Source organism: Myiozetetes cayanensis, unplaced genomic scaffold (assembly GCF_022539395.1).
Source record: "Myiozetetes cayanensis isolate MyiCay16 unplaced genomic scaffold, myiCay2020 scf5-8, whole genome shotgun sequence".
Lineage (NCBI taxonomy): Eukaryota > Metazoa > Chordata > Aves > Passeriformes > Tyrannidae > Myiozetetes > Myiozetetes cayanensis.
This window is the reverse complement of record NW_026087742.1, coordinates 4,160,276-4,277,057: the sequence shown is the minus strand read 5'-3', so window position 1 is coordinate 4,277,057 and position 116,782 is coordinate 4,160,276. Positions and strand designations below refer to the sequence as shown.

Genomic DNA, 116,782 nt, shown 5'->3' with positions numbered 1-116,782 from the left:
ACCCTTATTGCCATGAAATGGAGCAGAGAAGCACCTGTTTTGGGGGAAGAAGGTGCAATGCAGGGCTGAAATCCATGCATTGACTCCTCAGAGAAGGTGAGCAGGTACAGCAGAGGCTGGCAATAGTGGAGTGCCCCAGCACACCTGCTGGTGAGAAGGGCCCATGCCCTAAGGTAGCAGGACACAGCCAGGCACACAACTGTCATGGTAGGCTTCCATTCCCTGCTGCAGGATGGAACCTTCCCACCTCATAAGGAAAAGGATAAAGAGCTTTGCTTTCCAAGAGCAACCCGCTGCCAGCAGTGCCCTGGGGGATGATCCTGTTGACAGTATGCCAACCCACTCACCATTTTGGAGAAGGGAAAGTATCAGAAGCATCTCTGCTGCAGTGACAGAGTAAATGGAAAGGAAACTTGGAGTTCAACCTCAGTGAGCTCCCTGCGCACTGACAGTCAGTGTGCAGATAAATACACACTCGGGGACTGTTTAAGTCCAAGCTTGCAACTCTAATGATGCATGAGTCACTGTTTACATTTGCAGTAGAGAAACCAGGGAGAATAGGATTGCCTAGCCCAGCCCTACCACTGGCAATGATGATGCTCTGTGGACAAAACCAACAGCTCCCTCTTCCTGGGACTGCACAGTGTAAAACTCACTGTCTTCCTCCCTGTGAAATCAGTGCAACCAGACACAACAGCAGGGCTGTTACCCACACAAGGCAGAGTAAAGAAAGGGGATTAGAGAATCTTTTACAAAGACAGCATTGCCATTAGAAACCACATCAGTGAATTCAAACCCATGGGGAGAAAGATTCCCTCGCCCTCATTTCCTGGGAATGACATCAGGGAAGAAGTGAGGGGGAAATATGCTTCTTAGGTAGTACAGAGGTCCCTGCCCATACCTACATGGAGCAGAGGACTTGCCTCCTCTGAGCCAGGTGGTGCCTGTGCCCACGCACCTTACTGGGTGATCTGAAGTGCTGCACCAGGCCCATGGGGATTAAACACTACTGACCTCTAGCCTTTGGAAAAGCCTGGCTACTGCCAGCACTGCAGCAGCAGGGCCACTTCTCAGCACAACCCAGCATGGTAGCACCATCTCCCAGTCCAGAGCATAAGATCATAAGACTGGAGATGAGCTTACCCACAGAACTGGCTTTGCCTTTCACACTGGTGGTGACCATCTGTAATAATATGCTTACATGTGCATTCTCCTTTTTCCTGACTCCCTGGATTCCTTTGAAGGCACCCTTTTTGGATGCTGCTCAGCCATTTTGGGCCAAGGCTTTCCAGAAAAACACCAAAAACGCAGCATGGAAAGTTTTATCAAGCCCAGTGCAACCAGGGTGGAGACTCTGCCTAACAGAGCACAGCAGCCATCAGCAAAATCCATGGTGGCTTGGAAACCTTCTGGATAGACAAGTGCTGACCAGATACTCATCTTACACACTGCAAGGAGCCTGGGCAAGGATGGGAGTAAGGATCACTCCCACATCAGGGTAGAAATGCTATAGAGGAAGCTATCAGAATGAAGGAGATGATCCCATAATCAGTGTTGATTTTTAGAGGGAAGAGCCGGCTGAGACCCAAAAGCAACTAAGCAACCACAGGGGAAAGGCTGTAGACTGGATCCCTGGCTATATGGCTCCCACGAGTTCCATCACCCCATCTTCGTGCCTGGGATTAGGGAAGCTGTGGTTTCCTCTGCCTGCAGCCATCATGTGTATTGGTGGCTTCCACTGCAAAGTTGCAATAAACTCCACCTTCCAAATAAAATCAAACCAATCCTGTAGGCAAATCCAGCTTTTCACAGGGTTTTCAGCCACTGCCAAGGCTGCTTGGTCTGGGAAGGAAAAAAAAAAACCACAACTGAAACCAGCTCTTAAGAGGAAGGGTCCCCCATGAGCTTTTGTCACTTCTGGGGATTGAGCTCTGGGGCCTCTGCTCAGCCCCATGGCTCTACTATCTCCTCACCTCCATCCCAGCCAGCCCTCAGTAACGACCTGCCTGTCACATCTCTGTGCACACAGATGGGTACCCTGGGGCTCCCAGAGCAGAGAAGAGGAGGTGGAAAAAGGAGACAGAGACTAATCTGAGGCATCAAGGTCCCAGCAGAGAAGCTGAAGGGGAAAAAGACATCACAGGCCTCTCCTCCCAGCCCTCTTCAGCTTGTGCATCCTGCCCAGGAGCAGCGTGGGTGGGAGCCCTGCTCCCCAAAGGCTGTCAGGAAGGGAAAGGTACATGGTGCCTGCTTGGCTGTAAACACCTCTGTGCCTTGTAAAAGAGCAGCTGCAGAGAGCTCTCTGCATTTCAGGCTGCTCTTGCAACCGAATGGGGAAGGGAAATAGAGCCCAGGGGTGCAGGCTGGTGGTAAACGCTCCAGAAACGCTGCCTCCACTTCATAGATCTCAGGAGCACTGTCCCCCACCCAGAAATGCCATTGCCATATACCCACAGTGACTGGGGAGAGGCAGAAGGACAGGGAGGGATGGAGGCTGCAGCCTTGAAAGTGAGAGGCTGGCACTAGGCAGGGTTGGGAGACGCAGGGAAGAGCTCAGCATGAGCTGGGATAATCTGGCAGTCTTGGGGGACGCGCCAGAAGCCTACAGATAATCAGGGGAGCTGGCGCAACAGACTTTGAAGTCTACCATCAGGTTTTCTCAGCCCAGCTCAGACATCAAAGGCAGCTGGTTGCTGCCCCCAATTACAGAGCACAAGCTGGTCGGCTGCACAGCTTCCCCAAGGCCGGCCGGGCTCAGCCGTGATCTCCTGGGCACACTCCCACAGCCAGAAACCTCCTGACGAAGCACAAATACTCGAATCCCTGTAGCTCCTGCTGGAGCCAGGATCACTTTCCTGGGAGCTCGCCTCACCACTACGTGGCTTTCACCTTGGGCTGTCGGAGCCAAGCGAGATCTTGGCGGACACTGATTTCCCCACTGATGTGCTGAGGGACCAAACCACCCGCCACTTCCAGGGAAACCAGGGAGCCACAGAAAAAAAAAAAAAAGAGGAAGACTAACAAAGATGGAGAAAATAACAATCTTTTCCCACGGTGGCATGAAAGACTGCTTCTTTTAATTCAAATCCTGCGTTTCCCTTGTGGGATGTGGCTTCCATGCAAGGCAAGGACAGTGTCTTCATGAGCAAAACTCACAGCACCACAGGAAAAAAAGAAAGAAATTTGGGATTGTTTTGCACAGAAAAAACACAATACAGTACAGCAACAGAAACAAATAATTAAAATTAAAAAAAAAAAAAAAAGGCAATTGAAGCCTAAAAGCAGAACTACCCAGGAAACAGAAACATCTTCCTGTACAGTTGCAGCTTCCTAGGACTCTGGCCACTTCAGTAGGAAGCAGCCACAGTTGGCCTAGGAGGAGAACACCACAGCTCTTTTTCAATTAACTGATGTTTGCACCATCATTTCTATTGAAAAAAAGTCAAAGAAGAACAAAATTGGCAGGTCACTGCAGACAAAAAAGTGGGACTTCAGAAAAGTGGGGTGGGTTATTCCTGCTTCACTGCCACAGCAGTGGGCAAAAACACCTGTTCTAAATCTGCTCTGCCAACAGGACATAGGCAGAGCCTAAACCGCATGCCCCAATCTTGTTCTAATGAAAAGTGCTTTTTCTTCGCATGAAATCCTTATTGATTTTTTAAAAAATCTTCCAGCCACACAAAAGGGTTTAAAAGCCTCACTCCTCTAAAGCCAGCAGCTCCACCAGTCTTTGCAGTTTGCACTGCTGGCCACAGCACATTTCTGACATAAATCTACTGAACATCTCACCTTCAGTCTGTGGGAAGCTCAGGGAGACAACACACTGCTGGGGGACTAGGAGGGATGCCACACCAAGGGAGTTGATTCATCTCCTCCCTACCAGCTCCTTGCAGCACCCCAGTAAAGAAGCATCGCTCAGTAGCTGCGCCACATCAGGCCTCGCTCCCCTGGCTGCGGTTCCGAGGCAGCGCAGCCTGCCCTCCGTGAATCCTGGCAATCCCCCTCTGCGAGACCCGACCACGTCACTGCGAAGTCTGCGAGTGCAGCCCCCCTGCCCAGTTCAGCTCCTGCGCAGCACCAGGAGCTGCTACACCCGCCCCCGGACCGCTCCAAGCGGCATCAGCATCTTTTACGCGAGCAGCACCACGAAAGGCTCTTTGAAGCCGAGCAGCAGAGGGACGTGCCCGGCCGCTCCGGTTCCCAATGGGCACAACCAGGGCAGAGGCCGAGGAGGAGAGGAGGGAGGTTAAGAGGGGGATAGGAGAGCAATTGCAGCAGGCTGTTGTTCAGTAGGAGCTTCTACAGGGGGATACAGAACAGTATTACGTGTTAGGAGACAAACTAGGTTTTAATATTAAGCTACTTATTTAGGTCTCTAAGTTATGGAGATTCTGCACTTCAAAACTAATAAGATTGACAGAGCTTGGATTCGATTACAGGATTTCCAGAAGCAAGAGGGTTTAAAAAAAAAATAAATTAAATAGCTGCCCTGGAAATGTTAGCAAGAGAATTAAACACCCATTGCTGCAGCCAATTGTTAAATACATCTAAGCTGGGAAAAATGACAACTCCAGTTGCCAAAACTCACTGCCCCAGTGGCTGCAGCAGGGAGCTGCTCTCCTAACGAACCTGAGTGGAAGATGCACAAAAATGTGTTTCCCAGTCCTAGAGGTGGGCAGAGGTTCTCCAAGGCCCCTCAGGAAGCACATGTCCTCCTCCAACGGCAGTGGTGTGAATCCGAAAGTGCATGGATTTTTCCCTGCCCTGAAGCTGCTGCAGTAAGCAGAGCATCCAGGAGCTGTAGGCAGGCAACTGCAGGGGTGGGGCTGAAGAGAAAGAGGCTGGAGGTCCCACGGAGCAGCACAAGGGCTGATGGGGGAAACCACACCACCTTCCTAGGCCGAAAGTCCCATCCTCACCAGCCAGGACACCAAAGCACTGTCTGCACCAGAGGAGCATGGCCAGCCCAGCAGTGCCAACAACATGGGAGCAATACAGAGCTATGCTCCTGAAGTGATAAATCAAGGTAGCAATGGCAGAACTACACTTACAGCTCACCCAGCATCAAAGCGTTTGCTCATCTCCCTGAGAGAATTCCCTCTTTCCCACTCCTCTGAGATCACACAAACAGTAGCAGTTTTGCAAGGTCCAACAGAAGAGCCAGAGCAGCCCTCTTCAAAATCCCAGAACTGCCAGCTTCAGTTCCTCTTGAAGCTCCTAATGCATCCTTCATCTGTGAATACAAATTTTCTCTCCAAGCATCCATACACAGGTGTTCGAACAAAGTCAGCTTGGGACCTGAGGAACTGCCAAGGGGAGTCTTGACCCAAAATGTAGTATTAACATGCTGATTAATGGTCTGGGTGTGTTTAGTTACCAGAGAGCTGTACCTGGCCACGCAGTAAATGCTCTGTTCCTATAGGCCACCTTTTCACCCTCCTTAGGTTTGGATAGAGCCCTCTGGACAGGACCACCTCACATTCCTCTCATTGCCATATGAGTATCCCAAGAGCAGAATGTGATGTAGACAGTACTGATGCCATTGCTGCTGGTACCCTCCATTTGCACTAAAGAAGGATATCTTGACTATAGTCACAGAAAGCCTAAGTTATATTTACTCTGAGCCAAACAAATTTCCTTCAAACAAAAGGCAGGAGCTGCAGTGAACTCCAGGGAAAGCCTGCAGGGTACACAGCTTTGATTAAACAGAGACGGCAGGAAGAGTTGCAAATGTACACACTAGATCCCACTTCTTTGTGCTCAGATTGTCAGCCTCAGTGTGAAAGCAACTCCTCCTTCAACGTTGTCACTGAAGGCCTTGATAAAGTACGTGCTCAGTACTGCAACACAGCAGCAGTTATCTTACTTTTGCCTGACAGTTTCCACCTAAGAGTGGAGCACCTGCAGCACCTCCCCTGCTAATCCCAGAGACTTGGAGAACATCTCTCACCACTGAAATGTGCATCTCAGTCGAGTTGGGAAGAGGTGACACTCAGGCAACACACTGCTGCCACCACTGATACAAGGTAAAGGAGGGTTTAAACATGCCCAAGGGTCCTGAGATAAATCTTGTTAGCACTGTATCAGGTCCAGGAAGGGGAATTTAATGAACAGCAACACACAAAAAGATCTTTATGGACCTTTTCTGAAAAGACCTTTCCCGCATTCATCCATGCAGGGAACTGTGGAAGACAGAAAGAAGAGAGAGAGAAAAAGATAATGGCACAAGGCAAGGACACCTCAGCACAGACCTGAAAGGCTACAGGAAAAGCCATCAACTTCAAAAGGACTTTAACATTTTATTTCTAATGAAATGTATGCTTCTGCCAGTCTGAGAACTCAAAGATGAAGGGGCTCTCCCTGAAATATCCAAGATGGACATTTCTGAGCTAGAGGAAGAGGCTATGCTTGTCAGCCTCGAGTGATGGGGACAGGGGGAGAGAATGGGCAGTGACACAAAATAGCTAGTAAGGTCTGTCCCTGTGGAAGAAAGACAAAACCACAACAGAGTAGAAAGATACATTATCCTTTTTTTTACTGGAAGACTCACCTTATGGCAATGATTTTGTTCTAAATACTTCAAAAAGCCAGGCCACTCACTGCTGGTACAGCTGATAGAAGAGACACCTTCAGAGGGACTGGACACTGTGGGTAACACACTGGGGACCTCAGCATGAGGCACGGTTGACTCCGGTAGCCACATGGCAGAGAACCTGCCTGGCTGAAGACTAAGAGCCTGTACAAGGATAAAGCCACAATTAGAATAGATTGGATCCATCCTGGTAACTCATCCAAGGTAACTCATCCAAGGACTACTCTTATGCAAAGGCAGATACGTTATACAAGCAACAAAATCAAGATCAAAATCCATCCTGGAACTGTTTTCACAGAAATGTAAGTTATGTTTAGAGGGAACTTGAGGACCCATCATCTGTCTCTTGGTTGAATACTGGCTACAGCTCCCTGCTGTGTCTTCCTCCCTCCTCCCCAGCCCATCACTAGAGAGACCTGCCATTAGCTCATTTCTCTCAGCCCCTACCTTGTCTGTCCAGTACTTTCACACATTTATCTTGCCTAATTCTTGTATCTTAGGTGAACTGCGCTTTTCTGTACAGCTAATGGTGAGAAGTGGGTACCTTCAGGTTCTTACTTTAAAATCTATGTCTCGAGCAGCTCAGTTAAATTACATTCTTTAATTATCTGTTTCTCAAGTCCAGGTTAGCCAGCCTGGGTGTAAATGATGAATCACATCACTGTCATACTGAAAAATGAAAATGTTCATCGCAGTGATCGCTTGTCTGGAACACATAGACATGGAGCACAATTTGTGTTGTGATAGCAAGCAGCTGGAGGAAGAAAGCTAAACCCATCTTTCTTAGAAAGAAAATCTGTCCCTTCTGCATTGGCAACAGGAATCTGAACGTCTCTTTGGAATCATTTCCCTGTCAAAAATGCTTACTTTCCCTGCATATTGTCTGGGGTCCCCACGAGGAAAGAGACTTGCAGATGATCTGCAGTGGGCATTGGGCTGTAGTCCTGATGCCTGAGGTCTCAGTAGATGATTCAAAAACACACCACAATGATGTACCCCCATTCTCCCCAGAGAGATGACCACAAAAGACCATTGTCACATAGAGATGCAGAAAGACAAAGGCAAGAAGAGAGTCCTGAAGGGAATAACGAGAAACAGAAGAGGGAAGAAAACACAGAGTAAATGAGCAAACAAGTTTGGGGACAGAAAGAGGATGTACCTGAACACCAAAGGGAAGGTTAGCACTGTACTTGCATTCAGAACCTGCATTTGGCTGTAGCTGCACACAGTTGTCATACATGCAGGTAGATGCTAAGCAGCATGGATAGTTTCCCTGCTTACCACATTCCTAGCATCCCAGCTGCTGCACACCATGCCAGGGCCTTTGCAGAGCTGAAGTCAGGGGCAACAAGAGCTACAAAGGCAACACCAGTCCTCTGCAGGACACCTCTGTGAGTTCTCAGATGCCCAGTAACTCGTACATTCATATTAGCAGCTCTGCCAGAAGAGCCCTGGAAGCATCTTCCCTTCTCTCTCACCCTACTGTTTAGAAACTTCTAGGAAAGTGGGGCCTTTAGCAATCCTTACCATCCACTGAATATGTCAAATCATTGTCAGGATCTTACAAACAAGGAATCATAGGGCATAAGCCAGGTTAAGCTGCCAAAAAGAAATGGAATTTCATGTCCATCTATCTGCAGCTTCTTTATTCACTTCTGAAGACAGAGGTGTGGTCAGACTAAGTCTGTGGTCTGGTTTAAGGCCCAGTGCATGCTGGAGTGTATAAAATCCCACATGAACAAAGTACAACACAACACTAACTTGTTTCACAAAGTCTGCCTTGGAAAGTCCTGCCTTTCTACCCCCTTAGCAGAGGTGGAAGCAGACACGCTCTTACACTTCTGGCACTTTGTGGAATGCAACTCGGCTGCCAGGGAAGAGAACAGCTTGTCTCTATGGCAGCTCTTCTGAAGGACCTGGACATCCACAGAACCTGGTTTCCTCAACAACCCAGACATTCCCCTGGAGCTCTCCATATCACTCATCTGCTACAGTACAATGCAATTTTCATCAGTAACAGCAGGAGGTCCCTGGCAAAGGGCTGTCCAATAGAAGGCTACACACTGTATTTAAGGCGTATTTGCCTGGCACAAGAATGAGCAGCAGCTTTGTCTTCAATGAGCACGTCCCACAGCTTCCATCAGTTGTTAAAAGTCTCTTTCCTGAAACAGCATCTGTCTGACACCTGCTGTGCAGACCTCAGCCCCCTGTAATCATAGAGGTGTGCAAAGTCCCAGTGAAAAGGCAAAAGTCACCCATTTCCCTGGAAGATTTGCATGACTGGGCTTCACCTTCACATGACAAAGAGCAGGCATGTCTTCTCATGCATCAAACACGACACCAGTCAGCTTCAGCCTCAGTGTAGGCTTTTGGGCTGGCCCTGACCCAAGCAGGGCACTCAGCCAGAGCCATCGCAGCCCTACCAGGCTCTGTCATAGAACAAGCACAGCCAAGCACATTGCCTGAGCCTGGTGTTACAGAAGCAACTCAACTCTCAGGCTCTGGCACAAAAGTTCTTTTCAGACTGCCCTTATGGCAGCAGGCAGCTGGATACCTCTACCAGCAGAGAGCTGAGCTGAGCCCATGGCAAGTACAAGGTGATGCTAAAGACTTGATAACTTCCATCATTCACTGCAACACCCAGGCAGTTACTTGCCAGTGTCCCCTTCTTTTTAAATCCAGACTTCAGGTTTTTTGGTTTTCTTTCTGATGATGATAAAATCCTAGCACGTTTACAAGAACAGCATTAAGACCCAGGTCATTCCAAGGGGTGGAGGCAAGAGGATTTCATAGAGCTAATTCAAATTTACCAAATAAGCTGTAACCTGCACAGCTAAACAACTGCTGTCTCACAAGCATACCACTCATTACTTCTGCATGTGTTAAACATCTGCAGCTGGCAAAGGCTCTGCTGAGGGACCACAGACCATTTATGACATTTCTCTAGCTTGGCTGATAGTCCCTGTCACTCCTTAAGGACTTACAGCTTTGGTGCCACCTCCCAGCTTCATGTAAGCTCACTCTGCAGAGGACACCTTTCCCTGACACCACCATCTAGAAACAAGCCAAAGGTACACACTTTGCCGTCAACCAGCCTGCACCACTGCCATTTGAGACAGAGCATGCACCACTTTGAACACAAACTCACCTTGCCAAAGCCTGGCTTGGCCTCCCCAAACCACTTCTGCCTCAAGCAACTTCTCATTTGAAAGGAAGTGTGCTGGTTTTGGCTGGAATAATTTTTTTCACAGTAGCTACTGTGGGGCTGTGTTTTAGATTTGTGCTGAAAACAGTGCTGATAGTGCAGGGGTGTTTTCCTTACTGCCGGGCAGGGCTTACACACAGAGCCACTGCCTTTTATGCCTCTTCCCCCAGCCCACCAGTGAGTAGGGGGGGGGGGGACCACAAGGAACTGGGAAGAGACACAGCCAGGACAGGTAACTCCAACTGACCCCAGGGATATCCTATACCAGATGGCATCGTGCTCAGCGTATAAAGTTCAGAGAAGAAGGAGGAAGGGGGGAACATTCAGAGCAATGGCATTTGTCTTCCCAAGTCACCATTATGCATGACAGAACCCTGCTCTCCTGGGGATGGCTGAACACCTGCCTGCCCATGGGAACCAGTGAATGAATTCCTTGCTTTGCTTGAGTGCATGGCTTGTGCTTTCCCTGCTAAACTGTCTTTATCTCAACACACACATTTTCACTTTCACCTTTCTGATCCTCTCCCTGATCCCACAGTTGGGGGGGCGAGCGAGGGGCTGCCTGGGGCTTGACTGCCAGCTGGGGTTATAAACCATGACAGAAAGTCACCTCCTTGCTGTATGATCATGGTGTGCCACTGGCAAAGCAAGCAGGGAATTTACTTCCAACACTATTGATTTTGCTCCTGATACCTTGGAAACAAGAAGCCTCATGAAGGGTTACAACGAAGACTCAACATCTAATGCCCAGGTTTTAGAGCAGATATTAAACATAACACTCCCAACTGTGACTACTGGCCCCAGCTAATCAAAAGAAAACTCTCCCAACAAAAAGGCTGACTTACAATGGGGAAGAAACACAATAGACTCAGAAAACAATTCTGCTTCCCAATTCATCGCAGAAGTGTAGGCAAATATTTAAAACTTACTGTAAAATAGGGCTCATGCTTATTTTACAGGGTAAACAGTGCTGGAATCAGGACTGTAAGGTTTACATTTTATACCTTCAACAATAGTGTCTGCACACATGCAAGGTACAGGGAAAGAACTGCCCATAGCTCAAACATCCAGACCCACAGCACAGACATAATCAAAAAGGCTCGCTCTTTATTTTAAACATAAAAAGAAACATTTTACACAGCACTGTTAGAACTATTCAGTACCTGCATTCCAGAATTGCGCCCAAAACTTTATTTCATAACTTTGAAATTAAAACAAAAGAAAGAAAATATCTTGTCCTTCTGTTTTATGATGTTCAAGGTTATCCTGGATTGAAATTCCAAGTGCCTGGAGGAATTTACCAGCTTAACCAGGAGATGTGGCAATGTGAAAAGAGGAAGATCAATGTGAGCCCTTAGGATACTTTGACAATACCACAGGTTGCAGCAGGGAGGATATGGATGCTTGTACTGCACCTCAGGCAGCTTATTCTTCTGACACTCTGCAGGTTTAATACACAACCAGATGCACACACACCTCCACTCACACAAACCCTGGTCACACAGGAAATAATAATAATAATAATAATTAAAACCATGAAAAGTGGCCTAGATTTTTTTCATTAGAGAGAAGATTCATGCTCTGTTTTTAAAAAAGGGGATAATACAAAATTGGCACAAGTAGAAGGAAACCTGGGGCCTAGGTCTAGCCGCTCAGCTTCTAGCCTTCCAACTACAGCAAATACAGGGTGGAATGGGATGCAGCATTGCCTTCCAAGGGGCTGTCAGCAATAGAAGTTAGTGGCAAACTTCCTTCACTTGGAGTGACAAAGACGGCTTGTTACAGGCCATGAAGGAAGATCAGCATAAGGACATGGGGACCTTTCACTAGAGAAGCAGGGAGCCCTGACCAAAATAACCCTGAGTTTTTTCCAGCAGGGAAGAAATGTGCTATGTTGTGTGTTTGGGAAGAGTTGGTGGTTCCCTGCTCATCTGTTCCCTAATTATTGCATTACAGTCATGAACCTCTCTCCCTAAGACTTAACTAAGAGCATATAGACAAGGAGTCAGTCTGTCAGGTTAAAAAGTGACTGATGCTGTGCTTGGAACTTCACCACCACTACCACCCCTCCCCAGAGGCCCCAGTGCCACAGGCCTTCTGTGAAGAAAGTAGATGTTAATGCAGGAAAGAAGTTGCTAGATCAGCCAGCATCCCAAACATCAGAATGGTGTTTCATAAGATCCAAGGAAGAAAACAAGATTTCACTACAGCAGACTAACAGGGAAGGAAGGAAAATTCTTGGTGTCAAAATATTTGAGTGAATCCTTTCCTGAACTCCCTTTGTACAGCACTGCTATAGATTTCTGGGCTTTCACAGTGGAAGCTTGAGAGTACTTCTGTCCTGTTCTTCAGGAAAGGCAGCTATGTCTGCCTGCAACATTGCCCTTTTCAAAGTTCTTCCAGAAAGAAAAACATCAGGCCAGAAAGAAAAGTTGCTATGAATATTCAGGCCAAAGTCTTTCAGAGGTTCAGTGGTTTTGCATATCCCAGTTTTGGAATGCTACACAAAAAGTCTTAAAGAGTCAAATAACAAGTTGCAAGCCCCAGCTCTGCAAATCAAGTCCATTTTGAAAATGTTTCATAATCAGCTTCCAAAAATCACTGGACACACCTCTGAATACTCTATGCATACATATGGGGCTGCATGTGTGTTCACATGCTGGAAGCGAAACAGCCTTCTGGAAAACACCCTCATGTCAGCCTCAGAACAGAGGTCACAGTGCTAGACAAGGGAAAAAAACACACAAAGAAAACTTACCACAAAAAAACCCTTCACAGCCCAGATACTAGACGTGCATCTCCCCTGGAATAGGCAGTGGGATGAGTTATTAGTGAAGCAGATTGTCTAGTAGTACATCACTAACGTCCAGACTGGTAACAGCACACCACAGCCACTACCTTCCAAGGATGCTCTTCTTTGGCATCTCTTATCTCAAAAAAAACTGGAAAGCACTGAGCCCTGGCCTCAACTCTGCATCTCTCACCTTTCTTGATGCAAGCCAAACCCTGCCTGTGACATCAGGTTGTGGAGCAGTCCTACTTCCTCATTTGTTTATGCACAGTATCTTTATTCTGACCTTTATTGCTTAAAACACCAGCTGTGCTGGGAAGACAGAACTGCCTGGAAAAGATATTGCTCCCACTCAGGAGCCAGGTCAGTGTAAGTGGAAGACCAAAGCAGGGCTTGTGTACTGTAGCACCGAGGAATAGGTCTCAAGCCCATGTGGAAAGCCCTGCTGCAGGCCTGTGCTCAAGGCCAGGACTGCTGAAACCTGAAGGATTCTTGCTGCCCTTGGGGATTTGCTCCTATTCCTAGCCTGAGTTGCACTGCAGCTACTGCAGATCTGACTCTGCTCACAAGGTTCCAGGGTGACCACCGAGGGACTGGTAGAAGCAGCACTGGGGTCTGGTCTGTGCATTTGGTAAAACATAGTTTACAAGTCTTCTCTAAACATGATCAGTTGGCCAACTGCAGACAAAGATCCACCTCTTATTTTATTCCCAAGTCATACCATCACCAGAAGGCCAATGTCTCCCACCTCTCTGCTGAGGCCAGCAGAAGGCTGAGCCTTGTCTCTGGATACCATGTGCCCCCCTGCCACAAGCAGAACAGGGTCTCAGGCACAACGTGAGCAGCTGTAGTGGGCAGAAGAGAAGGTGGAAGGGTGGGGGAGAAGGTGGTCATAGGCAGACATCCATCAAATGCTTGTCTGAGGATTGACTTCTTCAGGGTTGCCAAGTTAGCCCCTATTAACCACAGCTAAGAACTTTGAGCACTGAAAATAAGAGATTTTTAAAAGTGCCTCAGACCTCCACCAGGTAAGCTATGTTTCAGGATTAACTGAAACCTCTTGGAAAGCCAGGGAAGAGAAGGCAGCTGGCACCCATAAACCAATTCTTTGCCGAAACAGCCTCACGATGGTTCCAGCATAAGAACCTTCTCCAGCCTTCAACCCAACACAGAGAAGCCTGTGAGATACTAAGGTGGACAGAGAAAGGGGACAGGATGGTGTGATGGGGATAGAGGGGAAAAGTAGATCAGTTAATACAATGAAAGTCTAACACCAGCCTCTTTCCAATTCATCATCCTGCCCACCATGCTTTCATACAGGAACATCTTTCCAAAACCAAGAGGGGGGGAAATAAAACCAATCAACAGACAAACAAAACCTTAATGAATTTTGTCACAGGGCCCTGCTGAAAGAAGGCTCAACAGTTTGCACATTAGAAGGACATGATCCCTATGCAGAAAGTGCTGCTGGAAAAAGAGAACTCCCAAGTTGCTAAATATGGCCTGATTGTTCTCAGGACATGATGTGTAACAAGGAGAAGCTTGAGGTCCAGGCTGAAATCAGAGCAAATGCACTGTCTTGTCTGGGCCTGTGAGCAAGTGTCTCAACACAATCCAAGAGCCCTGTGAGTCTCTCCCGAAATGCAAGTGTGTCCTGCTCCCGCACTCAGTCCATCTCCATCGACATTAGCCGACGACGCTCTCGCCGTGTTTCCTGCACTTCCTTCTTGCAGCACCAACGGGAGCTGCAGTAGCCAATAAGGCAGGATAAGAGTCCAATGACAGTGGCCAGACCGATGCCAATCAACAGGGGATACTTGAAAGCATTCAGAACTGAAAAAGGAAGGCAAAGTCATTAGATATCACTGAGAAATTCAGAGATCCCCCTCATTTATTCTTGCATGAAAAAGGAGAAAATCACACATTACTCAGTCAGGGGCAGATTAATTATTTCAGAACAAAATGGCACTAATTTTCCTTCTTGATTTCAATCTTCTCAGGTTTGAAAAATTGGTCTCTTACTGGACTCCCTTTCCTCTTCACCCTAATTCTTCCTCTACCGTTTCAAAGCCTCAGAGAGGCTGGAAGCACCAAAGGAGCCTTGGAGTGAGATAGCAAAGTAGAGCTCGTTCCAGGAGGTATCCTATTACCCACTTCTCCAAACAAAAGCATTGGCTTGTTTCCCCATCAGAGGTAGAGTGTGGCTGCATTCTTTGTAATATGTTTCCATAAAGCAAGGAGTGGACTCCTTTATGCTTTGAATGATTAGAATTACTATTTACTCTGTGTAATCAACCTTCAAAGTTGGTGCCTAAACAAAAAAATTTGATTTATAAATACCTACTGCTCAGTTAAAAGACAGTAAGAACTGTAAGGAGTTTGAAATGTACAGTTACAAAAGTTATCTGCACAGCAGGGACAACAAAAGCTTCTTGCTCATTTTAAGTTCATGGAACTTCCAAAGATGACCTCTCCTGGAAACACTGAGAAGAAAGTATCTGGTTCAAAACCCCTCCTGCATTCATATCCCTCCTTAGCTATGGGTTGAATGCAACATCCAGCAAGCAACTTCCTTCTCATGAAGTCTAGCAACACTTGCAACTCAGGTTGGAAAGCAGACAGGGCAAAGTGCAGGGAGCAACATGTCTTGTTAGGAGAGGGAAGAAGGAGTCAGAGCTCTGACTTTCATTTCTCAGCTTTGACACCAACCACAATGTGACTCATTCATCATGCCCCATCTGCAAATCCAAGCTTTCTCCAGCAGGCACAGAAGGGTCAACACTTGGAGATAATACTATGTCCTTGACTGAAAGATACCCCAGCTATGCAAAACATCACCAAGAGATGATCAGGGAAGAAAACACTCCAGTCTTACGACTATCATCTGTTCAGGCAGAACAGATTCTTCTACTGTGAAAAACCTTGAATCAGAAATTGCAAACAATAGAAAAAGGACAACAAAATCTAATGAGATTACCAGAGGCGCCTTTAAAAGCAGTTATGAGGAATATCTGCCACAGAGAGACATAATAAGGTGTTAAAAACAAATTGAGTAGCACATTGCGATCTCTTACCATCCATTTTCACAGACAGAAAGATGGGTTTGGCTTTGATGTCGGGTTCCCGCTGCCATACACTCGTGGCAGATCGCACCCAGGGGGTCACCACGCAATAGTGGTTCCCAAAGTCATGGTCCTCACAGCCATGCACACGGAGCCGGAATTCCAGCAGGCTGATTCTCTCCAGGCTGATATCACTGCTCCCATTCCTCCTGCTCTGCGTCACGATCCCTCTCCGGTCCAGCGAGGCCAGCAAGATGGGCTCTCTGTCCAAGGCGAAGGAGCGCACGGCAAACCAGGAGACATCAAAGGACACATCATCTGCATTCATGGACAAAGAAGAATTTAGACATGTTGGTGAGCTCTGAAGTATTTATAGTGCCACTGCTCAGCAGAAAAGTTAATCTGTAAGCAGCACAGCCAGCACTGGTCTGACAGCAAAGGGAAAAAAGAAAAGAACAAAAAAAAAAGAAAGTCCCCATAACATGCCCTTTCTAGGAGGATTCAAGCATTGAACTGCAAATAAATGCACTAACAGGAAGAATGGAGTTGCACAGAAAGAGTGACTTACCACAGGAATGACAAAGAGGAGATTTCTTGCTTTTCTGCCTGCTATTCTAAAATTTCTATTTAACTCTGATCTAAGTTTTTACCAAGCAGGCTTAGTATCATAAGAAGTTGTATAATTATGCTGAACCTACAGTGAAAAGGGAGTAGAAGTACTAGGTATTTGCTAGCAGAGAGTGATTTGCAGTCCCTGTCTTCGTGTAGGGCCTACACAACCACAAAATCAGAAGATTCTTTCCTGAAAACTCCTTCCTTATATCTACAGTTTGGTTAAATGAATAAACAAGATTCTGCACAGAGCACAAAAAATTATCTACAAGATTACAAAGCACTCAGGAGCAGACCCTGGCCATGATGCTTTTATACATTTTCACCCAGAGTTGTGGGTTACTGTGACCCATCAGACATCGTGCCTTGTACAAGTTTTATCACCCAAGGACACAATCCATAAAACATATTTACATCACCTTCCAGTTTTAAAATATCTGACAAGTCGTCAGTGTCCATCAGCACATCTAGCTCATTGTGTTCGTGCAAGGTCCTATTGATCTTATTAGCAGATCAGTTTTAACCCTATTAGGTTCATGTAGCTAAGTATCTACTTTAAAAACCACTCCTATTCTTTGCTAACATGAGCCCAGCAACACCTGTTGGAATCTGAAACCTGGCATGACCTACAGCATAGACAGGAAAGTCTGCTCACTTGTTTCCTCAACAGGTCTTCCTTCCTGGCACATTAGCAAACTGATGGGCCCAAACTGGAAACAGAGGTTACTATTTCTGTTCTGAGTTTTGAGTACTGGTACAGTGTGTGCACAGGGCTTACTTAACCTCTGCACACACCTAAGGCAGTCCCAGTGATTTCTGGCAATACATCAAACCTCCATTTTCTAGTATTGAGATCTCTGAAAAACACAGTATTAGCAACGTGAATTTAAAACTGATCTTCTAATTCACATTTAACCTCCATGATAACAGAAAAACTGAAGCCTAAGCCTACTGTCATACTCAAATTTTTTACAGATCTAAGTGAAGACAATTTTTACATCTCTATCAGGCAAGCTAACACTTCAGCAACAAAGGGAACCTTAATATTTTAAAGTAAAATGAAGTAAAGGGATGTCCTCAGCTCTGTTATTTGAAGTATAGCATCAGTTGGCCACGTAGAACATTCCTCCTTACTGCAGAAAAGAAAAACCACCCAGTGTTTGGGATGTAATTGACTCCTTCCTAAGGTACACTGGTTTTGCACACACCTTCAGAAACCAAACAAAAATATGAGAAAGCAGATGTTACTACCAGAGACACTGCCTGGTCACACTGTTTTGGGAGCCCAGCCAGTTTCCTGCCCTGCCTGCCATGGCCGGGTGCTCTGGGTGATGGCACGGGGCCTGTTTTGCAGCCCTAGAGCAGGAGTAGGTATCCCAATCCTTCATGGGGTCCAGTATAGGTCACATGGACCAGCAGGCCCTCATAGCAATTGTTCTTGCCTATCATACTACAAGTACTACTGCTAGTTACTTGGCAAAGCTCTCTGAGCACTTCCCTTGAAACCAAAGTTAATAAAAATTACCATAAACATGCTCAGTCAACAAGATCAAACTTTGACCTCTGCTTTGTGCACTCATCCAACTGTCTGTGGGAAACAGGGCCCCTGCTGGAGAGAGCTCTGTTTATAGAAACCACTCTTCATCTCTGCTGTCTGTTTATGCCAAATACGGTAATAGCACTGGTCCACAGGCAATCACATTGGGAATGACCAATTCCTTCCAAAGATCAACACTGCCATTAGCTCTTGGGTTTCCAGGTACTGTAGGAGCATATGGACACCTTTCAGGCCAAATCAAATTACACTGAACACACCATTAAACTTGCTAAAAGAGGTTTAAGCAATAAATTTAGATATTAAAAGATAATAATAATTTAGCCTCCGGATTCCCAGGCAACTTCGAAGAATTCCTTCTTTTGTGTCCCAGACAATTTGAGGTTCCCTTCCCTCCACATATATGGATGAGTGCTGTCATTTTGGAATAGCTGGATCTATTTCCTGTAATTACAACATGGGATAGCAGTATTATGCCAACATATTTTATCAGTCAGTATACACAGTGCGCAATTAGTGACTCACTACAGACAGTCAGAGGGAGGATTTGGCTCCAAGTACTCTGTCACTATCCTCCTTGAAATAGCTTCATACAGCAAAGTCATATGATTCATTTCTATATATCTCTGGGTTTCATACAATAAAAACATAGGAAAGTTTAGCAAAGCCAGGATATAAATCAGGTCTCTCTAAATATCAGAGGTGAACATGCCTAGCAGCTCCCAAGTGCGAATAAGTATGTAGGTTTACTGACATAAAACAGGTCACACTAGGCTTCCCAAAAGCATCTGCATCATTCCACACACACCTCGCATCAATGTTGTCAAGTCACACTCATGATTTTTGTCCCAAATCTACAAAAACTCAACTTCAAGCACTGCACTCACACTTAAAGGTTTCTTTCAACTGGTTCTTTCTGTACCACACAATAAGTAGTGTGGGACACCTTGACAAGACGCCCCACAGTAAAGCCAAACATCCCAGTACCAAGCCCAGAAGGCCATCAAGGACCTCAGAGCAACCAGGGCATGCAGCAGAGATGCTTTCACAAAGGAACACAAGGCCCTGGGAGCTGGATGCTCCAGAGCTCTGTGAGTAGAGTAACAGTGGTGCTGCGCTTCCTCCCCTCCTCAGTTAGCGAGGATCATCAGCATGTAAAGCACATCTTTATGCACATTTCGATTTGACACACAGGACTGAGCTGTCTGGGTCTTAGCTGCTTCCCTGGCCAATCACTCCTCAAAAAAGGGAATCCTATTTCTAGACCAGCTCTTAGGAACCATACACTTCCACTGCTTAGAATGGAGCTCTCTCAGCATCCTGTTACAGTAATGAATCACAATTCTGAGACCCTTTTTGTTTACTACATTTAAATGAGGTTGAATAGGGCTTCCTAGAGAGCTGAGCAAACCACTTCAAGCCATATAAGAGGTAAACAAGCTGGTTTTGTTAAATTCTCCAGAGTGCCCACTGAGTCTGTCTGGAGCAGATTAAAAAAACCATCTCCTTTCAGTCACAGTAAGTAATACTTTTAAATCCCTAAGCACACAGCCCAAGAGTGGGTGATCTGGGAAGTCTAGAGATCATTTGTGAAAATGTGTATTCAACAGAAATATCTGAAGCAGCTTTTATATCTTCAGGGCACAGAAGAACTACTATTCCCCCTGACATACACATACTCCCCTCATACCAATTGAAAACACCAAGCCCAGCTGCCAAGCCAAAGGAGCACTTCTTTAGAAGGAGCAGTTGCTGCCATGTACTGAGCTTAGTAATACACACTCCATTTCAGCACGGTCTCAAAGAAGCAGAGGAAATTAAAGCATGTAGCAGTCACGCCAAAACCTTTTCTACCCTTTTGAAAATTTCCCACAGGATGGGTACACACAGACACTGACAGTATTGTGAGTTGCCTCTACCAGACAAGGGTTCAATCCACAAGTGATGCCTCTAGAAAAAAAAAATGGATGGATCTAACTGTAACAAATGGCACTGACAAAGATAATTGGTCATTTAACTTTTCCTCCACTCCTTGGATGTACTTTAGTTTTCTGATTGTGCATACAAAGAGAGAAGAGATGGCACCTGACACCTCAACTTATTACAGGAAGCATACATAACTAATCCTCAACTAATGCTTGCATAGCTGAGTAACTGTGCGTACAAGAGCAGAACATACCAAATGTGTTCAATGTGTTTTGGAGGGGCATTTAGCAAGACATTCTATGAAACTCCCTGGTCTTTCTCTACTCACAAGAGAGTCCAAAATACAGCCTTGTAGCAGGTCTGACACCAGATGAGCAGAGCCTTTGAAAGGCCATCATGCCCCCTCAGAACAGCATCAAATGCATTTGCTTCTTTCTCATCACGTTCTCAAATGGAAAGACCATGTCTGTACTGCCATCATCTGTTTTTTTTCCAGAAGATGCTGGCAACTCTTGCCATGTTTATCTGATTATGAAGTGTAGGTTTTCCCTGACACATGCCTCATTTCACCAGTGGGATGAGACAGCCCTGTTACTTCCACGGTCTGTCTAATGTTTGGCCCTAATTCAAAAAACAAGTTCTCCATTCCAGTTGTGAATTAAATTGTGATACTGACTCAGCATAGAGACAGATCAGAGATGGGATACGGAGGAATAAGTTCACTAGTGAGGAACTACATCTGTTTACTACCATTGCCCTTAAGGCCCTTCACCTAACCTGTTCCATTAGCCCACTTCTGTAGTCCCCTCCATCTCCCAAGGTCAAAAAGGCAGACTGACAAGGGAAGTCTGGACATGCTGCAGCTGTCACCTAAATTCCAGCTGTTCCCTGCTGCTCTTCTGCCAGTCTCATCCAGAGGACCAGCAAGGACTGAAAATGGACCAGCTTCTCAGGCCCATATGAAGGGCCCAGACCTGCATTTCTCCACATAAAAGGAGTGGTTAGGCTCCAAATCCTACTCATCCAGCAGCTAGAAGCTCAGAGCATGGACTGAAGAGTTCCCTCAAAACCTGCCACAATGTCACACTTTACTCCATTCTAGGCGTATTTGTTGCCTGTGCCTCATCTGCCTCATTACAGACTGTAAAAGAAAAAGCAAAACCAAACCTAAAAAAAAAAAAAACCCACAAAAGAAAAAAAAGAAAAACAAACACAGAGGCAGAGATCTGTCGTGTCCAAGGTGACATTACGCAGCTATGGAACAGATTACAGTGCTGACATTTAAAACTCTGCTCTGGCTGCTCATGACCACTGAAAACAGCATCATTTTCAACTCCAGGCATCATCTGTCAATTCAACAAACATCCATGAACCCTTATGAAACTTACAAATTAAAACTGAACTATGCTGATGAGCAACTCCTTGAGGACAACGCTTTTTTACTTCAATCCCTTTAATATTCTTATATTGTCAGGGCTCCTCCCAGTCTCAAGCTACCAAATACACACCAAAACCATCACAAACCCAAGTGCAACAAAGCACTGACAGGAGAGACCTACTGCTACTAAGCAGCCCCTTTTCACTGAATTGGTAAGGCTGGAAGGGACCACTGGAGGTGATCTGATCCAACCTCCCTGCTCAAGCAGGGTCCCCTAGAACATATTGCACAGGATTGTGCCCAGATGGCTTGTGAATCTCTTCAGAGAAGGAGACTCCACAGAATCTCTGGGCAACCTGTTCCAGTGCTCAGTCACCCACACGAAAAGAAATTCTTTCTCATGTTCAGGTGGGACTCCCTGTGTCCGGGTGTTCAAGTTTTACATGAGTCAGGGATGCTGAGGCCTCTCTCACATGGCAACCCCCAACATTATTTAAGTTGTCAAACACCAGTAGAAGCAGCACCTGCTCCCTGCCAGTAATTATTGCTCTGGAAAGGAAAGCAGCTGCTTTGGGTACTGTCTCGCAACAATACCTGTAAGAGCTTGGGCATACCTCAACTTGGAAGAGGCTTCCTGCTGAGCAGAAACCACAGGACAGACTGAAGTGTGTGTACAGGCACACAACACTGCTTTCTGTGCCCAGTATCCCAGGATATGACGCTCTTGACAACAATAAAGTTTACTCAGCTTTTCTTCCCTACCAGGCATTTCAATAATACAATCTACAGACTTCTATCATTTTTTCACAGGCAGCACACAACTGTAATCTAGCAAATTGCTTCCCTGCAACACTCAGATTTAATGTAGAAGAGACAACCTGGAATTTCAAAGTGATGGGCCTTTACTAAGCCTGGTGCTTCATCTCATCAGCTACTACACTGGAAGTAATTTTTTTCTGCACAGCACCCCTTTTGTACTAGCTTACATGTAGACTTTTAAGTTTTGCATGAATCATGACATCTTTACATTTAGGTATATACACTTATACATTTATATTTACATACATATTTGTAGATTTTACAGAGATGTTTATATTCATATATATAAGCACTTAAACCCTAAACTCACTCCAAACCCAAATTTTGGGTATAAGGACTAGAGTTGCTCTCACAGCATTTTGATGAAAAGCAGCTCAGACAATGCTTGGCAAGCAGCTACGTTTTGAGCAATTCTCTGAATTTCTCAGCTTTTCATATAAATCTCTTTCTAAAGTGCCTGCTATCCTCTTCATGGGAACTAGGTACTGTATTTGTTTCTTCCACAGAAAAAAGGAGGCTCAGCTCTGAAGACAATGAACATTTTTGGCATTTAGGCTGCAGTAGTCAATTATTATGATTTTTAGATTTACTTTAAGCCTTAAATTCACTCTGAAGTGCGAAGCCAGGTGACTAAGATTTGCTTACAGGTGACCATTTTCTCCTAAATGGTTTTGCCAATGGATCTCCTTTCCAATTAAAGGGAACAGGAATAGCTTTCATGGCCCATCTACTGATGGTAGGCAGGGATCACCTGCAGTGGGCTCAGCTGGTACGGACAGCAGAGGAGGATTTAACAGTAAGAACGCTTTCCCCCCCCTCTCCCCTCAGAAATTGAAACATAAAACCTCTTGTTTTAAACTGAGCTGCGTAGAGCAAACACGCTCTCCTGTATTTATCTAGTTCTACAGCTTCACTCAAAGGACACAGGGTTGTAACTGCTGATACTACTCTGCCTGGTGGAGGCAAATGAGTTACAAGTAAAATAATTTTGTGGAAATACCTGGCTCAAGTGCCATTCCTTCCATCGTGACGATACACAGCAAATCTGCCACTTCCCCCTGGTAGATCGTCGGGCTGTCAGAGTGCACTGAGACATTAAACACAGGACCTAGAAAAGAGTAACCACAATTAGGCTTTTCTTCTGTGTCCAACACCTTTCTAGTATGGCTTTTGAAGTATTCTCTCCTAGTTTGTGGAAACAGAGCTCTGAAGAAGGGATAAGCAATCATTTATTGTAAAACAGTCATTTTTAGCCATTAAATCCTGTGCTAAGGTAAAGCACCCAAACCATCAGACCTGTCACCTGACACAGAGGCTGCTGCCCCAGTCTGCTTTCTCTTGTCCTGCACAAAAGGAGCTGGTGACTCCTTTAAGAGCAGGAGAGTTCAGGTCTTCAGGCTAATCCAGAACTTATCTTTTTGGTGAGGCTGTCAACAGGAATTCCAAGTTAAAGCAAAAGAGTATTTTAACAATACAGATGGTTCTGCTGTGGAACTGAAACACAGACAACAGAAGTAGTGCATCTGGTAATACTTTTCTGTGGGTTCTCCTTCAGGTTCTGCCACAGATAGTTTCTTCTGTAGAGGATGTCTCAAAGCCCAAGGGCACAGTAGCTCCTTCAATTGCAGAGGGGTGATGATATCGATGAAAACCTTTAGGCTGTTATGAAATACTCAGACACCATGACAACATGACTTCCGAAGTACATAAGTCAAAAACCAGAACACCTCCAAATTTTGACAACAGCTACATCTCTAGTGCAAAAGTAACAAAATCACAACTCCTCAGATATTCCAACATTGCCAGTACTCTGTTTCACAGGGCGGAACCTGAAGAATGCATCAAAATAACCTCTGTGATTTCTCTACTAAACAAGGTGAGGCAGATGAGAAGGAAAGCTGATCCCAATGGTGACCTCCAGGATGACTTTGGGGGAAAGGGCCAGGGGACCCAAGAAGAAACTTAGGAGTCAGATTAAGAAGGAACCCTTTTACCCTCCCTAGACTCCATTACCTGCTATCTTTACCTGGCTCAGCTACCTCTGGGTCAGCAGCAGCGACAACAAGCACAGATGTGGTTTGGAAGGAAAGTAAAGCTGCAGATTTGCTCTCCTCCACTCTTACATGCTACTGTTTTAGTACAGGAACCTTAAACTTCAAATCCACTGGAGATCAGTGGCAAACAATGCTTTTGATGGAGAATATTTAAAGAAATCATCCAAGACAACCCACTTGTCCCTTGCCCTCTCAGGAGGTTTCTGTGCTATCTATGCTGATAACTCAACCACATTGCACACACTTATCACATCATTTCCAAATTCAGGTTCTGGAAAGAAACTCGAATGTATCACAAAGCTAGAGCTGTAATTTTTGGTCAAACTATTCTAGGCTACAAAGGCCTGGCTTGTTTTGGTCAGCAGAGATTATAAAGCATGCTAGCAAATTAATTTCAATTCCAATGCAATAATTATTTCTCTGGTTTTCAAAATCTCTCCTCTCCCCCCAATTTCTACCACGCACAATGTCCTGCTCTCTGTTATACCATAAGTTTCTTACAGCCCTCTCCTCTGCCCCAGCAGCAGTTGTACTTTGTACACAAGGGCAGTATGTAGATTTATAATCTGTGAGTTTTGCACCCATTTTGACACTAGAAGACCTCTCTACTAAAAATTAACATTGAAAGTTACCCCAGCAAGCAAGGATAAAAGGGTGGTAGAGATGCAACAGAGGTTACATGGGGGCTATCAGTCAAGACTCCTACATGCTCATGCTAAAGTATATTGAAGGAAATAAGGGATACAGATCACTCAGTTCAGTTCTTCAGGTGCTGAGTTCACAAGCAGGCTGCAGCCCCAACTTAAGCTCAGCATGATAGGATCCTTTTCTGGGAAAATGAACAGAGATGAATCTATTGCTTTCTCAGCCTTTATCCAAATTCTTTCTGTGTGAATTCAATTTTTTTCCTGAAATTTACACATACACATGCCAAACTACATTCCCCTTGCAGCCTATTTGATTATTTGTCTCCAGATAAAACAAGCTATTTTCCATCCTTTTCTTTGGAGTTGTGAAGACAGAAGTTCAAGGTCCAAGAGGATTAAAGGTAGCATGGACCAGGGCACTCCAGCCAACTATAACCAGAAAGGTCTCAAGCTGTGTGTGAACTGTCAAAGCAAAAGAAACAAAGAGACTGTCAAAATCTGCCAGGAGAGTCCCTGCATTCCCAGCACATTCTCTGTGCTGCACTGATCAAAGGCAGAGCAGCACCATAATAATCCTGATACTGTCAGTGGCTCAGGGTCTATCCTAAGTCCCTGTAGTGAGTGAGGTGACATGTCAGGGATACAGGGCATGCTCTGCTCCAGCAAACAGGCTCTGTCCTGGCTAGCAGCCAGGAGGGGTTGAGAAAGAGTGATGCCCTGCACGATTCCAACTTTGTCAGCTAAGCAAGGGCTACCTTACCCCTGCCCTGGCAAGTTAAAAAGGAAAGACAGAGGGTACAGACAGACAGGATTCTTCAGAACTTATTTCTAGCTTGAAAGTCCAGGCACATCTACTGCATTCAACAGACACTGCCTTCAAAGCCTGGCATGCCAACAAACCACTAATGCGGAGCAGAGTCAGAGCACTCCTGGCCACTGGACGTCACAAGGGTAAAAGCTGAGCTTGTTTGGTCACTCAGCCAGGAAAGGCCATGTATCATGGAAATGCAGCACTCCCTACACACTGCTCAGTTCTGGGTCACCAAGCACATCTCTACCCTGCCTCCCACACAAGACCAAAGCTTCCAGGGCAGTAAGGCAGAGGCTGCTCTGACATTTCATGATTGTGCTTCCCCTTGGTGAGACACAAACAGTTCTTTCCTTGGGTTATTTCCCTAGTAGGGTACATCTCCTGCAAATTACCATCTGTACCTCAAGGGAGAGATCACTGTCCTGGGTTAGAACTGGCTATCAACAAAGAGTCAAGAGATGCGTCAGGTTGTGCTCTTCCCTCTCCAGATGAAGAGGGAAAACAACTTTTTATTTTTTTTAAACCTAGGCAAGATTAATTACAGTGAAAGCTTCTTAACTGAATCTTGAAAACTGTGTGGTTGCAACTTCCTAGGGGGATGTGTCTTCTCTGGATGTCTCTCAGACCTTCTGTCCACATGACCCACACCCTAGGCCTCAGGCTGCCCTCAGGCATGAAAGGACAGAATAAAGCATCTTCACAGATTTATTCCCCCCACTACAAAACCTGAAAAGGCAAGAGGCTGTTTTCAACAGAGATTTGTAAGCCCTGAGCTGGACCAGCTGACCATTTAATCCCCTTACCCATCACCAGAAGGTATAATAGTCAGAGTTGTGATCACTACACCTCTTGGGAAAGATTCACAGAAGCCATGGTGACATGGTTCTAATTCCTCATTAAAGTCACCTGCATCCCATCTACAGAAGGCTTCTGTCTTGGTTTTGTTCCAAAAAGCCAAACCAAAACCAACCAACAACAACAACAACAACAAACAAACAAAAAAAACACACAAAAAACAACAAACAAACAAACAAAACACAAAAAACCCACCACCACAAACAAAAAACCAAACCAAAACAAAAAAAACCCAAACCACTAACTGACCGGTGTTTTTAACCTGAATATAACTCGCCTGATTTATGCCCCCAGCTTAAACAATTTACTCTAGCTTCAGCTGAACCTGTCTGACAAGAGGATGTGAGAAGCAGGAACGAGCTACATGCCAATCTCAAACAAAGCAACAGCAAATCAGTTTTTTAGTGGATTACAAGAAAAACCATCGCTGTATTCTACTGGACTTATGCTTTTCTTCAGACTCAGAAAAAGAACCTGTGCAAAAAAGAGCAGCAGAGCAAACAAGATGCATCCAGATCCATTTTTCAAGGCTCATGATCACCTCTCAAGAGGTCTAAGGTGTGCCACAAAAAGGTGTGGATTCTGGCGGTATGGTTCACGCCATCATCCCCTGTTACTATCACACTTCACTATTCAAGAGACCCTGGATCTGGAATCCACCAAGCAAGGCTTGGCTCACAAACCCCAAGTGCTTTCTTTAAGTTTCTGGTTTCCAAAATTAAAAAAAAAAAAAACACAAGCAAACAAAACAACCTACCACAAACAAAAACAAACAAACCACAAACCAACCAAAAAGCACCTCAAAACACACCCCAAAAAATCTCAAGGCCAAGGTTACAGACACAGGCATGTGATAAGACAGGCGACTCCCCGTAGACACAGATGACACTGACTGTCAGGGTCTCAGCATCGCCATGCTCAAGCACTTCCAGTGTCACAGGAAGGGTTGGGCAGATGACATGAACTCTCCTTCAGTGACGTCCAAGTTCATGCTACAGTAACACTGGGAGAACCAGAAGTCTGCAGGTAACAGATGCTGTGGCTTTGGTCACCTTGCCACCTGCACTTAACAGGTTGAAATACTGTTATTGGCACCTACTTGGGCACTCCGGAGAATAAACAAACCGGAGTTTAGTTTCAATCACAGGGCTGACAGATCAAGCATGACCTGTAAAGCTCATCAAGAACAAAGCAAAGTTAAATGCAGGAAAGCTGCTCATGAGTTTGAAGACTGAGAAATAACTGGATTTTAATAACTTCAGATTTGAAGATAAGCGTCATGCCCTCAGATAATTTGGAAACTAAAGAGCAGATTTACAAAACAAACCAGCATTCCCAATTTTAAGAGCTAAGCATGATAAATTGCCACATTCTGCTGAAACTTTTGATTTAAAGTAAGCCAAAATATCTCTTCCTCACTATAAGTAAGGCCATATGTAATCTTAGATACAATCCCTAAAAGAAGTTTTCTTCTTTATTAAAGTAATAACAATTTTTATATCAAAAAACACCTGCTGTTGAGAAAGGAATAAAGAGTTTTCAGAGCTTTCCTTGACTTCTGAATGCTTGAAAAATACTATACAACTTTAAACAGAAAGTGAAGAAATTGAGGTTAGAAGTTTACTAATACAAATCTAGAAGTGCTTAAGGAGAAACCAGGCTCCAGGAGCAGAACTTTTTTTCATATCATTTCTTCTGAATGTCTCTTCTTATGGCACATCTCAATGCTCAAACTGCTGATTTCATGTCACCCAGGAATGTAACCCCAGGATCCAAATCCTGTAAGTGATACAGTTTTCAGCTGAGTCTTTTGCTAATTCTTTCACATCTAAAAATGAAAGGGAAAAGTGTTTATAAGCTGTACCAAAATTGATTTATTACTTTGTGCTCAGACTCACACTGAACAGGCTACAGGGTGGAAAGGTTCAACTCGATCAAGTTGATCAAGTCAATTTACTCAACTTAAGGATTTACAAATTGAAGAAAAAAAAATTCTGAGCCCTATTTACCTGACATCACCCCATTCTCCCTGCTTTCCTTCCCCGCTCAGTAATCCAAACACCTTAAGTCTCCAAGAAAAGGGGAAAAGGAGGGAGAATAAACCAGAAGATTGAAGTTAAGGTCCAACTTCATAGCAGAAGAGATTCCAATTATCTAGGTCCTAGGTGACATTTTGGTCTTTTCGGTATCATTTTAGCCTGGACTTCTCTGCAAAAATAAGGTGTAGTCCTCCCCACAGACACGAGCTACCTTTATTTCCCGGACAAGTAAAAGCAGAGCAGAGAAAGGTCAAGTAACTTGATGACAATAGAGACCCAGAGCAGACGGTTCCAGCCAAGAAGCCTGTGCCCAGTCCATTACCGAGCAGCAAAGCCACAATCCCTGCAGGCAGCTTCCCTGCTTGCAATCAGACAGCACCACAGACCACAACAGGGGGGAGAAAATGATGCAACCCACAAGTTGTCCATCCTCCAAAATACTACTCATATCTGCCCTGGCACCAAATCATTCACTGTTTAGCTGAGAATCCCATGACCTGCCTTTTTCCAGATTAGGAGTTTCTTCCCCTACACTATTCCAGACCCCTGCCCTTTCCCTGCTTCTTCATGAAGCTGTTCCCTAACAAGCTGAACCCCATGCCTCATAATAGTTGTTACTGGAAGAAGCCCTCAGTAGTTAAGTCTGTGGTTTCTACTTCCAGCTACAAATTAATGCACACAGGCACAAAGGCATACAATGACAAAGCATGTTCCTGCCCATTAACAGTGGTTGGAAAATACCAGCCTTTCTTGCCAAAGAGTTTCTGCTGCCTTGCTTTTCATTCATTTCCGTGATTAAGGTTCCTTGCCTTTAAGAATCTTTCTATTCGCCTTTCTTGAAATTGAGTATCTCTCGGGGTCACTGCAGGGCATCATTTCATTTTAATTGCAAGCTCAACATCAATACTCGGCTTATATTTCAGCAGCTCTTGGTTTATCTCAGCTTCTTCCAAAGTGAGTGATAATACATTGCTGTGCAATGAACTCACATGCAGACGTAATCCAGAGCTGAAGATTTCATCGAGATGCTTCCCTTAAAGTGCCTCTCCAGAACTTTCTGCCCGCTGGTGAATGGCACAGAGGGAAGATAGCTCAGAGCACAGCCAAGCTCCAAATAGTTCTTTCTCATAACATACTTCTCAGCATTAGATTAAAAGCTTCCTACTCCCTGTTTCCCTCAAGGGAAAGGAAAAGAAGTCACTTCTGTGGAAATCCCTGTGAGTGTGTAGTGGGCAAAGACATTCTAAACACTAACCTTGGTTGCCCAGTTCATGGCGAAAGGGTTTGAAAAAAATCAAAGGACAACTGCCAAAGCAGAGTTTATGATGCCAGGATAAACCAGGTGGATTTCACAGAGACCAGGTATCTCTGCACTAAAAAGCAGTTCCAGGCCAGATGGAGCCATTTGAAAGAGATACCTGTACAGACCTGCCTCAGGTAAGTACTCTGATCTCAAGCAAGTTCCCAGCTATTGGACTCCCACCTTTGCTGGTCAGTTCAGCTTGGGTTGAGGGTGAACACAAAGACAACACCTCCCCCACCCGCTGCTCAGCCCTTGCAGGGTATTCCCACTGGAGCAGCACCTCCAGATGACCAGAAGACAAGTGAGAGTTCCAGTGTGGGTGGGCAGGATCACAAGTCTTACAAGAAGCTGTCTTGATAAACTGGCATCAGAAGAACAGCAAGGAACAGAAGATAGGTGTGCTTCAGGCTGAAAAAAAAAAAGGTCACGTACACGAGCATTAACCAATAGCTCAGGAGGAGAAACGATGCATTGGAGCAGAAACAGTGCAATGAAATTAAGACATAATTCCAAGACAACCACTGGCAGCTGCTCTTGTCCTCTGCATTGCTGAACAAACTTTATTAAAAAAAAAAAAAAAAAAAAATGGCAGAACCTCTGTTCTAGACTGGGAAAACAAAAAATAAGCACTGAAGAATATTAAATTCTTTATGTGTGACAGCTTCCCCACCCCTCAAATAAGCTCATTTTGCTTACAGCTACTGGACATATACAGAAGGCATTCGTTTTACAGAATTGGTCTAGTGATCCATGTTATTCATGAGGTCATACAAGAAAATTCACCAGATCCTCTCTGGTCTTAAAATACATTCAGCAGAGAACAATCTGCCATTGATTTGATATTTGGAAACTAATGACCTATTAGGCTCCTCCTTGCCACACCCCTATCCCAACATCTAGTTTATGTAATTCAGTGGACAAAATCCACATTTCATTTTTTTATTTCAGGAGATTTCAAACAAATTATTTAACTTTAACATTTCAGATTATTAACCAAATGGAATAAATACATCCCTCTGCAACAGCAACTGGAGAAAGGAGAGAGGAGGTCTCTGCTTGCAGCCAGCAAGTTCTGCCTTGAATGGAAAGAATCTGAGGAAGACATTTTCCACAGATGTTCATGGAAAAACATTTCAGAGCACTGCCACATTTCAAGTCTATTGTGGCAGGAAACACTGAAGTTTCACGAGTGAAGTCCCCAGCTCACATATGAAAAGCTTACACGGCCCTGCCATTCAGATAGATCACACTGCACACTGGGTATGCATGCTAAAAACACATCTTTGAAACATCACTCAACTCAGAGAGATCTGGGAGAGTCAAACTGGAGGGAAGGATTTCCAATCCTAGCAAGCCTCACCATCTCCCATCAAAGGAGAATCAATAAAAACAACTGAGAAAGAAATTCCTCCTAGGACTAAAAGCTTCATGTAAAACCCTTTAAGGGTTTCCTTCTGCTAAAAATGCTGTTTCTGTATTGATCACCTCCCCACTTCAACCCCCATGATGCAAGCTGAAAATGCTGTCTAAATCTGAGACTTCAAAGTAGGGAGACCAGAATACCTTCTATTTTTTCAAAATTATACTGCCTTGTTATACTCCTGTCCAGTAGTTGCAGCTAAGCTGTGTTTCTGTTACACTTTGAGAACCCCACAAATCAGTGTAACTGACTCATTAAGTTTTCCTATCACAGACAAACACAGTCATAAGTTATTCACCACACCCCATCCTCCTTGTAACTCAGGATTTAGCAGAGTGGTGCTTCCCAGAAATTAAAACGGATTGGAAAGCTGCATGCCCTTCTTCTTTCTGCATCTTCCCTTCCAGTATCTTCCCTCCAATTTTGGGGAGCTTCTCATTCTCTCTGGAAACAACTACCTCCCTCAGCAGTTCTGCCTTTCACCATGCCCATTAGGGAAAATCTGGCACCAACTTCTTTTTCTGAAGAACAAATTTGACAGCTGCTTGTGCCACAGGATGCAAGGGAAGGGTGTGATATCTGAGCTGTGCTTTTATAGCTGCTCCACAACTCTTGTCATTTACCTCTGGCTCCCCGAGTCAGTTTCAGTTTGCATCACAGACCTAGCAAAAAAAACCAGAGTAACACACCCACAAAACATCTTCTGTATTGTATACTTAATTCCAAATAATTCTCCAAATAATAATTCCACAGTTAGTCCATTCAAACTGTCCTCGTCACCTGTTCTCATCATGCCCAGAGGTGAAAGTTCAGCAGGAATACCTGAGTAACAAGGATACAAAGTTCATCCATCAATTAAAGAAAATTGAAGGTATTTCATGACACATTTTGCTACATGCCAAGATTATTTTGGGAAATAGCACTCCAGTAAATTGTGCCTTGGACCTCATTTCCTTCTTCATTCTTTTGCAAAGAATGAAAGGCTGACAGGGCTTCAGGACCATCCCTTGCCCTGCTCCAGCCCTGCTGCTGGAATTCACACATTCCCAGGACACTTTCACATGCTGCCTCCCTTTCTTCACTCCATGCTCCAGAAATCCTATCTGGGTGAAGGGGCTGGGAGTACAGACCGACAGCAAAGAGAAGTCAAGACTACAACACGCACCCTTCCCTCCCTTGCATAGTTCTCAGTTTTCCCTCCGACCCATGGGTATCAATAGCATCCCACCAAACTTTTTGGATAGCAGTTCAAAGTGACCCAAGACAAGCAATGTTGGGAGAGGCACCAACCACACTACTTGTGTGCAGGAAAGCCTCCACATAAGAGCTTGGAAGGGGAGGGTGGGGTTTGCAACAGATTTGATTATTGCTGGTTCCTTTTATCACCCCTTTGCAAATGCTGCTCTCCCACTGTGTCTGACCCTCTGGGGTAAGACAAGAGTAATAAGGCTAAAACTGTAGCCCATTAAACCATCCTGAGAAAGACAACAAATCTACAGCAATATTCATCTCTGACAATGGTGCTCTGAGAGGCACTCTGAACACAAGCAACTAACAGATTATTTTCAGGACAGTAACTTACCACAAAACTAAACAAAAAGCCAGTCAAAAATTACCTAGATCTGAAAGAAGCATTGAGCTGAGTCAACCTCCTCTTTCTGGCCAGATTAGATCAAGCTGCATCTTTGTATCAGGATGCTACAGCTCACAGCTTCTCACAGAGTGATATCCTTACTTCTAGGCTGTCCCCTTACACTCAGCCCTTGTCCTTTTCCCTACACTAGTGTGCCTAGTGTAAGAAAGTTCAGTTGTTAGAAATCACCTCATATAGAACAATTATCTTAGTTATGGATGCAACCAGAAGTCAGGCTGCTCTTCCCTAGTCACAGACACTTCTAAACATCCTGTAGCCTGCCATTATAAGCACAATGAGAGCACAAAGAACAAGGGATGACAGAAAAGACCTTCTTCCAAGTTGTGCCTGTGAACAGGAATGGGGAAATGCAGAAGGTTTGCAGTAAAGCAGCTAACTAAAGAGTTCCAACATAGGAAGCAACTTTGGGCAACATATAGGCTATAAAACTCCTCAAGAAGTCATCAGCTTGGATTCAAATCATGGAGATGAGCCCTTCACCACTGTTACAAAAACAACTCCCATGGCACTTCCTAGCAATATAGTATGATAGGAAGTCAGTGTTAACATGCATCTCTGATGATCCAAATCAATGCTGTCCCTCTCTCTCCCTCAACAATATATCAGCTCAGGCATGTTTCTCTAGAAATATCTCCACAAGTAGGCTTTTATGTTAGAGCTGAAGGTAAGGGTTTCAGCAAGCAACTGAGGGACAGGATATCCGTCTGGGTACTGAAATTCATCCCAACTTGTGGAGCTTTGTAGTCTAGCCACAATGGACCTCTAAGGTCTTCCAGCAGCAGGATGCACTTGCTGAGATGCCTGAAATGTTACCTTGACCTGAGCATTTTCTGCAATTACATCAACAGCAAGGTGTGCTCAGGGAATGTAATGGTATGCTAACAGGGTCTGTTTTGGAACAGAAATCCAGTTTATATTAATGTTCTTCCAGGGCAGCCACTACTAACAGCAATCTAGTGATACAGCTGGAAAATGCAGCTACATACTGAGAACCAGCTCTGAGCCTGCAGGACCATAAAAGCTGCATTAGTACAGAAAAACCCAGGGGTTATGATTACAGTCAATTCATTAAACATCTTCCTGTAAACAATCAATAGCACAAAGGACAGAAGTACCACCAAAGGAGACAGACACAGCTCTCAGTCATCACACCATTTGTTCCAAAGAGTAGGCATTTCTGAGAGACGCGGAAATCAGTGCAAAAGCGTCACAGAACTCTTTCCCTTTCTGGCTTAAAACGCTCAGCTGCCAGATTCTATACCAACCTGACGTCTGGAAGTCTATCTGGATAGGGTTGGACAAGCCATTCACTGCTTCGCGCCACATGCCACCACCGCCTGGAGACCAGGCGGTCACCACGCAGCGGTACAGCCCAGCATCGGAGATCTGGGTCTGGTACATCCGGTAGCGGAACTCGTTCTCCTGGACCTTCTCCAGAACCACGCCGTCCACACGCGTCTGGTCCGTCCAGTCTTCCAGCCGCACCACTGAGTCCTGGTTCAAGGAGATGATGCGGGTGGTTCCATTGGGATTCGACTGATCCGTCAGCGGCTTCTCAGCCGTGATGAGGACAGAGTAGCGCGGCGTTTTGATGTTCTTCGAAGAAACTTTGCATGTCATCTCAAAGGTGTGGCCTGCTACAAAGAACGGCTTCAATTTCACCGCCTCCACTGTGAGCGTGTAATCTGAAGAGGGAGGGAAATAAGCAGCAAGAGAGGGGGTTAATAAGTAGGTAGGGATGTCTCTGCAGCACCTTTCAATCTGGAAGATTACAAACAGGGAAAGTCCTTTTTTTCGGAGGAACAAATGCCAGCACATTTATCTAAACACACACTGACATCCCAGAACGCTACTCAACAGTGCGCGCACACGCACCAGTACACAACAGTTTCGGTCAAGAGGCAAGAATTCAAATGAACACCAAATACTGAACAGGTAACAGTACACAGGTTGTAGTGTGACAGGACCCTCAGCATTATTTTACTCAGGAGTAAAGATATTAGACAAGATTCAGAGTCCCAGTCTTACACTGGATCTGCAAGAGCACCCTCAGTGACAGGGCACAAGGACACTGCTGATGCTCATGACTAGTGACAGAAGCTGCCACTGACTGAATTAGCAGCACTTCGTGTAGCATCCCTTTATTTCCCTAACAGCAGTGCAGACACATTCAGCTGAAAACACACGACAAAAGCTGGTGATAACAGAAGTCTCCATCCCCAGAATCCCCATACACACAGCTCCACGTTGAAAGAGTTAGGCACACCTCTGCCTCCACATTTCTTTCTTCTCCCCCCCACACCCTATTACTTCTCATGTGTACAAACCTACCGGAAGCCTTGACGTTTACCAACAGCCCATTTGACATCAAGAATGCCAGGACCACTTATTGTTCAGTTTCCTCCCATTTCTTCTCCACTCTCTGCTGGCTCCTCAATCCCAAGAATCCCTTAATTACAGGGTTTGGGATAATTATACATCTAAGAGCACAGCCCCAAGACATACAAAATGCAAGCTCACAGTGAGAAACTGAGAAAATGAGGAGTGACTCAAATCAGAATCAGATAAAAGGAAAGGGAGTTGCTGATTTCCTGGCATTGTGATGAAGAGACACCCTGCACATCCAGATTCTTCCTAAGGAAGGGAGGGCTGGGACAGAATACATAGAAGTACCAGTACTAGAAAAATACAACCAATCCAACTCTCTGGACTTACTTTGCTGCATCCTACTCTCTCTTCCCCCTTTATTAAATAAACAAATGTAGACCCGTTAAAAAAATACACAGATCATCCTTATGCAAGGTGAAACTTCTCGGGAAAAGGGAAATAAGCAATGGTGAGATTGTAACACATTTCCCAAAAGTGAACTAAGTGCAGTAATATTTATGTCCTCCCCACAAGAGCAACAAGATACTTGTCAAGATTACATTTTGCAGTGTTTTGCCTTCAAGCAGCAGTTTTCACAACGAGTAAACACAGCCCACAAGATGAGAAACCTGGTATGACAACTTTAAATCAGTACTGTATAAAGCAGATCACAGTGCAAAGCCATATAAAGAAACAGCAGGAGCGGCGAAGGCTGAGATGCTTCTAGTGGTCTAGCTGAGCACAGAATTACTTGATACTCCACACCAAACCCCCCCTCACACTTCCACCCACTAAGCAAGTGATAATACAAGAGCTGCATATTTAGGCACTCAGGATACAATCACAATTGAAGCTGTACAGAGTCATTCTCCACTCCCTTGTGCAAGAACTCATACATATATATATGATTCTAGACTTCAAATTCATTTTTTCCTCATTCTGTGTCCATGAGATTCTGATATTACTTTCTTCGTAAGGTTGCAGCATTTAGGAGACCAGCACAAATCAGCTTCTCACCTATTTTAGGAACATACAAGACAATTACACTTCTCCCCAAAAGCAGAAGCATAAACAGCCAGTCGTACTTCTCTGGTACATATTGTTGCTTTCTAGGCCTTATGAGGAGGCTGTGGACAAAAATCCCTCCTGATGTAAACATTCTTTACATTGTTGATCTTCATGTCAGAGCACTGGGTCCCAGATACCAGAAAAGAAATCTTGCGTTTGGTCTCTCATATGTGTGTTTAAGACAAAATACCTTCATATGTTCAGAGCAGTACAGATACAGCTGAGATAACTCTCCCTACTACCTGATCTTCAAATGCCTTAACTCTTCCCTAAGCCACAGGTCAGGCAGTAGTACAAATGGCAGTGTCTTGGCCTCTTCAAGGATAGAGCAAATTTTGTTCCTAGACATTCTGTGTTGCCTTTCCATTTGAGGGTAATAGCAAGTGCTTCTACGAAATATTTCTGCTGAAGAAAAGAAAGGAGTGGTGGTAGCATGTGACAGCAGAAGTGCAATCTGTAGAGTCTGTGGAGGAGAACATCTGAGGCCCAGAGACAAAGCTGAAGAACAGTGGTAGAATTCAAATGGTTTAGAACTTAGGATACTGAATGTAGAACAAGGAGATGTGCTCTTATGAAAGCCCTTTCAAAGGATATTTCTACCTTTTAAAACTGCCGAGATCCCTAAGCTGGATGAACACAGAAGGCAGAGGCACCCTCCTCTTATATTAGACCCTAAGAAATGCAGACCAGAATAGAGAAGGGTACATAAAAACCAGCACATACAGGCCATGAATGTTTCTTATTGCAAGATAGTAGGAAACAAAAAATAAAATCAAAGGAACATTTCTGAATATGCAAAAATTTTAGAGACCTGCATATGTAGGCAACAGCAACCAAAAAAAAAAAATGCCCCACATCCTCTCAACTGGAAAAGCCTGCATCAGTGTTCCTAACAATATGATTTTCTGCCAAAATTGTTCTTCAGTAGGAGCAGACAAAGTGTCATTAGCACTCCTTCACCACTCCCCCCCCCCAAAAAAAAACCCATGTACTTGTCTCTGTAAGAGTGCATAGTATGAGTAAGAGGGCAGACCAAAGACTTGGCACGTAGCTTAGAAATAACAGTAATATGCATGGAAAGTTAAATGGGAAAGGAAAGTTTCTCCATGTTTCCTATGTTAACAGAAATTACTCATCTGATCTTACAGTATAAGATGGGCCAGAGAGGTCAAACCAACATTTCCTTCCAAGAACTACAGACTGAGGTCTCATTTCTAATCTTTTGAGGATTGCCAAGGGAGCAAAGTCTGTCTTGACCACTACTCCATGCTCTTGTCTCTCTGCACACATGCCTGCAATCCCATGTGGAGTCTCATCTTCTTGTAAAACTCCATGAATGAAAAGCCACAACAAAACACACTCTGGACACTTGTATACAGGAGGTTACAAAATGCAGAGTTTGTGTTGGAAAGTGGTAGGGGAAGAGATTGTAAGTAAACCATACCCAAAGCTTATAACCCATTTGGGTACTACTCGAAGACAGAGGGCTAGCAGCAGAAGAAACCCTAGCCAAGTGACTCAAATAAAATTTGAGTAAACTGTACTTTGGAGCCTGGTAATGCAAGCTTCTGCCTTCCATCACTGGCCAGTCCAAGTGGTTAAACCACACTGTAATTCTCCTGTTGCTCTTCTACCACAAAGTGCATGTTCAGCTTCAAGAGCACTTCCTGGGTAGTGACCAGAAAGACTCTTCACCAAATCTAAGCCAGTCAAACTTCTAGAGAAGTCTAACAGCAACAAGGGCAAGGAGACTTTAAAAAACAGCACCTTCCCTGCACTCCACTGACTCCATTTGGAAAAGCAGAATGATGGCCCTGGCTAACAGTAACCTCAGAGCCTAATGGCACTACTTTAGGCTGCTGACAAGACATCTCAATATTCATAAAGGTTTCTTCATCCCCCAGTGCACTAACTAGATTGCAAGTACAGGGAACGCAACAGACATTACGGTAATGACAGCTGTGCCTGCGTAGGAGGAGGTGGCTGTACAACACCCTGAGGTACAACTGTGGCCCCAGCAGCTCTGATACCAGGAGTGCTGGAAGTGTGGCAGGCGCACAGAGCCTGCACTACAGGGTGACACATGTACATACCACACAGGGCTTCCCCCGCTGCTGCACACACCAGCCCTCCCTCACTGTCCTGCTCCCCTGCCAAGTGCAGACACAAACACTGCCCCTCACACAGCCAGGCATCAGGAGCCCAGCCAGCCCTGACTGGGGATGGTTCACCAAACCAAAGGCACTTTCTCCTTCCTACACCCAAACTGGCACACACACCCAGCAGCGTGGTGCCATGGTAGTGGGAATTTCTTTGCTCAGGAGGAACTGAGCAAATACTGTCTGTATTACACAGTGCCTATTGTATGTCAGCAGTGATAAAGGAAAGTGGGTGGCAGAAATATTATCTGTTCTCTGTTCGCAGGACTGTCTGAAAGATTAAGATGCCCTTGCTCCCAATTAAGTATGATGGGAGGGCCTGGGCAAACATTTAGGACAAGTAACGTTATGTTAAATATAATTATTTTGTAAATTAAAGACAGGAGTATTAACAAAGCCCCAAATAATAGCACCTTTGGGATTTGGAATTTCAATTAAAAGATAACGTTCTCTTTCGCAAAGTACTCCATGCAGATCCAAAGTTGACAATACTGGTTTAGGAAAAAAGCATTGATTTCACATTCCACTGCAAACAGTAGCTGTGTTCTAAATGTAGGCAGTACTCACAATCAAATTAATAAATAAAATTACCTTTTAAACTGTCAGACTTTTTCTGGGTTGAAAATAATTTACAGAGCCAGTCAAAAAGGTTTTCTCCCTTCCTTTACCCCTTTTACTGATTGGAATTTGCACTCCAAATAAGCAAAAAATAAGAATACAACTGATGTGTTTCATTTTTGACGTGAGAGAGACACTTCTCTTGTCACCTTTACCAGGGGAGAAGTGGAAGAGGGGAAGAAACATATAAAGCAGACTATGTCAAAACCAAGGTTGATCTATGATAGCAATTGGCTGCATTTGCAAAGCTGAGTAAGCAAAAAGACATGTGAGCACTATTGGTCCCCACAGAACAAAACAGAAAACAAAGACAATAAAACCCCAAGTTAAAATGGGCAAATATACAAACACCAAAAAAAAGGATTTTTTACATCTTTACATGATGTTTACATTTCAAGCAAAGGTTTCTTTATCCTCAGTCAACCTCTGTGCTGATTGGTCCATAGACACATCATAAAACCATTTCCCCTTTCTCAAGAACTCAGAACAACCTTTTTCGAAGTGGAATTTCTCCAAAGTCCTCCCCCCTCCTCGAGCACTGCTCTAAAGTTAACACGGAAGATGCAAGTAATGAAATAAATGGAAGAAAAGTCTTTATGTAGGCATAACCTATCCTTCCTATGCCCAGGAAAAGGCTAAGTTCTGTTCTCTCCTTAGGCAAACACGTGAGAGCCTGGCTGCTGGTTTTTATAAGCACTGGGAGCAGTTAGGGACTCAAATCACCAGAGATACTTGTCAAAACAACAGTCAGAGAGCAGAGGCAGCAGCAGATTAACTCCTTCATAGTTGCTGGCTAGAGCACTGGGCTCACAGCTGAGTCTGAAGCTCACAGGAACAGGGCATGGCAAGGGACAGGGCACACAGAGAGAGGCATCTGGGGCTACACTGCTGAAGGGGGAGAGATTGAGAGGGTGGAAGGGAAGAAGGAGAGATCAAGCCTATGTGCTGCCCTCCCCACATTATATACACATGGCATGCTTTTTCAGGAAGAGAACATTTTTGTAGGAGAGCTCGCTTTCACGTAATAAATCCCCCAGCTCCAAGTTTTGCCAGCAAAATGTACTTTTCAGCACAAGGACTATCACATTTGTGCTGCAAAATTAGCAGAGTTTTTGGAATAAAACCAGAAACACGGGAATGTTCACACCTGTCACGGTTTGTTTTCCCTCAGAAATGTCAACACAGGCTGAGACTTTTCAACTCCAGTTGGTCTCTGGCTGCTCCAAAGGCGATGATCCATTACACATGCATGCACGTACACACACACTCCGTGTTGTGGCATAACACTGAACTAATTGTGACCAGCACTTAGCATTAATGAGAGATCTCATTCCTGCTGGAGAAGCCAGCTTCAGGGGAAAAGAAAAAGTAAAAGTGACCTTTTCCTGGACCACACGCTTGGTTTGGGGATAAAGGGAGCACTGAGCAGGCAGCCCCACCATTTCTCTCTCTCCACTGAAGCAGAGTCACAGCAGGTGGTCTCCAATTTGCTGTTCAGGGATTCTTTCTAAACAACTTTAAAATTATTTCAAACTGCTTGTCTCTGAAATATAGTTCTCTACCTGTGGATGCCTAAGCTAGACTGTTAGATCTATCAAGATAAATGCACCTTAGCTAAGCACAGATTTTTGCCAAAGATGTTACATCCCAGGTTATCCTAGTCCTTCTGATCCTATCCAGCAGACTTCTCTTGCATGACTTCACACAGTGTCACTCTACAGGACATCCAGGATACACAGGCCCATTTTAAAACCAGTATTAAGCAATTTGGGTAATTAGGATCCTCAAAAATGCTCCCACTACATCCATGAACTTCCTCAGAAGTGCCTTCTAAATGTGAGCTTGTAGGAGAGAAAAACAAAACTTCAACTCTCAAACTGGCAGACATAGAAGACAAAGTGACATTCCTCTTTTCAACTCAATACAATCCTGTTGTTAGCAGCAAGATGCACCCTAAAGAGATCAAAATACTCAAAGCCATAAAGGGAGCAATCACCACAGCAACACTGCTAGATGCCATCCCTGCCACTTCCAGCCCAGCTCCTGGACATCTCAGCAGGTTGATGGATTTATCTCTTCTTTGCAGTTCCCTTCCAAACTGTTGCATAAAACTGGTGAGTCCTGCGTAGTTACTTCCTTCCCTCCACAAATCAGAGGCCTTTACATAAGGTGACAGTGTTTTTTTCATTTTCATAACACAAAACACCATTTCCAAAGCCCATTAGCAGGCCTTCAGGCTGACAAGCTTACTTAAGAGAAAACTATCTCAGCCACCCAGATCTTTCACTGAATTGGTGCAAAGTCCCTACCTTGTGTAGCCCAGAAAATGTTGACAGGTGCAGAAGTCACATCTTTGCTCTTTACCCAGCTGTTGTTGCGGTGCCTACTCCACGCAGAGATGACACAGAAGTAATCCCCTCTGTCGCTCTCTGAAGTCCACTGGATTCGCAAACTGAAGGTGTCGACAGACCTTTTAGAAAAGATTATTTCCCCATTCTGAATCCGCTCTCTGCTCCTGTCCCCAGGTAGCAGAGTCCAGTCTGCGTCCATCGTGGCCAGGAGTTCATCTGTCACCACATCATCGCTGGGCAGGCGCTGCCTGTAGTACCAGGAGACTGTGAAGCGGAGGTTTGCCTCGGTGTCCTGCGCGTTTGTGATCCTGCAGTTGAGCTCTGTAGGGTCATCCAAAAACTTGGGTGTTTTAGATGCATTCAGGAACACATCATAGTCTGGCTCTGAAGGAGAAGAAACCCAGGAAAAAAAAAAATTAGAAGCTACAAGCAGAAGGGAGAAAATGCTAGAACTTGTTAAAAGTTATGCTAACTTCTGACATCCACTCAGAAGCACCTGAGCTAGAAGCCAAGTGTCAGAATACACATTTTTCCTACAAGACCTGGGAACCTGGACTACGGTTCCCAGACTTGCACCAGCCTGACACAGGTATCCCCAGGCCTGCATTTCCAAACAAGACCTTCCATTTCATATGTCTAAGTCAGACCATCTCAGAAAAATCAAGACTAAGGGATCTTTCTGAGCAAGATAATTCCCTCCTTTAGGCCTGGCCCCAAGAACCCACCATGGTGGGCTCAGGTTTGTCCCAGCCAGTCACTTTTTGCACCTCTTCAAACGTCTGGGGTAGCCCACAGCACGACAGTGGTTATCCTCCAGCTCTGGACTAACGAGAGACATCCCATTTTCCCAGTATCTCTTCAGGATAAGAGGCCATCTTCCCACCATGAATTGCTTTCTTTTCCACATTTAACCATCGCATCATATCTCTACACTACAGTTTAGGAAAATTAAAACATCACCCCAAAGAAACCCATTTTACCCACCCAGACACCAAAACCAAGGGATGTGGATACCACTGGCCACAGGCAGCACCAACAGCATTGCACAGTGAATTTCAGCGGTCAGCATAATAAATAGGTTAATAAATACTAACTAGGTCAAGAGTCAAAGACAAGTAGATCAGAAAAGCTTCACAATCCAAACAGAGGAGAACATGCTGTACAGCTATGAGGCTGGAATATCTCATGCTTGAAAATGAGTGCCTGAAATTCACGGGTTAAGAATGGGGCTGCTGTATTTAAATCTGAAATAGCTGGCTATCCAAAGCCTACAAGTGATAAGGGAGCCGCATGACTATTTTCTTTCAGACTACAGAGATAGTAAAGGAAAAAGATTATAGCAAGAACCTCACACCACAAAGGAAATACATATTTATTTACTAGTATTAGAATATTTTTGTCTTGCTGTCTACTATAATTCAGAAAAATGACTGGCTTTCCAACTGTTCGGCCAATACCCATCACAAGGCTTTTACATCGTAACTGTATTCAGCACTCTGTATTTATTTCCTGCTTTTATGTTTTTCTTGGCATTTTGCCCTCCCAGAAACAATTAACTGAAGCTATAATTGGGACAGGGAAGGCAATCCAAGGCTAAAACTTAGGCCTAGCTTACCAATGAGCCAAGATAATAAAGCATCTTAATAGAACTGCTGTGCAAACTGTTGTGTGCATATGCACTTTTGGACTTCAGATGCAAAAGATAAAAACAATTGTATCCAGAAAGCTGAGCTGCTGCTATGTCAGCTTGCAGAGAGGATCTCTCACTATTAAGTGTTATGCATGCAGTGTCCTTGCATTTAGCAAGAACAAGGGCATCCACACGCACCAGACCCCAGAGAACCTGGTGATACTGATGGTGAGTTTCTGCAGCATTAGGCAACACAAAAGCATAAAAGTACTGCTCACCTAAGTCTACAGTATCTACTACCAGTGAACACATGCGGATTTCTGCACATTTTCTGCATAAATAAGGCAAAATAAAAAGAAAATGCACAGAATTCTGTTGCAGCCAAAGCACAGACTATTAACAGAGGCCAAAACCCAATTCTGGTGTGAGCCCCCATAGATCCTACAGCTACACTACTTTTCCTTTCTCATTCACAAAAGACTAGTTTACTGCAGGGCCTCATGATATATTGCTCACACTCTGCAGTTCTCGTATCTTTCCCCATTGTCTCCCCTTCGTCCTCCAAAAAGAAGGCATTCAGGACCAACTCTTGTTTTCACAGAAACAAAGACTATGAAAGTAGAAACTCTTCTCTAGACAGGAACACAAGAAGGAAAAAACTGCAAGAAACTCGAGTTCTTAGAAAATCTCTTCAGGTTTGTTTTATTTGCAGGCAGGGGAAGGACCGCCAAGAGGAGAGTTTTCCCTTTGACAGTACCACTCCAGCTAGGCACTTCACCCTGACAGACACTCAAACAGAGGATTTAAGAAGAATAAAAGGCTGGCTGGATAAACCTCATTCCTCCACTCTGTCAGCTGTCAAAAAACAGCCTCACTGACAGTTCAACGACTTAATACTCCAGCAGCTCTTAACTTCTATTCCAGAGGAGGAGTTGGTGAATTCTGCATGCAGACGAAAACCTCGATTGCCGAAAATTTAGTCTACTTTCCCTAGCAACCAAACATCTGCTGAAGAGTAGATTTTATTCTCTCCTGTTCCCAAATAATGCCAACTTGGAATGGAAAGAGTGAGGAATAGTCCTACAGGTACAGGCACTATGAGAGAATACACGAGCACGCAGTGCACCTGTACACGAATGACACGCGTGCAAGTGGGGGAAGGAGGGAACACTCACAAGTTGAACGTGCAATTTGAATGGTTGAATGAGGACAGGAAATTAAGACATTCATCACTTGTGCACTTCTAGCACACGTTACAAGTGTACTTGGAAACAGTCATGGCTCAACTGCTCTACACAATGCTAAAATGCAGCATTTAAAGTCACTGTCGCTGGGATTTAACCTTATGGCACAGCTATTTATAGCTGAAAAACAGGCTCTCTATATGCTGGCCTCATTCAGTACTTTTATGTTAGAGGAGCTCTGCCTTTGTAACTGGACAGTACTACCAGTTTCTCATGACAAGAGGATCTGAAAGGGTACACTGAGAAGGTCTGGGCTTGGATACTTGCATCCAGTCAAAGTTGGGAACACCACCAAGTACTACAACTCTGCCAATTCTGCCTCCAGCTCACATCTAGGTGAGAAATATATCTATTTTATGTGAGAGAGAAAGATACTCTACATATATATTACACATACAAAAAAGAGAGAGAAACTTGTGCAGGAGAGATTCCACAAGCTCCTCTCCCTTTTCTGATGGGACCAAGGATTGAGTGGCAACATTACCCATGAAGTCTGAAAGCAGAATCACTCACCTAACGGTGTCACTACCACACTGACTGGTGCAGATGTCCTCTCCACCACCTTGTGCCAGCTCCCATTGTGCAGGGGTACCCAGATAGCTGCTTCACAGAAGTAGTAGCCGGAGTCTTCCACATCCACATCCCGCACCAACAGGCGATAGGAGTTCCTGTCTACATGGCTCAGGCTGATCAGAGTTGAATCACTGACAACAGAATCACGGTCCATGCTCAGCAAAAGCTGAGCATCTGACAAGGTATCATCAGGTGATGCAGAAAAATACCACATCACCTCTGCCTGGAAAATACCACTCCTGTCTGTTGTGATGTTGCATGTAAGATCCAGGGAGTCTCTTTCAGTCACAGACACATTGCTTGTTGAGATGACCACATCTAGAGCTTAGAAATAGAGACACAAAAATTCAAACAGAAAATATTTTTTTATTTGTTATTTGCAATAAAAGGAATCCACCGTAAGTCATTCAGGACTTCACATTCTATAACTTGAGCTTCTGAAGCAGCTCAGTAGCCTTACCTTCAAATGCCTGTTGGATATTGAACCGAGTGATCTATTACAAGGGAAATACACATTATCAGTCAAGCAAGGGATGTGTCATTAGGGCAGGGAAGAGAAAAGGAGGGAGAACAGCATTTTTGTCGTTCAACGGTCAGTTGAGAACAGGCAGTGGTCAATAAAGGCTTTGTCCCAGTCACAGACCACATGTCACCTTCACACAGCAGGAAAAGGTGTACAGGATTTTCCATTCCCACAGGAGGTCAAAGTGTTTGGTAACTATCTCTCAGAAGAGAAAGCATCCATGGAAATCATTAGGACTACATTAGAGTTCAAGTTGGTTTCTAATGACATGTTTTTGAGCTCCTCTAACAGAACAGATTTAGATGAGAAGCAGTGATGGCCACATGTTGGAGTCCTGACTGACCTCAGGTGTGTTGCAGAAATGGAAGCAAACAGAAGGCAGCAGTGACTCCCTATACTCCTGACACTTCCACTTACAGCTCTGACAACGCACATTGGGGACTTTAAAGCAACACCAACAGCTACTCAAAACACATTTAACAATCTCCTCCACTGGCTAGTGAATATTTTTAATATACATAGCACATATGGTCATACTCAGCATTCAAACAGGACCTTCTGCACTCTGTAGTTTTCCAAGCTGGTCACAGCTTTGTTAAAAGAAAACCAAGGAATCACAGTGTCAAGGTCAGATGTAGGAAGCTGGTCTTAGTTACTGGTGAGAGGTGAACCGGCAGCACTGTGTGTATTCATTTGTAAAAGTCAGTGCAAATCATTCACCCAGTTACCTGCCTACCACATGTCTTCACTTGCTCATTCCCTCATTCCACACTGCCTCAAGATTAGATCTGGATCTCAGTGCAGCACCGTTCCCACACTGTGTAGTGCAGTTGCTCTTACAAGTCTCCACTGAGGTCAGTGGACAGGGCTGCTACAGCAGTGGCTCTTCTCAGCAGATCTACGACCAAGACCATGAATAAGAACACAGAGACCTGCTTTATACAGCCAGCTATGTCTCTGTTGTAGTTTAGTGGTTTCTAAGCAAAACCATGTTCTCTGTATAATAGTTACCCATCTGTAAAAACTTCCTGGGATTACCATCTGGAATGAGAGACAACAAGAGAGACAAGTCTAGAGCCAAACTGAGCAGTCAGAGCTATATTGCCAGTAAATCCAAGCAATGCTCATCTCACTCCTCACCACCTGATAACACAGAGCAGTCAAACTGAACAAGGGTAGTAACCCTACCTGAGTGGTAAAACAAAGTCCAGATGAACATCTCACTGGGACTTGCCTCACTGTTTTATCATGGGATTGGAATCAGTAGGAAAGCCTAGATAATTTAACAGACTAATAACTAGAACACGAAATAAGATTCATCTGCAAGGTTAAGAGCAGTGTTTCTCCAAGGAACATTTCTCCTTCATGAAACAGTGATGGGCATTCAGAACCTGGCAAAATATGTACACAGAGGGACTTTCAGAGAGTTCACCCATAGGTGTATAACCATTTACAACTCAAGTTCATTTTGGCATGCAAGTGCAGAGATTTCAGATGTCAGCACAAGATTCTCTCCAAGTCCTACTACAGGATGTTTATACAACATTTTGCTGGAGAATAACCTATCCCATTTAGCACAACTTTGAAAAAGACTTCACGCCCCTAACAAAGTGTCAATGTTGCCAATGACTGAGCTAAAAGTGAAGGTAAAAAAGCTCTTAAGAAAAACAAACCACAAAACAAACAAAATCTCCCACAAACAAACAAAACCACACGCCCAAACCACATCAAAAAAACTGTAATACTACTGGTCCTGGCCACCCTTAACCTGTTTACAGCCACTGATTAAACCCCACTTGCTTAAACTAAACTCTCCAAAAGTGTGACAAAACACAGAATTACACCTCTTAATTAGACAAATTCTGGCTCAGCAGAGAGCACCTGCAAGCTTTACTGTGCAACAGACACCCTGAAAAAGAGGGGGCAGATTAATCCTGTCAGATTTCACAGGCTAAGTCCCACCAGGATACTAAAACTACATCCAAATGAGCTAGTCAAAAAACCCCAGAGTTTTGGGTTCTCCCTATAGTGATTAAAGGATTACAAAAATGAAAAGATACCCTTACTGTCTGAATACCTCTAAAACACCATGATAATCTCATATTTCTGAGGGACCATCATTGCCTGTTGTTCCACCTATTGAGTGATAAGATGCATCACCCCCGCTCTCCCTCCTCCAACTAGCAATGATAATGCTAATGCAATTAAGTGCTTAGTGCATCTCATCCTGAAATCTGTATGGGCAGGGATATCTGGATATCCTTGCACAGCACTCTATGTATTTTTGTCTCCTTAGTCAAGCATGCAATGATGTGTTTAACAGAACCATTATTGTCCTAGACCCCTGCTAACACAGTAGAGCAATCAGACCAGTGATCCAGTGTCAGTGATAAAAATCCACTGAATAATTTGTCCTGTTAAATTATCACTGCCTTCCTCTTTTCTCTTGATATGCTATTTTCATAAACAACATACAGAAGAGCTTCACATCTCTCACTGAATCACAAGCCACTATCACAGGGGAACTGCAGTTGTTTAGTGCCAGGGGGAAACCCTATATTAAGAAGAGAACAGAAAGAAGATTTGGGGTGCTCAGCAATTAAAGATAATGCTTGTTTAAGAAATATTAAAACCAGGAGCCATCTAAAGTGAACGAAGGATAAAATTTTGGTCTAGGCATCTAAGAGGTTCCAGGCAATCCTTCCATGCCATCAATTCCCCAAAATAAAAGCTAGAAAAATCATGCCAAACATTTTCTGTTGACTCAGACAGCCCTTCTAGGTTCTCCTGGAAAGTATCCTCACTTCCTCCAGCTCGCCCAACTTCTGCTCTCGAAGCGTCACAGAGCGGACGCAGCCCTGCAGTGACCCAGCCCATCAGTAACACTCACCCGTCCGCTGGATGGACACGCTCGCTATCTCCACGCTCTTCTCCTGGATCCTCTGCCACGAGCCATCGGCCCCTCTCACCCACTCGCTCACAAGACACCTGTAGGCCCCCCCATCCGCCGAGGAAGCCTGGGACACGGACAGCCGGTACGTGTCGTTCGCTCCCGTGTCCAGGCGGATATCTCCATTACGGTACCGCTCCTCATAGCCAGCACCCGGCTGGAATTTGCCCTCATGAGTCAAAGACAGGATGTCCTGCCAAGCTGATCCACTTTTGATCTGCCAGGTCACATGCAGGTGAGTGTGCTCTGGTGAGGTGGTAACTGCTGAGCAGCGCAGCCTGAAGGAGTCCCCCTCAGACAGGCGGAGAGGAGTCGAGGAACGTCCTTTTGAACCGCTCACGGACAAGCCGTCGGAAATCACTGTTTAAAAAGAAAAATAAGAGACCAAAAAACACAAGCATCATAAAACAGAAGCGAGAAGAGAACACCCACACTGATCTGTTAAGATATAAGGTAGTAAAACTACCCCAGAGCAACACCTGGACAATCATTTGTTCTTCCACACATAAATATATTCCAGGAACAAGGAAATTCAGCTGAAAAACCATTAAAGGAAGTGCTCTGCTTTAAACAAGCCAAGATAAGAATTCATTTATGCTTCCCCTCACTTCAGTTTCTCATCCAAATATCATTCTGTCTATTCCTGTCCAAAATTGTCTTGATTTTCATGGGAGTAAAAGATAAGATACTGAGGAAAAAAAAAAGTCTCCCAATTTATTACTGAAGAGCCCTAAATGAGAGAGCAAGGATAGGGTGTGACTGTAGTATCAACATTCTAAAGGGTAAAAGGAAGATTACCTTCTTCATACAGAAACACCCCTAAATGACACTAAAAGTGAGAGAGAAGAAAGACAGTCTGTAGTTTTTACCTGAAGTTAGCTTCTCTACCCAGAGGTTTAGGGACATGAAATACTTGTAGACATCTTCAGGAAACCCACTGCTTATTATTTACATATTTATTAGACAGGAAAAAAAAGCAAAGTGGTGTTTATAGTAAACACTCTCTTCACTTCTTCACCTCAAATGCCTTTGCTATCATACTTCTCAATTTTCAATTTTGGCTTTAGGAGAATTAAACAAGAACGAGAAGAAAAAAGAATAAAAAAATCACAGTGATCATAAACAACAGAAATTAAACAATCTTAAGGGTACATCTGTAACCAATATCAAAACCAAATTTAAAGCACACCTCACTCTTCAGAAATACCTTTCACTTGGACCTCTGCATCATAATTTCCCTGAACGGTGGCATCAGTGCTGGGCGTGGAGCACTTGTATCTCCCTTGGTCAGCTGGCTGGATGTTTCTAATCACAAGTTCCACAGCATCGTTGCTGCTCCGTCTCAGTTTGATATCCCCGCGGCCCACGCGTTTTTGGTACTCCTCAGAGGTGAAGGTAGAATCCCAGGTACTCACTATCCGCACGAAGTCAGTCTCCCGGGAGAACTCCCAGTCAAAGTTCTGCTCACTAGGTCCATCATAGTCACTAACGCTGCAGGGGATCGCCACCTCCGTGCCCACCACTCGAATAAGAGGACCTTTGGGCACTCTCACAATACGCCCTCTGCCGAAAGCTGGGCAGGGGAATAAAAAGAGAACACACAGTTAAAGAAATTACCAGGATAGACTTGAAGAAAAAAAATCTAATAAGGTTGGGCATCCCACTCTGCAGAAAGCTAATTTGCCATTAAGATTTAATCTCACTGGAGCAGGAGCCCCTAAACACACCCCTTCTAGTGTGGGCAATCTTGGTTTCATTGCTTATATCATACCACATCAGGCAACAAAACACTCGTGGAGAAAAAAATTGTAAAGAATAAAAAAAAGAAGAGAATTATCATAGATCCAATGGGCAGCAGTATCTCTGCTGCAAGCCAAGTGCTACATAAGATGCTTAAACAACAGTAAGTGATCTTCATTGATGCAATGAGGGCATAATCTAATCAGGAATTTTTATAAGACTTCTGCTGATAGCATTTGGAGGGTTTGAAACAGGAAACACACTCTCCCCTACTTTGAGGGCCATGAGAATTCTAAATTTATGTTTTCCAAAAATGAGCATAGTCACTGCTGCCCTGAAGGGTCATGGTTTCTTTAACACAGGTGAGATTCTTTACCTTCCAAATTGATTTAAAAGGAAGAACTGATTAGAATAGACGTGATTTGGTTGAGTGGATTCCTGCAACCACACCTATTTCTAGCATTCATTCCTTCTTTGGTGACAGCTCAGAACATGGGACCATAAGCAGAGGAACACACAGTGCTCAGACCATGTTTTCTGTGACTGTCTCCCTAGAAGGACAGGAGGACAACAGCAGTTCTCTGCAGAAGGCTGGCAAAGCAGTATATATTATGCTCCAGGCAGAAGTGTGAACCATATAAACAAGCCAGAGGACCTGGCAAAGACACAGCAGGAGACTTTTCTGGTTGATTTGACTCTATAGCCAGAGAACAACCCCAGCAGCTGCACATGCATTTTGGCAGGTTCTTACTTCTCAAAAGAGAAAACTGCTTTGATTCACAATTCCAATCAGAGAAATCTCTTCAGAGATAGGTCCTACTTAAACCTACCTAAACTCAGTCTCCAAACATGAACAACCTACTGCATCCCACCAGCTCCATATCCATGGCAAAATATTTTAGAGGCCAGGTAGAACAGAAGCCAGAACACTGAAGGATAGATTTTGATAAAACCAAGTAGATGTCTAGCAATATCAAAAGTAGTTAGACCAAAGGTTGATCTGGGATAGGCAAAGCCAATTTTAAACAAACAACCCCCCAACCAAAAGTACAGTAACCCACAACTGCTCCAATTCACCAGCTGCATTGGAAAAGCCGTGAACACCAAAATACTTGCTGAGCTTTGCCCTTCTATCACTTTGCACATCTTCTTGCTGTAGATAAGGCCCCACTTGGTGGCTTAGAACCATCAGACCAACACATATCCCAGTGTGGGCAAAAGAGTGTCTTGTGGACAGAAACTACCCACTGAGGAACCTGTTATAAAAATGCAGCTTGTCCCCTCCAGAGCAGCGTGGAAGAGGAGATGTTAAAGAACAAGATTTCTGTGGCCATTTAAAAACTACACAAGCAGCTGTACATGCTGAGTACAACTGCAAGAAGAAAAGGGTATTTTTATCCCCAGTTACAGTTCAGCAAATAATTGAACCAAGAACTGACACTGCCTTTACCTCCCCAGTTCATAACTCCTACCATGCTCTTTGCTTTGCAGGCTGTTCTCGCGTCCAGGCTCAGTCATAATAGTCCCACTTCCTCACTGCCATGACCTTCTGTATGTAACATCAATACTTCATTAAACTTATTTGTAATGCAGACTGGGGTTAATCTCTTACCCCTTATATCCCTCCCAGAAGACTGTTATTATGTACCTGATTAAGTGATTGACTGGTCCTAATAAGGACTGGACTTCTCTGCACCATTCACATGAGCACTGGAGAGAAAAACTTCCACTGCCAACATACTGTTCCACAACCAGATGTCTTTAAGGACATCTCTCCTAACCCAAGCAACACATAGCAATATCATGAATATAGGAAAACAATCAACAAAAAACAAAGCAAGCAACAGGGCTCTGATATGTATTTCCTCACAAAGTCTTAAGTTGCATTCAATCCTTCAACTTATCCTCTTACAGAACACGGTAACAGCAGCAGGTAAGCTTTAAAGCACTGCCTGACAGCCAAACCAGCTTCCAGCAGACCACTGTGGGAAGTCAGCTCAGGATCCTGACTGAGGGCACTCCTCAGACACTGACATCTCTCTAGAAAATACTCTCCCGTGACACTAAAACAAGCAGACAACACTGTTCTGCATGTGTCCTCAGCTGTAGACCCACATACCGTGCACTGCACTAATCCAATCTAGAGGTGACAAAGGCATGACTAATGTGGCAAGGGCTGCACATTTGTGTTTGAGATTAGCATTGACAGCCCAGTTTCTCCTCTTCCAAGGAGAAGACCCACTAAAGACCCACTAAAGACCCTTTGACACTAAATAAAGGTAGGGGGTGATTAGCACCTTCTCAAGAAAAGGCAAGTCAAAGGGAAAAAGGAGTACACAGGGACTTCCTCATCGGATCTGTTCCGAGTCCGTGCTCTATTGCTGTAAAACAATGACTATCCCCCTCTTCCCAGCACAGTACCACAAGCAACTCCTGTTTAACCTGAGGTTGGAAGGAGGACAGAGGAACAGGCTGCAGAAGCAGAAAAGGGACAAGCTGTAACAGAATTTTATACTTTACAAACAATAAGATTTGTTACTGCTAAGATAAATTAGGATTCTCGAAAGGCAGGAGCAGAGGCAACATCTCAAGGCAAGAGAATGAGCACTTCCTGCAGAGCACTCGCTGTGCCCTGCCCACAGGTAAGGAGGAGCATGCACAGGGCAGATGCTCCAAGAGTGAGCTGCATTTCTAAGTGACCCAACAGGTTGTGATTTCAAGGTTCTGCCTTTCATCCTGCATCAAGAACATCTCTAGCTACTAAACAAGGTGTTACATTCTCTGCTGTGCATTAGGGATTAGCATTTCATGTCCTGTAGCAGAAGGCACAGAGCTACAGACATTGATCTTGGCAGAAGGTGAGCTCCATAATACTCTGGTAGATAAGTGAGGAGCTTTTACAGATATTTATTCTTACAGAGACCTGTGTTACTTGCATACACTCCCTCATCTTCCCAGAGCAATCGAAGCTCAGCTCTCATGATACAAAAGCTTCGAACCCCGTAAAATTATTGGAAACATTTATTTTTCATGGCACCTAGTATATTTCACTGTTAATATAACGTGACATGTTCTTAACGAATTCACTTGAATCCAATTTAACTGTAGAAGCAGATGGAGGAGGACAAAACAATGTATACACTAGTGACAGAAAACAACAGAACTTTGACAATTCAGTGTTTTTCAGTATCACTGAGGTCACCAAAGATCTGTATTTAGTAAGAACTCAGTAACTGGCTCTGTATCATAACTGCAATGCTGGACATCAAACTTGCCTGAGCCCAAGATTAATTGCCTAAATACAAAACTTTATTTTTTACAGAATTACCCAGCCCATTACCCAGATGAAATTGCAAGGAACTGTATTCCAAAACAAATAGTAATAGAGCCCCTGTAAGGAGGTCAGCACACAAACATAAGGCATGGGACTTGTTCCTTGGGCTCATTAGACTGGTGACAGGACTGGTGTACAGCACTGGTCCTTTTGCAGAGTTGGGCCAGAAACACACAAAATGTAAGCCAACCACAAAACCTTAATGGCTGTTTGCCAAGCACTTGATTAGAGGATTCTCCCAAGGGAACGTAGGAAATACTCCACCAGGAACACAGACAAAGTGGGGTTCAAGGTAGGATAATAATAAGTTGGGGTCTGCCATATGAATAATACAGAAGCAAGAGAGCACAGACATAGCCAAGGCAGTTTTGTGCTAGCATTTGTTCGCTAGTCCACACAGTACTTAAATTAATTTGTCCCATCACTTAGATGCACCATCTCATTGCTGTCATTAAATGAAATCCTTTTAAAAAGGAGAACAAGGAAAGCAGATGACTAGATAGGTTGTGAAGTCAGTCTGAGTACATTAAACAGCAGTCTGTCATTTTTAGGATAACCAAGAAAACAAGGTAGGAAAATAGTGCAGGATCTACAGAACAGGTAATCTGTTTAAACTCTGAACAAGCTACAAAACTCCAGAAGGAAAGGGCTGCTAAGGATTTCTTCTTGCATTAGGGACGCTGCTATAGATGTGGAAAGTCTTCCAGGAGCTTCATCTTCACACACATTTTGCACCTACATATCACTTATGAAAGAACAAGATGAAAAGTAACCTGTGGAGTCATCCACAAGGCTGAGAAGGTATCACTGTTGCAAAGAACACACTTAAGTTTCAGCACTCTCTTTCACAAGGTGCTTCCTCCAGCCTATACCAGACAGCTCTATCTAATAAGAAAACATGTTCTCTTAGGAGCCCAGAGAAGGAGGTCAACTCCACATCCGCCAGCCAAAGGAAAATGCAATGTGACATGCAGTAGGAAGCCAATTAAAGCCAAAAAAGTAAGAGCTAACGAATGAGTAAACTGGCTCAGACTAAGCACTAGAGCCTCTGCATCAGAAAGGCTTAGAACACACAGTCCAGCTCCTCAACTGAGGCAGTCACAGGAGACATAGCAACAACTTTGCTGACGCCTTTCATCTCAAAAGAGCTTTCCGAACAAAAGGTTGTTTCATTTGCCAACTAAACATTACCCTGTCTGGGAAGAAAATACAGCAGCCCTTTCAGATTCACAACAGTTTATGACAGGAAAAAAATTCCTGCAGCCAGCTTAGCAAATGGTGGTAAGGATCTTCACTCCCTGAACTCCTCCATTTATTTCCAATCTAGGCACGACTTTGCTGCAACACTGTGTGTGAGGGGGCTGAGCAGGGGCAAGCCTTCCTGGAGTATGAGTAATGGATCCCCCACCATTAAAGCTGTGCATTCTGGCTCCTATCTCTAGCAAAATCCCAAACTTCCCACATCTGTACTGCACTGCTTAACTACAGTGTGTGTGAAATGGCATGAAAGCCATTTCACAGACTGAAGGGGAAAAAAAAATTATTTTTGCATATTTTTTTTTGTTCCACCAGAATCATATCCACACAAATCCTCTCCCCTCCATTCTTAAAAAAGAAATGATCAGGCTCCCGCTGAGAAGCATTCAGGGACTTTCCCTAGTGAGTAGGCAGGTGAAGGCACAGGCAGCACACCACATATTCACAGGCCCTTCTCTCAGGAAGGAGAGCCAAAGCATATCAGCACGGGAGATTATAATCCTTATCTCCAACCAGCCCCTTTTCCCCTTGCCTCTTCTCCGGGCTCCAATTATCATCAGGCAGCTACACATCAAGAATGTCATCTGTGACTATCTGGGAGAGAAAGAACAAGTTATAAAAAACATGCCTATAATGTTTGAAAACCTTTCAATACTGTTAAGGCAATTTTTTGTTTTAATATATATAACATTATTTTTCTAGAAGTAACACATTTACGCAAACAACAAGTTGCTTTGAGATTTCCTCCCAAATTTTTAAATGCAATCAGTTAAATTTTTTATCCTATGCTGTACATGTCCTAGAGGAAAAGTCAGAGAGATTAAACAAAAAATGAAATTATATAAGTATCAGAAATGCAGCTAACCATTGAAATTTCTTTACTGGTCTCAAAAAGAAAAGGAAAAACCCCAAAACTAAATAAGTGAGATCTCTTACCATTCCTGCTTAACACATGACATCACTATACTCTTCTTTCAGCACAGACAAACACATAGTAGGAGATTGGGATATATGCTGAATAAAGGGGTAGCTCTTGCTATTCTTTCCAAATTACAAAATTCAGATCACCCTAGTCAGCAGAAGCAACACACACAGCCAGCCTACACAGAGAAGGAACAAGGGGTTCCTTTAAAAGAGACCAAATTTGATTCTTTACATCAAAGCTGTAATCACCACAATAGCCTGGAATCATCTTAGTCACACAGGGCTGCCTCCATACCTTGCAAGCCAACAGTAGTGTTACACCTCCCTGACTGTAACACTCCCTACCTAAAGAAAAAGACTGACAGATTTTTATGGCTTGAAAGATTTGCAGCATATCAACTGAAGATATCAGAGAAGAGCAAATGAGAGAGCCCGTGAGAGAGACATTTACATTGTTCTTTCCCAGGCGGCTAGGATTCTTTTTTTAGATAATGTAGAGCTCTTATCAAAAGGAATTAGCCTGGGTGTAATTGCTTAAACCCCATTATCTCTATCAGGATGAAGAAACACATACTGCATTTTAAGTGGAGCCTCAGAAATGCTATCAAGCTGCAAGGCTGCTGGATTGCTCTTATCTCCATTCCATCTGAGATGCCTCAGAAAAGCCACATCTCCAGCACAGGGTGAAAGAGTAAGTACCTTCCCAGCTGAACTCCATCTATTATCCCAAGGATTAACATTCACATGAAAGCATGTGAATGTTAATTTTGCAGCACAGGAACAACCTGCTGTCTTTGCCATTCACCCCCCTCACCTAACACTGCCAATAAACGGGATTTCAAAAGCACCTAAGCAAACCACAAGGTTTTCACTAGGACACAGTTATCTTAGAAGCACAAATGGTTTGGGTTGGAAGGGACCTTTAAAGATCATCTAGTTCCACCACTCTTGCCATGGGCAGGGACATCTTGCACTAGACCAGACTGCTCAAAGTTCCAGCCAACCTGGCCTTAGATACTTCAGACAATGGGGCTTTTCTGGGCAACCTGCTCCAGTATCTTACCACCCTCATCATAAAGAATCTCTTCTTAATATCCACTCTAAACCTGCCTTCTTTCAGTCTAAAGCCATTATCCCCTGTCCTATCACTATATGTCTTTGTGAAATGTCTCTCTCCATCTTCCCTATAAGCTCACTTTAAGTACTGAAAGACCACAATATGATTTTCCTGAAGCCTTCTTTGCTCCAGGTTTAACAATCCCAACTCTCTCAGCCCTTCTCCATAGGAAAGGTGTTCCAGTCCTTCCCTGAATCCACTTTAACAGTCTTCATACAGGCCTTTGAGGACATTTTTACTCATCTCCATTTGGACAGTGATCTGTTGACTGCAACTCTTTAGACACAGCCATCCAAGCAACTCCTTATCCACCAAATAGTCCATCCATCAAACCCCTCTCTCTCCAATTTTGTGACAAGGATGTTCTGTGGGATTGTGTCAGGGGCCTTACAGAACTCAAGGTAGGTGACCTCAGATACTCTTTTGTTATCCACCAGTGCAGTCACTCCATCACAGAAAGCCACAAGATTAGTCAAGCAGTTAAGTTATGCTATGGTGTCACCTTCAATTTCTCATAGTCTTTTGTATAACTGTTAGTTGTTTGCTGACTTACATGGTTAGTTACCCCAATCTCCACTTGTCATCAACGGACAGAAGCTCTTTGAAAAATTTCTCTTCCACTGTTGTTTACCATTAGAACCTAGGGAGACACAACCACCTAAGCTCAGCAGAAAAACTAAGCAGATTTTTCCATGCTTCTCCTCCACCCCTTTATAAACAAATAAATGTAACCACTGGCAACAAAAAAACCCCACTCCACCGCTATTACTCTAAATACACAAAATACCAGCACAATGGGCCAAATGAATATCCAGTGAGTCAGACCTGATCTATTCTGCCCTACAAAAGTGCTTGGATGATCTTACTTTGGATAAATACATCGTAATTGGCAAGTTCAAATCTGTAAACAGCAGTAGAAGATCTTGCTGTCTAAAAAGACAGAGTCAGAGAACAATACTTCACCATATAAAACACACTATATCACTGCAGATATCAGCAGTTGATCTGATCACTGCCCAAAATGACCAGTTTTGGAAAACTGTCACTGAACTGTCTCACAAGAGAAAAAGCCATCTCCTTCTGCCACGTCTCTCTGTTAAGGGAGCTGCAAAAGGCAGCACTGCCTCTCCTGCTATCTCTTGGAAATAAAGCACTGTTCAGCTTCACTCTTCTGAAGACCAGCTGACTGGCATCTCTTTCACCCAAGCACATAACCCATTTCAATTCTGTGCCAAAACGAGCTACAGGAATTAGCTTTAAGTGCTTCTGCGGATTATTCATGCTACAGTACAAGGAGAAGAGACCAGTAAACTGCAGAGGAAGCCTGTAAGGCAGAAACCAGGGTGAATATGCAATTAAAGTTTAAAACACCATCACCAGCTGCTGTCAGCATAGATCCCACTGTACACCACTGCTTCCTGATCAGGGGACAGTATGCTACTGGAAGGTAGACCAAGGCATGTGGCAAGTAGAGGGGAAAGAAGAAGCACATAAACCTTTCCCAGCTGTGCAAAGCAGACTAATTTGTTAAACAGAGCAGCCCTTGACAGGCAGAGAACTATGGTACCACTGGTCCAAACAGAACAAACATCTAACAGGCCAAGATAATACTAAAGATGATGTTTTAGATTCCTCTGGATGTCAAACAACTCCATCACATGTAATCTTTTTCCTTTCCCTGCCACTGACTGACAGTTAAAAATAAAAGGCTGTATCTAAGGATATGCTTTTGACAAGTCTCACAGATGCAGCTGGGAGCAAAAAAGAAAGGAGAAGGAAAAAACCAATGAAATGCGGGAATCAACACGTCACTTCTTCCTGGTTCTCACCTGCCACACATACCTGTCCCTGCTAATGACCTTCATTTACTCTCCTCCAGATAGTCTCACAGAACTCCACTTTTACTTACTATGCCAGAGCAGCCCATTTAGGTTACCTGGTGACATCTGACCCAAAAAATTCAGGGATTCTGGAAGTGGTATTTAAACTGCCACGCAAGACAGGTGATTTTCTGTTGTTCCTCCTCAGAAGTAATCTGTGTTGCAGAGAAGTTCAATATGTTACATTCTAAGGAAAACAGCTGACAAAGCAGTAAAGCCCACAAGTCAAGGCTTAAGCTCCAGCACAGTTGGAAACAGGGCTGCAAATATTTCCAGAAGTGCTGTCTTTAAAATATCTTCACATCTTCTTTAGTGGGGAGTAAGGATATGAGTTACAAAAACATAAGATTAATTCCAACTCGAGTAATGCATATACTTAGCAATATTTTTAAAGAGTCCCCAAACTGGAATAGACAGAATTAAAATCAGTGCTGTTCTGTAACATCATTAACTTGCACTTATATGCTATCTTAAATCTTTCCCAAAGCAGTTTGAGGTGAGCAGAGCAGTCCAAATCTATCTGTTCTATATTGCAATTTCCTCTGGGCAGAGACAAACCATTTTCTTTGCTCTGTGTGGAACACAGCACACCACTAGGATTAAACCAAACTTTCTTTGGATTTAACAGGAGTACACAATCAGAAGAGATAATTCCTAAATCTTTATCTACATTAAGTAAAAATGATACACTGAGTGAAAATCCAAGACAAAACAAAAGATGCAAATCCCAGAATCTTTTTACCAGCATCACTTCAAACAGGATGCAGCACCTAGTTGGAAAGCTAGGAAAAAGCATTTTTGTCAAAAGACTTTTTAAAAAGACGAACAAATAGCAATATCCACGTGTTTCACTAATCTATAATTCGTACAGTATGATCATATATTTAAAAAAGGAAATCCTGAAATGCTCCCTCCTCCCCTCTCCCAAAAATAGTTTCCATTATCATCATCCCCTTTTTTTCTAAAAGTAGAAGTTACTGATTTTTATTAGTGTGAAGTAATCATTTGTTTTCCAAGTTATCTTTAATGTTAGGTAATACACACAAAAAATCCTACTCAAAATGCTATTAAACATAAGAGTATTAAATATAAGAAGTGCTGAAACCAATATAAAATATTTTACTTTTCACTGACAATTATACTAAAACCAAAAAGCAAAGCAAAGAAAAAAATCACCAACAGCTGTTCGGAGTTTTTTGTGCAGTGGATTTTTTGGGGGGTGATTGTTTTGCCTTGTCTTTTGATGTGGGTTTTTTGTTGTTGTGGTTTTTTTGTGTTCTTTACCTGCTTAAATTTGGTGGCACTTGTCCACCACAATTTAACCTAACACTCCACCCATACCAGACAAAGTCCTGTCTAAATGAGATTGGAAGATGAGATTGAAGAAGTCGCATTCTTCCACAATCCAGATATTATTAATCTTAACCCCTACTTCTCCAAAAATTATTTTGGGGTTCACTTCCAATCTCAGGACGCAGAGACTCATTTCCTAACAAGCATTCCAGTGGATGAGCAAAGGCACCACAGAAGCTCCAGCAAGAGCTGCAACACAGAAAAGCCTGATTGCAGAAATCAGCAGCCACGACACTGAACGACCCAGCACACACAGACGAGGCTCTCAGACTCTCCAGCTGGGATCCTGAAGGGCAGCTCTGCTCTGCCTGCGTCTGCTGTTGAGAGAGATTGTTGAAGGAGGTGGTTGGACAGCAGGGCTGCTGGAACTGCTGACCAAGGCAGCATATGGCACTGGCCCACCGGGGTTCCGCGCTTGACAACTGATTTGCAGCAACAGGAGCCAGTGGAGGGATAGATCTCAGAGTTTATAGAGTAATCCTTTTCGTCTGTAATTTAATTATCTAACAGTCTCATCTTCACCATAAATAATCTCCGAGCAAGGGTAGATGCACACAGAACGGGTGTTATGGCATGGGGATGAGTGCCTTGTCCAGTCGGCACACGCAGGCAAGCACAGTAGCACACCTATTACCAGGTCTTCTGCTGCAGATCCACTTGGACAGATTAACCAATTAGACCAAATTCTGCAGGAAAGCAGGAACAGTTAGGAACAGATAACAGGCGTTCCTGCTTTCAGGCTTAGTGCTCATTTCACTGGATCACACTGTTTCTTTGCATAAAGCAGAAAACAAAAAGATATGTACAGCTAGGCAAAGAAGAAATAAGTCAATACAGAACAGTTATCTTGCTTGTGCTCTATCAACTGGTGCCCCCAGAGGACTTCATTTGGACAGCTACACAACCACCATATCCATACTGTTGTCTGCAAACTGGAAAACCAGAGGCCAGTGTTTTCCAGCCCCTTCTCTCAAAGCCCATAGATCCAATTAGCACCTAAAAGCCAATTTCAGATCATGCCGAGCAATACTGTTTAGTATGCTAATCTCTGTGGAGCCTGCATGTTAGGAGCACAGATATTTTTCTCCTAGACAAGGAACTGCACGCATGCATGCACACAGAGAGCATGATTTAAGAGACATCAGGGTTCTTCCTCCTTTAATACAAGATTTACATAACTAATTCTGTAATTCAGAACAGGACTGCAAGGTATTTACAGTACTTGTTGCTTCTGAGCTGCTATTTGCTATGGTAGAGACGATGAGAAACTCTCTTGCCCCAGAAAAGGCAGCAATCTCATCTCTGGCATTAAAAAAAAAAAAATATTACCCCTTTCAGGAAGAGACATTTTTCATTACAGTATTGTTTCTCCCAAAGCAAGAGGAGGAAAGAGGTCAGGACAAGAAAAAGATGAGAGGTCAGGGACATAAAACAACATCTAGAAGGCACATAGGGATTCCAGTCAAGGTCTTTAACAGGGTCTGTGCAACCCCTGCACAGACTGTTAAATAAAATTACCCCCAGATGGGTCTGCAGAACAGCTGGCTTTGAAAACAGGCATGCCACAGCACTCTTCGTTACTTGAAAGAGAAAAATACCAACACAGATTTCATTAAGACTCTTGAAAATTGAGAAGAAGGTTTTAGATCAGTAGATAGAACTCAAGATAGGCTGCTTATTTACTTCACTAACATTTAAAAAGAAAAAAAAAAATATCCCCTATCACACAGAAAATTAAGACTAGCACAACTGTACTTTAGCACCTGTCACAGTCCAAAAGGAGAAAAGGCTGTAGAGCGCAGCTGGTGCTGAGTCCCCAAAAAATCACATTGTGCATGTTTGGAGGTTTGCAATGGACCAGGTTTGGTGCCATGGGCCAAATACCCAAGGCCCCTGAAGCACAGCAGATACGCTTCTAGAGTGGCACTTCTGGTTCAGTTACATTCAAAGGAATATTAACTGCACACACAGATTGCTTCCCAGTAAAAAGCATTGTGCAGAAACTGGGACAGTGAGGAGACTCACCTCAGAAATTGAATTCTCTCCAACTAAAATGGTAATTAAGGTGCAAACTGTCCTCTTAAAGGATGCTTGTGCTCCTAAAAGATGTTCACATTTGACCTTCAGAGTGGAAATGGAAACTCCTCCCTAAATCACAAGTGTGAGCTAAGCCATGTACACGTGTATGGCTAGGATATGAAATCCACCCACACTTTGCAGCATCATTTATCCCCGCTCAACAAATTTAACAGCCAAAATTTTCAAAAAAGCATGCAAGAGTCAAAAGTTTCCTGGCATTCACTGCCTCCAAGAGCTTGAAGGTAAATTAGCTGTGTAATTATCTGTCTGTGCCTCTGAATTCTACCTCTAGAAAGCTGTTCTTACATGTGAAAGGAAACAGTATTGTATGTGGCTGCTGTTTAGCTTACTGGAAGATTAAGTTAACTGGACAAAAGAAGAGACTTTTTGGAACAGGTGGGTAGGTATGTGCATGTGGACAACACACAAGAGACTCAGAAACCAGCAAAGCACTCAGCAAGCACCTGGTACAATTCTGCTCCCAATTACCCCAGTCCTGAAGTAAAACACTTTTCTACTTGTGCCTTCTAGAGCAAGAAAAAAACACAACAAAACCACTCTTGTGACAAAAGTTTGCTAGTTCAAGAAATTAAGAGATTCAATTATCAAAAAGCCCTGAGCATTAATCTTCTGGGGAACTAAGTTTCCTTTGCAAAGTTTCAGACTTACAGCCTCAAGCCTCCCATCACCTCCGAAAACCCTGCCTTGTATTCAATGCAGGTATTTTGTTACCTCCAGTAGCAGAATAGCAAGGCTCATCAATTCAGCACCTGGCCAAACAAGACCAGTGGTCTTTTCATGTTCCCCATCACAGATTGAAAGTCCTTTCTCCCTTTAGATTGTATGCCAGCAAGTTTTCACCATAATCTGCTTTGATTAACTCACGTTATCTGCAGCAGTATGTGCTCTTACTTCTAGAACCAATTCAGAATAGCCTCCCGGGGACACGCAGTAACACGTAGCACTACAGCACGTCACACACATTTAAAATTTTTGGGAAAATTTTATGCAATTAGACACATGAAAACGCAGATCTAGACATGTAGTAAAAGACTATCACAACATACTACCCCTTGGAGTCTTAGTCAAGTTTGGGTTTCAGCCTTTAGCTACTAGTTTTCAGCTAAGCATGCCTAAATACACAACTTAAAATGCTTCCTGTTATTCCCATGATACATTTAAGAAATGTTTTTTGGAGGTAGATATTTTGTTGCTGTCACTGGCATGCTGAGCATTTGACAGTCAATACCGCAGATGCTAAAAGGGAAAGCTGACACACAGAGATCAGCTAAGAGGTGCCTTCACCCAGAACACTTCAGAAAACAAAGCTTCAGAGGTGGCCAAATTCAACACCCATGAGACAACAAATACTTGGAGGAATTAGCCATGTTAAGCACACTTAAGGCCAGGTTGGATGGAGTTTTGAACAACCTGCTATAGGGGAAGGTGTCCCTGCCCACAGGAGGGGGGTTGGAACTTAAAGGTCCCTTCCAACCCAAACCATCCTATGATTCTGTGAGGATACCACCTCTAACTTAAGAAGTTTCCAAGCTACAGATGATCATCATGAGATGATACACTAGGATAGTAACAGGCCGCACTCACTTTTCCCTATGCTCCCGCTCATGGCCACTGTCAGAGGCAAGACATGAGAATGAATGGATCTTTAGTGTCAGCCTTCCCTCGTTCTGCAGCTGCACCCTTTTGCTAACTGCTGCTCCTCAGTGGCACCCAGGCTGGGCCCAGCAGTAAGAATAGAGAAAAAAATGGAAACAAAGAAGACAGAATTTTCAAGTAACTCAAAAATCAGAAGCAAGGGAATCCTTTTGAGCATGAAACAAGAGTGAAAGGCGGGTAGAGAACCAACATGACATTAAAATAGCAAGAGGAGAAGAATACAATTTTTGAAAGACACCCAAAGGGAAAATGCTTAATTGTTTCTTTTCTGCTCCAGTCTCCTTGTAGAACTATTCTAGGTTACACTATTTAACAAGACAACCTACATACAGAATAAGTAGCTGTTAATATTTGGGTGAAACTTGAGATATGCTGAAATTATTCAGTAACTAACACTTATAATCAGCTTACATTTAAACAGACAGCAGACTGCCTGCACCCTAGGCATCTTCACATTTGCTGTCAGAAAGAAGAATTATGTCCCATAACAACATTGTTTAACAGAACAGAAGACTCTACAGTCAGACTTCACCCCAAAGGACAGCACACCAGCCATTTTGTGGATACTGCACTGGTACAACATACACAGTACCATAACTACAGACAACATTTCAAGTTTCAAATGCACGTTCCAAAAGCAATAGTGCACTGCAGACTAGGCCTCAGAACTCTCAACCAACCCCTATACTGATGCAAAAAAATAATTTTAATATCAACGGAAAAGAAATTATGTCTAGTTCGATCACAGCAGCTAACAACATAAAATATAGAGCGCAGAAGTGGAAAGTAGATCACCAATATAGGAAGTCAAGGGTGCTAAAATTCACCTGAAAAGCTGTAGATGGACTTTGCCACAGACACTAGAATTAGCAGTGCCCACTTTTATACTGCGAGAGGAGAGTCTTAGTAGTAGCTTTTAAGCACCTTTGAGATTTCTAGCAAACAAGTGTCCCCCTGAACTGCCCCTTCACTTGAGGGCAAACAGCCCTCAGGTAAGAAAGGATGTACTCAATGCACTGGGAGAGCTAATACTCCCCATGGGTACTTCTGATTAGGCCCAGAAAGCCAAAGCACGAAGCACTGGTGTCCCAATGTGCTGATCCCTTTTTCAGAACATATTCTGGAAGCCATGTCCAGTCAAGGAGACCTGCTCACCAGCCTCAGCACTAGAGACAACATGAACTGACACATTCTTCAGAATACCAGTACAAAGAGTGGACCTATACCTAAGAAAACAGAAAGAAAACAGAAATGAAGGATAAACAAGTAAGGGACTGAATGCTGTGCAGTATCAGGAAATTCTCCTTGCTCATGTTTCATAATAACATCTGAAGAGAAAGCATTGTTGGGAAAAGTCAGTGCTATATCTAAGCCCCACTGGGTAAAACAAAAAGAGTTACGTCTTCATTAATACTCAAACAGAGTATTCATGCACTCAGACTTCTCAGTGGATGGTTTAAAAATAAAGTATCCTCCTCCCAGGTCTGCACCTAACAATGTCCAATGTCAGCAATACATAATAAGACTGACAATCCCTTCATAAATAAATAAAGCAAAACTGTTTATTTCCCTTTTAATTTCTTCACTGTTGGTAAATTCACATTTTAGAGCTTCTAAGTACTACTTAGAAAAAGTAGTACTGCTAAATTTTTATTTTACTACATCACAAAACCAGTTGGGTTTAGCTCTCTTGTTGGAATGGCAGTCATAAATCATGTCAACAGCACTATCCTGTAGAAAGTTTACTTATTATTAGAGACCAATCAGTATTACTACTGTTACAAGAAAATAACAAAAGGCACTCCTGCTGCTAGTGAAGACCTAAATAGAAGGTACATGCAGAATTTACAAAGCTCTGGTTCACTATACAACTTTCCTCCCACCTCACCTCCAGCCTCCTCACTTAATTTTTCAGGAATAAGAACAGAGATTAATCATCTGAAGAGCATTTCCCAGCATCTTAAACTTGTTAAAATCCACAACATCAAATTATGACGTTTCAAAGACTTCAAGCAGAAGAGCACCCACCACAGCGCAGTGCAAGAGCAGCTGACAAATGCCTCCACTGTTTCTAGTTTTATAGCCTAAGCCCACCAAGAGTCAAAATGCAGGGTACAAAGCACACAACCAGATCAAGTTTTGCCTTTCCCCAGACAAAACACAGATTATTTCAAGATCTTTGTTCTTTTCACGAGGAATAAATAAGCTTTGGACAAGCGATTGCTAGGAAGTATTAAAGTACAGAAGTCCAGTCTCTCCCTAGAATGAAAAGCAGCACTCATTGCCTTTATTGTAAAAGGAGATCCTCTTTACCAAAGAGAATAAAACAGTTTAACACTTGAGTAATTATCTTCCCTGGGCAGTTTTAAGGTATTTGTATTTCTGCCTACCCTGCTCACCCTACTGTACTTTCATCTTTGAGCCGTTCAATGCAAGAAATTCACTACCTGCCCATCATTTACAGTTGCTCAGTACAACCCGTGAGATCTCCCAGAATTCTCAGAGATCCTATTGAAAAAAAAAAAAAAAATCTCTACTGATGAAAAGAACCATCTTCATTAATCCACCTGGCAGATATATTCTTCCCTTCTAATCATTATGCGAGTTTACAAATCTAACAAAGCTGTGCTCACATCACATTATTCAGACTACAAAATCTCTGGAAAAGACATGTCTTGGTATGGTGCTTTAAATCATCAAAAACAGTTCTTTCCTAGCTGACACACGCTTTAAGAAAAGGTAAGTACCAGTTGACGGCTCAGGAAGAGTCACAGGCATGGTCAGTCAACTGGTTATCACTGAAACAAACACCTGCTAAACAGCAGAGCTCATCTGAGATTATACTCTGAACCCTGTTTTCCACAGGAAGGATACATATTTATACAGTTCAGCCAAACTTTCAGTGAAACATAGTAGCAATATTTATGTGGCCACAGTGCTCTAAGGCAGTATTCTTTAGAGTTCTTTCATTAGGCCAGCTGTGACAGAAAAGGTGGCGTACATGTCCTTTTTCTGAAAGAGATGCAGTAAGAAACTTCTGTGAAGTTTCACTGGCAATGAGATTCTATTGAAAAAAAATCTCTCTTATACCTTTGCTATCATTCTGCCACAATGAGCTCAAAGGCAGCTCAGCTCAAGTCCCACAGTCTCTCATGGTTCTGCCCTATCACAAGTATACACTCCACTGCTTCTACCCACGGTGACTTTGCTGTAGAACAAAACACCCAAGACGACATGACAAAAATCTTTGCTGGCATTCACACGATGGTGCAAAGACGACTATTTAGGTAGAACTGGATTCAAATGGAAGGGAAAAAAGGAAGGCAAAAGATGACTTCATGCACAGTAACAGATGTTCTGAAAGAGGGTAAGAGAGTGATTCTGCTCTCCTAGAAAACCCAACAATATATACCACCAGATACGCAGAATTCTGCCTGAGTGCTATTCAGGTTTCCCAGCAGGTATTCACTGCCCTTTATCTATTTCAATACAAAGCATGCATGCCATCTTTTTCAAGAAGGAGAACCACCTCAGTCCAGGCAGGCTGGGTAGGAGATGGTCTCAGGCTCCCACGGCAGAGGCTGCTGAAGCAGAAAGACAGATCCTCACCAGCTCCCACCAACCCTCCAAGCTACACTAAAGGCGTGAACCAGCCACATCCAAAAAATGCCTCAGCAGAACAAGAACACAGCCAGCCAGACCAAAGATGTGTAAAGTGGAACAAGGATTCAAACCCAGCATGACTTACCCAGACACACCACTGCCTCTGAGGAAGTGTTAGAAATCTGTTTTAAATGTGGTAAATGTAACAGGAGCAAATTTTATATCAAATTACAAGAGAAGGGGTACATACAATTGGCTGTGAAGAATTTAGCAGTCTGGCTAAAGACACAGAAACAATCAGCAGGTCGTTTCCTCTCATAATCTGGTGACACACAACCAGGAATACACAAGAGGTCTTAAAGGCATGGCATTAACTACCAGAAGCTAAAAATCTCCTTGATTGTTTGTATTGAAAGCAATCATCAATTCATGAGCCCTTCACATTTATAATGCATGTTCAAACAGCAATTGCTGGGGAAACGCAGAAGGAAGTGGTGATGTTAAGTAGTACTGAGAAGCACCCATATAACTTTGAAGGCCAAAGTTCTTCACTCACCCATACAAACAAAACAGTCAGAAGCAAGGCAGACTGTCCCCTCCACGACATGTGCATGTGTCAGCCACAGCCAACACATCCAGCTGTCTTATGTAAGAAACAGGGTACCAAGGTCACTCAGCCTCGCTTAGAGAGCAACCCCGTGGACTAGAATGCCACCCAGAGCTGCTGCTATTTTACTCAGACCAGTAGACATATGTTCACTCAACTGAAGCAAAACCAGTAATTCATTTTACACAAGCCTAGCAAAAGATAGATAGATAGAACAAGATGAAAAAGTCATCAGTACAAAGTCCTCTTTATCACTATGCCATTTACAGAATCTGCAGCTTGGGCCCTTGCTTCCTCCCTGCCAAAACTTCCAAACACCTTCCCACTCCCATGCACAAACTGCTCTTCTTCAAGGCTTGTCCTGTAGCTCCATGACTGATCACCTCCACAGTAAACAGCTTCTCTGAATGCATTGTTTCAGCTCAAGGGGCAGTTAACAGGATTTCTCCTGTTACCAGACTCCTCTGAGGTGCCAATCTCAGTTGCAGAGCTTTAATTCCAAGAAACAACTGTGTACTTATGACAGTCACTCGACCAAAGTCCCACTTGGGACTGCAAGCAAAATCCCACAGCAACAAGGCAGCCTTGACACTGGAGGATTAGTGCTGACCCCGGACTGCCACTCATGGGAGAACAGAATTCATGCTGGACTTCGGCCAAACCTACATATGCAAAGCCAGTTTTCATCCCAAGGCACCAGAAGTGAGACAAAAGAAGAAAATACAGGAGAAGCCAGCACATTACTTTTATGGAACATGCATACGCCAAAGTCCATGGACTAGTTTCTTATTCTGGGTAGGAATTGTTAAAAGCAAGGAAAGGATCTACCTTACAAGTTTGGGTACAGAAGGGCCCTATGCACCTGCCCTAAATCCGCCCGTAGGTCACCAGACCTTGCCCAGATGCACAAGGAGCTGTCTCTTTACAGCTTCAGACAGGGAGAAAACTCTCTCTACACGTACAAACTAAAAGCTGACTGCTCACAGCAAGAGGAGGGTCAGTGAAAAGTACTTCAAAATTAACTTTAACAGTTACTTTCTAAGTAGCTTTGGCCTACCTCCGTTGATCCTTATAGGTTTAAAGGGCAAAGTCTGGAACAGGTGCATGCCCTGCAGCCTCTGGTCATAAGCGGGAACCAGGGTACTATCTGAAGTCTCATTTGTTCTTCGGCTATTTTGGAAGGCCATCCCACCCAATAACTCCATTCACAGAGTTACTGCAGCTCCCCCCTCACCCCTCCCTTTCAGAGTTAAAAGGCAGACACCAGCATCAACTCACATGCCACAGCATACCCTGCAGCCATATGCATCACACTTCAGTCCTTGTTTTAAACTCTGCAGGAGCCTACAATTAGATCTTCCATTTACCTGCCAGTGGTGAGCAGAAAACTTTGCTTAGAAAACTAGGGTATTTCAAGGTCTGCTTGCAGAGTTTTGAGATACCTGTGGTTTTTTACCAAGGTTGTTTTATGAGCATAACTGCCCCAGCATCACCATCTCATGCAGACATACTTTTATCTAATTTTTCCACTTTAAACAAGCTATTCCCCCACTTTTCTTTCTCTCTGGGAAGTGTGTCCTGCTCCAATAATCTCTCCTCACCTTCTTTCTCCCACCTCTAACTTACAGCAACAGCCACGCTTCTGTGCTCATTGACCTCTGGCTATATATGTCATTTTCTCAACACTTTTTTTTTTTTTAATAAATAAATAAACCCTAAAACCCAGGGATGTCAGCAGCTTTGCAACTATTGGCAGGTGCCTATCAATACAGTAGCCAGCAACCATGGCTTAGTCAATAGCTTTAGTGACAGCCCTGCTTTGTGATAGACATGAAAGACCCAGGCTTACCTCGCTACCTCCCAGCCCCAGACAATCACAGTGTGATTTTATCTCTGATAAGATCTCTATTTTCTCACCCATGAAGCCTGCTCCAAGCACTTAAGCTCTCTATGCCAAAAGGTACAGCATGCCTTGTCTAGAACCAAACCCTGAGATCAAAGGGAACAAGGTTGATGCAATTGGCTTCTTACTCTGCATTAATTTAGATCTCCATCCAAACTGTGTGTGAACAAGAACACTGTATATATAACATAAAGGTTCTTTACACACGCATAAATTCCATCCACTGACATCACCTCCCAATACAACTATGTCACTGGGCTTCTGAAGAACATAAGATTCTTTTGGGGGATGGTGGATGTGACAGCATCTGGGTAAAAATTATGGGTGGTGCTCTGAAAACACAAAATAGTTTGTGGCAATGGCAACAGGCAAAGGAAGATACACCACCTCTGCCACCCTCTAGCACTGGGAAGAGATTAGAGTGCAGACACCTCACTGCTTATTCTAACAGTTTCCATTAACAAACAATTCCCTATTTTCACCTTAGTATTACTTCCTGCATTCAAGCATAAACATATGTACTGATTAGACATATATTTTGGGGGGAAGCAAAGGGCATTGAAACTTAAATGGTTATTCACAAATTAAGCAAATTCTGATTTTTTCCTCAAAGTTATTATGTTTGGTACCCTGAAAATTTAGGAAGCATCTGTTTCATATTTAGAAGCTATTCTTTGCAAATGCAGGGGGTCACACTGCTTTTAGAGCAGCTCCTGCCAATTCTCTTTTGCAGGGCAGATTTAATAGCAAATTCCACTGCCATAGGATTCACTGTGTAATAATGAAGGGTAGTGTGTCAATAGATGAAACTACACACATCAATAAGAAGCTAGCAGAGGTCCCCGTGGATGCCTCTCTTGCAACAATCATTTTAATGCGTGTAGGAGAACAATGTGTTACAGCCTGCTCAAAGATTCCCCACAGCCACATTGCATCAAAGACCGACTGAAACACGACGCTAAATCTCTGCAGTTGGAGCTAACAATGGAACATGCATGGAAACAAAAGTCCTTTACATTGGCAATTACTGTTTTTAAGACCGACAAACCTAAGCAGAGCCATCTTTTGTCAGAGCCGGATCCTTGCTCACCAACACGACCCTCAGCCATGGTTCCAGCAAACTCTTTTTTATGGCTACTGATATGGCAAGAAAAGACTCAAACAGCATGCAAATCAGTCACGAAGCAAGCACTAAGAAGCACAGCTAAACCACGTCTTTAAGAAAGTCGGCAGAAAGGCAAGTCCAGACTAATCAAGCCTGTTAAAGAAAGAGTGCCATAAAAGCAGCTATAGCAGCAGGAGTTGTTTTACAGCCAGTATGAAGTAAAGGACAATGATGGATACCTGGGGGAAAAAAAAGCCTGAGAGAAGCCAGAGAACAAAAGTTAAAAGCAACACAAAGTTTACATCGATTTTTTTTTCTAAGCTACGTATAAAAAGATGATATATATATATACTTTGTGTGCTACAAGCAGCAGACTCTTACAGCAGCTATGATCAGTGATCCACACAGACCAGTCTCCAGCACTGGGCAATTTGGCAAAAGAGAGAAAAAAAAGAAAAGAAAAAAAAAAAAAAGACTTCATACACATTTACAGAAATCTGAAACTGAAATAAAAAGAAGGGTTCCATTTCTCCACCCCCAATTACAGCTGTAATCCTCTGACACCTTAAAAGCAATGGCAGAACGCTTTCTCCAGGGACTTGAGACTAATTCCCTACTACGCTTTTACAAACTGATGCTTTTCCAAGTCTTACAATGTGGCCAAATTTGGACATTTTCCTAAGAACAGCAAAAGCCACATTCTTGATGCAAAGTTAACTCTCCAGCCAAATTTCCAGTTCTTGTTCTAAAGCATGGAGGTGCTAGAACTTCTCAGCTTGGCAGCTGAGATTACTACTGGTTCAAGAGTGAGGAGAAAGAAATTATAGAACTTGCAAGACTCAAAAAGAAAAGGGGAAAAAAAAGGGCTTCTCCCTGAACCCTCCCAAGTGTAACTATTGGAAATACTGGCACTTTTTAAGGGAAGGGGGAGGTGGGTGGTGTTTCATGAGGAAAAAAAATAATCAACTTGTGGTGGACATCCAGCCAAGAAAATTTCAGCATGAATGCCTAAAGCCTTGCAGAATAATAAACAATTTAAGAGATGGCACTCATAACAAAGAGTAACAAGCAGATATACTACGGGCATCGCTGGCAGCCCTGCCTATCAGCAGCTGTGACAGCTTGCCTGGGAGCTCCAGTCTTTAATTAGTTCTCATTCCTGAAGCTCACAAGTCATTTAATTCCAAAAACCACCCTCAGATTCCTTTTTAAAGGAAATCCTGTCCAGGATTGTGTGTCTTTCTTACCTCTTCCTCCCATTGCTCAGCTAACAGTTCAGACCCTTTCGAGCATCCATGCAAATTCCATCTGGCCATAGAGATTATCACTAGTCAAATACTTCAGCTTGCTTCAGCAATTCTTCATATTTCTGCAGCAGTATTTTGCTGCTGCTGCTGCATACAAAAGACACTGTTCCCCAGGCTGCTTCCTCAGACCCTGTCACATAAGACTTTGCCTGCAAGTTGCCTCATGCAGTGTAATGAAAAGGAGCATCGACTGCAGCCCTACCTCAAGTTTCAAGCAGTCCCCGTGGCAATTACATCAACTCAAATCTAAAAGCATCACCATATGGCTTTAGAACTTCACAAGACTCAGCAAAGTCATTTAGCAACACTGGTTCTACCTTTTATCTAGATCACTTTGACTACAGCATTCTGATTATGTTTAAAGTTGATTACAGTTTCCACTGGAAACCCAGCTTTGAAACCTCTTCCAGCTTCAGTGGAGAAAAAAAAAAAGGTTATCCTTTTTTTTCCTGTCACAGACTTCATTTAGAAGAAATCAGTTATGCTTTACAATTATGAAAGCTTACATGTAAATGAACAAGACAGTTTCTGATATGAAACTCAAAAAGCCAAGAAACTTTAAGTTCCATAACCTCTTGTCTTGCTTCTTATCTTATTTTAGATATGCTGATGATCTGGAAAGACATTATCTTTTGGCATCTAAGCAGCTATTTTTCAGATCATCCTATCCCAAATGCAGTTTGTTCTGAAACTGATTTTGCCCCTTGCAAAACATAATGTATAAAGTGCATTAAAAGTTGATTTCGTTATTTTAAAGCCTCTTCTCAGCAGGTGTTCAAATCTTAGAAGAAAGCTACAATTTGAAGTTTTCTAAAGAATCAACTAAAAAAAAAAAAATTGGAGAAATGGAGAACTTAGTATCTCATTGATACAAGCTCACTCCTTTATGGCAGGAGATTCTAATAACCACAAACCTGCTTATGCTACAGTCTCTTCCTGGCTTGTTTGAACTAGTTTTGTGATACGTTATTCAGGTTAGGAAGTAGAGTCATCCATAAAACTGCTTATTGTTGGGCATAAATGGAAACACTGGTATGCCTAGAGAACTTCACCTCACAGGTCTCTATAAAACTGACTTTTAATCACTTACTAACACAGATCTAAGAAATAAGAACATCTACAAGGGCCTGGTAAGTAACTGCATCATCTCTAATAAAAGTCAAAAACAAAGTATTAAATAGATATTTTATTTGCATTACAATAGACAGTCTTACTATATACCACCTAATATCTTTGTTTTGAAAGTACTAGAGACTTTTATAGACACTGACCTAACCCCCTACTTTGACCCAGTTCATGTTAATGTTTTCCTCAAGTTCTCTCCAACTTAACTTTCAAGCAATTGACTTCCATACAGAATCAGAAAGAATTCACATTTTCAGACATTTTCCCTCCCTTCTAAAACATAGAACTCCACACACAATAAAATATATCAATGAAAGGCATCTAAAACAACACAAATGAAAAACATGGACTTTCTAAAAATATCTTATTGAGATACATAACCATTTCCCTACCAAAAAAAATATATTTTTCTGTTATGCAGGTTAGTGTTTGACAAGGATTGTGGAGATTGGGGGAAAAAAACCCAACTATACAACAACAAAAAGAAGGACACAAAACCAGATCAACAATACATCTATTAGATGCGAAAGCTGAAATCTCAGATGTCCCTGAATGTTTGTTTACATAGCCAGACAGGTGGATATATACTATTTCTTAAGAACATTCCCCTCTAATCAAGCATGTAGTTGCATTTTTAAATGACCCCTACTGCTTATTTCAAATCTTGTTCAGGCAGGTTTATACCTCAGTTCAGGGATTAGAGCCAAATACAACAGAGGCTACCTAAAGAGAGCAAGCTGTTGCTATGTTGAAATGTAGCCATCGAAAAACCTGGAGAACAAGGTCGAAGAATTTCAGAAAAAGCACCCACACTCCCTAAAAAGGAGTCCTAGAAAGGCACCTACAGAGATACAAGAGAGCCAAGGAAAGGTGACTAAGCTGCCATTTGTCAAGCCAAAAGAATACAGGATGCAAAGCAAAAAACACTCACTACACAGTTAGTCCTTCCATTCCCACAGCCTACACACTAAGAAAATACATCAGCATGACAAAACCACAGGGAAAGAGCTTCCTCCTCAGCAACACCACCTGCCCTTCAGTGCCTCACCAACCCAGTTCCAAGGCTCACTGCGTGCTTCTAGTGCCTCAGTAGCCTCTGCAGCTGCTGAGACCAGGACAGTCTTATTGGTATTTCCCCTCTGGGAGACTTTTTAACCACCACTAAGGTTACAGAGGTAGGCAGAGAGAAGTACTTCTCTGAGTACCAGAGAAGATCTGAGTCTGCCTTCTTCCAACAACAGGTAGGCAAAAGCCACCAGCACCAGCCCCGGGCTCATCAGCAAGTGAGAGGCACCAGCAAGGGAACAGGAAGCATATTTCACTCCAGCATACCTTGAAGACTCCATGGGCAATCATCCTTACATTGCCTCCCTGCCCTAAACCTCGAGGCTCTCCCATTTTCTAATGCCTCCACTTTAGCTGCAAATGCAGGAAAAGATTAAAGCACACTTTTCCTTGAAGTGCATGATCACAATAACTTACACTAATTACCAAAAGCTCTCTGTTGCAAAGCTTGAATTAAACCTTGATTCAAGTGACTAATTGTTGTAGCTTCTGAGGAAAAGAAACAAAAATAATTTCAGATAGGAGATGTAGGAAGCAACTCTTATTCATTCAAACACGTGGCTCCTGGGGTTCTGGCATGCTGGAACTGACTTTCATCATAGCAGACAGCAAGTGCTACACAGGTCTAAAAAGTAGTAAGAAAAAGGCCATCTCTAGGAAACCCATTATCAGTGGTTCTCCCCCAGGATCTACTGAGTACGTGCTCTCCTCATGCCCCATGGCACTTAAACAAAAACCAGTCTTTTTCAGATCCACTGAAATTCTTTCCTTGACCCTCAAACAAGAAGCAGGAAAAAAAAAAATCAGGAGCTGGAAGGCTGGTTGTTTACTTTACAGTCTGAGCCCAGGTACCTGTTTTGCATTTGGCTGCCTTGTCCTAGGAGAGATATTTTGGTTTCCAGAGCAGTCACAGGTTAATTAGGTAGATTGGCTGCAGAGTGAAATCACACATGACACAGGCAATGGCAGCACAAAATGCTCTCATTCTGCCCTCTCTTCTCAGGATCTAACCACACCAGAGGAGCGAAGAAAGGACAGACCAGATAAAGCCTTAACATCAGGATACAGAGTCTCCTTACCAAGCAGATTATAACTGTATTGGTTCAAGAAGAAAGGATGATAAAACATTCTCAATTACCACAGCCAAATACTTCAGCCATTTGCATCCTTTTGCTGCATTATTTTAAGATAACGCAGCCCCTCCACATAAACATCTGAACAAAACAATCAAGTGCTCATAAGAACTCTTCCATGCTTCAGCTCCTTCCCTCCACCTCCCTTACATAAGAATTCCCCAACACTTGCAGCACATTAGTTAACAAAAAGCCCCAGCCTCTCTCCATTAAAGAGCTGCTAGAAATGGTTCACAGAAGTATAATTCTCCCATCCAGAAGGAGAGAAACACCACCTTCCCAACCTCTTAACATTGGGAATATCTCATAGAAGCCAACAAGTAATTTTATCAGACAATAGCCACACCATAGCACACACCACAAGTAAGACTAAAGTTCAGATGCTTTTATTCTGCACACAAAAGCACTTTCAATTTTAAAAGCACCATTTCAATTACTAAAATAAACAATTCCTGAAAGGCAACTCTGAACACCCAGACAAACCAGATCATGAACAGTGACCATACAACTGTGCATGCCCATTTTAAGTTCTATTTCATCTCGAATTAAGAAGAAAACAACTTTCCTGTTGTGTGTCATCCTTAATAGTTTTTACTTTTTGCTGCATGACCTTGAGCATCTGAGAGTCTTGATTTTCTGCTTGTCCTACTAAACCATTCTCTCGAAAAAAATCTTATTCCATTTCTGTTTCTAAACAAAAACACTACAGGTGAGCTCTGCAGTTCTTCACTGTTTCCTCGGTTGGTAGAATGCCTATGTTGTAGAGACAAACGAGGTGACTGACCTCAGATGCAAGTAAGAGAAAGCACAGTGGACACCTATGTCTGGTAGGATCTTGACTTGCAGACAGAAAACCCAATTGCCTGCAAGTAGCCTCAGGAAAGACTGGGATGAGCCCAGGTTTAGGAAGCTGACTTTTCAACTGTAACTCTCAGCTCTGCAGACCTGGCTATGAAAGATTCAACAGCCAAACCATGAGTAATGAGCTCTGGCAGACTTTAAAAAAAAAAAAAATTATTAGTCATAGAAAAGTCAAAAGTACACGCACAAACTTAGTCAGTGACCAGAGTTTTGTTTAAAGAAGAACGTTGCACTGGGGTTGGGGCACTGTTTAGTTACTCCTTCCACCTGAAATCTGGAAGAGTCTCACACTTACCATCCGAAATTAGTCAAGCACTCTGAAACAAGAACTGCATATAGTAATTGGGGATGCTTGCTCACCAGCACCTGAGGTATCTCTGCCTGCCCAGAGCCAATCCGAACACTCTTCTGGTTCTCTATTTAAACTCACTGCTACTTCTCTAACAGCGTTATCAATGATGCTACAAAGTACAACACTGAGGGGGGAGGAAAAAAGGAAAAAGAAGTAAAAAACCCCACCACCCACTACTAGCAGTAGTAGTGCCTGCTACTGTCTTTATTTCTGCACGCTGCCTGACACCGGTGAGGAACAATGCCACATGTCACATCAACGACAGCTACACAACTACCTGAACACGGCACAAACCATCACCTACACAATCACTCGCTATCTCCTAGTGGGAGAACTTCCCGGCAGAGGCAGCAAAACCCCGGGAGCCTGGCGGGAAGGGAGCCGGGAAGAACCGGAGAACCCGAGCAGGGAGCGGGGGCCCCTCCCGGGACAGGAGGAGAAGAATCCCCCGCTCGGCCCTCCAGCGAGCCCCTTCCCCCCTGCCAGGTGAAATTTCACCGCTTCCACCAGCGAGAGACCGCAGCCCACGCACCGTGTCGTGGAGGAGCCACTACAGACACACGGCCACGTTACACCCCGCCGGGACCCCAATCGCGCCAGGCAGCCCCTCCACACCTCATCCCCATACTGGGGAGGCCTCGTAAAGTTTCGGGGAGACACCCAAGGCAGCAACCCCTCGGAGGGAGCAGCGGCGCCGGGGGGCTGCGGCGCCGGGGGCCGGCTCAGCCCGGCGGGCGGGAGGCACAGCCCGGCCCCGCGCAGGGCAGCGCCCCGGCCGGGCTCAGCACACGGCGGGGAGCTCCTGCCCGGCCCCCCAGCGCTACCTGCGAGCAAGGTGGCAGCGCACCCACCCCCGGCCGCCCTCTCTCCCTCCTTCCCTCCCTCCCTGCGGCCCCCCCGGCCGCGTATCCCCGGGCTCACCGAGCAGCAGCAGGACGAGGAGGAGAAGAGGCAGGCAGGGCGCCGTGTCCCCGCGGTGCCCCATGCTGGCCAAGGGCTGCGCGGCGCCTCTCCCTGCGCTCAGGCGGGACCGGGGCGCGGCGCGCTGGGCTCGCCCGGAGAGGAGGCAGCGCTCCTGGGGCGGTCGCTCGCTGCCCTGCGAGCGCACGGAGCCGCCCGCCCGCCCCGACCGGCCGCACCGCGCGGCGCAGCCAACCACAGAGACAAACTTTGCCCAGGGCCCGCCCCCGCCCGCAGGTAGCGGGGGCGGCCCGGCCGGCCCGGCCCCCTCCCCTTAAAGGGGAGGGCGGAGAGCGAGGCCCGCCGAACCTTGCCGAGCCCTGGGCCGGGGAGCGAGGGGCGGTGGTGCCCTATCTGCGCCGCGCACACGTGGCTCGGGAAAGCCCGGGCTGGAGCACGGTTCGACCCGGGATGTCCCTCCGGGAATGGCCCTTGGCGTTGGGGCGCTGTTTAGTCCCTCGCCCCTGCCCCGCCTGTGGGGCTGCCTCAGTGGGGTGGGGAACACTCGTGTTCGTGATCCCAGTGCGGGGGTCGGGGGATGCCCCCTTTCCTCACGGAAGCACGAGGTTCCTGCACACAGAACCCCCCCACACATGGGGGAGTCATTGCTGCCCCTGTGCCCTCACACAGCCCCAGCTGGGGGCTCCTGCTGCCCTGCAGAACCCCCCAACCCCAAGGGCTCCCTCACACCTGGGCATAGCCCGACCTGAAGGGTCTGCTGTGCCCCCACCCATCCCTGAACGTGTAGCCTTAAAACCCACTGCCAGGCGGCCCCACTCGTGCCCCCTGCCGTTCCTCAGGCCGGCCTGTGCTCCCTCATGGATCCTGGAGCTCATGGCCTGGGTCAAGAGAGGGAGAGCACAGACACCGTTTGCTCCCCACCGGTGCCAGGCGGCACCAAAAGCAGCACTGCCCTGTTTGGAGACTCAGCTTCTTCCCCCCTTCTTTTCCCAGTTAACTCAATAAGGGGATGCTGCAGCCTGGTATTCGTGCCACAGCTCCACGACCTTCCCAGGCTGCTCAAGAGATTTTTGTTTGCTGGGGGATTTAATTTCCTGTTTGTAAAAACAAAGAGCTGAGGCGCTGGGCGGCTCTCTGGTAACTTGGACAGTTGTCTGCTGTTGCCCAGACTCCCTGCTGGAGGTGGGTGCGTGTTACGCATTTCCCAATGTGGGGAATCTCTGGAGCCTATGCGTGGTTTTGGGCAGCTGCTCCCACACAAAATGGCTGGTTTAGGCTTTATTCTGGCATCTCCCGTGCACCCTGGTCTTGAGCATGCCTTGGCTTGGGCAAGGTTGTTTGCTTCCACTAGCAGGAAGTGTGTGCTGTGTTCCTAACTGAGCATGTCTATCAGACTGGATTTTAGGTTGGACTTTGTTATTCTTTCTGTTACGTTCTACAGTAGAGAGGATAGGAATGAAACAAGACCCTCGTTTGATAAGGAGAACTTTACCCCTTTGACCACAGTTACCTGAGCTCCTGCACACAGTAGATCTCTGCACAGCTGCAGCCATGAGGTGCCTGGGGGACACTTGATCCTGTCCACGCTGAAGTTCTCTGAGCTCCCAGACCGCAAATGGGGCTGAATCCACAAGTATGACTGAGAAAAGACTGTCCAAACAAAACAAGGCTGTCTTCACCTACATTTACAATACCTTCATATTCCTGCTTGTTCTTGCTGCCTGTTTCCAATCATTCCACTCTACCTCCTCCTTTGGCCAGCATTCAAATACATTTTTTATTCACTGGAAAATGTCACTTCTGTAAACCAAGATATGTCCCTATGTCAAATTCATAAAACAGTTATAAGATCTCTCACCCTTACCAGTCAGCTTTCATCATTCTGGTTAAAGTGCTTCATCAAGAGATCCTTCATCAAACTCTAGTCTTGAAACCCCCACTATCCTAAGACATGTGTGGTATTCTCAACAAGTGTCATCTCACTCTTTTATTTCAGTAAGAAACACATTCTCTTCCATATAGTCAGACTTCCAGACAAAAGGGGCCACTGTAACCCATTAATGTGACCCATATATGAAAGTCACAGATTTTTTTCCCCCTGCAGCTGGATCAGTGAGTTTGAAAGACAACACTTCTTGTGTTAAAGACTCCAGGTAATGGCAAGTGCCTTCTTCCACCTACTAATTTATTCAATGTTTAATTATCCTTGCTGCTAGGAAACTGCTTCTTTCAGGGTTGACTTGGTCTAACTTTAAATTTGAGACATCAGAACCCATTATGTCTTTGTCTGCAAAGCTGCAGACCCATCCCTTTTCATGGATAAGTAACTATACATGGTACTCCTCTCCCTTCTCCTTGTTTACCTGAATAGGTTGTTTTCTTTGAAACCTCACACTGTAGGATTCAATTTCAGCTGCTGCAGCATTTTTCAGACACTCCAATGTTTCTAACTGCTTTTTGACTTGTAGGCACCCACCTTGGGTTCAGTGTCATTGCAGTCTATAAACTCATGCTGTGCACAGAGTAAAAATCCTTTCTCAGTCATTGTTTCATTTTCCCCTTCTATCATAACTAAAAATGAAATTAGGCCATTAACTTCCTACACTGCCCAAAAAGCTTGTGGAGTTCATTATCCTTGTTGAATACCCAAGTTTCTGCATCTGTTTTTTCCGGAGAGCATCCTTATCCTGCCATTCATCACTATGTTCATTCCTTCCTCAGTACATGGCCTTGCAGCAGGGTGTGTTAAAATACATTCCGGAACATTGTGACAATTTAGGCAGGTGTCTGAGATCCCTCATTCAATTTGAGAGCTGTTTCTCTCAGGCTGATAAATCCACAGCACAGATGACAGAGCAAGTCTGAAGCTGACCACTGTGATAGTCTACCGTCTCTTTCAAAGCCTGTTTTCTTCTCCTTCTGGTGTGTCCTACTTTCAATGGATTGTTACATGTATGTGATTATGTCACTTTTCCCCCTTGCCAATTCCATTTTGTACAGTTCAGCTATGAGAACCAGTCTGAGCCAGAAGCTTTCTCCAAGTATAAAGTCGAGACAAATATCTTCTTCTGTTTTTGTGCACTTTCCATGTTTATTCATGAGATCCAGAGTAAATATGTGGTCAGTTGTTTGTTTCTCAGGAAGGCATCCCATTTGACTTTCAGTGTTTAGTACGTTGTTGATTTGGGTAGATAACACATACTCATTTATTGATGATGCTGCAGAAATGTTTGCCTGTGTTTCTTCATACCTAGATTTCTGCATAATGCATAGGCTGAAGGCGTCTCTCATTTGGGGGTAACTAGATTAGCCAGCAGAATTTCAGGGAAGGATTGAGATTGGAGTGTTATATTAAACACGTTATTATTCATGAAATGTGCATGAAACATGAACACGCCCTGATGCTAAAGAAACCCACACACAACCACTCCCTACTTGCACCACTCCTCCAACATACACTTGCTAGCTTTTGCTAAGTTTCTCTCTTGGCAAACATGGATAAACAATTCTTGTTCTCCCCACCTTGTTGCCTAAACAGCAGAGGACAGAGGTGAGATGTCTGCATCTAAGGCCCACATCCAGCATGGAGTACATGAGTAAACAGCATTCAGAAGGGCTGTACATCGACCAACAGCAGAAGGACCCACCCTGATGAGGACCCAGCACCCTGCTTAGGAGCAGAGGCTGCAGAAGTGCTGCTCATGTGCAGTTCATGTTGCTGGCTGCGAACCTCAAGCAGCAGAGAAATCTTTCGGTGCCATTGCCTGAGCTACGTGAGGCCCCTTGCTGCTGGTGTGTGGCTGCCATGAGCTCTCCACAACAAAAGAGAGGGGTAGGCAGACAGACAGGTAAGGCCACGCTCAGCTACCCTGTCAGCAATCCAACAGCCTCGAAGGGCAGGAAGGGTGCTGTTAGCAGCTCCTAAACTGATTGCATGAGAACCCTAGGAAAAGGGAACCACAGCACAAATGTTGTCCTGGAGACATCTACAAGGGGATGTGCCGTCCTGTGTCTTGGCTACTCATTAAAGACCCTTTTCTCAAGAGCTATGGGCTTTATCCCCAGCATACTGGTGAAATTCCACATTGCTTGATTTCATTCTGCCTCTGGGTTCCCTTTGTGTTTCCGAGCAGGCACAATACTCGTCTCCATTTCCTCTTCTCAGGTCTTGTTAAATTTTGCCTTGCTTTACTGAACAGATTGCACGTTCCAGCCAAGGGGCTGTCCCATCACAGCCATGGCTGATGTGAGCCCTACACCCTCAAAGCTGTGTGGTTGGTTTTGTGAAATGTTTCTGAAAGTACCTGGATGAATACCTCTGCCATTCCTCTTTAGTAGCTGAACAGAAATATGGGTGATAGCAGAGAGCTCATAAAGAACTGTGAAAAACTCAGCTTACCCATTATGTATTATGCATTAAAACCTGTCTCTATTGAGCTGTCCAAGATAAAGTCCTACTGGCATGTGATCAAAAGAGTAGGAAATTACCTTGATTTGTCCTGGCTAGAACTGGCTGCATCATGTAAAAGTATTTGTGAATAAATTATTTGCAGATTGATGGGGAAAAAGTGAGTAATTTATTTGTTGAATATTGTTCAGCTGGCTATTGAGCTAACCAAACCATGGGGAAAAAAATATTGGTGAATGATTTATTTGAAAATCTAGTAGAAATTTGACAGGAGAAAGCGGTCAAACAATCTACCACTATTATTCAAATGCCAGTAGATCTGAATAGTGTTCGTGCACTACTAAAGCACACTGATGCTTCAAGCCATGGCCATAAGAAAGGTATTGAAATATGAATTCAAATCTTCAAATCTATACTCACCTTCTCCTTAAAAGAGACTCTGCTGAAACCACAGCCCCAAAGGTATCTATTAATGAGCGTAGAACAGATTCTACATTTGCAGTTATTTATTCTTATTTATTATTAAGACACTCTGGAAACTCTCTTGCCTGATAGAGCAGCAATGAAAATTGAGTACCTTTTACTCCTCTACAGCCTTCCTTCAGTGGATCTCCAAGCACTTTACAAATTTCAGTGGGTTTAATGTTACAGCTGTTCTGTGAGGCAGGAAGGCATAATGAAATCCAGGAAAAGTGGAAAGCATACACCACGCGCTACAGGTTTCTTTACATCATAAACTCTCAAACTTTGTGAACATTTTTTAGACTAAACTCCTTTCAATAGAGCACATAAATTAAAGACTGACTACATTTTTCAAATCTGCCTGTCTGAAGTTTGGTTCCTAAGTACTTAAGCACACATAAACACATTACATGCTGAACTCTTGTTGAATTTGATGGAAATTTTGAGCGCTAAACACATGAGGAGAAAGCCCCAATGTATCATGATATTTTCATGCATTCATGTGGATTTAGCAGCATATCTCTAGGATCTTCCCTGCACGACGGTCTACATGTTAGAGTCAGAATAGCTGCAAAACAGGCAGGTTGTGTCTGTGGCTGTGAGTTGCACGCCCATGTCACTGATGCCACATGAGCAAACCACATGCAAAAAAGGTTATCCAGCCTCTTATGCCATAAATGACACCTCCTCCTACCTCGTGCCTCCCTTTTGCATTTCCAGCATCAGGGCTGCATCCCTCTATTGCTTTTTGGTTGAAATTGTGAATGAAGTATGAGGGGCTACACTTCAAAGTACTAGAGAGATATTGAAGATCTGATGTTAGATGTTATGGCAGCTCCTGCTACGGCACAGACAGTAAGGATAAAATCAACGCCCTATTCAAACTATTGGGCATTTTCTTCTCAACTTGAGTGCATACAGGATTTGATCTCTAGCACCAAATTGAACATCAGCAACCAAAGAATTAGCGAACAGAAAATACAGGCTAGGGCAGTATATGACAAAATTATCCCCCAACAACTTGCTCTCTGAACTCCTACAGAAGTGAATAATTAAATAACCGATCTAAAACATGCATATTTTTATGTAACTAAGACTGAATATCAAATTAAAGATCTGCTGTCAGCTTAAACACAAATAAACTATAAAACCAGAAATAAATATTTGTATGATTGCTGTTGATCATTAGAGGCAGTTTAAAATCTAGATTTACTCAGTGTGATTTTTGTTCTCCTTCCCACAGGCATGTCTCCTCTCTTGAACTAGGAAAAATCAAAAGGAGTCAATTTTGCTTTCAGGTTTTCTCTCTTTCTGCAATGTGACTGCAAAAATCATAGGGGAGGATATTGCTCTGTTTTAAAGGAACAGATTTCATTAGAAGCAGAGAAGGAAAACAGTTGAAACATTTCTCTTGGCATTTTTTGTTTTTATATGGATTCTCCTAGGAAAAATTGAAGTCACGGAAGAGTCGGGTCTCTGCTTATAACATGAGCAGGTACAATTCTTACCCTGTTCCAAATTCACTCTCTTGATACCATCCAGTTACACTCCATTTCGGGAGCTTGCTTTTTTCAGTAAGGTCAATCTGAGCTTAGCACTTCTTTGTGTTTTTTACCTGTGGGACTGCTGTCTTGCCACACCAGAAACAGGCTCAAATCCTTTTCTGACCTTGATTGCAATGAGAATAAATTACAATCAGAATAAATGAGAATGAATCCATGTGATGAGAATAAATCAGATTAAATCAGAAGCAGTAACAGTGCATTTCTCTGGCAGGTCCCAAAACCTCACATATTGTTACCTTCTATTACACAAGGTCCATAACCCAGCCTTGACTTTAGGCCATTCTGAGACACAAAAATTACAGAAACGAGAAGCCAGGAGGTCTCTGACTATGCAAAATTGAAATGCTACGCATATAATATACACGGAACTGTCACCTATTATCCTGAGTTGATTTAAAATAATCTATAATCCAGGGATGAGAAGTGAGCACCATAGGATGTGGCAAATCCTTCTCATACAGCAAGGCAGTGTTGTCACTGTATCCATCCATGAAAGAAGAAACACACTGTCTCTTCAAGAAAGGACTTCTAATTGCTTGAACACTGCAGCTAAAAGAATCTTTTCGAGTGCCTTTACATTAACAGGAGTTAATTAAGAGATTAGGCTAGGTCTGGTGATTAGGACTCTGTCTGAGAATCTGGGCACACTCCTTATTAACATGAGCCCAGAAACAGGAAAGAGGCTCCACAGCCTCCACACTTATAAGCTAGTGCAGTCCCTGCATCCCAAGGAGCTGAGATCTCACTACAAAGGATGATCCAGAAGTCAGCCTTCTAGGGGTCTTGCCTCCCCTTCATAGGACTACAGGAGAGGGTGTGAAGTGAGCTTTGTGTTCTCAGACAAAAAAAAGGGAAAGTCAGTGAAGTCTCAATGTGTGTTTTTCAGGTTAATTTCCAACTTGCAGCGCCAAGCAAAGAGATTAGAGATGCAAAATACATTCAAAATAAAACCAACACGAAAGTTCAATGACAACTGGCATATTGAAAACTCTGCTTTTAACAGAATTCCAGAAACAATCTCAGAGAGCCTGATGCACAAATAATAAAGGAGAGCAAAGCTACTTGTGTACTTATTTATTTCCAGTCCTTTTGGCATCCTAATAGTTCAACCTCTCCTGCCTATTGCAATTTGCTGTCTCCTTTCCTCTGTTTTGTTTTCATATTGAATGGCCAGTTAACTAGCTATTGAGCCAGCAGAGAAAAAAAACAAAACAAAACAAAGCAAAACAAAACAAAAACCAGGTCAAAAACTGCAGATGTCTCAGTGTTTGTGCCCAGGGGACATCAGATAACAAGCTGTTACAGTCTGCCTGCAAATCCACTGGTTGACTTGTTTATTCTTGAGTGTCTACAGTAAGGCCTCATTGATTCTAGTTTGGCACTTTGCTGTTGACCCTGCAGCGTTTTCAGGGGATCTGTGGTACAAAAGTCTCATCAGCTCATCCAGCACATCTTCTGAGTCTTGGATAACAGTCAGAGAAGCAACTCGGAGAAGCTTTATCTCACCCCAGACCTTCAGCTGAGCCATCAGCTGAAGGCTCCTGTTCTCTGCTACGACACTGCTCCACACATCTGTGGCTCTGCAAATCCTGCATCCTTGAAGATGTTCTCTTTTAGAAGATGCTCCAATACTGGCAACACAGGGAATGTGTTTGCTGATCATGTGGTTCCCCAGGACAGCCAAAAAAAAAAAAAAAAAAGTCACAAGGTAAACTACAGCACAAAGTCTCCTTGCCTACTCTGCGACCATAGGGACTGCAAGCAAGGAAACACATTCAGCTTCAAATCACAATATATAAATGTCTCACTAATTTAGACCCAAGAGATTTCAGAAGAGGGCAGATTTTGTCTCTCTGTGAGAAAGCATGTCTGCATATAAAGTCACTGGAAAATGTCCAATAAGGCTACATATACTGCATCACTCAAAACACGCTTCTGTGACTGGGGAGTAATGGCTGTTACACATGAGTTGCATGTCTTATAGCAGAATAAGAAGGTTTGGTAAAAGCAGTATGAATAAATACTATTTGCATTATTTTAAGGAGACCTCCAATGCAGCATTTGTACAGATGAGCGAGCAAAACTGGGCAAGTCTGCATGGGGGCTCTGGCTATTTTCTTGTATCCCCGAGGGAAGCAGCATTTCTCTCGTGGTGGAAAGGATGAGAGCCTGTGCATTCCCTGCCACTCAGACTTCCCATGGGCTTTCAGGCCAGCTCTTCACCCACCACCATGGCAGCAACGCTGTGGAACTGTTTCTGGGAGCAAGACAACTGAGGAGCAAGGGGGACTGAAGAGCAAGCAGGGAAGGACTAGTGGGAAATGAAGTATCATGGCATTTCCAGAGCTTGTCACAGAGGATCAGGGCAGCTGGGTAGCCTTGGAGACAGAAATTGAAGGTGTGTTACGGGGATTTACATGCTGGTTTTGGAAGCCCTGTTTCAATTTAAGATGATTAGCAATATCTGTGAAAGCCCTCAGGAAACTGATTCCTTTACATTTCTGTAAAGGCATCAGACAAGGCATAGCCCCTTTCTTTTAGCAAGAATTTCCTAACCAGTGGCTGGAGAAATGTGCTGCTTTTCTCTTTGCTGAGACTAGGCAGCTGCTGTGCTTGCTAGATTATAACCCAGGCTGCATGGGAAGATTTGATTTAAGGCAAGCCTGGCTGATGATTCTCTGCATGTAAAACTTCCAAACAAGGAGGAGGGAGCAGCTGCAATTACAGTTTTCAATTGAGAAGTGAGAAAATAGAGATAATTTTCGTTTCTACAGCAATGTGAATAATTATCAAAAAGAAAATGGTTGACTGGCAGCTAGAAGCCTTGCTACTACTACCTAGAGCAATGGGCCAGTAACAGCAGCACAGATGAAATCCCTGGGCAGAGGGGCCCACTTCTAAATTTTAAATCTCCTTTCCCCATTCTCCTGTTTGTTTGTTTTCCATTTTCACTTACTTGGAATTTATATCACCCAACTCCCACCCTGAACACACTGTGCTCTGCAAGGTTTGCATGTGAGTATCTCTTCTGTGATTTCATGTTGTCTCTGTTTACATCTCAACATCAATCGAACAAGACTGCAAGCCATTCGGGCACTAAGCCTCTATAAAACTCTGCATCCGTTTCTAGATTAAAAGCAACAATGTTCATTCTCAGCATTTGAAAATCAGCCCTGTTTAGCAGGTGATGGGCACTCCCCATGAAGTTGCTTTGATATAGAGCTAGTTTTCCGGTGCTGTCTCAGATAGGAACGCCCAGCAAATTTCATATATCCAGAGACTGAAAAATCCATGGCAATAGCCTTCTGAAGTGCTAATAAAATGCCAAGCCAGTTCTGGAATCATATTCTGGGCTTATTTATCTGAGTGTTGCCGATGCTTCTGCTGCCAGCTAAAAGAAGGTGGTGCCCCATGTGGGTAGCACTCGTTCAGCTGAGCTACCTGACCACTGCAGAACAAGAACTCCAGGGGTACACAGCTGGTCTAACTGAAAATCCACTGAAATTCACTTAGCTACCAACACTGAAAATCCACAGGATCCTAATTAGAATGATCAAGCAGTCAACTTTAAAACATTGGTACAATCTGGTACTGAGCCCACGGGCTCTCAGAAATAATGAGCATGGAAGGAAAAAACAGTCTTCAGAAAGGAAGGTCTCACTTATATCTTATATAGCAGGCAATGCCTTTTGCATTTCTTGATAAGCTTCTGTAGCTGGTCTTCTCCAACTGCTCCCGCCAGCACATGCTGGAGTGCATTTCATGCCTATTCAAACAAACAAAAGAGGATGTCTCGTCTTTCACTTTCTCCTCCTTCCATACTGCTGGGAAGTACTGCTCTTCTCCATTCTGCTTCTCAAGTGGAGAGAGTAATTTTTAGTTTTTTATTGCAGTAAAAATAATACAAAGCTTCATGAATGAAGCTGGCAAAATACAGAATAGGGTTTTACTCTTCATGCACAAAGATGAAATGGTAACATAATATTTAATCAGGGAGTGAAAGAAAGAGAAGTGAGTTCATTAACTTTTCCCTTGAGTGAAAACTCCTGTTTTCATTCTTCTTTTATTTTTATTCAAATAATTTTCAAGAGAACACCATCCGTATGCAAATGCATATGTGTTCTCAGAATACAGCTTTCTTTAATATAGATGATCATGAACTCACTTCAATAAAGGGAAAGAGTCAGGATTTTTCCATAGAAATAAGTGGCCAGGCAGCCAGCAGTAAAAGCTCTATTAACCTCCAATTATCTCTTCCACATTCCCAAGAGCTTGTATACTTCAGTGGACAATGTTTCGCAGCACTGGACATCACAGACCCAAACTGCTTTTACTCAGACTTCCTGCGGGAAGAATTGCTGCTTTCTTTGTTTGTAGGGACTTTTTTTCTCCTACCCACTAGTGACAACAGAAGAGGAAGAGGTGACTTCTGCATTCATGCAGCAAGATTAATGATCTTGAGAGCTTTGGAGGCTCCATACTGCTTTGTGAAGACCCACGTCTCCGCTCCTGGATGCCGACAGGAGCTTTGGATTTTTGCCTGGAGTGCACTCAGAGGCAGAGCTGCCTGTGACACAGAAGGACAGGGGAAGGACAAACATTCTTTGATGTTGAATGATGGGCAAACATCATTCAAAAGATGACATTTGAATTGTGGCCTCACACACCAGCGACCTGGAAATGGGAATGTGATTTATCTTACATCCAGGGGCCAGTGGGAAAAGGCTCTGGGTGACAGCTTCCAGTCACGGTTTGAGGGAACTCTGAGCCTTGACATGATTGCTCACCTCTACCCCCTGACCTGTTTAACAAGCATGGATTGCCAGATCCCTGACTGGAGTCAGGCATCAGCTCTGCCTCTTGTTAAGCATCCATATTATGGGGAGAAATGCTCTTCTTGAGGGGACATCCCAGTTAAAAGAAGGCATGCAAGAAATGACAGCAAAGTTCAGCCCTTGGAGAGCCTGCTCAGAGGAACTGAACTGGACCCCAACATCTTCTCCATGCAGACTTGGATGGCTGCACACTCCAGCCCTACAGCACAGAGCACAATGACAGTACCGGAGTAACTCCAGAGTTAATAGGGCCTGAAGGTATCCTACTTTTAGAAGAGCCTGTGTTATGTCTCTTCCAAATGATCCCTCTTTATGGGTGTTGCCTCCAGATACACCCATTTGGAAAGCAGTTTGGTTGAGCAAAAGTTTATGAAGAGATGCAAACCTGACCATTAAAATAACCTAAGCAATTCCCACGCACCCTCTGTGACATAAAAAGTCTACTTATCTCCCATCACCTGGGTATGTTATTTCTTTATTTTTCCTGCTGTTATTTCCTTTTAAATAACGATGTTAGCAGAAGCCACTAATTTATGAGAAGCTGAGGAAAATCAGGAGAATTAGTCTCTTCTTTGAAGATGTTACTTCTGTCAGATTAGTATGTGAAAAACAGCCAGGAACTTCTCAATGAATCTTTCTGGAATATTTCCTAAGCAGCTGCTGACTCTTTCTGAGAAATAACAGAAAAGAAATCTGAGAGGAGAAACTGCAGCTGCTGCCACAACAGAAAGAGCTTATTATGAGACATTGCGCTCTTTTGTTTTTTCACTTCATTTGTTTGGGTTTTGTTGAGGTTTTTATATTTGCTGAAGTGATAAATTGCTATGGAAAATCCACACCAGGAAATTTATACATATATATATACATATATATATATATGTGTGTGTATATATATATATATATATATATATATACACACACACCCCTACCGACAGACAGGTTCCCATACAACCACTGATGATGTCAGCTATTTTGGTAAGTAATGATTTTGTCCCCTGTGGTGTTTTGATTCCCTTGCTATAGGACTCAAATTCTGAACTGGAGGCACTGGACTGGGATTTGAGCAATTTGCCACCAGTGCCTGTCTCTTTCCAGCACTTGGTGGCTCAAGTTACCTCCATTTACAGTGCCACAATGCACTGTAATCGTAGGTATCTCCTTATCTGCCTCCATAGTTATTGTGTTTCCATACTAAACCTTTCCGAGAAAGGATCGTATCTGCATCGGATTTTTAGGCCCTCTTACAATACAATAACTGATAACAGGGAACACTGTCTGCAGTAAAATACAATTCCCAAGGCTGCACTTCAGGCAACCTTTCAGTCCTTAATTACCCAACACTGAATCAGAGAGGAGAGAAAGAAAACCCAGGAAGAACAGAGCTCCAGGCATCTGCTCCCCCAGTCCCTGAGAGGGAAACCCGAGCTGCCAGCCTGGAGTCCACCGCCACAGCGTTCCTCCTGCTCCGAGAGTGCAGGGCTCTTGTCTTACACCCAGAGACAGTAGGAAGCAAGAGATTATGAAATGTGATAGTGTTGGGGCAGACTTATCCCAGCACCGCCAAGAAAGGATACTCAGAAAGGCACAGAGTTTTAAAAAGAATTGCCAAAGCTTTTTGAGTTCTGCAAAATGCTTCTTTACATTCACATTATAAAACTGGGTGACACTGAGGCCAAGGACCAAAACGAGGGGGAATACCTCATATGGTAATATAGATGGACTTGAGGTGGCTACAGGCATGCTACACACATGCTAACAGAAAGTGAAGAAATTTCTAGTCACCAGCAAGCTTTTCAGAGTCACCTCTGACATCCTCTGACCCCCTCCTTTACTGCCAAGCATCTAAGTAAAATAAAATACATGCTACCCTTGAACAAGTAGGTTATTTACCCTCTTAGGTATTCCATGCCCTCCTCTGGAGGCTGCACACTCTTTTCTCTACCACAGATCACTTGCTGTGCCAGCTCAGTTTGGCATTTGTCAAATCCTTTCCAAATCTGGAAACACTAATGTGTCACGGAAGTATTTCTTTGTTCGGGGGGTACAGGGTGGATTAATTGCAGTAGCTTCTCAAAGGACAACATAATCTGCATTAGCAACTCACCTGATTCTCAGTGAAGCTCCCGTGTGCGTGTTGGGAAGGACGGATGGGAAATTAGGACATTGGAATCATTTTTGGTCTTTGTGTTTCTTAATGTGTGTTAAGCAACTTGCCTAAATGGCTGGCAAGCATTTGCCACAGTACTTAGACACATTATGAAAATGAGTCAACAGAGAACCTCAACTTCAGGCTGGTTGGGAATTTTTTGAAACCTTCTCAGGCAATAAGCTAGACCATATCCTCCTAAGCCGCTGAGTCCTTAAATTATTTGTCGATTTTAAAATATGCAATTTTAACCAGCAACATGACTTTGCAAACAGTCCATTGTATGTCTTGGAATCAAAACTGCTCTGTGACACAGACATGTTTCATTATTGATTCAACAAGTTTCAGTTCCATATGGCTTCAGTTACAGAAAAACTAACTGGAGCTTTTCCTTTCTTGCACAAAAGCATCGTCAGCTAAACTCCAATAACAGAAGCTTTATTTCAGGCATGTGCAAGGAGTGGAAAGAGACTAATTGAATCCAATCTGATAGTTTTGCCAGTTTAAAAATTAGTGGGAATTGCCATTTCTTCTAGATGAAGGTGGGGGAGGAATAAAAGAGGCCAGATTCTAAACTGGTGCCCGAGTTGACAACTTTGTCCCATCTTACAATGAAGAAAATAGTAGTTCTAGAAGGGTGCCTCCCTAGGAATGGGACAGAATAGCATGGGGATAAGTGGTGCGAGTTATGGACAAGCATGCAACTCCTTTAAAATCAGAAGTGAACGGGAACCCCACATTATGGAGATTTTGCTAAATCCGTATTTCTGATTTTGGCAGCTACGGGCTCTCAGTTCTGCTGGCTCTGACACCAATGGTTCCTCATGGAGGCAAAACCATCCCTTCACAGAGTTCTGTATGGGATCACAGTGATTCAGACTTCCTCCTGAAGCTTGTGGTACTCAGCCAATGCCCTCTCAAGTCAACAGAAATCTTTTGTTGATTTCAAAGGATGCTGACTAGGCCCTAATTTGTCATTAGAACTTTTGAGCACAATTAAAGCCACACTGTGTACAAATGCATGGTGGATACTGTTCCTTGCATGATGCTTTTCTTCTATCACTGCTTGGTTAGTAGGACTGATGATAACACCAGTAACAGAGGCACCCATTTTGCCTGTGCTGTGAGCCTGCCAGTGGCTTCCAGGTGTTGGGTGATTTAAGAAACCACGGCCTTGCCTCAGACCCAGCTTTATAAAGATTCACAAGGAGAGAAGTTCCCTACCTTTGGCATCCCTTCACTTAATTGCACTGTCTCCTGCTTTTCTCTAGATTGTCTCACTGTTGCTCAAGCCCTAGCTGTGAACTGGGACATTTCAAAAAGCTTAGTGCTAGAAGCCACTCTTTTTGCTGAGATTGACATGATTTGTCAGAGCAGCAGAAGGGTCCGGAGGAAGAAAACTGGGGCCCAGATCACTCTGAGAGCCAAAGAAAATCTTTCGGGGCGGGGGAAGCAAGGTTGAAGAGCTCCCTGCCTACAAGCCCAGTGTCTGCAAGGTTTCACTCCAGCTCTTTTCCTCATGACTTTTACTACTTTCGGCAAGTCACCAGGCAATCACAGATCAAGATCACAAGCACAGCCCAAACTCCAGCTGGCAGTGCCTTAACCGACACTGGCAGCAGCTGATTTTCAAATCGGCAAAAAGGTATAAGAACCTCACCAACGTATTGCTGGGAGGGATGGGGCTGTGCCTGCAGCTCCAGCCAGCCATGAAGGAGCACAGCTGTGCTGCCTGCAGAGCCAAGTGAGGAGATACTCATGGCTGAGTCCTGCTTTCATGTCCAGTAGAGAGGAAACCCTGTGGCAGCTCCTGTCTCCTAACCACGAGGAAGTGTCAATGTCCTGCTTTCCTCTGTCAGCCTGTGGGATGGGGTGACAGCAAATCTATGCATACTGCCTCTTGCTGTCTCATGGCAGAGGCTGCAGGATGCTGTTTCCACCCCTGGGGACTGAGCAGGGTGCTCATTCCCATGGAATGACTGTTAATGGGTCCTGTGCTGCACTATGTTAGTCACACAGACTAAATGGTTAGTTATCTCACAGTGTGTATACATTCAGAGATGAGCCAAAAATGGACTGAATGTGTTTGCTGCATCTTTTTTAGTGAGAACTGCCTGGGTACAATAAAACATGATAGGCTGTTCCAGTTGCTCAAACTTGTATTTGTGTTTAATCAGCCCAGGTGTCCAGCTGTCTGCTAAAGGAAATCCTTCTGGAAGCCACGGAGATGGGCTTTTCTTTATGAAATCTCATTACTATGATAGGTGGTAGCAGTGTCTGTTATGCAGGTTGGCATTATATCCAGTTTCTTCTAACGCTGCCTGACTTTAACTGGCTGGGCTGACATCTTCTGTGAGAGGTCTTGCCTCGGGCTGATAGATTCCTCAGCCTTTTGCATTATATGCTATTCAAACCTGGTTACTCTGGTCCTATTAATTTCCTTTTAGGTTCTTCTATAATACTATTATAACACTGAAGTGCTTACAGCAACTCCTGCATTTATTATCACCAGCTCACCACCTGATGGGAGGAGGCAGCCATTCCTGAGCCTCTTTGAGCTGCCTGGAGTCTGCCTACCCAGGGACCAGCACACAGAGCACAGCACGCAGAGGTTCAGAGCAGTGAGTTCAGAGATCTCACTGATCTCTGTCCCTGCAGAGATCAGCACCCCTTGGATTTCAAGATGGGTACTGGGCAGTGAGAGCACATAGAGCCAGTGAATACCTGCAAATGCCTGTTGAAGTGTGTCCGCGATATCCCACAGATACACAGCACCGTAGGCAGGAAGAGAGTCCAGTTCTCTGTGACAGAACTCTGCTGTCTTGCCAGTGAGACCAGTCTTTCAGCCTCCATGTCAACTACTACACACTTTACAGCTTATTCAACAAAAGCAGTATACGTCAGCTGTCAACAGCTGTCCTTATGTTTTGCTGTTCAGCCCCTCCACTGTGCACTGAGGCAGGGCTCCAGGGGCTAAAAGAGCAGGCAACTTGGACACTCAAGGGGCCCAAAATTAGATTGCACAAGGCAACCAGTACTCTGGCTCTCCTCCATTGCGTTCCTGCTTGTGGAGGGTTTGCTTTCACAATCTTTAGCATTGTTCTTGTAACATCTTTTTGCTGGGGGTGTGGGGCGGTGGCAGTGGTGGTTAGAAAGATGTCTAACAGAAGCTGACCATCTTTTGTAAAGACTTCTCAGTGGCAGCTTGTGAGATGCCAAGGCAAAGCCCCAGAGACGTGTACCAGTGTCCTTGGGAGGCCTGCACCTCCTTGGGAAACTAGGGTGGTGGAAATCTCACCAGGAAGCTGTGCTTTGTGCGAAACTCCAGCTGAGGTCAGGCTGCCAGACCCTAGGCCCCTGGGAGAGGTGCTCATATCTTAGTGCTGCTTCCCTGGAATGTATGCTGGAGCTAGTGTCCCCTCCTGCATGGAAATCAGGTGTAGGGATGTGGGGACCATTAATCTCTTCTGACTGAGAAGGTGAGGCACAGCCAGGATGGGCACCTAAATTCAGGCGCCAAAAAGACCGCTGATAACGCCAAGACAACACAGATGTAGCTTCCGGTACCAGAGATTACATGCCCAGTAATTTATCCATTACATGCCCACTATTTATCCATCCTGGCATCAGGCAGCACTGGTTTTAGTATTTAAAACAGTGTTTCAAGTCTAAATTCTTCCTGCAGCCATGAAATACCACAAATGGAGGCTGCCAGCTGACATGCAATTTCTTCCTCCATCTCCCATTTGTACCATGATTTGTCCTACTTTATCAAGCCTAGCACCTTTGCCTTCCACTCAGAAATGCCTGTCGGGATTTTACGTTTATAAAAAGGCATCATAGTGGATCTCACAGTTTATTAGAGCTTGTGGTGCTCTTTATCCTATGTGCCCATCTTCACTGCTGCACTGAGCAAAATGGGCAATTCTCCTTCTGCAAGGCAGCTATTCAGATCCCAAACAGGGTTGATTTTTTTTCCCCCCTGAGTTGCAGTTATTAGAAGCTCTGTCTTTTAAAGGCATGTTGTTGTGCTGGATCAGAAATACGGATGCATGGGCTCTGAAGGTTGAGCCCTGTGTTTTGCTAACGCTTTGGAAGACAATGCCATCTGTGACATGATTCAGATCAGTGGTTTAGTGAAATTCTGTTGGCAGGGAGTTATTCACCAGATTAATGTTTCAGAAGTTCTCATGCTTCCAAAACGATGCTTCGCCTTCCCTCTCCCTCTGCTATTCTCTTTCACGTCTCCACAGGTAAACCCTGTCAGATGTCACAGGGGCCTCATTAGCATGTCTGGATGAGGCAGGAAATACAATCTTTGCTGGCATGATGCACAGCTTGAGAGGGTGCACAGAGGTTCTGCTGCTCTGACGCTCTGAGCAGCTCATTGAGGTGCCTCCAAAGACTGTGCCACAGTCACACAGCAAGAGTCCTCCCCCCCCATATCCCTTCCCCATGGCATCCCAAGCCAGCAGGGATCCCCAGAGCATATGCAGAACACAGTGTGGAAAGAAAACTTGATTCTTCAATGAGGAACAAGTTTTGTCCATCTGAAGACCACCATGGCAAATTGTCACGTGCCTCTGGGATGTGCGTCATTTGAGGCATTGAAAATGTCTTTGATTTAAATACCATGTCAGTACTACAGCTCCCTACCCCCATCAGATTTTTCTGGTTTACAAGCAGTCAAAGTAATCGTGATATACTCACTTGCAGAGTTCCCCTTCGGGCAGGAAGCCCCATTGCTTCAGGTGCTGCTCGGACACCTACAGAGCTCACAGCCCTATGAAACACCTCACAAATGTATACCAGACGATTTAGACATGGGAAAAAAAATTCTGCAGTACTGTTGTATGCACCTCTCCCCAGCTATTTTCTGAAATGCACTTTTCCATAAAATAGCCCTTGTGGTGGTAATTTTCTTCAGCATGCAAAGGTGCCTCCTTACAAAGCACCAGCAACATCAGACACTCCAGAGCTGCTACAGCATCTTAAGGATGGGGGCTGTTTTGAATACATCAAACCTTCTCTGGGTAAAACGATCTCCACATAGCATTATTTGTAACTGAGAAGGAGAGGTTAGAATAAATGAATTCTCATCACCATTGCAGATATTCATAAGCTGCCCACTGCCACAGTAATTGAGCGCAACAATTAAGCAGTAACAGCAGTTGTTTCTGAAGTATTTTGAACATCATAAAAATAGTTTAATGGTTAAAAGCCAGAGTGCTGGGAGCCATCACTGTGACAGCTCTGTAGATGAGAACTGCATCCCAGCAGCTAGATGCAGTAAATTTACACACAGTAAATCTGAATCACTTTGGAAAAATAGTTAGGTAAAACAGAACATTTTCATACCTTTTCGTTTCTGGTTTGCTGTTGATTGGACAGTGTGTCTGATCATTTTGTGCAGCAGAGTGACAAATAACTGAAAAAATTATTTCCTTGAAATGGTTTGGAAATATAGTTCTTCTTGCCATATATTTCATCTGGGAGGCAATTTTTTCCTGCCCTTCTCCACATCAGCCTGGCATTTCTGTTAGAAAGAAGTGGTAATACAGAGAGACATCGGCATCATTCAGTGAATGAAAATACTGAAACAGTAAACAGTTTCTAAAAATAAAAGTATAGTGAATATGTCTTTAGGTCTCTAAGGCATTATACGGTGACTAATCAGAGCAGTCTTCCTACGAAAAAGGGACAGAAGCAATAGAGATGGAATCAAATTTAATAGTACAAAACGCGAGGTCGTGCCCCGAGGGAGTAATAATGAGAATTTCTGCTACCAGCTGGGAGCTCATCAGTTGGAAGTGACAGAGGAGGAGAAAGACCTGAGCACACCAGCTGATCAAACGTCTGTAAGCTGGCAATAGCATCTAGATGTGAGAAAGACAAATGCAAACCCAAGACATGTCAGATGAGGGATTTCTAATAGAACTAGCAAGATTTTAATGCCATCACAAGAAGTACAGAATATTGTATGTCCATATAAAAGATGAATTAATTTAAAATTGCCTTTTTTTTTTTTTTTGGTGCCTTTCTCTCTTAGCATGACTGGGGAAGAGAGAGTTTTCTTCTACAAGAAGAGACTAAATGAGCTTGGTTTCTTGAGTCTAGCAAAATGCAGTCTGGGAAGAGATATATTTGTTGCTTACAAATACCCTGGAGGGAAGTACCAGGAAGAGAGAAGAGCTGTTTGAGTGAAAGGGCAATGCTGGCACAAGAACAAGTGCCTATACATTTGCCAGGAATGCATTTCAGCTGGAAATTAGAAGAAGGACCTGACTGTCCGAGAAGTGCATTTCTGGGACTGACTTCCAAGAGATTTTATTGGGACAAAAATCCCAACTTGTTTTAACACAGGAGTTGAGGCAGTTCTTTACCACAGCTACCCTAAACAGCAGGGGATTGGACAATATGGTACAGAAGGTCCCTTTTGGTTCTATTTTCCACTGTCCTCATGTGCCCACCTTGTTCAACAACCTAGGCCTGGTACTGTCCCCTGAAGAGTATTGGACCCATTTTGTTGAAGAAATTGGTGAGGACAATCCCAAGCCTGTTTCTAATGGATGGGTGCCACGTGAGGCAGACCATCCACCACATCTGTGGGAGGTGGGCCAAAAGCTCTAAACTGCCTGTTGCACTGAGATCAGCTCTGCTCCTGCCCGGGGAGGAGGGGGAGCACACATTATCCAGCTGTCACTGTCAATGCACAGAAAGACTTTGTGCCTGCAGTGCTAGGTGCTGCACAAGCACATCATAAATGATTCCCTGTGTTAAAGAGATAGAAATGAAACTTGGAACAAAGGCTGGAAAACTGATTTGCAAGTGCCAGGTAGATGATGAGCAGAATCTCAGGGCAGCTCTCTTGCTAACTGCCCAGCACTTCATGCATCACTCACTCTTGTAAGGTCATCTGAAACCTGAAGAAGCCCAACCCAGAAGCAAAAATTAGGATGAGCAGGTATGGAGGACAATCAGGCAGTAGGGGCTGGGTGAGGTTAGGCATATGGCATTGAAATCCTTACTTGAGGCAACTTAAATGGAACCACTGGTATAACTGACAGCTGGGAACCTCAGCCTTGGCCTGGTGGAGGTTTGTTAGATGGCTCTTAAGATTAGTAAGGTGGCTCTGACCACCCCTGAGGTATAAGGAAGTTTGATCCTTGGCAGATGGTCTGGATGCAAAGCATTAGATAAGGACACCTTTTAAGTACATTTCTTTGCTTTCAGACATAGTAAAGCAGAACTGACCTTTGTTTTCTTTAACCTTCTTCTCCCTGGCATAATCATGTCCATCAGGTTGCAGTGCCGTTAGGGTGGTTGTTCTCTTCATGTAGCACTGTAACTTTATGCAGCAATTTGTCCTTGTAGATAAAACATCTCTGCTGTCCCAGGCGGCCTGCAAGCTAAAACAGGGATGGCATGCAAATTCAACTGAACTTCAGGAGTTCAAGCATGGAAGAGTCTGGAGGAGAAGGAAGAAGGGGGAGTACTTTAGGAGGAAAGTTTTGCAGAGGACTCACAAGGAAGAGGGATAATGCACACACAGATGAGAGGAGCGAAGGCTGTGCAGGAGCAGGAAATGCAGCACAAGAGTGTGAGAGTGGGAGCAAGGGATGCAAGGAGGGATGTGGAGAAATGCAGAGGTAGGAGGTTGGAGGAGAAAGTTAGAGAGCTAACAACACTGTGTGTGCACTGCAGGGCTCTGAAATGAGAAGGAATCCAAGGGCACTGTAGATAACACAGTGTAGCTGCTACATCCCACACCAGAACCTCCCCTTCATTGCTGGGCAAACGATCATATGTACACACAGACCTACAAAGCATTTGGAGATGCTTCGAGGTGAAAGGCACCTATAAAAGGACTTATTATTGTTGGCATTAAGTATCTGTGGAAGTTTTCACTTGGAAATGCACTTGAATTTTATCTCTTTGAATCACAGTTGTTATTCAACTGCAAATCTGCACAGGAGTTTCTTAAGTGCGTATCTTTGTATTTAATTTGGCCAGTTGGTTTGAGTTTGCAGCAGCAGAGTCCCTCCCGGGTCTTTGAACAGTACATACATAAAGACCTTACTCTCAGCACAGCAACTGAATGTATATGTTTAGTTCAGTTTTATATTTTGAGCACTGAGTAAACACTCAACAAATGCTGTCTTCAAAAACTGGCTGCATACCCACACCAGTCAAACTTTCCATGGAGTCAAAACCTCAGAAATCCCTTACAAAGAAGAAAACATTGGCCTGGTCTCCTATGAGGAGAGGCTGAGGGAGCTAGGATTGTTTAGCCTGGAGAAGAGGAAGCTCAGGGGAGACCTCATCACTCTCTATAACCTGACAGGAGCTTGTAGCCAGGTGGGGGTCAGTCTCTTCTCCCAGGCAACCAACAGTAGGACCAGACAGCATGGTCTTAAGCTATGCCAGGGGAGGTTTAGGTTGGATATTGGGAAGAAATTTTTTACAGAGAGAGTGATCAGACATTAGAATGGGCTGCCCAGGGAGGTGGTGGATTCACTGTCCCTGGAGGTGTTTGAGACTGGATGTGGCATCAGTGCCATGGTCTGGTAACCACAGTGGGGTTGGATCAAGGGTTGGACTTGATGATCTTGGAGGTCTTTTCCTACCTGGCTGATTCTATGATTCATTTAAGGAGAGGAGGGAAGAAAGAAAGTGCATTCATCAAGTTTTGTCTAGGCTAATGATACTGGCCTGAAATTCAACGTTCTACTTTTGTCAGATTTTATACCCTTGCTAACCAGATACATCTTACTCCAAAGCCCTACAGAGAAGCAAACTTGGAATTCTAAAAGAAATTATTCTCTTACTCCATCTTTTCAGGTACAAAGGCATTCTCCTGCTCTGAGCTCTCAGTGCCTCTGAGGAACCAGAGACTCTGGGGAACCCAGTCTGTGAAACAAAGAGGGATGGGGCAGCCCTTCTTCTCCACAAGGCCTCGGGTATTGCAAAGCAGCTCTCTTCCTCCTTCTCCTCCCATGAGAAGGGAATTCATCAGAAAAGCTGTGCCACCCTTCAGCAGGACAGGTGATGAAGAGAGAGAGGCAGGCAGAGCGTGCTGAGGGAAGCACGTCCAGGACATGGATGCAGGAGCAGAGTGGGAGCCATAGGACAGCAGTGCAAACAGGTATCCACTTCGCTTCTTCCACCTAATGAGCTCAAAAATCCCTTAAGTACCCAGGGACAGCCTGGTGAGCTCAGCAGGAGTTTTTGCTGCCCCGCCTCTCTCCTGCTCTTGTGAGTCCAGGCTGGTTGGGAGACAAAGTTACCTTTGGGCTGGGGATAGGAGGAGGGGACTGCACCAATGCCTTGGTGTTGACGCTCTTCACTGGAGGGTCCATTGTGCCCTTGGAGAAGCCCCAGCTCTGCATGGAAGGCAAGTGTTTGCTGTAAAGGGGCTGTGTCAGGGCACAGAGCAGGGCTCCGTTTCCAGGCAGGCTATATTTGAATGATGCAGCGCAGAGCAGATGTCCAAGAGACAGCCAAGAGGTGGGACCCAGGCAAGGCACAGAGAATGAGTCACCCACAGCTGAAGCCAAGCAGGGGCTGAACATTGAAACAAATCGTGTAAGGGTAGAACAGGGCCAGAACTGAGTGGGAGAGACAAGTCTGCCTAGCAGGGAAAGAACCAGAGAGAGAAGGAGGCTGAACAAAACCAGGAAACTGCAGAAGAGCAGGATGTAACAATGACCAGCCTTCACCAGACTGGTGGGCATCCAGCTTGGTACACTGTCTGCAGCAGCGTCCAGGAGCAGATGTCTGAGGAAAAAGTGCAGAAAGGCCAGACCAGGCATAAAGTGTGACTTTCCTCAGAGGACCTTCCCAGCCTCTGGCACTCCTTGAGCCTGGGGCTGCGCCTGCAAATTTCATAGCCTTCAGGGACCTTTTCTCCTCTGAACTCAATTGCTTTGCAAACCCCTCTGTGCTTTTGGCCTCCATCCGAACTGGCAGGAATGAACTCCATAGACTTGAGGGCGCACAGGGGAAAGCACAGGAGAGAGAGGGATGGAGGAAAACTGCTGGGAAGTGAGGGAGGATGGAGAAGATCCTTCTGGGAAAGGGCTCATTGCATCAGGCAGTCCAGCCATCTGCATAACCCTCCTAAAACGGCGAATCGAGGTCACATCACTGTGGTGCACTCCTAAGCTCTCATGTCAGCCCCTTGGAGGGTCCAAGACATCAGCAGCGCATTTGAGTAGACTGCCCCAAGCGTAATACTGTCAAAAGGGAAACTGTTACTGAGGAAGAAAATGCCAAAACCAATGACTTTCAGCACCAAGAAGTTTGTTTCTCATCCTGAGGAGCCTGCAGTCCCCACAAGGCCAGTTCCTCTCCAGGACACGAGCTCCAGGCGTTTGGACACCCTGCACTGGAGCTCCTTTCTGTTCACCTCTGTGCTAATCTGTGTTGGAGAGACATGAGCTTGCTCTGGGCACAGCAAGAAGAGAGGACAAAGGCTTTTTTCCCTCAAATGGTAGAGCACTTCTTTTTTCCTCCAGGAAAGGGGCAGCAAACGAAGGTATTCTGCAGTTTGAAAGAGAGGAGGGGGCAGGATTTGAGTTACAAAAGAAACCGGCACATTTCAGCAAGGGAAGCTGCAAGGTACAAGGCCACTGTGTAAAAGAAAAAAAAAAAAAAAAAAAAAGGCATTCAAAGCCTTTCCAGCATCCATCAAAGCGATAACGTTATTGCATGGTACGTTTATAGTTCCCTTGCAGCTGCGGCAGCAGCTTTTCAGTGGGGCTGGGCTTAAAATGATACCAGAGCCAGTTCTCTGCTGCTCCAGCACCAGCAGACAGACCTTTTTCCCCCTCCCCACGCACAGACATTTCCCAGCCTCTAGCAGTGACTCCAAAATTCATTTCACCCTTTAATTGGATTTCATGGAGGAGAGTGAGGCACAGAGCGGGACTGGCCAGGGCTGGAGGGGTCCCTGGTGCCTGCCAGGACAGCCACAGCACAGAGGAGGAGGAAGAGGTTTGGGACAGGGTTGCTGTGGCAGGGTGCTGCCTCGTGCACCCACCAACCTACCCACACACAGTCCATGGGCTTGGTGCTCCCCTGGCCAAGAGAGCAGCAAATGCCCTGTTTCTGGTGTCAATTTTCAGCAAGGGCAAGTCACTTCCATTTCATCGCACTCAAAAACGTCTGGGCTTAACTAGGTCACATTTCCTAACCGTATCAGAGGCAAGGACTTGTCTTGCTTGAGTGATTTAACTAACCACCCTAGAAGAATTTTACGAAGCAGTGCCATGAGTGTCTGTGATGAGAGATGACTCCCCCTGCCTTGCTCTGGAGGAGTGAAAAAGATCTGCCCAAATGCTGTTTACAGTCCCACTGCTTTAAGATCCTAGGTGAGAACCTTTCCAGCAGTACAAATATATGAATCTCCAAGACAATCTATTTCCAACTTGCATATTTTGTCCATTCATTGCCAAAGCACAATCTGTGTACGCTGTGTTTATCTTGAACCAAGGAATGAAAGTCATGGCGTAAGAGATGCTGCCACCCTGGTACAGGTAGAAGACTGATGATGACTTTGTGATTCACCTGCATGTACAGCCCTACCCTGAATTATGCTGGACCCTTGGCATGCACTGGCTCATCCCCCAGGCTGATGCTACACAGCTGAAAAGAACCCTTCCTTTTGCCCACATTAGCCATTTTGTCCATCAGTGTCAGTGGATGTCTCTTTGATTGTGGCTCATTTAGGGAGATAAAATGATTTGTCTTTGTTTTTCAAACACCTCACCTCAAACCTCCTGATACAGGTGGGAGCAAGACAGTCACTATTTTCAGTGTCTCTGCATCTCTCATTTTCTTTGCTCCTTTTTGCCCCACGTTCTTCCTCTACATTACTCGTGCATCAAGAGGATGTCTCCACCCCGTAATTCACCTGCTCTGCTTAGATGGCAGAGAGGTGGTATTTCCAGCACGGTGGTGCTTTGTTTTTTTTTTTATCCTGTTCTTTACATAGCTAGCCATTTTGTTCCCTTTGGAGACGGCTGCTGCAGTCTGAGCAGATGTTCCCAGTGAACTGTGTGTGGCGACACCCAGCCTCCCCCCGCAACTGCGGTCAACTGAGGACCCAGCGAGGCGGCGGTGGCACGGACACAGCCTTCTCCACCATGTTTGTCAACAGCCAGGTTCACCTGCCCCTCACCTTGGGTAAGTCCCACTGCGTGCCTGCATGCTCTTTTCTATCCTAAATTATTTCATGCTATCTGCAAAACTTGCTGCTTCACTGCTTCCCCCACTTTTCCAAGTCATTAATAAATATTAAGCACCAGCAGTGTGCTCACAGCTCACTGCCCAGCCTGTTCCCTCCAGACCTGGAGGGAGAGAGCATCCGGTGCCTCCCTTGGCACCAGTGAGACTTCCAGCATCACCTCCCTTCCATCCCCACATCCCCACCTGGCTGCAAGGGGATCCAGCCCTCACACTGCAGTTTTGGTGGGCTGGAGGGGGGTTTTGGTCCCTGGTCAGCCAGCGTTTCTAAAAGCAGAGCACAGGTTGCCTGATCTCAGCTGACTTGCTCGGCTCCTCCACATTGCAAGGCACTCAATAATTCACAATGCTAAATGGCCCCTTTGGTTCAGGCTGAGCTTCCCATCCCATGGGACACCAAACATGGCACTGCCAGCTCCTGTTATCTGTGCTGTCCTCCAGCCAGATCAGGAATGCAGCACGTGGCAGAGGCACCCAGACCGAGCTTCCAAGGGTCTCAGAGAAGAGACCCAGCCCTCTGAGGATGCTCTACCCCTTCCTATGGGGGGAGGAGGATGCAGAGAGTTATGGAGGGAAGCAGTCTAGTGGTCCAAAAGTAATGGCTCCAGCAGGGATTTCTGTGCTGACTTCTTTGGCAGAAAAAGAAGCAACCTACCCTGGCTCTTGCGGGGCACTTTCCCTCCCCGCGTGCAAACAGATGAAGAGCAGGTTGGGTTTGTTTCTTTCACCCGCTGTTCCCCTCCAGTTTCACCCCTGTTACTGATTGTCCCACCTTGTTACCCTCAGAAATTGTTGTGTTGGGTTTGAGCCCCTTCCCCCCTTTGCCTGGGGGGCCTGGGTGATGGCCACATGTACAGAGCCTCTTTCTGTGGGGAAGTGGCATCTGACAGCCCATGGGATGCCTGGAGGCTTATAATGCCAATAGAGGTGCTGGCACACCAGCACTTGGCTGGCACAGAGAAAGATGGGGCTTTGGGGGTGCTTTGCCCGTGCAGGGGACAGAGGAGGCAGCCTTGGGGAGATGGGCAGGATGAGAGCAAGGCTCTTGGGTACAGCCTCAGCACAGCAGCACACCATGGCTCAGACAAGTTGCTTGCGCCCCACGGCAGCCTCCACATCCACCCTGGCTAGAAATCCTACCTTCCATCTCAGAGAACATACTCATCCCCTTCTGCATTCATTTCTAGAGTTTTCCCTAGTTTGTGAGGAAGGGAAGGCTTTTGTCTTTAAAGAAAAACAGAAGAAAAACAGGAATTTTGTTCTGCAGGTCTCTGAAGCACTGCTGTCTACCAGAAGTAGCTGTTGACATCATGTCTGTTTGCCCAAGGAGCAGAATATCCCACATGCTTTACCATCTACCAGAGCTTTGGCTTTTGTATCTCTTTTCCACCTCATGTCCTACCTTTCACTACGTGAAGGGAGCCTACAAGAAAGATGGAGAGGGACATTTTACAAGAACATGTAGTGACAGGACAAGGGGGAAGGGATTCAAACTAGGAGAGAGTAGGTTTAGATCAGATATTAGGAGGAAGTTCTTTGCTGTGAGGATGTTGAGGCACTGTAACAGGTCATGCAGAGAAGTTGTGGATTCCTCATTCCTGGAGGTGTTCAAGGTAAGGCTGGATGGGGCTCTGAGAAACCTGGTCTAGTGAAAAGTGTCCCTGCCCATAGTAGGGGGTTTGAAACTGGGGGATCTTTAAGGTCCCTTCCAACCCAAAACATTCTTTGATTTCATGATTTTCCATGAGTCTAGGAGAAAGACCACTAGCAGGTGTAGGGCTCCTAAAGCCCCAGGGAAGGGCATCTTCTCTAGATGTCCTGCCAGCCAGTTCAGCAGCACACTCTTTGCCTTTAACAAGCACCAAGGAGCTGCAGCACAGGATCTTCTGCCCCACTCCAAGCTTTGCAGGGGTTCAGGCCAGGGCTCTGTATGCATTTTGCACAGCCCACAATACATTTAACCAGACTTGTCACTTGTGCAGGGAAATTAGCCACTCATGCAGACTGCAGCCTTGTTCAGCTGCTCACTTTGAGAGCTTAGCCACACAAAAAAGTACTGTGCACGCATAGTACATGACTTTAAAGCAATCAAAATGTGCTCAAAAGAAAGTCAACTTTGCAGGCACAAGCTGAGAGCGCTCTTCATAGCAGAGGCTACTGCTCTGCCTAAAATCAGCCTTTCCTTCTCCTGGGTTTTGGCCAAAAAGCTGCTAAGAACATCACTACTTCTTCCTAATTAGTCGAACTGCATTTCTTCCCATTTTCCAGAGAAAGCCACCTTTCTGCACGGACCCAGGCTGGAATACTGACTGTTGTTTGAAAGATGAACATTTTGAGCAACTGGGGAACAGGGAACTTGAGAGAAGACAAATGCCCTGGTTGCTCCTCAGCACCCTCCTGCTGCCACATCCTCACAGCCTGCCTGTCCTGCAGCGGGGCACGTTTCTCTCTCCTTGGAAGAACTTTGGATGCAAGCAATGGTAAAGCCTGTTTTCCTAAATACAGAAGGGAAACAAAGGAGAGATTTCCCAGTCCCTCTTTCAGGCTCGTTTCTCCTAAAACTCTCTAATGCAGTGCTACAAGCCCTTCATTGATGTTTGCTTACATCCTCCTTTATCTGCTTCTGTGACATTTTTGTGGCTTTTCTGCACAAAATGATACAGCTCCCTCCCTTACTCTGTGCTGGCCTCCTGTGCTTACACACAGTTACTCTCTTCTCTGCTCACACCTCTCCTGACCCACCGTTTGTACTGCTTGCAATTTGGATAGCAGCTCCTATCATTTCAGCTATATATCTCATAAAGGGAATGTGTTCAGGGGTTTTTATATGTGTCTTGAAAGAGAGTAGCTTTTAACAACAGCTCTTGCTGACCTCCCTGCTGCATCCAATTCATTTTCAAATAACTCAACTAGCAGGACTAAAATCTATATAAAATAATGCATGCTACACATTCCTGAACAGTTTTGCCTAAGGTTTTCTGTTGCTTTGAGGTTTTTTCTCAGGTAGGGTCAGGAATGGAGCTGCTGAGAGGGGGTTTATAGATACTGTATTATTTGCATTGTAACTACAAATCAAACAGGAAAGAAAGAGAATGAAAACTTTTTTTTTTTCCCTAAATCAGTTTGTAGTGAAAAGGCATTCATTATTCAGGATAATCTCCTTCTATTAGATATCACCATCTAACTTTTCCTAGGCACATTCCTCCCCATTTGATTAATGTTCATCAGATTACTACAAATCTGATCACAGGTTTCATAACACTCCTTGAAGAAAGTCATGCTCCCACCCCATGATCCCCTCTTTTCTCCTGGTGACAAGCTGATGCTGCACCTGAATACAATTGGTAACAGATTTAATGGCACCAGAATCTTCACAGTCTGCAAAGCTATTCATATTACAAAAAAAGAAAGAAAGGAAAAAAATCAAAAAGGGTGACCAATCAAGTCTTCAGGCAGCCAAAAGATTTCATTTCGGTATTGTCAAAATGAAGCATTTAGAACAATTTTTCATTTCTTTCTAAGCCGAAAGGTCTTAAATCCTCATAGATGGAATAAAGAAAATGAAATACATGGCTTTTCCTCTTTGCTTTCCCATGTTTTAAGTTAGTTCATGTTTTCTTAATTTATTGTCCTGACAGGGTGTTGCCAGGAATTGCCAGTTGCTGCATACTGCCGAGTTTCCAGAGCAGAGGAATGAGTTACTCACAGCCTCCCTACCTGTGGGCTCTGCTGCAGTCCACACTGCCCCATCCACGCAGCCTCCCAGCTTTCTAGCAGTGTTTCTGCCCCAAAAGGGCCATTCTTACTTTTCCACAGGTGCTCTCTGCGTTGCCAAGATCCGGCATTTGTGCAGGGCAGCCCTTTAACCAGTGCTGTGCTGCACAAGAAAACCGTTTCCTGGGTGCGGGTATGAGCAACACAGGCTTCTCTCCTGCACTTTACCAACAGCTTGTTCCCACTAGAATGCTATTCTAGCCTCTGGCCTTTCCTCCAGAAACAGCGAGCAGTTTGTCAGTACAGAGCTGGCTCCGAGATGCCTGAGACACACGGCACTGTCGGTGCTTCCCACAGACCCACCCTCCCTTGCCCACTGCAGCAGAGTCCTCCTCTGCCTCTCCATAGCCCATAATCACCAAGCACTATTGCCAGCATCTGAATTGCAAGTTTACGATCCACCTAAATTGCTGTGCGCTCCCCACAGATCTCATTCAGCATTTCCACCGTCACCCTCTCACTGGGTATCTGTTTCAGATTAATTGCCAAAGATGGGGCAGCCTGCATTTGTCTGCATTGTTTCCTGCCCAAGCTGCTAACCTCAATACCATTTTTTGAAAAGGAGTGCATTGGCAGACCATCAGAAAGGAAAACTCCCTGACGGTGCAATTATAGTTTAATGTGTAATAGCCATCTGAGAGACGCTGGGAAAGCCCAGGCATTTTGGGTGTGTGAAATGAAACTTGCTGCTACACATGGAAAAAAATGAAAAACCCACCAGAGGGGACTTTGCAACAGCCAGAGGTGAACAGATTCTGTGTGAACCAGTAGCTCATGTCCATCTCCATCATTGATGCCACGGGCAGGGAAGGCTCACAGAGAGAAATGTAGGCCAGTGCAGGAGAGGTGGGGACACCTGTGGTAGGGGGAGCCCTTCGTCTTGGCAATGGGCTGAGTGAGAAAATAACACCAACTTGCCCTGATCTTCGGTTCAGTGACATTGATGGAGGGATTAATTCAAACTGATTGACCACAACTTTAGACTTCACGTTGCTGTCACATATGATTAAAGCTGATCAAATTGCTCACTGCAGATAAATCCCCCGACAAGCGCAGCCCCGTTATCTGTCCCCGAATTATCAGCCGGTAGCCTGTCTACTTATGAGCGGGCTTGCTGTTCGAGCGGCTGTGACAAGCAGTTTGTGTGGAGGCATTTTAACATATGGCTTAGTTGGGACCCTTTTGCTGAAAATATCCTACTCCTCACTCAGGATTTATATTATGCCACTGGTCATGTAAGTCATCCTGTGTCGCTTCCAGTTAGGCACCATGCTTCGTGCACCGGAGAAGCATCCTCTCCTCATCGCGAATTATTTGCAATCAGACTGAATTGTTCCATGAGCCTATTACACAACTGATAGGGCTCTTCAACGTGGCTTTGAGAATAACATCAGCCTGAGCGTCCTGTTATATTTATTCACATTACTCTAAAGGATAGCTTGCTTTCGTGAACATCTTTTTTTTCCAACAGAGTGTTTGGGAATAAAATGGGTCACAATTGCTAAGGAACACAGGCTGCATGTTTTATTCACAAGCACATTTTGTGAACATTTATTGCTACATACACCCAGCTCTAGTGAAGATGGACATCCCTAGTTTTCCTTCTCATTTGTTTCTTATTTTTGTCTCAGTGTATTATCTGCAATATATTGACATTTTCAGCTGCCAGCTGGAGAAAAAAAGAAAAAACGAGTTTCTGGGAAACTATGCAAAAGAACAAGTTTTTTCCCTCCTAAACCTTTTCCATAAATTCAATTATATCACTCTCATCCACAACAGTCTAATGACCATTTACAGAGTCCATATCAGATGCAGCCACACAGTTTCTGCTGAGTGAAAATTTCTCTGGCAAACTGCCACTTCATTTACTGGTGAGTTGGTTTGCTCAGTGCATCTCAGCTTGAGAGATTTTCACCAGCTACCATGCAGGATTGCCAGGATGAATCCCTGGCCCAGTCACAGTACCCACCCCATCCTTGACTCTCAGGAGGGTACCAGGGACCCTCTTTTGTGCTATCAACCCTGGGAGCTCTCCCAGCCATTTGGCTTCCCTGAGCAGGTAGCAGCAGCTGGGGGTTTGTGGAAAATTTCTGTGCTGAGTTCTCACACTTCCAGGTTTCTGTCTTACCCAGCTCTCTTCTCTAAAGGCTGTTCTTTTCATCTTCCTCAGAAAGGTCAGTATGGAAAAGGAAAATTACTTTTTAAAAACAGCTCTAAGATAAAAATGAGTTGGCAAAATAAAAAGTCTCACATAAAAAAAAGAAAAAGAAAAAAAAAAAAGGAGGTGGAAGAGGGGGGAAAAAAAAGTCCCTTGTTTTCTACTTTATTACTCTGCCATCCAAACAGGCCACCCAGCATCTCCTTTCTACCAAGTGCAAGGGAAGAAGGCAGACTGGCAGTGCTCCCGACATTGAAAACACAACACACTCCTGCCACTCCTTCTGGATGAAGGTCTATGAGCATTATGGAAATCTTAATTTGTTAAGCAAGGCCCACAGCTCTTCTTTGAGGTACTGAATGATTATTGCCATTTTACAGGCAGGGGAACAAGAATGGAGCGAGTGAGGGTGTTTGTGCGAGATCCCAGATGTTCTCCATTACAAACCCTTGCACTTCCTGGCTGCAGCACGACCTGACTGAAGTGCTAAATAACATCCAGCATTTGTTCCTTTCATACGTCCACACCAACCAGTAGCAGGAAGCACAGTTGCAAACTCATGCAAACCTGGGAGGTCTGGGGAAGGGTTTGGGCTCACGAGCACATGTGCTCTGAGACCCAGAGAGCGGAAATGTTAACCTTCTGTGCGACAAGACACACCTCCTGCCAAGGGTAGGCGAGGGCATGACTGCTTCTAGCTAGCAGGAGTATTTGCTTTGCAAAGAAGCAGGTTTCTAAGCACCTTGCTTTACTCCCCTGGCTGCAGAAGGATGGGAGGAGAGGTGTGCAGGACACCGTCAGAAGAAGGGAGCAGCAGCAGCAGAAAGGCAAGACCACCATCCACGTGAAGCCACAAACAGCACTGGTGGCCTCCCCACAGCTTCCATGTGTGCTGTCTCGCACACTACATTCTCTACCACCCTTTCACCACAGGGTCCAAACAGCGTGTGAGCTTCCTTTACTACACTGACAGAATAGTTACTGCAGAGGTGAAAAGAGGCAAATATTTGCCTGACCAAAGCAAGGAGAGCACAGCCACAATGACAGGCACAGAGCACACTGTCCCAGACAGATATAGCAGTGAGTGATGAAGGTAGAAGAGTTATCCATGACAAAGTGAGGGATCACGCTTGGACCAGCACCACCACCCTTCTGGAGGGTGACATGCACATACAAGAGTCTGTACGTGGTCCTCCAACAAACCTGACCCCTGTTAAATTACCACAAAAGTCCCACTGAACCCCCCAATAAGCCAAGATTTATTTCCAAAGTTTCTCTACGCAGAAACATGACAATGCCTTACATTCTACCTGGTTCACTTGGAGGTATATTGGGGATTGGAGTAGATGGCTTCCAGAGGAGTCCCTTTCAGCCTAAATTAAGCTTTGATCCTGCAGTTCTCCAATTTTGAGGGAGATGTCTGAGCCAAAACAGCACTCAAGCGACAACACTGGTCTTCACCACATAATCGCTTTTATCCTCAGTGCATCTTTAAGGGAATTGTTCTTGGTTTCAGCTTGTAAAAACAACATCCCTGTGGAGACAGCTGCAGCTGTGTTAACATGGCTGGTCACCCAGAAGCTTCTAAAGGAAACCATTTCAACTCGCTTCACTAAGAGGATGCTTCCTCACCCTCTGCTCTGGGCCTCAGAGCCATGGCAGTGGTACGAAGGAGGGCTTTCAGTGTGTGAGCCAGATTACCTCACACATACACATGCAGAGCCCAACTGGATTTCATAAGGAGGCTAAAAAGCGATGGCCTCCCCATTAGCACCAACAAATCACCCTGCTTAACACAGGCGTTTCACAGTATCCGTAATCACATCCAGTCCAGACCCAGAGCACAGATTATGTTAGAAACAACCTTTTAAATCTGAATCACCTCAGGATGCAAGGGGTTGTACAGAAGAGATTTTCTCTCCTTGGGTAGCCTGAATGCTTTTCTGTTACACAGTGTCAGTCCAGAAGCAGAGGGAGGAGCTGTGCACTGGACAGCGTGTGCAGCTGCCCATTCGCTGGGTTTGTGCCTTTTGCAGTGCATGTAAAACTGCAGGTGACAGTAAGCTTGTGCAAAGACCCAGCTAATGCTTACAAACAGCAATATGCTGCACTATCAGCCTCCTGAGGCTATGGGGTTTTCAACATCCTTTCCCCAAGAACTGACATCTTTGGCTCTTTCAGCTCACCTTGGAGGTCACTCCTCAGAATGTGGCCAAGCACCATTCACCCACATCCAGCCCCAGCCACTCATCTCCTCAGCCACAGGACAAACAATGTGCTGCAGCCTTGGCTCGCCTTTCCCCTCCACATCATCTGGGCTAACCTCTTGCCTTCCCACGCAGAACAGCTGGCTCCATCCAAACTGACATGTTTCCTAAGGACCTTCTGGGGGCTGCACCAATTTTCCACTAACACTGCGTTTTGTTTATGCCCAGAGGTCTCCAGGTCAGGAGACTGCTGGGGGTGGGGAGCCACAGCCATTGCTTTACTGTACACATAGAAAGAACAGCAGAGCAAGACAAGCTAGAGATGCTCCCCCATCGTGGCAGCACCAGCTGCCATCCCCTGACAGAGCAGATGAGAGAGCTCACTGAGGAAAAGAACTGCTTACACAAAACCTGGCTCTGTTAGACATATATATAACTATTGTGACTCACCATAAGTTTGTGATGAAGAGATGAGAAGAGGGAAGCAAGTGGAAGCAGCACTGCTGTCACTGCTCTGAGGAGGCTGTCCTGAGGAGACCATGCAGGACGTGCAGTACATCTGCTGGACACTGCTTCCTACCTCATGCCTGTTTTGAACACAAAAGAATAACTAAGAAAGGGGAAAAAAAGCACAGAGCACATGCCCGATTTAGGACCCTAACCCCAGTGAGAGACTCAGCAGACTGAAACCAGTAGTGGAGGACTGGTATCAAGGGGGCTGCTGGCACAGCACTGCAGGGACAAGCTGTGTCTTTGAATGTATTTCACTCAAAGGTTTTTTTTCCCCGGTATGGGGAAAACTCATGGCAAAAATGTTGCTTAACACCCTCTGGGGCACTACAAATCCTGGCCATGCCTTCCCCAGAGGAGTCAGAGACATCCTCAAACTCAGTGCTCCCTTCCACACCACGTCACATCACACCACACCACACCACACCACACCACATCCCTTTCAGGTGAGTTGATATCCATTCATCCTGCTTCAGCACAGCATCCCATGACACATGGATACATTTAGGGTCAGTGAAGACAGAGAAGAGCACAAATGCTTTTGCTGCACATTGCCTGAGCATTAGGACAGGACAGCACCGGCATTCAGGTGTGCAAAGTCAAAAGCTGTTTTTCCACCAGGCAAACCACTTACCTCCTCACAGCCCTAGTCTCTCAGTCCGAGGTGATTCACTCTGAACAGCAGGAAGCTGTTACTTAAATGCAGAACACAGCTGGGGAAGCACCTGAAATCTGGCTGGGGCAGCACTTGAAATCTGGCTGGGGCTGAAGCCTTTGCCCCAGGGCTCAGGCCCTGCCCCTATGCAGAGGCTGACAGCTCTAGGCAGGAACAGCCCACTACTTGCAAAAGCCCCAGCAAGGCTGGTCCTCAAGAACCCCAGGCAAACCAGGCAGCAGTGAGGTTTAAAAAATCTCCCCAGGAATGTCTGAAATGCAGTGCTGAATGCTCAGCATGGGGGTGAGAGGAGACCCGCATGACCTCCCCTTCCCTGATGCTGCAGTGCAGCACAGCCTGGCCTTCTGCTCCCATTCCATCAGCTGGGACCCCCTACTGCAAGCTGTGCCCTCCCTAAAGCCTTAAACCTTTGCTGATGCCAGTAAAGAGCCACCCTGAGACCTTTGTCCTGACCACTCAAGCACCCACATCACTTGCTGCTATCATTTGTTGCACCCCAGTTTTCCACTGCTCCTTCAGCTCTGGCATAGGAGCAACCCAGCGCACCTGCCCAGCAACTGGGGCAGGAGCACCAGTCCAGTGCCTTGGCCCTACAGCACAGAGCATTCCACTGGAGGAAAATGTTTCATCAAAATGCTGCATTTTGTACCCTTAAAATGGGGTAGGGGGGCTCACTGAGGGAGCACACACAGAGCCCGGTTTAACAAGCCACACGTCGCCCCAGGAAAACGCCCCGGACTAATGTGATTTCGAGTGGCACATCTGCAGCACCTTGCAGCTCAGCTGACAGCCTGAACAAACAGGAGAGACAGGCATTAAGGAAAACAGAGTCAGAAACAAGTGGGGAAAGAAAGACCAGAGGAGCAGAGACAGCCTAACAACAAAGGCTTGTCTGTTCTGGAGAAAGGAAAGTAAGTGTGTGCATGTGTGCCTGTGCAAAGAAAACTAGTGTTTTTTTACTTGAAGTTGTATGGACTCTGTGGGAAAGGTGCCTGCATGCACACAGTCTGTAGTATGAATATATTACAGAACAGGCAGTGTCTTTGAGCTTAATCAGTGAAGATGTAGACATAAGTGTGAGTTATATGTGCGCTATCTGGGCACAGCTATAGAGCATGAAATGTTTATTGTGTCATGCACTGACTAAGAGAGGGGGTGCTCACTTGAGGAAGGGAGTTGCAGGGTAGTGATGCAATTAGGGCGTAAGTTTATTCAGCAAAGCCACACAGCAGAGCGTGTAAAAAGCATTTGTTGGTAGAGATTTCATGCTTGAATCTGCAAGAACCCATGAGAAGTGAGGAGGAAACAGCCCATGTTTGGGGGCTGGGGGTGAAAAGAGTCCAACTCTGCACACGAGAGAGAGGGACAGACCATGGCATGCTCACAGTCTCAGAAGGGAAGCAAGGCAGGGATGCTGCAGTGTGATTGCCTGTGTCAAAATTCACTCCAAACGAATGCCAGGAGCTTTTTAATCTGGCTGATATTGGTGTTGCAGTCAGCCACCCCTCAGTGCAGCTGGGCTCTGTAGGCTTTCTTAGGTCTGACACCTCTGATGGCTCAATGTTTTCAGCCTTCAGAAAACACAGATTTTCAGGGAGCAAGATTCAAGCATTAGCACAAAGAATGAGAGTCAGAGAATCATTTAGGTTGGAAAAGTCCTCTAAGCCCATCAAGTCCAACCCTTAACTCAGTGCTGCCAAGCCCACCACTAAACCGTGTCCCTAAGTGCCACATCTACACTACTTTTAAACACCAGGGATGATGATTCAACTACTTGCCTGGGTAGCCTATTCCAAAGAGGGCCAGGTTGTAGCAGTCTCTCAAAAACACATTCAAGCCCGGCACTGCTTTCAGCCTGATGTTCTTGCTTGCTGAGGTGGGGCGTTTTCCTCCTTCCTGCAAAGCCCTACAGAAATCTACACATTTCAGGAAGCTTTTCAGGGAAAAAACAAGGACGACAACAACAACAAACCAAAAAAACCCCACAAACACAAAAAACACCACACACAAAAAACCAACCAACCAAACAAACAAAAAACCAACAAACAAAAGCTCCCAAACAAAACCAAAACCAACCAACCAAAAAAAAAAAAAAAAGATCAGGTTTTGGCCCCTGAATTGCTGCGTGGTGACAATACACTTTCGTATGCCCGTGTGTTTTATACATGAGCACATTGCTGGGGGTGCACATGGGCATGTGCGTGGAGCGGGGCTTTGTGTTCTGCGAATTCCCAGGAAGATGAAAACGGCTTCCACGGTTCGTGCAAGAAAAACGTGGTTAGAGGAGGCGGGGAAAAAAAAAAAAAAAAAAAAAAGAGGAAAAAGGAGAGGCGAGAGCCCCACAACAGAAACAGACACGGCCGTGCACAGAACAGTTGTTTCCAGGTGCCCTCTTCTGGTTTTGCGGGAGTTTCTCCCCGGGACCGCTCCGCCCGCAGCCGGCACGGCTCGGGGCACCGGGGCAGCCCCGCCCCGGGCATCGGGCACCTCCTGGGAGCTGGAGCGCTGAAATGGGATGCTGGGAGGCCGACAGGGGCAGGGAGGGCTGGTGGGGCCCTCAGGGCTCTGACACGGTGTTTCTGGCTCGGTCCCGGCTGCCCTCTGGTGCGGCACAGTCACGTTTGGGCAGCTCTCGCTAAAAACAAGTCTTCGGAGAGCAAATACCCGGCACTGGGGAGGTCGCACCTCGAATCCTGTGTTCAGTTTTGGGCCCCTCGCTTCAAGAAAGACAGTGAGGTGATGGAGCGCCTTCAGAGAAGGGCAGAGGAGCTGGGGAAGGGTCTGGCGAACAGGTCTGAAGGAGAGGCTGAGGGAGCTGGGAAGGCTCAGCCTGAAGAAAAGGAGGCTCAGGGGTGACCCGATCACTGTCTACAACTCCCTGAAAGGAGGTTGTAGCCAGGCGGGCGTCGGCCTCTTCTGCCCAGGTAACAAGTGACAGGATGAGAGGAAGTGGCCTCAAGTTGTACCAGTGGAGATTTAGATTGGATATTAGACAAAATTTCCTCCCCAAAAGGATGGTCATGCATTGGAGTAGGCTGCCCAGGGAAGTGGTAGCGTCACCATCCCTGGAGGTATTTAAAAGATATGTAAATGTGGCTTTTAGGGACATGGTTTAGTGGTGGGTTTATGGTTGGACTCAATGATCTTAGAGGTCTTTCCCAACCTAAATGATTCTATGATTCTAAATGTGTTTGGGGCTTTTTTTTTTTTCTTTTTTTTCCCAACCCACACAAATACCCCCCAAAGGGATAGGGAAAGGGGAAAAAGGGAAAAAAGGGAAAAAAAAGGGACACGGAATAGATATACGCAATCAAACCCGAGAACTAGTAAAATAACTAGTAAAAGAAATCTCACCACATCCCTTAGAAAAGCAGGATTGGCAGACACGGTCAGCACTCTCCAATCCTCCACACGTCAGGCCAGCGGTTGCTGCAGGCCTCAGCCTTAGATAAGCGAGACCAACGCAAGGACCCACTGTTCCCAAACCTCGCCAGAAGAGAAGAGAGCAAAGGCCTGCAGCCCCATGTGTGGAAAAAGAATCTCACCAGGATCTTCCTCTACTCACCATCAGCTTGCACCACTGAGCTTCTGTAGCCACCATAGTTGACACCATGGGCTGGAACCAGGTAACAAGGAGTGATTTACACAGCAGAACAGAATAAGAGAAATAAAGTTAGGAGTTCTTTAGAAACTAAACACTTAAATGTATTTATGGAGATGTAACCTGCAGGTTAATGCACTTCCCAAAAAAGACGAGGACAGGGCAAGAAGGAAGGGTAGAGAAGAACATCACATGGGTTGTTCTATGATTCTATTTAAAATAGGGTTAGGAAATCCTTGCATCCTTAAAAACAAAACCGTGCCAGTGCTGCTCATTTGGGAGAGTGCTTTCGGTTCCTTGTTGCCCCCTGCCTGTCTGGCGCCCCTGTTGCAGTTCCTCCACCAGAATTAGCAGTATCAGATGATCCAGCACTCCTGCTGTGTGAGGAACAAGGAAGCACATACAGGACAAAACCACTAGAGGCTGGGAAAGACCTAAGATGAGCTACAAGGGCCTACTTTCACCTCTGCCCTTCCATTGCCATTGAACCCTGAACACATCCCAAATGCTGAGCCTCCAATATTGGTTTTTGTCTTTCAGAAAACAAGTTTTCTCAATGCACTCTCTGGGAAAATTAGAGGCAGCAGACAGTGAGGTTTGACACATGTTTTGGAAGTGGTAGGACACATCTGAGCAGCTGCAAGA

At 44.6% G+C, this 116,782-nt stretch overlaps 1 protein-coding gene and 1 long non-coding RNA gene across 3 annotated transcripts; both read right to left on the bottom strand.

The window, feature by feature from the left end:
* Positions 1-10,884: 10,884 nt before the first annotated feature.
* Positions 10,885-77,666, bottom strand: PTGFRN (prostaglandin F2 receptor inhibitor). Of its 2 annotated transcripts, XM_050333681.1 has the most exons (9): positions 77,550-77,666; positions 49,414-49,779; positions 48,147-48,566; positions 44,674-45,057; positions 41,245-41,670; positions 33,989-34,408; positions 22,941-23,048; positions 15,663-15,968; positions 10,885-14,421 (listed from the first exon to the last, which is right to left on the bottom strand). In XM_050333681.1, exons 1-9 carry the CDS (start codon positions 77,611-77,613, stop codon positions 14,255-14,257), a joined length of 2,661 nt encoding a protein of 886 aa, XP_050189638.1. In that variant the 5' UTR covers positions 77,614-77,666; the 3' UTR covers positions 10,885-14,254. The 2 variants fall into 2 exon arrangements, with proteins under 2 accessions (XP_050189638.1, XP_050189640.1); XM_050333683.1 differs by lacking the exon at positions 77,550-77,666 and having other exon boundaries at positions 49,622-49,724.
* Positions 77,667-96,327: 18,661 nt separating this feature from the next.
* On the bottom strand, positions 96,328-111,938 carry LOC126649523 (uncharacterized). The gene is made up of 3 exons (XR_007631065.1): positions 111,801-111,938; positions 98,220-98,374; positions 96,328-96,501 (listed from the first exon to the last, which is right to left on the bottom strand). It is a non-coding gene; the product is annotated as an uncharacterized LOC126649523 (long non-coding RNA).
* Between the last annotated feature and the right edge of the window lie 4,844 nt (positions 111,939-116,782).

Excerpts from the sequence above, each read along its gene's own strand:
- PTGFRN (XM_050333681.1), bottom strand. The coding sequence starts at position 77,613 with ATGGGGCACCGCGGGGACACGGCGCCCTGCCTGCCTCTTCTCCTCCTC. Across the intron at positions 45,058-48,146 it reads CGTGTCCATCCAGCGGACGG|CTCTAGATGTGGTCATCTCA; the intron begins GTGAGTGTTACT and ends TCTATTTCTAAG. Across the intron at positions 15,969-22,940 it reads AGGAATGGCACTTGAGCCAG|ATGATGTGTCCTTTGATGTC; the intron begins GTATTTCCACAA and ends CCATGAATGCAG.